The following is a 144,179-nucleotide window of genomic DNA, read 5'->3' on the forward strand; positions in this document are numbered from 1 at the left end:
CAAACATCTGAATACACAGCAAATAATACAACAATTTAAAAGTGGACAAAGCGAGCTAAAGGAAACAAATTCACAACATAAAGCACTTACTAAAGTAAGGGGAAATAAACCATTAAACAATGCCAGAAAAAATCAAAAACGCAAACAAAGTGCGTAATCACAAAAGCACAAGACTCTGGTGTTGCTCTGACTCATGCTGCTGTTGCACAAAGTGTTTTGGTGGTGCTAAGTGCACAACCACAGGAACACAGTACACCAAAACAGCATCAAACAGCATCATAGGGAAAAACTTAACAACACAACAACACTACTAACCACCACCCCAACACCACGAATCAACACAACATTATCACTCAGCAACAACACATTAACACAATGCACCAACACAACAACACTCAGCACATTAACATTGTCACACAGCAACACTACAACATCGCTCAGCAACACCAGAACAACACCCAATAACACCACAACATCACTCTCAAGGACCATATCATCACTCGCAAACACCACATTAACACTACACAGCACCACACCAACACTCCAAAATACGACAGTACTCAGCACCATCACAACACCACTCTGCATCACCACATGGACAAAACAACAACACCACAATGATACTATTGTTTAATAATTAATGCGGCTGTGTTGGTAAGTGTTGCTAGGCTGCTGGAAAGTGATGCTGCATGTGTTGTTAGCTATCGCCCTCAATATACCTATCTAACTATCTATATAGATCACAAATTAACAACAACATCTATACAATAGAGATTTTGTTCCCATATTCATGTATTGAGTATTAAAAAATAAACTTACCTGTCAAACGACGCGGCAACAAGACAAGGAGAACAACGCCCCTTGCCCACGCAGCTGTTCACAAACATCTAGGGAAGTACAGAAAATACAAAAACATCCAAAGACGTCTCCCCTTATGCCCATAAATTGGAAGCAACACCCTTATTCTCACTGTTGCATACATCAAAGATAGTTCACATACACATTCTGATCTAACACATAGAAAGCTAAAAATCACAAAACACTTTGGGAAAGAAAATAGACTGCATACACTACTACAAAGTCACACATACTGTGGCAAACTCCAAAACGCTTGCATGCACTCACACTCACACCGTCAAAGTCCAGCCTCCAACTACACCCTATAACTACAATACCACTCTACAACTCTACCCTCCAAATACAACTCCAGCCTCCAACTGTACACATAAATAGCGTTAAGCAACTATTTGATATATACGTAAAACGCGAATTACACACTTGCAGCTATTCCTAAATGCAAACTTAAAGCAACGCAAGGAGAGTGCAGCTATTAATACACAAATATGCAAACAGGGATTGGAAAATAAAACATTTCTTTCACAAAACGCATAAAATACACACATTACATCACTGTGCATCCTCTTAATACATTGATAGGGAAAATAAATTCTGCAAATACAAAAAGTTTCCTTTAATACATCGATTAGCTCAATGACATATAATCTGTCTACTTCAGCATCACAGGAAAAAAACAATGCAAACACAACATACATAAATATAATAGAAACTAAATAGCACTTCAAGGTTCAAACAACAGCTCTTGTACGTCAAATAACAAACACCAGCTAAAAATACATTACATTACAGTTTTCGAAAACATATCCATTACATATCGACGATTAAAAACAAGACTTTAATTTACATTACATAATAAGCATTTACAAATATTACGAACGAAAACAAACAATGTCAACAGTTATAAAAATACACTCCTATTCATTTGTTAAGTTAAACATACTATAGATACTACATTACATTACATAAAAAAACACTTTGGAATAATTCTTACCTGTCAAACGACGCGGCAACAGCACAGGAACAAGAACACGCCTTCCACGCACCAACATTCTCGATCTTCTGGGGAATTCCACCGTTGACGTAAGCAAATCGGAACGCAACGTCAAAAACGTCGTGCTCCGATTGGCTACAAATAAACGTCAAGGAAACGTAAACACTCACAAGACAAAAAAAAACTAGAACGCTAACGTAGGGAACGTCAAGGTGACGCATTGCGTCGGCCATTTTAAAATTAATACAATTAATACGGGACTCCACAGACACCAAAAACACACATAACACCACACATTAATTAAAACACACACACAGTTAAATTACATAAAAAAAATACACATAAGGCAGGACAATTACAAAGGGAAGCTCTATCACGTTTTTTTTACACAACACATATAAAAAAAAAATTTAAAAAAATATTATTAACATACACACACTCATAACATCACCCTCACACCCCAAAACTCTCACACACCTTCAAACACCCTCAATCACCCTCACACAACATCACCCTCACACACCATCACAAACCTTCAGCCTCACACCCACTCACTCACCCTCACCCTCACACACACTCACACCCCCTCACACTCACACACACTCACACACCCTCACTCCCCTCAAAAACTCACACCCCTCACAACAATCTCACACTCACTACACCGGACAGCGTCACCCTCACACACTCACCCCCCTCACCCCCCTCACACTCTATCACCATCAACACCCCTCAGCCTCACACACCCTTACCCTCATCCCCTCACCCTCACACACCCTCAATCACCCTCACACCATCACCCTCACACACCCTAACTCTCACCCTCAACCACTCACACACACTCACACTCCCTCGCTCACCCTCACACACACTCACACCCCCTCACCCTCACACCCCATCACACTCACACACCCTCACTCCCCTCACAACCTCACACCCCTCACAACACTCTCACAATCACTACACCTCACACACTCACCCTCAAACACCCTCACACACACTCACCCACCCTCAGCCTTGCAAAATCTCAACATCAACACCCCTCACCCTCACACACCCTTACCCACATCCCCTCAAACACATTCACCCTCAGTCACCCTAACTCTCAAACTCACCCACTCACACACCCTCACACTCCGTAACTCACCCTCGCACACCCTCACCCTCACACCATCACACACCCACACACTCACACTCAATCATTCGCCATCAAACACACACACTCACCCTCACACACCGTCACACAACCTCATCCTCACACCACCTCACTCACACTCACCCACACTCACACCCCCTCACCCTCACACCCCCTCACACACCCTCGCTACACTCACAACCTCACACCCCTCACAACACTCTCACACTCACTACACCGCACACCCTCACCCTCACAGACTCACCCCACTCACCCTCTCTCAACATCAACCCCCTCAGATTCACACACCCTTACACTCATTCTGTCACCCTCACACACCCTCAGTCACCCTCACACCCTCACCCTCACACACCCTCACTCCCACCCTCACCCACTCACACAACCTCACACTCCCTCACTCACCCTCAGACACACTCACACTCACACAACGTCACACAACCACACCCTCTCACCCCCTCACTCACTCACACTCACTCACACTCACTCACAATGACTCACACTCACCCTCACACACCCTCACCCTCACACACCGTCACACACCCTCTGCCTAACAACACCTCTCTCACCCTCACTCACCCTCAAACACACTCACACTCACACACCGTCACACACCCGAAGCCTCACACCCCCTCACTCACCCTCACACTCACACACACACACCCTCACCCTCAAACACCTTACACTCACACACCCACGCTCCCCTCACACCCATCACAACACTCTCACACTCACTACACCTCACACACTCTCAGCCACAAACAACCTCATTCACCCTCACCCTCACACACACTCACACCCCCTCACCCTCACACGCCTCACAACACTCTCACACTCAATACACCTCACACCCTCACCATCAAACACCCTCCCACACACTCACCCACCCTCAGCCTTGCAACTTGTCACAATCAACACGCCTCACCCTCACACACCCTTACCATCATCCCCTCACCCTCATTCACCCTCAATCAACATCACAACACCTAACTCTCAGACTCACCCACTCACACACAATCACACTCCCTAACTCACCCTCACACACCCTCACCCTCACACCGTCACACACCCACACACTCACACTCCCTCAATCAACATCAAACACCATCACTCACCCTCACACACCCTCACCAACACACACCGTCACACACACTCAGCCTCACAAACACTCACTCAACTTCACCATCACACACACTCACACCCCCTCACACTCACACTCCCTCACACTCACAAGCCTCACGCTCACACCCCTCACCCTCACATCCCTCACTCTCACACCCCTCACCCTCACACCACTCAAGCCACATATAGGTGTGCAATGGGAGGACGCTCAGCTTGCAGGGCTGTGCTTCTATCCCCTGCTGCACTCTCCTGCTCTCTAGAAATGCGGCATAACAACAAAAGCTGCCATCAAAGTCACGTCAATACAAATCAGGTGGCATTCCAAATGCTATAGGTGTCACATTCACAAAAATTAAAACTATTGGCATTGTAAATGACAAATCTATCAATGTCGCTATTTGGATAAACTACACACAAAAAAAAATCATTTACAAGACCAATAGCTCCTACTTTTCTAATGCGAGACCTATTGCATTTGCAATGCTTGTTTAAGTTTGTTGCTCAAACTGTTCAAAAGTTATTAAAACGCAGCAAAACGTATTGTTGTGCAGTGGAAGACCCTTTCTAAATGTTGACTGGTCACCTTTCTGTTGCTTATTGCTACATTTGGGTGTTAAACCATGTTCTAATGAGGTGCAACCAATACCCAGACAGTGCTAACAAGTGTAAAAATTACAAAATGATGAAGTAATACTACTACAAAATGTGCTGCGTTATGCCACATAATTCTAGTGGCCCTGCGCATACTTCAGGCATCAGAAGAACGACAGGAGTAAGGACATCCACTGGACTTTTTGCACTGGTGGGGACGTGATGGGAAGTTCACATGACCCCTCCCTGGTGTAGCGGCACGTGGTACAAGTTGCGCTTCATTAATTCACTGGGGCAATGCTGGGGTAAGGTGTCCAGGCCTCACTCGTACATCAAAGTCCATTGAAGAAAAAGGTCCCTCAGAGATAGAGGGATGCAGGCACAGCTGAGTATATGTATTGAGAATTTGAAGAAGTTCCAGAGATCCTAAATCTGGATGAGATCGCCTTTATTGGTTGTTGATTTGTGTAAAAGGAGCTTTGCTTGAGGCACTGGACCTTTCCGACTTCATAACCGTAACTTTACAGTGGAAATTTGAGTGTATGCTCCTCTTTAAATGGTTGCCAATATCCAAAAGAGGTATCTTAATATGTCTGTTATTATTTAGTGGGAAGCCAGTGCTTTACGATAGCAAGCCACACGACTTTGCTGACCTGACGGATTGATCCGGAGATTATAATACTGCTAAAAATCTGCATGTATGAAACTTTGTTATGAAGATTCTCGTTCTACATTATATGAGAATTGCTCTCTGAATCTTATTATTGTTATTTAGCCTTGAGAAAGCCCTTGTCCTATTGACTGATTAGGGCGAAACATGTGTCAGCTGTTTTACCTCCTATACACAAACATCGTATATCGAAAAACAAAGATGTAACTATTAAAGTTTTGAAGACATCATAAAGCACGGGCTTCCTACTAAATAATAGCAGACATATTAAGATACCTCTTTTGGATATTGGCAACCATTTAAAGAAGAACATACGCCCAACTCCTACTGTACAGACGAGTATATGTAGCTCCTACATCAGCCTTCAATAAAATTAAACAAATAAATAAATAGCCTGCTATTTCATGTAAGTAATTACGGCTTAAAATAGCCACTATGAAAACCTCATAGGTTTTTAAAGTATGAATAGCTTAAAGCACTATTTTTTTCTATTGGTTCCACCTATGCAAATTCTTCCCAGATTCTGTGACTTTGTGTGAAAAGGTAAAATTTGAAATTCTGGATCTTACGTGATTTTCAAAAGCCATCAGCAGGTCATCTGGGTGGCAAGGACCTGAATTAGAAATGTTTTCTGAGTGATGATACTACAAAATGACAACCTGTTTAAGGTTAAGCCATATAAAATGTGGAGTTCTGCGAAAATTACACATGGTACGCCTGGGTCCATCGGCCCAACTGTGCTCTGAAGCAGCCTGCTTGCAGCTTTAAAGTTATACCGAAATCACATATATATTGAATCACATCTTGCAAATGGCTCACTTTTTTGCATGAGTCTGAGATCATATGTAGAGTCCAGCCTCAGCCAATCTCTAAAACAGCAAAGTGTTGTAAATTCTCAGAAGGAAAACATTATTTTATCAGGAGTTACTTTGTGATTCTTGGCTGGCTTGGGCTGTGGGAAGATGTGCTTATGAGGGGAAAGGGTCGCAACAACTCTCCCTTAGATACGAGCAGATGGTCCGCGGAGCGCTAGATTAGGACGTGCCTTCTCGAGTACAACACAATATTAATTGATTAAATAGGGGTTGGGCGGTGAAGAGAGGTTTAGACGCTCCTCCCCTGGGGAGCTTTGCCCTCTGGGTCCTGCATTGAATAGAAATCATTTCCATGCGCGCTCCTTCGGACATGGTTTTGAGGGACTGACTATTCATGTGCCGGGGTTCTTCAACAAGACTATTCCGGACTTGTTGCAAGAGACCTTGGAAGGAGGCATCTGTCCCGTCTCCGCCCGCAGGGGTCGTTCACATGACCCTGAGGTGCAGAGCACTGAAGGAATTTTAACCTTTGAACCCACTCTTGTCAGTGCGCGAGCCTGTCAAGCACAGGGCCCCAGTCGGCCAATCACCTCCCGCTCCGTGAATCAGCCATTCCAAGACAATGACTGGAGTCTGACACACCCAGGATTCCAGAGGTCAGGATAAATGCAAGCCCTGCAAACAAGAACACAGACTAAAGCGCGCGCATAAAAGTACCTGGCACCACCCAAAGTAAGGAAGGCGCTAACCCTGCACTCACAGAGGAAGATGCCGAACCATGCACCTATGTTGACAAACAGCACACAGGGGGTGATAGAAACAGAGAAATATGCACACTTAAAGATAGACACCAAATACTGAAACAAGAAAACTGAACAAACATTGCACTAGGGAGACAAACACCAACACATCACCCAAGAAAACCTTCACTTGCGGTGACAGACACAAGACTATGCAGTGCGGGCAGTAAGGTAGACCCTGAAACCTGCACGCAATAAGGAAAACTCTTTATGTATGCTAAAATAGATGAACCCTACCTTCAAGAAGGTAGACTGCAAACCCTTTACAATGCAGACAGACACCAAACTGTGCACAGAAGTTGGAAGACAACAACCCATGCATAAACGAAGAAATATAAATCTATGTACAAAAGAAGAAAGCGACCAAACCATGCACAAATCAAGGAAACCCCCAAACCACGTGTGTAAGAAGAGAGCTGAAAAGGATGCACAAAAGAAGAAAGACACCAAACCACTTAACTAAGAAGGGAGATGCAAACCATGTACAAATGAGAACAGGTACTAAAACATGCACACATGAGGAAAGACGCACAATCAGGTGCACAAGGAGGAAGGCACCATACCATGTGCAAATCAAGATAGGAACCAATTTATTCACATAAAAAGACACCAAGCTATGCACACATGAAGAAAAACGCCAAATCTGAAGTACAACGAAAAAGAGAACAAACAGTACATAAATTAAAAACATCATGAACAACAGGCAATAAGACAAACAGCAAGTATGCACACCTGAATAGAGGTGCCAAAATCTAGCATTAGAACACAGGCACCAAAACTCCAAACAAGGAGACAGACACCAAACCCAGTACACAAGTCAAATACGAAAGCCTGCACTTAGACAGACTCCAAGACAAGACAGACTCCAAGCTATGTATTGCAGACAATAAAGAAGATATTTACTCATGCAAGCATGAACGAAGGAGCCAAACCCTACATGAATGAAGTAAGAAGTAAACCCTACAAACAAATGGAGGGAGTGAGAACGCTATACAATGAAGACAGACACCAAATCCTGCATGCACATGAACAAATACACCAAATCATGCATGCAAGAATAAAGGTACCAAACTATGAGAAAGGCACCAACCCTGCATGTACAACAGGAGACTCCAGCGCATGCAGAAATTAAGCCAGGCACCAAATCATGCACACTTGATGGAAGACACCCAACCATGCACACATGAAAAAAGACACCAAACCATGTTTGTAGGAACTAAGACATTAAATTGCACACAAATGAAGACAGCCACCTAACCACGTGTGCAAGAAGGGATACACTAGACTATATAAATAATAAAGACCAAACAAAACAGGGGGAACAGCAAATGGCTATTTTTATTCCCAAAAAGGAATATCCACTCATAATAAAATACTTATGCAAAGATTTTCACGCAAAAAATCTACTCCCAGAAAGCGGGGAGGTGTTTCAATGCGGGAATTACCAGAACGTTTGGGCACACTCTCAAACATATAGAGTGTGGGTTTTGCATACTTTCACCCAGGGCTTTAACTGGGCCGGGTCTCAAGGGGTCTGAGCACCGGCAGTTTTTTAAAGGGGGGCCTCGAAACGGGTCTCTATCGGACTCTGTTTTGAGCCCTGGCACAGGCAGTCCGTTTTTTTACCGGACTGCAGTGACAGCAGTTTGCTGTCACTGCAGTCCCGAAAAAAGTGCCAGGGTGCAAAATAGCCCGATAGAGACCCGTTTCGAGACAGCAAGCACATCGATGTGCGCTGCTCACACTGCTCATTTCTCACTAGTGGAGAAGTTACGGCATGACGTCATGCCAGGAGAGCGTTTTAGGGGGAAGGAAAATCCTTTAAAGAGTCATTTTCTTTCTGGATTTCCCTTCTCTTTCTGAAACGCAATAGCAGCAAAATTGTGGTAGGGTCACCAAGGCTTTAATTGGAAGCTTTTTCAATATTATATGTAACAAGCCATAGTTGCAGCTTATTTATCTTATGCAACTAATAATCGTTGACAAAGCCAATAGTCCTTCCTTGTTGTAGGTATGATGTTACTTGTTGGATACAATGACAGAAACAGCAAAATACAAGTCGGGCGGCACACTGTGCTGAACACAGATTTTTAGCATAAGTGTTATAAAGCCACGCCCATAAATACACTCCCACGCCCCTTTGAGAGACCCCCAGTTTTTTCATCCCACTTAAAGCCATGCTTTCACCCCACTGCATCTATTCCCAACCTGGAACCAATCGGAAATGTTCTTCTTTCTGTCAGGGGCAGAATTCAATTCACTTCAATAAGAGAATCGGGTGGCAACACGTCCAAAATTTGCTGGGTGTAGAAGAAGGGATTCACCACAGGGAAAATACGTTTCTGTGGAAGGAAAAGGGAATGAAAAAAAGAGCAATTTGAAACAATATGAAGGCTTTGTCTTTTTTTTTCTTTTTTTTCTTCAATCCTTAGCATATAACAAACCATAGTCAGTTACATAGATAGATGCTTGCGCAGCAATAACAAAAAAGAAAAAAAATTAAATTAGGGGATAGAGGTAACACTGCACATAAACACGATGACAAAAAATATACACAAAGAAGATTTAACAAAATGATACAGTTAGTTCATATATTCTATCATTGGGCCCCATATCTAAATATCCAGTTTTTTTCTGTTTCGTTGATTTAAGGCAATAGAAACTATATTCTAAATAAAAAATATTTTTAAAAATTGGCCCTCCACATCTCGAACGAAGGGGCATCCTGCTGCGGCCAGGCTGAAGGCTTTTTCAGATGTGGAATTTTACACTTTGTTCATTTGTGCATGCAGAGAGTTCTTCACATGCGCACAAGTAGGAATTCACAAACGTTTCACAAGAGAACCTGTGACAAGTTTACAAGAGTAAGCTGAGAAACCATGGAGAGTTCCTAAAATGACGACATGTGCACACATGCGAGATAGTGAACCTCTTGGTTCAGATGTTCACTTTTTGGGGGAATCAGTCTTTTAAGCACACAACCAGCCTATGGTATTTCACCGGCCACGGTTTCAAGGAGGTTTGCACAGTGTTACAATGCTGCTTTGCACCACTATGAACGCAACAAACAAAATAGCCAGACAGATTTATTATTTGTATTTTTGATCCCACCCAGCCAATTAGTTCTGGAGGGTCATCTATTTTATTGTAGTGTTTTTGTATTTTTAGAAAACCATTTAGACATTAAATTTAAATATGTCATTGATGACATATTTAAATTTAATGTCTAATTTTTTTTCTAAAAATACAAAAACACTAAAATAAAATAGATGACCCTCCAGAACTAATTGGCTGGGTGGGATCAAAAATACAAATAATAAATCTGTCTGGCTATTTTGTTTGTTGGGTATATTTGAGTGGTCCAAGCCAGTTCAGAGATAGGACCCAAACCTTTCTCCTCGCCTTGCACCACTATGAGGCAGGAAGGGAACCACGTCCCAATATGTTGGTCTCTCCAAGCATTGCCAGGTGGCTTGTTATCATGACTAGGACCCACCAAAGGGAAGGCCCATTTTCCTCTTGTTTACCAGTTAATTCCAAGTCCTCTGCAACACTATGTTCCAAGTGTAGCATTTCATGTTATGTTATGTTATGTTAGGGATTTGTAGAGCGCATGGCTGTCCAAGAGCTTCCCAACGCTAGAGAGTACTGTTTACAAGCTCTATCCATAAGGTGTCTACAAGGGGAACAGCAAAGTTTTGAGATGTTTCCTGAAAACAGTTTCGTTGGGTAGAATTCTTATTTTATATGGGAGGGCATTCCACATTTTTGGTACCAGGTGGACAAATGACTTGCCCCCCACCTGGCTCTTTTGGCTCTCGTTGTCCTGAGAAGCTGTTGCTGAGCTGATCTTAGATGCCTGGTCGGGATATACCTGGACATCATTTGTCTCCGTTTTATTGGGCCTTTTTTTGTTAACAGCTCTATATGCCAGGCATAGGGCTTAAACGTTATTCTTGTTTCAATAGGGAGCCAGTGTAGCTGTTTTAGTGCGTCTTTAGTCGAATTGCGTTTGGGTATTTTTAGAAGGAGTCTTGCTGCTGCATTTTGTACTACCTGTAGTCTCTTCAGGTAACAACTATTGCATTCTAAGAATGGTGGCCCATGCTCACCTCGGTTACAACACCTAGGCTTACACTAGGGCCTGATTCACAGAACTAACTTAAGACAAAATCCTAAACTTACTACTTTTGGTATTCACAGAAGTTAGGATTTTGTCTTAAGTTTGTCTTAAAACAGACTTAAGACAGACTTAAGTTAGGATTTTGTCGTAAATCTGTCTTAAGTCTGTCTTAAGACAAACTTAAGACAAAATTCTAACTTCTGTGAATACCAAAAGTAGTAAGTTTAGGTTTCGTCTTAAATTAGTTCTGTGAATCGGCCCCTAGATGAGGAAGACCTACAGAATTACAGAAAAAATTAAAATAATATTTAAACGTGCCTCCATTTCACCCTATACCTTCTTTCCTTCAACGACTCTCTCCAATCTAGACCAATCGAGGGGAATGCGCTGTTTGTTGCATGAAAGCCCGGTTCTGCGCCTCGGCGCCCCAGCTGTCGCCTGGAAACAATACTTGTAAAACACTAATCTTCGACGCAGACAGTCCCGGCATCTGCATCTTGTGTCTGCTTCTTGGGGACGGGAATCCTTCACAGAGTCGGCTAAGGCTTTCGCCTGCACCTGCCGCTAACACTCTGCACCAACCCCCCTGCAAAAATACAATGGGAGAAAACAAATGAATGCCTGGTCAGAAAGGTTGGATCCGCGAACAAGAGGGCGCAGGCTGCTCTGTTTACTGACGTAGGCCTGCCATTGTCAGCCTGCCACCGAGAGGGGGCGGTCGTAGCGAGAGGGGGGCCTGGAGACAAAGGGGGGCGCAGCCTCCGAAGTGTTCCCACAGGCAAGAGCAGCGCAGCTCCCCATGCCTGTCACACCCCATCTGTGCGCCTCGCGCGAGATCTGCGACCCTTAACCTCCCTGCACGAGGCTAAACACCCGCTACAGACAAGAAAGAACACTTCTTGCAGGCCAGCACCAGGTAAACAGGTGAACGCCACTTCTTCAGGTAGCGCAGCTCCCCAGAGACAAGCACTGACTGTCACCTGCAGAAGGACACCTTATGAGATCGCCACCTTCATGATTTAATCCTGGCATCCAGTCCTGCAATCCACTCGAGCGCCGCTCCGTGCAAGAACTGATTAGTACGCATCATATGCGTTAAAAACAAAAAGAAATATAGAAAGAGGAAATACTTTCAAACTAGAACAGAATTATTTAACTTTCAAAAACACTTCCAAACAAAAAAAACACAAATATGAATTGGAAGTTCGGAACAAACGGGGAAACAATAAGTGGGAAACGTTTAGTGAAAATGTCATGATTTACATTTTTAATGCTAAGCAAAAAAAATTATTGAGAATTGTTCTTCGTATTAAAATATTCTTAACATTCTTCTTCCATTGCTACATAACTCCTATCGTCTAATTCTTACTGTGACTACAATGTTTCCCCATAACTCCTCAAAGTACTTTGTATCCTGAGACCCTACTGCTAAACCTATTATCAAATATGGGGAATTAACTTTACTTTACTCTTAACCCCACATTATGTACTTTCCTTTACTGTATCACAACCTTGAGCTCTGTCCCTATCCCCTAATGACTAACCTTACTTTCACCCCAACTTTAGGCCTAACCCACACTCTAACCGTTACTTTAGCCTACTGTTTGCTGCCAAATCCTAATCTTAATCGTAGCCAACGACTATCCCTTAACATAAATTTAAGAAAGTTCCCTTTAACTTTCAATCAACCATACTTGCTAGGTCTGCAGAAGGGGCGTAACTAGATGCGAACTTCGGGGAGGTTGGGCTAACAGTCCCAGCCAGGGCTCGCCCTATCACTGGTCACACACGGTGCTACATTCTTTTTTGGCGCCCCTCCCCCACTTCCTCGTTCTAGCGCTACTCATAGTTTACTCACACTCTGTGTTCTGCACACACTGTGATCTGCATCATACACGTTCTTTGTTGCAGGCGCATTAACCCTCTGCGCTGTGTGGGTGGCAAGAGTGCCCGTGTGAGTGCACGGTGATCAATGCGATAGTGTGACAGTAGGGTAAAAGGAGTGACTGTAGGGTGACTGAGGTGACCATACGAATTTGGGTTTAGCTGTAAGTGCAGAGTGGGACGAATTAATGCATGTAAGTGATGGCCTTGTTTAAGTGAGCTACAGATTGAGCAGTGGGGGGCACAGGTGAGCAGCCGCGGTCGGTAGGGGATTATCTGCCGGAGCGGTGACGTGTGGAGGGGGAGGGGCAGGGTGGGGTTAGTAATGTATGGATAATGGAGGTTTGCAGGTAAGTAAACATTTAAATAAATCAAACGAATTTCGTTGCGTACACTGCATTGCATTTGACGATGCAGTGCACGCAACGAAATTCGTTTGATATATTTATATGTTTACTTACCTGCAAACCTCCATTATCCATACATTACTAACCCCTACCCTGCCCCTCCCCCTCCCCATGTCACCGCCCCGGCAGGTACTCCCCTACCGACCGCGGCTGCAGGTGAGTGAAGTATCATATGAGTGTAGGGTGAGTAGTGGGCTTGTGTGACTGCAGGGTGAGGTACAGGGTGAACAGTGCAAGTGCCTTGTGGGTGCAGAGTGATCACTGTGAGTGCAGGGTGAGCGGGTGAATGGTGTGACTGCATGGTGATCAGTGTGAGTGCATTGTGGTAGCTGTGAGTGCAGGGTGAGTGTAAAAGGGAAGGGTGAGAATGAGGAGTGAGTTGTCTGAATGCAGGGTGCATTCCCAGACACTTGAAGTAACTCAGCTTGTTATTGATGGTGGCGTAGGCTTTCAGATGTGAGTTAAACTATTGCTATTATGGCATTAATCAGGGATCAAGGGTGGAGGAAATAAATAATGTGCTGATCCTGCAACAAACTTCCAGACTTATGATTAGGGTTGCCAGCTCATTATTTTAATGTCCCAGACGGTACAAAAACAAGCAGTCACCTAAAACCATATTTTCAGCACTTATCTGTGCATACTTCGAACAGCACTTTTAAATGTGTTGTAGGGGTACCTGAATGATCCATGACTGATAATTAAAGGGAACAAAGACAGAAGAGTCACATTACAAATGGCTACATACTTTTTTATTTATAACCCTATTTAGTGTCACAACAAGGTGTTTGCAGGCTCTTTAAAAAACACAGCTGGCATTTTTCTTTTCGAAACCTACTTTAGATTACTTTTCATGAAATGCATTCTCACACTACAGTAGTAAATGTAAAATACGAATGTAAGGAATAAGCAGAGTGGGGTCCAGGGGGTACTGGAACCAGAAACAAAACGATGCCCCGATAAATAGTTTACAAAGGTATGTAAATATGCAAATGGCCTTTAAAGTCCTGTGAAAAACTCGGGCGTGCCGTAGATTAGACTCCAGACACTGTCCAGCCAAGCCCACAGCAGCTCGAGCTGCAGTTGCCGGGGCTGTGACACACAACGGGGAGGGGGGCTTAAGCCCTTTTAGCCCTATGGGCATTGCATGCTTAGTGTGCAGGCTCTGTTGGTGTGCTGGACCTGTTGATCCAGTAGACTAATGCACCCCCTTCAGGAATTTGTGTTTGACCTCATGGTTACAGCTGTGTCGGACTGGGGCAGAAAATAGGCCTGCCACCGAGATATAAGTGGCCCCCATTAGCAAATCAGAGAGCTAAAAAGTAGCAGACCTTTGGAAACCCAGGACGTTTTGAAGTTGTAAAGGCATCGTATAGCTGTTTTGCAAGGTATAGTATACTGCATACATTTGAGCTAGCTTCAAGTAATGTTTGTAGTAATATCAAGGAAATCAAGACCACCAAACCCAAAAAAAACATAAAAACCCCCTCACCCACACACTGGTCGGCTAGACCAGCCCTATTGGACAATCTGATCCTGGCATGCAGGTTCTAATTCTGCCACAGGCACTTAGCCTTTGTAGTCTTTCACAGCTGATAAAATGATTATTGAGCTGAGGAATAATGTTGTCTCCCTTTTTTCTTTCCTCACTCTTTGAGTTTCTAATTTTTTGTTGACTTTTCTAATTTTTTAATTCTCTTTTTGCATAAACTGAAAAGCAACATTTTTATGCATCAAAAAACCAAAATACTTACTTGTGGAGAATGGAAAAGCTACTACATGTTAACACTTTGGACGAACTAGGCCCACTGCCAAAAATATCAAATAAAGTATCACATTTGGGTATTGCCTTTAACTTTCACTCTCAATGAATGCCCAGGCGAACAACCTAATCAAGTCAGTTTTCCACACTCTGAAGGTACGCGGCAGACCCGAGAGCAGAGGACGGCCCGGGACCAGGGTTCGATTCCCGGCGCGGCAGGTTTCTGGACTAGGGTCAGCGGACTCAATAATTCTCTTGCCTCGGTGCCCACTCTGATCAGCGATCACACTCGGCAACTCTGGGCATTAGCTTGCCTCATCCTCACTAACGGCCCCACCAGACCGCCGGGGATGCCTGGTCTCACCCTGGAGATACCCATTAAGGGACCATCTCTCAGGGAAGCCAGGAAGGGTTTCGCAGCGGTCGAAGCGCCTTGGGACCCTCCGGGTAAGTAGTGCGCTATATAAATGCCTATACATTTACATACATTTATACATATTTAATTTCCACAAAAGATTAAAGCAACAACATCGCTCATCCCCTCAAAAATTGATTATGCAAATGGACGGTATCACAGGATTTCAATTTCAACCACAAGACAAGTCTATCAACTTCAGAACGCTGCTGTAAGAATATATTTACTTCTAAAGATATACACATACACCTGCTATAGTCTGAAAATCTCAATTTGTTACCAGTTGTCAAAAGATTTTCACTTAAACTATTATGTATCACTCACAAGGTAATAAATGTAAAGCTTCCACATTTCTCAAGATGAAAATCCCCATATACTCCCAACCTATACATTTACATTCAAGACTAGCTTTTGACTAATCAGTCCACCTTAAAAAAAATCATCTGGAATTCAGAACAATCACGAAGAACAAGCTATTTGGGACCCGAACATTATGGAAACCCTTTTGGTCTATCTTCTAAAAGATAGAGAAGACAACAAGAATAGCATCTGTTGGGTGCGTGGCTTGACACCAACGGAGAATGGCGGCAGCTCCGCGAGGCTCTCGCGGGTGACGCGGACGGACCAGGCCTCTGACAATTTGCCGGTGCATGGTGAGGAGTTTCAGAGGGGGGAGGATGCGCTGACTCCCTGGGCTCATTTTTGGAGCTCTGTGGGGAAATCATGAGGCATCTTCTTGAAGAGCTGAGCTGACCGCGCCCGCCATTTTGGATGCGCCTCCTCCGTTTCAGTTGCCCGCCTGGTGAGAGGTGTTTGCTGCTCAACGGGCTCTCTCAGTTTGATTTACTTATACAACTGCTGTTTATCCTAACTGGAGAAACTTTCTTTGACTGAAAAGGTTAATTAACTGTGCAGTTTTGTAGCAAAGCTTTGCCAGCCATTTCGTCCTCATGTTTTTCTCTTTACTGCATTTATGTGTATACTGCCCCTTCATGACTTCTTTTTACTTTCTTCTACTGAGTCAACTGACAGAATCCTCCCCACAATAATTCTCTGGGAGCAGCCTAGCGTCTTTTCCTTTTTTTTTAAGGGCAGTTATAACTTTCCTGACATAATGCTGGTAGTGTTTTCAGTTTAACGTGGCACTTAAGAACGAGCCAGTTTGTTCTCTATTATATTTGAGACGTATTGCTACACTATTGTGAACCTCATATCGGACGATTGAAAAAGCTGGTTCCTCCTGCGTCATGCTCTTCACAGTCCTTTATTAAAAATTAAAAATTATTAACTGAGCTCTCAAAAATGGAAGACTCATTGGTCTCTATTGCTAAGACCTAGTCTTCTCCAGGCACTAGTGCTCCTACAGCAGGGCAAAATGCCACCAAACGTCTGAAGAAGGACTCACCCTCTTATTAAAGCCTTCTTCTCCTGTTTCTCTTGACATGTTATTGGAAGAGATACGTGCTCTCCGTCCCTTCATGGAGGAAACTACCACCAAACTGCAATTTCTAACAGAGAACTGGAAGAAATAATCTTCAAATATATCGTCTGCCAGAGGGCTCAGAGGGCTCAGACCCTCTCTCTTTCTTTAAGTCCTTCCTTCCTAAACTGCTTCATTTACCAGAAGGAGCATCTCTTAACATTCAACGTGCCCATAGACTTGGTCACCAAAGCATAGGGACAACCAATTCCCTGAGAACAAGTGGTGCCATCATGTACTTTCTTGAATACACTGACCTACTCAAAGTTCTTTCAGCAGTCAAATCAATTCAACATTTTTTATGCTCAGTTTCCACTTTATTCTTTGCTCAAGATTACACAAAAGCCACTGCAAATAGACGCACAGAATTTCTTAATATGAGACCTGACTTATGTTCCATGGGTACTCGCTACAGACTTTTCCATCCGTGCCTCTTCAAGGTTACATATAAGAATAAAACTACGACTTATGAAGATTCTATCATATTGCAGTGCTTCATCAACTCCTGTAGATCAGAGTCCATGGATTTTTCTGGGGCTTCATCATCTAGTAATATGTGACGCTGTCTTCATCATAAGTAGCATTTTTTTCTTCTTGTTTACAATGTTTTAGGTTTCAACGTACAGTGAAAAGTTATATGAGGTTTACTATTTGATCATTTCATCTTTTCTCAAATTATTATGTAATGTCTTTATTTATTAATTTTTAATCCATCTCTTATGATGATTGTTCTCTTTTTCTTGTCTCCTTCTCCCAGGTTTGTTTATCTTTTATCCATACAATACTCCCATACCCTTTTATGAAGTGATGTGGTCCTTCCGCTTTCTACGTCCCGTCGAGTCTGGGCGTGCCATTGACTCAATGTGTTTTTTTCAAACAACAAGGGGACCCAATGGGTAAACTAGGACCATGGGTGAACACATACTTTAAGAAACAAGGGTCCTAGAGTAGTGAGGAATGCAGTATGAGATAAATTCAAGGACTAGAATCAGTGCGTTGAATCAAGTCTGTCTACCCAGCCGGGTGACAGATTTTTATTTTGCAAGATAACAAAATGTGAGGTATACTATTCAGGAAAAAGACAGGTGATGGGGCACAGTCCTGTACCTCTCATCAGGTTAGAAAGAAGGGGCAGGAAAAAAATAGTAGGAGGGGAAATTACAGGCAAAAAGAGTGGAGCCAACTTTGCGACTTGTAACTGAGTGGAAAATACACAAGCTCACAATTACAGTGCCTACACACAATATACTCATGGGTGAATTATGTAGGACTGTAGCATGTGTCGACGTTTCGATCCCCTAGCTCCTAATGAACCGGGATCATCCTCAGGACTATCTACAGTAAAATTGCCTGGTTTAGAGCGACCACAGTGTCTCAAGGCTGAATCAGGTTTTCAGTTCGAAAACCGGGGTCATGCACCGGTAATTTGCATGAGGAGTAAGGCGTGTCCACCTAATTGGTGGCGGGAGCGTCCGCCAAGGGTAGAAGACCGAGTTGGTCTCTTAGCAGCTTCTGCTGTTCACGGACAAGGTTCCGTAATCAAGGACCTGGCATCTAGAGTAGTGCAGCCTAGGTCTGTATCCCGCGGTGGGGTACTCAGCATCTACAAGACGAACAATAGCGGCGTGATACTGACGCGGTGGCCAGTTCAGGAAAAGGGCGGCGTCCGAATGAGACGTCCCTCCGGTAGCGCTACCGGAGGGACCTTGATGCCAGGTCCTTGATTACGGAACCTTGTCCGTGAACAGCAAAAAGCAAAAAGAGTGGCAATTTTACTGTAGATAGTCCTGATGATGATCCCGGTTCATTAGGAGCCAGGGGATCGAAACGTCGACACATGCTACAGTCCTACATAATTCACCCATGAGTATATTGTGTGTAGGCACTGTAATTGTGAGCTTGTGTATTTTCCATTCAGTTACAAGTCGCAAAGTTGGCTCCACTCTTTTTGCCTGTAATTTCCCCTCCTACTATATTTTCCTGCCCCTTCTTTCTAACCTGATGAGAGGTACAGGACTGTGTCCCATCACCTGTCTTTTTCCTGAATAGTATACCTCACATTTTGTTATCTTGCAAAATAAAAATCTGTCACCCGGCTGGGTAGACAGACTTGATTCAACGCACTGATTCTAGTCCTTGAATTTATCTCATACTGCATTCCTCACTACTCTAGGACCCTTGTTTCTTAAAGTATTGACTCAATGTGGTCTCAGCCTCCCACCTTGTTTGGATGTCCTTAGGTTTAGGTATGTTGTATCATTTTTGTTGTTGTTTCCTCTTTTCCCTTTTTCTTCTTATATCTATGTTTTACTCCACCTTCTGTTCCATGTCTATACTTTTAGTTTCTCTTTGTCCCATGCTCTTATCTTCATTTCTCTTAAATATTCTAGACTGTCTTTATTCATGCTCACATGGTTGGTTTGTTATATTTGTTATATTTTTTATCCTCTGTTCTTCGTCGGTCTGTTTAGATCTTTATCTTCTAGTTATTCCCCTGTTGTCTTTATGACTTTGAAGATTATATCATGGAATGTCAGAGGTCTGAATTCTCCCATCAAACGTCAATGTGTTTTATCACATTTATCTAATTTGGGGGCTGATATTGTTCTTTAACAAAAATCCCATTTATCTGTAAATGAATCTTTAAAAATGAGAAGAGGTTGGGAGGGAGAGGTCTTTTTCTCACCCGGTAATGATAAACGCAATGTTTTAATAACTCTTTGTCATAAATCGATTTATACTAAGTTGCTTTCTGATGGGAGGGGGTAGATGGTTATATACTAAATTACAAATTGGTAGTGCTCTGATCTCTTTATTTAATATTTACGCTTCCACGAATGGCGATTTCACATTTTGGACTGATCTAGCCCAACAACGCTCATCGTGTATTGATGATAATTTTATCCTTGCGGTTGATTGTAACCAAATATTTGACCCCTTTATAGATCGTTACTCGTCGTTTTTTTTAAACCGCATAAAGCACATACATTTTTTAATGCAGACCGTTCAGCAATATAAACTTATAGATGCCTGGAGAATTTGCAACCCTACTACAAGAGAATATACATTTTATTATTCGGCTCATCAAACTCAATCACAAATTGATTTTTTTTAATCTCACATAACATCTCCCAATCATTAAGAAGTGCTATTATTGGATCTATTCTAATATTTGATCACGCTCCCATCTTCATTCAATTGGACATAGCTCCAAAATCCAATATACCTAGGAGATGGCATTTTAATAACTCATTCCTTCTATACCCTAATTTTAATTCCTCTGTTGATTCTTTCTTTAATGATTATTTCTCCCTTAAACAAACTGATAACTTATCCTTCTCAGTAATTTGAGATGCATTCAAAGCACCCGCCAGAGATTTTATTATTGGCTATGTTTCTAGAAAATGAAAAAACGCACGCAAAGTTACTAAAGATCTTTTGACTGAAATAGATTGGAGCACTCTTATTATTCTTCAAAGTCCAAAGATTGTCTATCTCAACTTGTTAAAGTAAAATTTCAATTTAATAAGGAATATAGTGATAATGCCTCACTTTTGTTGTTAAAATCTAGTGCAAAGTTTTATGGTGGTCAGAATAAAGCCGGTAAACTTGGCAAACTACTTAAAAATTAAACATAATAAGTTTGACATTGAGTCTATCATGGATGAGCAAAACACACTACGGTTCGAAGATTCTGAGATACTGAATGAATTTCTTTTGTTCTACAAACTATTATATACACCTAAAATTGTACCATCGGAACAAAATATCTCACAATTTCGTTCAGGTTTTCATAAATCCACTATTACTCAACCAGATTTCATTTCTTTAGAATCTGATATCTCACAACAAGAACTTTTCATCGCATTACAATCTCTCAAGAAAGATAAAGCTCCAGGGCCGGATGGCTTCACAGTGGAACTTTTTACACACTTCGCTCCACTTCTTCTTCCCAAATTAATCACTCTCCTAAACTTTTTTTTACAATTGGGTGAATCTACTGGGTCCTTTTTGGAAACTTTAGTCTGTTTAATTCCTTAGGATGGGTAAGATCTAAAATACTGTAAGAATTACAGACCTATTTCACTTTTCAACACTGATTACACATTTTTTTGCAAGGCATTGGCCTTTCGTCTAGAAACTTTTCTCCCTCGTTTTGTTAAAGGCTGCCTTATTTCAGACAATACTCATTTATTCTTTAATATCTTAATAAAATCTCATCATTTATCCCATTCATTAGCTGCTGTGGCTTTAGACGCTGAGAAAGCGTTTCATCTCATTAATTGGACTTACCTCTTTCAAACACTCAAATGGTTTGCTTTTGGTCAAAAGATCATCTCCCTAATTTCGATTCTTTACTCTAATCCGCGACCAGCTGTGTTTGTTAATGGTAACTCATCCTCCTATTTTAACGTGAGAAGAGGTGTTCGCCAGTGTTGCACTTTATCTCCGTTCCTTTTCAATCTAGCTTTGGAACCATTTTCGTCCAGAATTCATCAAAATGGAGATATACAGGAGTTTCAAACCAATGGCAAACAAATCAAGTTGGCGGCATATGCCGATGATGTATTGTTATTTATTTCTAACCCGCAATCCTCTGTCCCTGCCTTTCTTCAAGAAGTCGAGCTTTTTGCCTCAGTGAATACAGACAAGTGTGAGATTTTGTCTTTAACCAAGCATACTTTTAAAGAGAATTTTAGTTCCTCAGGTTTTACCTGGAATTCTCATCACATTAAATATTTAGGGCTTTATTTCACCCCTTTAATACAATACTTTCTTTATGTTTGGAGAAATGCATACAAAAAATTCCACACTAACAACTAAATGGCACCCCTTATATCTGTCATGGTGGGGGAGTCTAGACACCATCAAAATGATGCTCACTCCAATAATGTTATATACGCTCTCCAACATTCCTACTCCTCCTCCCTCAAAACTAAAAAGAAAATAATTTTTAAGGAACAATAAAAAACCCTGCACATCATTAATGAGATTAACAAGGCCAAAAGCAGAGGGTGGAGTTCATTTTCCAGATTTCACTACATACCAAAAATCCTTCCTACTTCGTCAAGCTTCGAGATGGCTCTCTGAATCTCTATGGGAGTGTCCTTTGTGGGTGGATCTTGAACGTGCATATCTCTCTCCCTTTTCTTTCAAAGAGTTTCTCTCTTTCACCTGCAGAACACATTCAATTTTTACCCTATTCTTAGATACACCTGTAAGCTTTGTGACTATACTCCAATTACTCTCCCTAATGATCTAAACTCCTTTCTTAATTCCTCACTTTGGCATCATAACTTCTTATTAATATATGACAAACCTTTTTTATTGGAAATCTTGGAGACGCAAGGGCTTCATCTGGACGCACTAACTTTTTTCTCAAAATGAGATAATATATCTTTTGGAAGCTAGTCACATACAAATACTTGGGCAACCAATCAATAAACCATATAGCCACTGATATAGCTACTAATCAACACATGCAGCATGTTACACAACAACAGACATAATGATGCACACATACAGACAGTTTAGTCACTAACCCATGCATTCAGTAAGACACATTTAATTACTCACTCATACAGTCAGTCACGCACCAACTAAATCCTTCATCCAGACACTTATACACCCACTCATTCTTGAATATGTAAAACATATTTAAACTTTACAGTAACACACAAATGATGTATAGAACTTTACAGAAACACACAGACACTGGATGATGTCATCAGTGATGTCACTGACCATGTCATGAATGATGTAATATGTGACATCATCAGCAGTGGATTGCGGGCGCGCGAGTTATAGTGAGTCCAACTAACTATAACGTGGAAATTTCAATGGTTTTGTATGAGTAAAATGTTCAGATAACTATAACTGGTGTGAAACCTATGGTTTTTTCATTGAATTTCAAAGGTTTTTTAAATGCTAATTCCTAACTATAACAAATGTGAAACCTATGGTTTTTTCAGTGAATTTCAAAGGTTTTTTAAATGCTAATTCCTAACTATAACGATTGTGAAACCTATGTTTTTTTCAGTGAATTTCAAAGGTTTTTTAAAAGCTAATTCTTTTGTATCTCGAGTTTGTAACCTACGATTTTTAAATTGAATATTTTTTTTATTAGCTGCTTTTTTTAACTATTTCTCAAAAATAATTTTTTTAATGTATTTTTCATGTAGGTTTTTTTTCATCATTTTGTCTTGGAGCGCACCGGTAAGCTCACCCGAGAGCGCAGCGAGAGCGCTATTTCCGCGTGCGGAAAAAAAGTATGTATTTATACTAAATAATAATGCAAGATATTCAGTGGCATACTTATAAAATTAGTATTTTTGATTTTAAATAACCGTATTTTAACATTAAATTTATTTCCGAAAAGCTAGCAAAACGTCATTCAGGCGCGCCGCGTAAGCGCCCCCGGAAGCGCCTACGTTCGCGCAGCGTGAGCGCGTCAAGTCATGTGACCTTAAAATAACTCTTTTCATTGGTTGTTAACAGTTTTTTTTACAACTAATGAAAGCCCCACCCATTTCCTTCACTTCTTCTTTCACTTTGGAGACAGCAAGACCTGTTCCTTTCTGTTCTTCTATTTAGTGAAAAGAATGGCTGCCAGACCACCCAGCAGCAGTGAGGACTCAGATGACTTCATTGAGGAGGAGCCTCCTCAGCCCAAGGTGAAGGAGCACTTTATATGGAAATTTTTTACCATACCACCAGGTGAAAAAAAGGTTAATGCTCCAAAGTTGGAGCGTAAAATTTGCCAAACAGTTCTTTCACGGGGTGACCCTAGAAGAAAGTACAGTTTTGGCAACACCACAATGATTCAGCATGTCCAGCGGAGGCACCCCCAGAACTATGCCCGGGAGAGTGTCAGGGACCTGGCACGTAATCCCCCAAGAGATGGCGCCTCAACATCCACTGGAGGAGCAACAACATCATCCGTGAGAGGAAGACCTGAGCAGCTGATCCCCAATATTCAGCCTGTTTTCAATGATATCACTATCAAGTGTAAGCAGTGTGATGAACTGCTTTGCTACGGAGAACAGAGTATAATGAACATTGTACACACAAGGGAAAACCACCGCTGCCGTCCCCAGCCCTAATTTTTCCCCTTTTTTTGCTCCTGTTGAATTTACTTATTCACAATTAAAAAATCTATTCACTGGATCTTTCTAGGCATGGAATCAATTTTCTTACATATTTTAGATGCATGTGTAAATCTTCTTCCACATTCAGACCACTTGTCTATTTAGAATCTAGTTCTATAATATAGCGAGATTCTAATCTCCTTTGCATTTTCTCCCTTTTGCCACCTCTAATATTGGATACCACAGCATCAATAACATAGTATGTTAATCCCCCAGCATCTTTATTGTGAAACCTTTCAAAGTGGCGTGCGACAGGATAAGTCCAATCACAATTTTTTATGACCCTCAGATGCTGTAGGACCATTTTTAGAACTTCCAAGATTGTGTTCCCACATACCGCAAGGCACATGGGCCTTTAATGTTCTTTATATCCATTTGTCAGGCTTGGTTTATATTGTTCCATGTTTACATCATAGGTACAAGCTTTACACTTCACACAGTTTGTAAAGCCCTGTGGTTTACTCAACCAAGTGGTTTTTGGCTTCAGTTTTCTCAAGCTATTCCTAACCAATGCCTGCTTGAAGGACCTATCCCTGCAAAATGTAATCTGTGGTCTACGGCGAACAGCTATACCTAGGAGTGGGTCATTCTTAATGATGTGCCAGTGCCTTTTCAAGATGCTTTTTAATTTGTCCTGCTGTTTACTAAAGGTTGTAATGAACCTACACTGATATTTGTTCTTTGTTATTTTCTTGCCTTCTTCAAATAGTATTTCTTCTCTCTTTCTTTTTGATGCCCTGTTCATAGCAGTATCAATCCATTCCTCTGGGTAACCCCTGGTTTTAAATCTTCTCTTTAGGAGACTAAGCTCTTTGTTAGTTTTGATCTCTTCACTGCAATTTTGTTTAGTACGAAGACATTCTCCGTAGGGAATACTTTGCTTCAAATTGCTCGGATGAAAACTCTTTGCGTGCAACAATGTATTCCCTGATGTTGGCTTTCTGTAGAGTTTTGTTTCCACCTTATCTCTGCTTATATATATACAGTGAGGTCAAGAAAATGTACACTGGTTTTACTAATTTCACCAGTGAAACTCAGATTAAGATCATTTTTCTGTATTTTATTGATGAAGATCTTTATCTCTTCTTTCGTGCCTTTCCACACTAGAATTAAATCATCAATAAAACGATTCCAGTGCATAATGTGGCCCTCCCATTCTTTTTGGTACTGCATTCGGAACACCTGCTCCTCCCACCAGCCCATATGCAAATCAGCATAGCTGGGAGCAAAGCAGGTGCCAATTGCAGTGCCACATACCTGGTGGAATAGTTCGCCATTAAACAAGAAAAAATTGCATGTTAAGCATTTCTCAATCATTCTAACAATAATTTCTGTGAGTGCCCACAATCTTATTGGTCTTGCCCCCAAAAAGAGTCTGGCAGCTCTGAAGCCATCACTATGCCTAATGCGGGTATAAAGTGTTGATACATCGATTGTGACCAATAGATAATCTTCCTTCCAAGGAAGATCATAGATCCTCCTGAGGATGTCCCCCATATCTTGAATATAAGAGGGCAAGGCTTTAACCAGAGGACTTAAAAATGAATCCACATACTTAGATGTGTGTTCTAAGGCACTCCCTATTGCTGACATTTTGGGGTGCCCTGGCGGATTCACCACATCATTGTGAATCTTCGGGATCAAGTAAAACACTGGTGTAACTTGCTGTTAAATTTTCATCAACATAAACTCATCCTGGCTTAAAAGGCATTGATCGTACCATTGTTTAAGTTCAATATTAAAGTTTTCATAACTTGAAACCATTAAACTTTCATTGATTTTTACATAACAATTTTTGTTGTTCAATTGCTTATATGCCTCAAAAAAATATTTCTGTTGTACCCAAAGGACAATATTGACTACCTTATCGGCATTTAGCACAATACAGTTGTCATTGTCTGACAGTTTCTTAATTAAAGCCTGGTAAGCTCTTTGTTGTGCAATGCTTGATTTATTTTTGTTCGTTTTACTCTTACTCATCTGGGTACCTAGATTATTCAATTCATTAATAACCAAATCATTGAAAACATCTGTCACATCCCTTGTTGTCATAGGGATAAAACAAGTTAAGAGTTAAGTCTAAAATTCGTAGGTGCATCTTCAAAGATATTTATGCCTTCCTCCCGAGGCCGTGTTTCAGCATCATTCACGATTCTTTCTGTCGAACTTTCTGCATCCATTACTCTCAGTTCCAACATTAAATACATATCATTAAATGCCAGTCCAACCTCCTGAACTACGGTTGTACTCAATCCTTCCAATGATCTTGGCATTAGATTTGCAAGGAAATGTTTTTACAATTTCAGCATCCTGATAAATTTTTAAAAATCTATTCTCGTTTGGACATAGTCCCTGCAAAGGCATCTTGAAATACAGCGAGTCCCCAGAGGGCTCTGAATAATGGTAGCACCGAGCTACAAGGAGCCAAACCCTGACATGTTACGAGAGTGGGCAATGAAATATAATGATGCCTCACGCAGAATGTTAGCCACACTCATAAAGTACTCAGATATTGACAGGCAGAAAATCCTGGCAGAAATAGAGGCACTCTCTGAAATATTGAGCAAGGAAGCGGAACAAGATGTAATTATACAATTTAAAAATAAAATGAAAGAGAGACTAAGGAAATTGGAAGTCTCGACAAAGGAGAGGAAAGCCCAGAAGAGATAAACTAGATTATGATAGGGGCCAGATCTATACATTTGCCAAGAAATTCGAAACAACAACAAAAAGGCAAAAAATGACAAAAGCCAGTAGACCTCAACAAGAAATTCACTCTGAACAAAGTAGCATTCAGAGTTCAGAGGTTGACATGGATCTGGATGGAGATCAGAATGTTCAAAGGCAAGTACCAACTGTCATTCAAGAATTCAATTTTTATGCAAAGAATGGAGGTTCACTTTGAGACCAATTCCACAGACACAGATCCAAAAACCAGAAAGAGGAAGAGGCAGAGGGCAAAGAGGGGAAAGGGGGCAGCCTGCCGAAGGCATACCGGAGAAGAAGAAGGGAAACAAGTAGAGGCTGGCGATGAAGCATCTAAAATAAATTTAATGAATGTTACCCTTACATATCATGAAAAAGAAACCTTGCAGCTGGGACTACCATTTTGCCAGGAATTTGATTTGGACTATGTCCAAACGAGAATAGATTTTTAAAAATTTATCAGGATGCTGATATTGAAAAAACATTTCCTTGCAAATCCAATGCTAGGATCATTAGAAGTATTGAGTATGCCCATAGTCCAGGAGGTTGGACTGGCAGTTAATGATATGAATTTAATGTTGGAACTAAGAGAAATGAATGCAGAAAATTCCACAGAAAGAATCGGGAATGATGCTGAAACAGTGGCTCGGGAGGAAGGCGTAAATATCTTTGAAGATGCACCTACGAATTTTAGACCTAACTCTTGTTTTATCCCTATGAAAACAAGGGATGTGACTGATGTTTTCAACGATTTGCTTACTAAGGAATTGAAAAATATAGGTACCCAGATTAGTAGGGGTAAAATGAACAGAAATAAATCAAGCAATGTAAAACAAAGAGCTTACCAGGCTTTAATTAAGAAACTGTCAGACAATGACAACTGTATTGAGCGAAATGCAATGATGAGTTTATGTCAAGCTGGAGTCAAGCTATCCTGGCTGAAGACGGCTGATAGCCAGAAACCGGTCCTAGGATGCTTGATTCCGGTCCAGGAAAGACATGGCTTGGCAGTTCGGGCTTGACTGTTCCCATGAGGCACAGGGTCAAGGCTGATTTGCATATGGGCATGTCTGAACTGGGGTGGTGTGGAGTGCAAAAATCGATGGATTTAGGCCCAGATCTCTGTACTGGGGTGAATGTATGACATTGTTCTGCATTCTGTCCATCAACTGATATTTTTGCATTTGTCACCCCGAGTGGGATGGGTATACTCAGACGTGAGTCCCATGCTCTCCACACCACTAGAGTCAAGCTATCCTGGCTGAAGACGGCTGATAGCCAGAAACCTGTCCTAGGTTGCTTGATTCCGGTCCAGGAAAGACATGGCTTGGCAGTTCGGGCTTGGCTGTTCCCATGAGGCACAGGGTCAAGGCTGATTTGCATATGGCCATGTCTGAACTGGGGTGGTGGTGTGGAGTGCAGAAAAACGATGGATTTAGGCCCAGATCTCTGTACTGGGGAGAATGTATGACATTGTTCTGCATTCTGTCCATCAACTGTTATTTTTGCATCTGGCCCATGATACTGACACCCTCTGGTGACCAGGCACCGCCAACGCTGAAGCGGTGATTGGTTTGAATTTCCACTCAATGCTGCTTGTCATTATAGACCTGCTAACTTTTTTTTCTCCTTAGAGACAATAACCGATTGATTATGAACATTTGGTTCTGCTTTATGGCCCTGGTGATATGTATTTACAAACAGTGACTCTCTTCCGGACATTGTGCCTAAGCTTTGTTGCTTTCCACCATGATGAATTATGGGAACAGTAGTGCCGTTTGTAACATAGGCATGCACATGGTGGTTGAAATTCATGTCTTAAAAATCACTTATTATTTTATTTAGGTTCCGGGGTGCAAGTGCGACCATTTTGACCTCGGTGAACCCTGGTGCAATCTTTCATCGACAGCAAGCTGGCACAAACGGACAAATATTAGATGAGGGTAAAAGGCGTTTTTACCAAAAGGCACACTACGAGTGCGGCAGCCTATTTGGATGATACATTTTTCCATGTCGAGAAATGTTTTATGCAGCAGTTGTTTGTTTTTACTTCAGTTTTGTACATATTATGTGTCGGATTCATAGGGGATATATACGAGTGAGGGGCACCACATGTTATAAGTACAAAATGTCCCACCTAGGTTTCAACGAAAGTTAGGTTTAACTGTTAAAGGCACTTTTTATCACCCATGCTTTTAAAAATGTAAGGTAAAACATTGGACTACATATAAGCATTAAGCAATGTTTATAAATGTAATAGGCTTTACCAGCTACAACATTTGAGCATACTGCATAGGTTACTTATGGATATAATGTGCTTGTAAGTATTTCTTCTATGTTCTTCTTAACCTAAGTGTGACGGACGGACTATATAAATCCATTCTGTAATGGCGCCTTTCAGATTGACAAAGACTCCTGCGGAGTCGAAACTCGTTTTTTGTTAGTCTGGGTTGAAGGTGACCTGAATCATTAAAAAGAAGCCTTAATACTACACTCGTGAGTCCGTGCCTTCTTCGTTGGATGTTTATTTGAGGAAGCTGGAGTGTTGTGTTCATATATATATATATATTTTTTTTTTTCATGGGCAAACTACATATACCAGCATGCCTTACTCCAATCCACCAGGGGGCAACAACTTTAAAAATTAGCAAGTGGGATAGTTTGCCTTTCAGCCCCCAGATGCTTTGTGGCTTCCATCGAAAAAAGTCATAGTATTGACCGAAAGGCTTCAGGAACAAACATGCCAGCGCGAGTGCTCCGAAATGAAATAAATGGTTTCATCTCACTTAAATGCGTGTGGCTCACCTTCTTCTCTACGAGAAGCCTGTTGTCATATTTTCGGCGTGGTCCAGCCGAGAGCAACGCACCGCCATCACAAAGAGCGCAACCAAACTGCCCGCAACCGGACCCCATCTGATGTTCTGCGCAAGCAATCAGGGCAGTGGCAGCCGCCAGGGACCGGACCTTGGTAATGGCCCCCAGCAAACTTTAAAGACAGTCTGCGTGTGGAATAAGTGACAGCACTAATGAGCAGAAATTAGAAAGCATCACCCACCAAAGGAAAAGACTTGTTGGGTTCACGGGCAAACTACATATACCAGCATGCCTTACTCCAATCCACCGGAATACGGAGCTGACATATATATATATATATGTGTGTATATATATATGTGTGTATATATATATATATTTTCACGGGCAAACTACATATACCAGCATGCCTTACTCCAATCCACCGGAATACGGAGCTGACATATATATATATGTGTGTATATATATATGTGTATATATATATATATATATATTTTCACGGGCAAACTACATATACCAGCATGCCTTACTCCAATCCACCGAGGCGCCCACCAGGGGGCAACAAGTTTAAAAACCAGCAAGTGGGATAGTTTGCCTTTCAGCCCCCAGATGCTTTGTGGCTTCCTTTGAAAAAGGTCATAGAATTGACCGAAATGCATCAGGAACAAACATGTTAACGCGAGTGCTCCGAAAGGAAATAAATGGTATCATCTCACTTAAATGCGTGCGGCTCACGTTCTTCTCTACGAGAAGCCTGTTGTCATATATACATATATATATATATATATATGTATATATATATATATATATATATATATATACATATATATATATATATAAAATATGTTTGTTATTTTTTATTAGTGTGAAATGTCCTTCAGCCTCAACTATGTTTGCTAACTTTCATGGCTCTATAGGTCCAGATTTAGATTTGTATACTTGCACATTTTCTGTATTGCAAACTAGAAACAAGATTTTAAGAGATTATTGAACTCTGTATTAAATGAATGAATTATATCTTCTCCTCAGGGACGTCTCACACTCCCTCCAAGAGAAGATCATGCCACCTGCTCATTAGATACGTTTTTGCTGAAAGTAACAAGTTTCCGTTACATGATTTGATTGAGAGAAACACATATGAACTGATCTAAATTTCAAATTTCATATATTTTATCTTCGGGCTCCAAAAATTAACCTTTGCTAGTGAGAGTACTGCTCTATTGAAATTACAATTGTCTAATGATTATTTGCTGTGCTGGTTGCTTATTTGAAGTAAACGTGTTAGACTAGAAGGATTCCTGATGTGTTCTATTTAATTTTAACATACTACCAAAGACAGACAGGCAACCACTTGACCAGTACTCCAGCGGCTTGCCCACTGCGTAATGTGGAATCCTGAAAGCTGTGGACAGGCTTTCTGCTGTCATTGTTCAGGGCTGCACGGTAACAGCACAGAATGGGCTTAATCTAGCAAAGCCCATACAACAGGCAGGCCCATCAGAGGCGATAAGAAGCCAGACTCTGCCAGGTCCCTTTGCTTATATTTTTTCTTAGAACTATGTGGGTTTTAAATTGTTGTTTTTTTCTCATATACTTGTTTTTTACTCTTTGTATTGTCTAGTGTGGGGTAAGGAATGCTGTATAGTAATGTGAAACATTAGAAGTAGATAACATGGTAATGGATAATTATTTTATGGAAGCAAAGAATGTACAATAATATACTGACGTAACAAAACTTGAGGGCCCCCCCCTGCAAAGCAGGTGGAGGGGCCACCTCCGGATTCAATTAGGAGCTCTCCGGCCAGAGTATTGTGCTGAGGAAGAGCCCTGGAGCTTGGGCCCCCCGCACTGTGGTGGCTGCGGGGGCTTGTGTTACGCCACTGCAATAATATTGGTGTAGGTTAAAAGGTAAGGCGACAGTTGCACTGCCAAGCCAGACCTAAACCTACCTGTAGTTTAATGACTGCCTTTCTCCCATCTGTGCTACTGCCTAAGAAAAACATCATAAATTATTGATTTATCTGAGATGCTTTAATAGCAGTACAATGTAATGTGCAGGTCCCTGAAAGTTCAAGCGCAGGCACACACCAGGTTAAGTAAACTAAATGATCACAGCTGGGTGGGGGCAAAATCTTTTATGTGGAGGCACACACCTTCTGCTCAGTCAAAACATGTACACCTGGCTCCCAACATTTGGACAGAGCCCAAACCCCTCTCCTGGTGACTGTCACATAATTGTCTGGTGAAAACGGCACTGTCAAGCCTGACCATGCAAATGAGCACATTGGCCCTCCACTCCGAATGTATCCAGGGATGAAAAATATATATTACTGGTCACATTCTCTGTTGGGCATGCCACAAGCACTCTGCAGCAGGTCCCTTGATCTCCAACCCATGCATCATTTCAATTGAAGTTCTTTCTAATTTAATAATTGATTACCAATTACCCAGTACTTCTGCTAAGCCTCACTTGAAACTGCAGGAGGCGTAAATAGTAAAGAGGCTCAAGGGGTGTTACTGAAGCTAATCTAGCTGGGAGGTGTAGTACCAGAATGCAATAGAAAAAAATAGTGTGCTGCAAAAATACTGTAGCAAAAAATGGCAAGTACCAAAACATTCTTAAGGTAACACATATGTAACTTGACAATATATTTACAATGAAGGTATGCTGAATTGGAGGTATACGATTAACAAAATGTTACACAATAAAAAATTTCAGAGGAGCTGGTGTTAACAATAATACACATAAAATTTCGTTTGATCAACCTCGGTTGAAAGGCTTATTTAGAGAGTAAAGAATAATATTGAACAGTACTAAAATCTGTGCAACATGACAAAACTACAGATTACGTATGGCATTCTTATTCCAGTTTTCGGAATTTCAGATGTAGTTGGGCATAGCAGGTTTGTTCTGGGTTTGCTGCCACCACGCTTTGCAGGATCTGGTGGCTATGTTCAACCACCCAAAGAATAAAACCAGGATGGCTCCTCAGGAGTGAAGGCAGCTCTTAGGGTCCTATTACGAGTCAGGAAGAACAAAATTACATTTGCTTTTATGTATTACATTTTTTTCTGCCAGATTTTTCTTTGTTAGGTATTTTCACACAGGGTTTTTCTGGGCGTGCAAGAACCGGATTAGATTTTTAGGCAGATTAAACCAGCTACAAAAATTGCATGAGATTTTGGCAGCAGTGTTCAAAAATGTTTTCTCTTCCCCCCTTACACTCCTGATAACCCGCCCCAATACCCCCCACACATAAAGCCCGCAGCATACATTTACCACCTTCTCAGAGCAGGTGGTAAGTTTACACAATAATTCCCCTTTTATGGGGTCTAACTTGTAATTGTGCGGTACTGTGCAGATTCACAGACTTCAGCGACCTCCGGAACTACCGCCCCATCTTGCTGCTCCCATTTCCCGACAAAGTCCTGGAGAAGGCCATCAACCTCCAACTCACCAAACACCTGGAGATAAAAAAAAACTGCTAGACCCCTCCAATCAGGAATTGGTGTCAACCACAGCACCAAGATGGCCCTGATCACCATGACAAAAGACATCTGCACCATACTTGACAGAGGTGAATCAGCGGCCCTGATCATTCTCAGATTCTACGCAGCCTTCGACACCATCTCCCACCACACTCTCATCAACTGATTGCACTTGATCGGAATCAAAGATGACACTCTTAGATGAATGACATCTTTCCTTACGGGACACACCCGGAGAATCTGTGTCCCACCCCTCACCTCACAGCCCAGAAGCACCATCTGCGGCATCCGGCAAGGTTCATCCCTCAGTCCTACCCTCTTAAACATCTACATGACGCCGCTAGCAGAGATAGTCAGAACCCACAACATCAACATGATTTCCTACAACACCCAGTTCATCCTCTCACTCTCAGCGGATCCTACCACAATGAAAACCAACTTCCACAACTGCATAAAGAACCCCAGCCTGGATGAAAGACAACTCCCTGAAGCTCAACACGAACAAGACCGGATTGCTGATTTTCTGCAGCGTCACCGCCATCTGGAATGACTCCTGGTGGCCAGCGGAACTTGGACCTACTCCCACTCCTAAAGACCATGCAAGTAACTTCTGCAACATCCTGGGCAGTGAACTCCCAATGGAATTACAGATCAACGCCATCTCCTCAGCTTGCTTCCACACTCTCCGCATGCTGTACAGAATCTTCAAATGGCTTCCCATCACCACCAGGAAAACAGTGACTCAGGCCCTCATAACCAGCTATCTGGACTATGATAAGGCACTCTATGCAGGCACCAACAACGAATTCTTGAGAAGACTCAAGACAATCTCGAATGCAGCAGCCAGACTGGTCCTCAACCTGCCCAAAAGGGCCCACATCACCCAGCACCTGAGAGACCTTCACTGTCTCCTCATCCAGAAAAGATGCCAATTCAAGCTTCTGACCCACGCCTACAAAGCCATACACATCCAAATACCGGCATACATGAACCACCGCCTGAACTTCCACCAACGATTCAGAACCTTCTGCTACGCTCACCTCACCCTCGCAAAGACACACCAGATCCGCTGCTGCTGCATCGAAGGATGATCCTTCTCTCACCTTGTCGACAAATCTTGGAACGCATTCCCCTCCACCTTCGAACATCACCCTCATTGACAAACTTCAGGAAGGGACTCAAGTAATGGTTCTTTGATTGAGACCTGCAGCCCAGCACCTGGATACCCTCACAGGTGATAAGCTGCACTATACAAGTAGTGAATGATTGATTGATTCACGGCACAGTACCTGGAAATTGGCATACAAATTTACCATGCTATAAATCCACCTGAGTGCTGTGCCACTCGTAATTTTGGACTTACAGAAGAAAGGCCAGCTCCTATCCTCTAATTCACATTTAGCTTTCATACAAAAAAAGATGTTCATAGGCAGCTATGGGCTTCTCTAGCAAAACACTCCGCTTCCAGACACAGAATTGTTATCCATTCAGAATACCATTTTAAGCATTGATAAAATATTTCAGACTGCTAAAATGGTATTAGTATATAGGAGAAAGCACGTTAAATGTTGCAAATGCTGATTTTGGAGCATTTGTGACCATTAAAATGCTCAGTACATCTGGCCTTGTATTCTCTAATTACACTATTGCCAACCAATAACAGAGTATGCTAAAACAAACAATAGAATAATATACATTATATACAACATGCCCTCTGTTCCTTTTAACCATATGGACACAATTAGAATTAATAAGCAATACATAACAAAAACATCTGCAACAAAAATTACAATGAAGAACTATCTTTCTACTAGACTACAAACCGCATGCAACTAGATGGTATAACAACTCCCAAGGTTGCATAAAATACAACAGCTACAGCCACAAACTAGCTTTGAACTCCACAGAGTATAATGCTACTCATCCACAACGAGTTTCAATACCTTGACGTGGGTAGTAAGTGCTATATAAAACAACAATACAATAAGTTTGCTCCACTAGCAAATCAGCAACAATTCATGGAAGTTTTGTCAACCTGGCTTCTGCAGTACCTGAGCTCCCATTTCTTCCTTCTATGGAAGCACAACTCATAATTACATACTTTCCTATCAGGAAGGCCATGTGTCAGGTTTACAAGCTTTAGATTTAAATGTATCTTATTATCCTTAATAATGCTATGCAGATTGGATGTATTAAATGTACCGATGCAGAGCTATTTAGCTCTTTGAACATGAGATGTTCAAGCATGCATTGTTCCCACCCAGTGACAACAGATGTGTTTAAATGTTTTGGATACGTTGCAAAATATGATAGACACATTGTGGACTCAAATACAAGTCCATGCACCATTTTGGACATTTACCAGATGATGCATACTGAGAATTGCAAAGTACTGTCTTCTCATGCATGCTTTTGTTCTTCAACACAGGTTTATTGTCAATGCAATGCTTTTTCACCAGCTTCATTGAGCTTATTAGAGCAAAATGGTCATGATGCAATGTATTTAAGTATTCATTAGGTTTTGCCTGGGGCACGGAGCTTTAGCTCCGCCCCCAGGAGAAATCTTTAGTTTTCAGTATGGGGGACTTGAATCCGCCCTCTATTCCATTGGCTAGCTCCATAAATGGAGGCTAGCCATTGGAACAGAGATCTGTCCGTCAAGGCCGGACCAGATTCGGGGGCGTTCCTGTGATTTTCTCCCTCTCCGCCCCTCTGTGCGCGTCATCTCGGCGGTGGGCGTGTTGTTGTTTTTTTTTCTGTCAGGGCGTGTTTTCTCATTCCGCCGAAGATGGCGCCGGGGCACGTCGGCCACTGTTTCCCCTGCTCAGTGCTCAGATAAGCAGCATGTTTTTATCCCGTTCTCCCCTCCCGCTCTCTGTGTGCCCGTTCCCGCCCCTGCCCCCCTCCCGCTCTCCGTGTGCCCGTTCCCGTCCCTGCCCCCCCTCCCACTCTCCGTGTGTCCGTTCCCGCCACCGCACCCCCCCCGCTCTCCGTGTGTCCGTTCCCTCCGCAGTGACTTCCTACACACCTCTGCCAAGAATCCTTTCTTGTAAACAAGCAGCCACCTGGACAGCTAGTCCCAGCTCTTTGTGACACCCATCAGTGTCCAGCGTGCCTGACCTCACCTGTCCTAACACAGCGTCTGTACCCCTACAGATGGACAAAGGCAGGGGCCGTGGGCACTTGGGAGGGACGGTCGTTGTGGGGTAGGGGGAGGGGAGGGAGAGGGAGTTTTGGCCCACGACCCCAACCAAGCATCCGCGAACCTCCCCTGAGCCCCCCCCCCATCACCAAATAACCAACCGACCCTTCCGACACCCCTCCCTGTGCATAAGTCCTCCCAGCCGAATGCTACACAGTGACAGACCATTTGCTCGTCCTGCTAACATGATGCTACAAGTGGCCGAATACCATATACCAACTGAGAATGTGTGGCGTGTTAGTGCAAATTAACTAATACAGTAATTTCACCGGGACAGCGCGTCTGGCCTTAACGGCGCTGTACCCTCTATCATAGCTCCATTACAGCCCTTCGGAGCCGCCTCGCGCGGCACTTACGATGCCCATCACCCCTACGGTAGTCCAGGCATTTGGGAGCAAGTCCTGCACCTGACTCTAAGCTACGCAGCGGGCTTTTAATGATTTACGTGCAATGTAAACCGGGCGAGAGCTTTACACCTGCCCTATTGTACTCGTGAAAGGCCTGCCGGACAAGCACAACCCCAGTCTGGCCCATACAAGTCTGCAGGTGCGGCCGCAGGGCACCCCATGGGCTCCGACCCAGTCCATCCGGCACCTTTTACCAAGGCCTCCATCCCCGCTTTATGTGTCCCCTGCTGCCTGCCCCGTGTACACAGGTCCTTTCATGCCACGTGTCCCCCCCACCATGCACGAAGTTCGCACCCATTGCAGCGCATGGAAGCCACACCCCCGCATACACAAGCACCTTCTTGTACAATTTGTAATGCGGAGTTTGCACTTTCTTCCCCAGGCGCCCCCGCCCTCTCTGCAGCTGCGGCCAAACAGGCTCCGCACCGGCGTTCCTCTGCTTGGCACTGCCCAGGCGACGGCGTCCCTTTGAGTGTGTCGTCTGCCCTCCTGCGCTTGTGGCAAATGCCCCTCCTTTTCCTTCTGCTGAGTCCTTGCCCCCCCAGCCTTCTCCCCTCTGCCCACATGCCATACATCCACTATTCCATGGCATTAATTCCTCAATCCAGTCAACCCCCCTCCTTGTGCCCGTTCCGAACTCCTAGGCCCAGCAAATCCCCGCCCCAGCCCCGGATCACCTCCCCCCAGGCCCAAGGACACCCCCAAGCCCAACCCACGCCCCCGCAAGTCCCCCCACCACCGGAGAGCCCCTCGGCCCGGACCATGCCCCCCCCAGCGCGTCCCGGCAGTCCAAATGCCCAGCAACATCCCAATACCCGTGCACGGCACCCCCCCCCCGGAACCCGCACACGCCACTTCCGCCTTGTAACATAGTGTTTGCTACCTCACACATTTTGTTTGTTTTAAATACTTGCACTGGTGCCTCCATTGCCTACGTAACGTCTGTTCTTGTGATGGAGTGTCTGCCTTTTATTGCAGTATTGCACGTCTATGCGTATTTAGTACATTTTTGTAACCTTCACCCCTTTCACTTTTTTTTTTTAATGCACCGATTGCTACCTCCTGTATTTTTGTTGCTCACTAGTGTCACTTTTGATCCATGCAACTTATTGTTTGCCTCCGTTTTACGCTCCTGTATATCAATATTGGTCCCCCCGCGAAGCGCCCCGACACCCCCGGGCAAAGCCCGCGCCACACAAGACCGCACAAACAAACAAATAAATAAATAGCTCACTCACGTTAATCCTTTGCCCCGCCCCCATGCCTGCTGCCGCCGGGTCCTTCAGGTGGACCGAGCGCCACCCATCCGCCCGTGGAAGACCCCCCCTTTCCCGGCCCAGCCAAGCCCCCACCCTTTGCTGCCGGCCCCCTCCCACTGAAACCTGCCCCCTAGACCGGCCCCATCCAACCTCCAAACCTTCCGCTGTGCCCCCAACGATCTGTAGCCAGCCCCCTACCCACGGCCACCGGCTCTCCTTGTCATCGCGTATGCAACCTTTATTACCCTTCATTGTGCGTCTGCCCCCCTCATGCCTCCAGTCCAGGCAAAGACGGGAGCATAGCTGAGTACTCCAAGCCCACATTACCAAAACCTAAGATGCTTTCCAGGGAAGTCACTGACACAATATTTGCGTTACTTGTTTACAATACACACTATTTATTCAGGGCCGCGTTAAAACCCACCACCGCAGTTATTCTTTGTGAATCATAGTGAAGTGCCGTGCCTATCTTCCTTTGGAAGAAAGTAGAAACGACTAACTAAACAAATTATTTTGATAATAGGTCTGAAAAACAGAGTAGTAACATGTCACTGATAGAGTGCCTGCTCAGAATTTTGTCATACAATCTGAATAGACTTTAACATGTTATGCTCTATTTACCAAGAAGGACGACTGTGGGAAACAGGTAAGTGGGAAATTGTTGAAGGATGGATGCCTGACAGTGACAGTCGTGCTCGTCCTCCCTACCGCCCCCTTCTCCATGCTTGATCCTCCCTTCGCCCGCATGCCCCGCGCCCCCCCCACCCCTACCAACCCAATTAGCCATCCCATACCATCGACTGCCCATGCCGGCCTCCTCCACAAATTCCTTTCCTCTGATGGCCCCCTTTTTCTCGTCCCTAGCCCCCTTCGCTCTCTTCCTTGGCAGCATGCGGTGCCCCCCCCCCACTCTATTTGGCGCCCTTCCTTCTCCCCCCCCCCCTTGCATGCTTTCTTCCTTTCCCCCCCCCCCCCCCCCCCCCAGCTTCTCCTGGACAATTTCCCCCCGGCCCGGTCCTTCCCTCCTTAACTCCCAATCTGACCCACCGACCAGTATATTTGAAAATTGTTCAATCGTCTCTACTGTTGTGCGTGTGCAACATACGGTCTAATGTGTTCTGTATTTTTTTCTGTATTTCTTTCAATGCATACCAAGTTTGTGTCACAATTATCTCAAGGCAGACGCTGTACTTCTTGATAACCGTAAATTGCCAAAAACTCCTGTGCAGAGTTCACTAGCGGCTGGTAACATTAGCATAAAAGGTCCAAAGTACCAGGGAACAGCAGAACAATTTAATTATTTACACGAGGGCGCTAAGGGCGTAGTAGCGACAAATTATTTAACCCGTATATTCGTTCTTTATGAATGCCACCTCCATCCCTGCGATGGGACAAGGGCTGCAAACTGCATGATGTCGCGCTTCACGTGGCCACAATGTAGCGCTCTTTATAGCAGATTTCTAGGCGCTGTAGGCTAAAGCTAATATATGTACTGCGACTTAGTCTGTCAGTGAGTTACTTTTTGCGCTGTACGTTTGTGACTTAAAACTTAAAATTATTTTGTATTTATGTTAAAACAAAACATAAATAAAAATAATGTCAAGATTAATGCCAATATCTCTAACTTTAACAAAGGCAAAACCATTGCATTGTAAATGCTTGTTTATTTAACTGTGAGAGGCATGATGGGCCCAATTCACAGAACTACCAACTTACAGGGATTGCTGGTTTACCCAATGCATTCAAAAATAGATCACATGTTATGTAACATTCAAAAAAGGAGTAGAAAAGTTAGGACTCCTAACTTTAGGACTCCTACATGTCTTCTGTGAATACCTAAAGACTTAAAATTTGGATTTTTCTCAGTTTAGTAGTAGTAAAGTTAGGACTCCTAACTTTAGAACTCCTAAATGCCTTCTGTGAATACCGAAAGGCTTAAAATTAGGATTTTTCTCAATTTAGTAGTAGTAAAGTTAAGACTCCTAACTTTAGGACTCCTAAATGCCTTCTGTGAATACCGAAAGTCTTAGAATTAGGATTTTTCTCTGTTTAGTTGTAGTAAAGTTAGGACTCCTAACTTTAGGACTCCTAAATGCCTTCTGTGAATACCGAAAGTCTTAAAATTAGGATTTTTCTCAATTTAGTAGTAGTAAAGTTAGGACTCCTAACTTTAGGACTCCTAAACTGAGAAAATGCATCAGATGTTATGGGTAGTTATGATATGAGTAGAGATTTGAAAAAAATGTTACACAAACATGGTTCTATGAAGGCTTAGTTGTTGTCTGTGATCTCCCAGGAACATAAAGTAATAAATAGCATGTCACAAATCGTCTTTTAGTGAATTATAGGGCAAAGGATGCACTGTACCTTGGCAACGCAGCTTTGATGTTGCTATAAAAAGGATGGAAATTGCAGAAACCTGTAGCAGTGCTTATCATTTCCTCATGAAGCAGAACAAGTATTTAAAGTTGCAGACGGGCCCTTTTGTTTATCCATGCTAAAGAGGTATTTATGGCGACTACCTAAGCATAAAGAATGTGTTATTGCCCTATTAGAGACTTGTTTACTTTGTTACACATTGCACTATGTTGTCCCATGTTTATTGCTAAATGATTTCAATAATAGGATCAATATTCAAGATATTTATTTATTTAGAATGTTTTATATAGCGCGAACATGACCCTTGCAGGTATCAGAGCACTTTACAGGTCAACAGAGAGCAGAGACGAAGTAAAATACATATTGGGACCAGATATAAATGCATTTAAAAGTACTTGCACAAGATATATGCAAAACTGCACAGATAAGGAGAATTTTTGATTGTCAGGAGCGGCGGATGTACATATTTAAACAATGGATCTTATGCCAGTAGATTTTTATTTAAATATAGTTAATACTGCGCAGTTCTTAAGAAATGGATTATCAAATATGATAGTATAACATCTCTAATCTATATGATAGAACAACTATAGGAGAATTATTTCTGGTCCACTATGCATTTAACTCACTAACCTTTTTGAAAATCCCATTTATAAGCTAATCCACCAGAACTCAAAGGTATTACTCTTCAACAAAATGCTTATCCATACGCCTTACACTGAGGTGTAAGCATCCAAAAAGCTTTATGAGAGAGGAATACATTTGAGGATAGAAATAACTATATTAACAACAATGACTGCTAATTATTATTGACAACATTTTTAGCTTGTCTGCACCTCTGCACACAAGAGTCAACCATATGCAAAGAAGATGTTTACTCCTCTCTAAATATTTACAAAATACACAGTTCAGTTACACTTCTTGAAAGGGCAACATAAAGTGCCAGACACATACTTCTTATTTGACCTCATTGGTGATGTAGACTTAGGGCCCTTATAGCACAGTGAACTCAGGATCCATATCTGGGCATGCCTGTTAACCAATATGATGGACGGATGGGAGTGTGTCTCATGCATGGTAAATGGGCATGTACCTCTGTCCTGAGTGGCACGACTACATATAAATCTGGTATTCAGACTTTTCGTTGGCCCAGCTAACACACTAATCTACTGTGTGCATCGAGGCCTGTGTTTGTCCATGGTAAACCTAGGGTCTAGCAGAGGGGTCTCCAACAAGTTGCTCGGGAGCTACTAATATCTCACCAGCAGCCTAAAAGTAGCTTTTCGAGTTGAAGCCAAAGGATCTGCCACCTCCAGAAAAATGTATATTGAGCCAGTGGGCAAGTCTAGGTTGGAGCTGGGGGCAGTAATAGCTGACTTAGCTTCACCAACCAGATCAATCCTGTGAAGAAGGTGGAGAGACTAAGGATTCCCTCCCAGGTCCATCCGATATGTGTGTAGCATCTCTTATCAACTCACACACATATGAGTGAGACAGCCTGGAAGTGAGCATAGGATCATCTCATGCTGAAGTTTGCCAGTGCCCAGAAGAAATCTATTTTTTTTTAAACGGTCTCTAGGCGTGGGCATTCATTATTGACTTATCCGTCGTAAGCATCCTTTCATGACATATATCCACATCAACATGAGAGCCAAGAGGATCAATGCGTTTTAAAGAAAGTAGCACTGCTCATCTCAAGGTCCTTAGACTGGCAGCCAAACAAGCCATGACAAGGCCTTATGATAACACTCAACCATGCACTGTGTTGGCCGATGGGGTTTGCCATAGGACCATCTGTCGATACTTTCAAAACTAGCTAAGTCACAAGGAGATTGGCCATGTTATAGGCCCTGCTCTTCAATCACTCCAAGAGAGTGAACTATGGGCCAGGAAAGAAGAGTGCCAGCAGTAGCCTGTATATAAACTAGTACCTACCTTTCAAAGTGAGGTACTGCAGGAGCCAGAGAAAAAATGTATTACCCAAGAGCTGAGGAGAGCAGGGTATGGATCCAGAGTTGAGATAATTGAGAGACTCATGTGCATGTGTGTGTGTGTATGCATGTGTGCGACATTGTGTCACAAACTGATATGCTGATGAACACAACAGGTTGCAGTAACCAAACATGTTTCAAATTGACAGTGGAATGATCATTCAAGCTGAGCTACTGAGACATATTTCTATAGTAATGTCCTTTGTGCCAGAGGCTTGGCTGTTCTTTCACATGTTGAGTGGATGGATTTAATAATATTTATAAACTTTATACTGCCATTTCTTCTGGTAACCTCACCAGACATGTTTGGGTCATCACCACTGTTAATCCTGCTTAAGGTAGTCATAGTGTAGTGTGAACATATGTAGTTACTAATTTACAGTGACAAAATCTGCTAGTAGGTTGAGAGGGCTTTCTTTTAGCAGAAGTATCTCTTTCCGCAGAAATCTAGAGACTATGCAGCAGATGTGTCAAATCCATATTTATGGCGGAAAGGAAAATACTGCTATCCAAAATGTAATAGTTCCAGTGACCCTGCCTATAGTCACTTTAAGATGTAACAGGATAGTCTAGCTTTAATGTCATGGTATCACATATCCTTTGAGACCTATCAAACGTTTTTGGCCATCCAGATTAACGTCTGCTTCATCACCCCTATTTTTTTGCCTTTCGCTGGACTGTCTAGAACTCTGTGCATTTTACCCCTGATAAGCAGGAGTAAGTTGCCTGTGTGTCACCTTAAAACATGGTTGAATTGGCATACTCCTAATTGCCAGCGATAAATACCTTGCCTATAGGTCCCTAGTATATGGTACAAAGTGTACCCAGGCCCTGCAATTTAAATGCCACTTGTGGACTTTAGCACCTATTGTGCCATCCACTACAGTGACAGTGACATGGCGTTAGTCCTACCATTGTAGCCTGAAAGCAGCAGTTCAAAAACAGTGATTAGACTTGTTAAAATAAAAGCTTTTCACGGGCCAAAACCTTCCTTTTAAATATTAATAAGTCAACTCCATATAGACAATGTAGACCCCCAAGGCAGGGTGCATGGTATTTAAAAGTAGTACTTGTAGAACTATAATGTTTACATGTCCTTACAGATCACTCAAAGCTATTTTCACCGTAGTAGGTCTAGCTTTCCTATGTAGAAAACGAGTGTGCAGATTAAAATACTAATACTACATCTCAGGAATGGGTCCAACTAAAAAACTAATTAAACAACTTTTGTATTAGCTATTAAAAATCCAATCCCCTGGTGAAGTCAGATTTTTTTAAAAACATTAAGGAAAAGCAACTTTTAAAAAGTTACCTTTTCCGTGCATGAAGTTCCTGGAGGGTAATTTGCATTGGTTCTCCAGCTTCTCCCTAGCCCTGAATATATGTGAGTAGGCATGAAATGCATCCCAGGAGAAAACAGTAATCTGGCCTAAAATAGCACAGATAATTCCGAGCTCTGGAGAATATGCTGGGTGGGGGCTGTACAAAAGGGGTAGGTGATGGACGGAGCATCTGTACCAATCAAACACTCACACCCAGTCAACAGATCTGTGTTTAATCCATCACTGTTATTCAGCCCACTCTGCCACCCCAGTTCAGACTTGGCCATATGCAAATCGGTCTGACCCTGTGCCTCATGGGAACAGTCCAGCCTGAACTGCCAAGTCATGCCTTCCCTGGACCGGAATCAAGCTTCCTAGGACCGGTTTCTGGCATTCCAACCGTCTTCAGCCTAGGATAGCTTGATTCCAGTGGTGTGGAGAGCACGGGACTCACGTCTGAGCATACCCGTCCCACTCGGGGTGACAAATGCAAAATCAACAGTTGATGGACAGAATGCAGAACAATGTCATACATTCACCCCAGTACAGAGATCTGGGCCTAAATCCATCGTTTTTTTGCACTCCACACCACCCCAGTTCAGACATGGCCATATGCAAATCAGCCTTGACCCTGTGCCTCATGGGTACAGTCCAGCCCGAACTGCCATGGACAGAATGCAGAACAATGTCATACATTCACCCCAGTACAGAGATGGAGTGCAAAAAACAATGGATTTAGGCCCAGATCTCTGTACTGGGGTGGATGTATGACATTGTTCTGCATTCTGTCCATCAATTGTTGTTTTTGCATTTGTCACCCCGAGTGGGATGGGTATGCTCAGACGTGAGTCCAATGCTCTCCACACCACTGGAGTCAAGCTATCCTGGCTGAAGACAGCTGATAGCCAGAAAACGGTCCTAGGATGCTTGATTCCGGTCCGAGGAAGACATGGCTTGGCAGTTCGGGCTGGACTGTTCCCATGAGGCACAGGGTCAAGGCTGAATTGCATATGGCCATGTCTGAACTGGGGTGGTGTGGAGTGCAAAAAAACTATGGATTTAGGCCCAGATCTCTGTACTGGGGTGAATGTATGACATTGTTCTGCATTCTGTCAATCAACTGTTGTTTTTGCATCTGTCACCCCGAGTGGGACGGGTATGCTCAGACGTGAGTCCCGTGCTCTCCACACCACTGGAGTCAAGCTATCCTGGCTAAAGACGGCTGATAGCCAGAAACCGGTCCTAGGATGCTTGATTCCGGTCGAGGGAAGACATGGCTTGGCCGTTCGGGCTGGACTGTTCCCATGATGCACAGGGTCAAGGCTGATTTTCATATGGCCATGTCTGAACTGGGGTGGTGTGGAGTGCAAAAAAACTATGGATTTATGCCCAGATCTCTGTACTGGGGTGAATGTATGACATTGTTCTGCATTCTGTCCACCAACTGTTGTTTTTGCATTTGTCACCCCGAGTGGGACAGGTATGCTCAGACGTGAGTCCCGTGCTATCCACACCACTGGAGTCAAGCCATCCAGGCTGAAGACGGCTGATAGCCAGCAACCGGTCCTAGGATGCTTGATTCCGGTCCAGGGAAGACATGGCTTGGCAGTTCGGGCTGGACTATTCCCATGAGGCACAGGGTCAAGGCTGATTTGCATATGGCCATGTCTGAACTGGGGTGGTGTGGATTGCAAAAAAACAATGGATTTAGGCCCAGATCTCTGTACTGGGGTGCATGTATGACATTGTTCTGCATTCTGTCCATCAACTGTTGTTTTTGCATCTGTCACCCCGAGTGGGACGGGTATGCTCAGACGTGAGTCCCGTGCTCTCCACACCACTGGAGTCAAGCTATTCTGGCTAAAGACGGCTGATAGCCAGAAACCGGTCCTAGGATGCTTGTTTCCGGTCGAGGGAAGACATGGCTTGGCAGTTCGGGCTGGACTGTTCCCATGAGGCACAGTGTCAAGGCTGATTTTCATATGGCCATGTCTGAACTGGGGTGGTGTGGAGTGCTAATAAACTATGGATTTATGCCCAGATCTCTGTACTGGGGTGAATGTATGACATTGTTCTGCATTCTGTCCATCAACTGTTGTTTTTGCATTTGTCACCCCGAGTGGGACAGGTATGCTCAGACGTGAGTCCCGTGCTCTCCACACCACTGGAATCAAGCTATCCTAGGCTGAAGACGGTTGGAATGCCAGAAACCGGTCCTAGGAAGCTTGATTCCGGTCCAGGGAAGGCATGACTTGGCAGTTCAGGCCACTTCAATCCGACCAATGCCACTCCACGTCACTCTACTCCACTTAACTCCATGTCATAACACTCCACTTAAGGCCACTTCAATCCGACCAATGCAACTCCACTCCACTCAATGCCACTCCACTCTATGTGATTCCACTCTATGCCAGTCCACCCCGTCACTCTATTCCACTCCACTCCATGTCACTCTACTCTACTTTACTTATGTCATAACACTCCACTTAATGTCACTTCAATCCACCCAATGCAACTCCACTCCACTCAATGCCACTCAACTCAATGCCACTCCACTCTATGTGATTCCACTCAATGCCAGTCCACTCCGTCACTCTATTCCACTCCACTCCATGTCCCTCTACTCTACTTAACTTGTGTCATAACACTCCACTTAATGTCACTTCAATCCACCCAATGCAACTCCACTCCACTCAATGCCACTCAACTCAATGCCACTCCACTCTATGTGATTCCACTCAATGCCAGTCCACCCTGTCACTCTATTCCACTCCACTCCATGTCACTCTACTCTAACTCCATGTCATAACACTCCACTTAATGTCACTTCAATCCACCCAATGCAACTCCACTCCACTCAATGCCACTCAACTCAATGCCACTCCACTCTATGTGATTCCACTCAATGCCAGTCCACCCTGTCACTCTATTCCACTCCACTCCATGTCACTCTACTCTAACTCCATGTCATAACACTCCACTTAATGTCACTTCAATCCACCCAATGCAACTCCACTCCACTCAATGCCACTCAACTCTATGTGATTCAACTCAATGCCAGTCCACTCTGTCATTCCACTCAATGCCACTCCACGTCACTCTATTCCACTCCACTCCATGTCACTCTACTCTAACTCCATGTCATAACACTCCACTTAATGCCACTTCAATCCACTAAATGCAACTCCACTCCACTCTATGTCACTCCACCCAATGCCACTCCACTCCATGTCACTCTACACCATGTCACTCTACTCTACTCTAACTCCATGTCATAACACTCCACTTAATGCCACTCCAATCCACCTAATGCCACTCCACTACACCCGATGCCACTCCACTCCACTTCATTTTACTAGACGTCACTCCACTTCACCCAATGCCACTCCATTCAATGACTCTCTGCTCCCTAGTCACTCCACTCTAGGAAACTTCACTCAATGCCATTCCACTGCACTCCAACCTGCTCTACTCAATAACATTCCACTCCACTCATTGATGCCACTCCACTCCACACCATGGCACTCTGCTCAGTGCCACTCAACTCCACTTCATTTTACACGACGTAACTCCACTCCACCCAATACCATTCCACTCCAGTCAATGCCACTCCCCTTCACCCCAATCTACTCCCAAGCCACTCCACTCCATTCCATTTCACTTCACTCGGTGCCACTCCACTCCATACCACACCGCTCCAGTGCACTCCAACCTGCTCCACTCATAACATTCCACTCCACTCATCGTCTTGCTACTCCACTCCACTCAATGCCACTCAACTCTATGTGATTCAACTCAATGCCAGTCCACTCTGTCATTCCACTCAATGCCACTCCACTCCATGTCACTCTATTCCACTCCACTCCATGTCACTCTACTCTAACTCCATGTCATAACACTCCACTTAATGCCACTTCAATCCACTAAATGCAACTCCACTCCACTCTATGTCACTCCACCCAATGCCACTCCACTCCATGTCACTCTACACCATGTCACTCTACTCTACTCTAACTCCATGTCATGACACTCCACTTAATGCCACTCCAATCCACCTAATGCCACTCCACTACACCCGATTCCACTCCACTCCACTTCATTTTACTAGACGTCACTCCATTTCACCCAATGCCACTCCATTCAATGACTCTCTGCTCCCTAGTCACTCCACTCTAGGAAACTTCACTCAATGCCATTCCACTGCACTCCAACCTGCTCTACTCAATAACATTCCACTCCACTCATTGATGCCACTCCACTCCACACCATGGCACTCTGCTCAGTGCCACTCAACTCCACTTCATTTTACACGACGTCACTCCACTCCACCCAATACCATTCCACTCCAGTCAATGCCACTCCCCTTCACCGCAATCCACTCCCAAGTCACTCCACTCAATGCCATTTCACTTCACTCGGTCCCACTCCTCTCCATACCACACCGCTCCTGTGCACTCCAACCTGCTCCACTCATAGCATTCCACTCCACTCATCGTCTTGCTACTCCACTCCACACCATGGCACTCTACTCAGTGCCACTCCACACCATACCATGTCTCTCCACGCCACTCCACTCCCAACAAAGCCAATAGACATCACATAGGTGAAACGTATTGGCTTTGCCAATGCTTGTTGTGGATGCTTCCAACTTTGGCAGGTAAAGGAATCAATGCGCAGACAGATAAGGTGACTTATGCAGGATCGAAGAATTATGGACAAGTGCGGGCGCTTTGCTTTGAACTTTGGAAGTTGGCACCACAACCTGAAATGCAGCCACTATTCCACCACAGTTTCTCTCTGTACCCTCGTTTCCCCTCACCTCCTCTTCTCTTCTTTTCTGCTACTCTCCCTTTCCTGCTGCTACTACCACGCTACTTCTTCCTCACCTCCTCTCTACTAGCTGTAATTGGTTTTATATAGCGCTTACTAACCCTGACGAGACGTCGGAGCGCCCTTCGTATCTCTGTCTCTCCTGCTTCACCACTGCATTTGTTTACCCTTCTCCTCTTCTCCCCCTTCCCTCCTGCCCTCCTCCAAGGCGTGCTTTGTTGCTGGTGCAGATGGCTTTCCCCCTTCCCCTCCTTATTCACGACTCAGTCAAGGCAGCTGGGGCATGAGGAGCCAATCAGAGGGCGCGCTGTGCGGTCACGTGGCCCCCGGCTGCCAGTTTAGAGCAGGTGCGGGCGCGAGACCAGCTCAGACCGAGGCGAGTGACCACAGGGAGCGGAGCGGGAAGCCGGGGGCGCCGGGGGCAGGGAGCCGGGCTGTGTGGAGCAGGAAAAGACGCGGCTGAGGCGCTCAGGGGACAGATTCACCCAAAGGAGAGGGGGGAGTCCACGTGGAGCTCATAGAGACTCACGGGATAGAAGAAAGGACACTCCGCGGACAGTGGAACAAACAAGGAGAGTGTGGCTTCAGCGGGAGGAGCGGCCAGAGCAGGTGAGAAGGCATCAGTACTGAGTGCAGCAGGTGCAGTGGCACCGGGGCGAGGGGTGTGAGGGGCTCATGGCACAGCAGCTACGGATATGTATGTGTTCTACTAAGCACCCGGAGGCAGGGGCAAGTCCCCGTTCTTGCATTAGGGCCCCTACTACCTTTGCACGCTCCGCTTCCCCAAAACTGTGTGTGCGCAGTCCCTCAAAATCACAGCTTCTCACAAGTGAACATTGCCCAAACACCTTGAAACACACACTGCGATGTAGGAACTGCCCTTCAAACAATACAGGGGCCATTCACACAGGACTCATTGTCTTTACTATATAGACCCCGAACAAGACGAACCCTTCAACACAACATCCCTCGCAGCACACAACCAGCCAATCCTCAACAGCAACGCAACGTCCCTCTAAGCACCTAGCAATAAAGAGCCCCTCTGTTGTGCACCTCTAAACAGAGAGACTCGGTCTACCTTTCCCCTCCAACAGTTGAAACAGCCCTCCTTCTACCTCACCCATATAAACACAGCCACGCCACCCCCTCTGCACCTTCACAACCCAAGAGCCGCCTATACTTTGCAGGAAGAGGCGCACCCCATCTCCAGAAGCGGGCTGCATCTGCCCTGGACCACAGACCGAGGGCACCAATAAAAAAACTCCCTCCCACCCTCTCAGTCAGTCCCTGTGGCTGGCGGCGGGGGGCACAGTCGAGCATGGGGCGAAGCGCGCCTGCCCACTCCCTCATTCTACTCATAGGCGCTACAGTGCCCAAGTTATCTTCTACTAAGCTACCTGTGTATCTGGGCGCTGCGGTTCATGAGGTGCGCGGGGCAGCGTGGGACGCTCTGGTTTCCAAGTGAAAAGCTGTAAGTAGGACGCGTATCCTCAGACAGGGGTTCACAGCTCACTGGGCCTGTCCGTTTGCTGCGCTGGCGCCCAGTTTCTAGGCGACATTCCGTAAGTGTGACCGACATGCTCAGACATGGGTGCCATACCTCACTGTGCCCAGGACTGAACATGTACGGTTGAAACCAGCCTGTGATTGCTTGCATTTCCCTTTTTGAAGACAGGGCCTGGAAGTTTGGACCGGATGGTTCCTACTGGAGGCTCATTTGCATAGGGCTCCTCTGTTGTGGCAGTGAAAAAAATGATTTACTAGCTTGTGCCTCCAAGTAACTTCCATTGGCTGAGATGCGTTCAAGCCCTCACTTTTTTTGCTTTTCTTAGTTCTTCGTCCTAGTTCCAGCAGCACCTTGTCTTGTATGATGATATGCAGATTTGTAGAGCGCTCCTTCACCCGGGGGCTATCAAGGCGCTGGTTCAAACACGATGTGCCCTGCTGAGATGACTGCTTCAGAGCTGCAGTGACCAGAGCAATGCAAGCTGCATATAATAACCATGATAAAAGCAGGGACGCAAGGTTTTTCTTAGGAGCCCACCGCCGGCACTGCACAATGCCTGCACTGCCGAGTACCGAGTCTTGGTTCCACCTCACTCCTTTTTCATTCACGCCTTATGCTTCTTGTATTTTTTTTGTTTTTTTGCTGTGTTTTCCCATCTTTCTCTTCCTTTCCCTTCTCTGTCTTTCTCTTGCTCTGTGTCGAACTGTGAGGATGAAAAGTAAATCCTGGGCCCCCACAATTAGTGCTGCAAACATCTTCACAGATTAAGCATATGCTTGTTGGGTAGTGTGTCCTGCCTACGAGGAGAATCCTGATATTCACTTTATCGAGATTTCACAAAGTTTGGGTGTCCTCCAGGCAGCGTGATTAAACGAAGAACTGTCTAAAAACGTGTGCATGTGTGCGCGTGGTTTGTCCCGTGAAGGAAGAAGAGTGCAAGGGGTTTGTGTGCGGCCGTGAAAGCATATGACATTATGGAGCATCAGGACACCAGAAAACATGTCTGTACACAACTCGTGTGAATGGTCTAATGCTGTTAACCATCTGCAGAGCTTTGGCAGCACTGTAAGCGCCACTGTGTGTCATTGCTACAAAGTCTAAAACTCAATAGACAGGTGTTTATGGAGCATTAGGACACCAATAGCAAAGGTCACGGAGCTGTTGAGGCAGAAGTGGGGGCCTGTATTTGTTTACTTGTGGACCTTTGGCATGTGAACATCAGGACCAAGTATGACGATGTTTAATGGCCAGGGATCTCGGGGACCATTTTGTTGAGGTCATTGAAGGGTCATCTTTGCTACTTGATGTGGTTTCTGTGCCTCAAATCCACTGGACTTGAGATCGGTGGATGCCCTGCTCTTCGCATGTGGTATAAGGCAGGAGCCCGCGCTAGCATCAGAAGTTGTTCTTCAAGGCGCTGTGGCACAGACGTGGCTCATTGACCGCCCACAGGATGCTACATGAGGCTTGTCTTCAACCCGGGGGTTCCCTGCATCCATGGTACCTTCCGGGGAGACTCGCTCCACCAGGTGCTACCTGTCGTGTCGGTCACAGGGGCCAGGGATGGTTCCTGCAAGCCTCTCAGATGGTTGGGTTGGCTGTGCCTGGTCTGTGACCTAGATGTAACCTTGGTGTCCAGGCCTCTGTGTTTTCTGACATATTCAGCTTTTGTGGTTGTGGTGGAGGGGGAGGCTTGTATTTTGTCACCTTGTGGAACAATTTGGGTCTGCGATCACAAAATAGTGAACAGAGCACAGCTGGGTTTGTTTCACTTTGTCACTGAGTTGCCTTCAGAAACACCAAAGAAAGTGTCTCCCAGTTGTGACTCCCTCTCCCCACCCCGCGCACCCACAACTGCCCTTTAATGTAATAGGCCGGCCCCCTGTCCTCTTCCTAACGTCCTGGCATACATTACAGACACCCCTCCTGTGGCCCAGCGACCGCCTGCCCCCCCCCCCCCCCCCTGCAAGGACAACCCCTCACTACCGAAGGGAGGGGATGGGGGCACTCAGATGCCACCTCCTCCGGTAACCGCACTGGACTCACGCCCTCACCCAAAGGAAGGTTTATTGCATGTTATGGAACACATTATAGTCCACTGTACCTCGATGCCCCCACCCCCCTCTCGGCAGCTGCTGCCTCTTCGTTCTTTACCCAGCAGGTTGCGGACTCGGTACATCTCTCAGAGAACTATATGCAGCCATCACCCCGGCATGTCCTAATCAGTGCTTAATTTGAGCCGGTGGGGGACACGGACGCTCATTTTTGGAGGCAGACCCTTATTTTTCCTCTTCGAACATCTCCCTGAGGGCAAGAGAGAGAAACACACACACAGCAGAAGGAAGGAGAAAGAGAAAGACGGAAAACACGTCGCAAAGGGAGAAAGCAGGAGCCTGCAAGCTGAGATACGGGGCAGGGAGTGCCTGGTAGTGGATTAAAGAGCCGTGTGATGGATTCGAGGCTGCGCAGCCTTGGTATTCTCTGCGCTGAAATTCAATCACCGACCGCGGACCTCTGAGCAGCGTTTTGGGGACCGGCGCATTCTTTCACAAATAAAGCGCTGCTAAGCTCCCTTCCCCCTTATGTTGCGGGGACTGAAGTGTAGCGATGCTTTTAACATTTCTTCCATGGTGATGTTTTGGTATCTAGTCTGGGCCTGCCAGAGAATGTTAGTAACTCCTGGCACCGTAGCGCCTAGACTTCTGAAGTGCTGCACTCTTTCAAGGCACTAGTGTTCACAACATGTGCCTTTTGGTAGTATATGGGTAGCCTTCAGCTTGACTTCCTCAGAGATGGTATCCCAGAGGCTACAAGTGAACTTTCCGTCTGCAGCCTTCCATCGAGGGCACTGGGCTGTCCTTGCCTTGGAAGGGTCTTGCTTACCCTCTGGCCATCACTGCCCGGTGCCAGGCAGGAATCGACACTGCACCCAACCTCCCTGTGCAGGCTGAGAGAGACCATAGTCACTGGGATCAGACCCCAGGGCGGCTCGCGGAGTGACCCCTGTGCCCTCCGGGCGGGGGAGGCAGATGGGGATGTGTGTGAAAGAATGTTCATCTGATGGGGGAGGGGCGGGCACACTCCCCGACAGCTGCCCTGCATGCATCGCGCATTCTTTGTGTAAGCAATGAGCTGCATGGCACGTGAGGGGCTCACTTTGCATAAAGGGTCGTGCAGGCTTTTCGATTGTGTCATGGTACAGCGCGTGATTATCAGCGTCACCCATAGCAGCTGGCTTCACAAAACTGCAGACATTATAGCAAGACGGCTCAAAAATTTCACACGTTCTCGTGTTGATTAATAGCGCTGCAAATGTTGTCTTCGGGGTGTTTTCAGTGCTGAGGGTGTCGCGTGGGCGGCCCCCTAACCCGCCTTCCCCATCCGCCGCAACTACGTACAGATGCACGAGCTCCTCTCTATACTGTCGTGTCTTCAAGCGCTTTGAAGCTTCGCTCAACCACACGGAGCGCTATACCACAATTTGAACTAAGAAACACAATACACGTTTGTGGATTTCGGGTGTTCTGGTGCCCGTGGCCCCTTTCACTCCTCCAGTGAGTTAATTATCACGGGTACCACCGACCCGTCACAGAATCTACACACCTGTATTGGGGATGAAAACACCGTTCGCTTACAAATGTTTCACACTATGATGGCTATAAAGCGGGGAGCCTGATTGTTTGTCCTAAATGTACATTTAATTTTAGAAACAAAAATTCCACTCTTACCACCCATCCCGAGCAACCTCGAATGTATCTTATTTCACGCCCTGCAATTAAATATGTACGGATTCAAATCTCTATACACTAGGATGGATGTGTATTAGTTCACGTTGTTTTTTTGCAGACACTTGCAACCAGAAGGGGGAGAAGCGCTTCTTGTGCTCGAATAGCCCAGGTCTGTTTTGCACCACAGGTTGAAAGGATGAGTCGGTCTTACCGCGTGGCCTGTTGGTTACGCACAGGTGATGCGCAGTCTCTTCAAGAGTTTTTCTTTTAGAATCTTTGCATAAATTTGGGTTCCGGAGTAGCATAATGCTCGCCGAAAACCGCTTTGAAGCATCGTCAGGGGTAGGAAGCGCTATATAAATACGATGCTGAAATGTGGGGCAGTGCCCGTCCCGGTTTCGTTCATCTTCTCAACTTTAGGGAAATTGTCTCGTGAGGTAAATCCTGCGCGCAGCTTCCGAGGTAAACCTCCGAGTTTAATTACTGGAACTCGAAGCAACCCATGTGCCCTGCTATTGTTGTAAAGCGCTCAGAGCCTCTGATATCTTTGGCTCATGTTCGCGCTACATAAAATTTAACATAAATGGAAAATAAATCTGTGTTTTGTAGCCCCATGGTGTTTGCACATCGGATAAGGAAGCTTTAGAACTGTACAGCGGAAACCATAGTGTTCCTGGGTCAAGGTATCTTTTAGGGCTTTGGTGGAATGTGTTCTCTGGCCTGATTCATGCAGGGGAAAAAGCAGGGTAGATATGTTCTTTCACACCATGGACAGTCTATTGCCTTGTAAGGTTGGAGCCCCGAAAACTAGCTCCGAGGCGCCGCGGGGTCTGAAGCTGCAATGACATGCTGCCTTAAAGACACCTCTCATTCAGTTCTCTAAACACGCCCGGGGCACCCCCCTCCACCCTCGCAATCTGTGCGGGGGAGGGGCCGGGGGAGCCTGTCGTGTGGCTGTACAGAGAGTTAACGCCACTTGTCAGTGTCCTCTGGGGCAGAATAGGCGCTTTGTCTGCGCCCTGGCAGAGGGCTCGTCGTCTGGCGCGCGGCCCCGCCACCCCCAGAGACCCCTGATTGGCATGCTAATGCAGGCCTGCTGCTGGCAGATGTCCCGGGCCGCCTATTCACTGGGAGCCGAGCCCGAAGACAAGGGGTTCGGGGAACAAAGACCCTCAGAAAGGATCCGCGGTGCGTGCCCTCTCCCTTTGCCCTGTCCTAAACCTGGCAAACCCCTTTCCCCAAATACAACACAGGCACTCCTGTACATGATTGTGCTTTATTTGTGTTCCGTACAGGGGCGTAGCCTTCCATTGGTGCAGCAGGTGCAGTGACACCAGGAACCACTGAACACTTAATATTGCTGTTTTTCCCAGTTCAAACAGCAGCCAAGAGACCCATTTCCTTCCTTGCACTAGGGCCCATGACACACTAGCAACGCTACAAGTTCTGGACGTCGCATATGTAATCTGCTTTAAACGCACCAACCCACTGCTTGCTGGATTGGATTTCCACGAAAGAAGCACTTTTACGCCGAATATTCGCGCAAGTTGCACTTCCGCTGTTTGCCCGGTCCATGCTCGAATAACTCAACATATTTCGTTTTTTTTGTTTTTCCTGAGCTTGTGATTTTGATTTTATAATAGGATTTTACTTCGCCATAATAGCTCCTCGTCCCACTCCTAATGTTTGGAGCTTTGCTCTCCTCCTCAGTGCCGCTCACCTACAGTAAACCACGGAGTAGTCCTTCTTTACTTTCTACATCTGCTCTTAAGGGCCATCTCTGTCCCCAGGCACCTGCTATTACTGACCCCGGCCCGTATGTGGAAGGTTTTTGCTTACTCTTCAACCATGGCCTTTTCAGTCGCCATCTTTGTCACTGGCAGAGTGGCGGTCTTTACGTGACATTGCAAGGAGATTGAAGGGCAGCCCTCCAGGACTCGGGGTGTTCAGAGGAGGCAGCCTTTGATACCCAGGCCTGTAGGACATCTACAACTCTCCTTTATGCAAAGGTACTGGAGACATTTCCAATATTGGTGCCAAAGGAAGGTGGTCGATTATAAGGTTTTGTGACTAATTCCATATTTGAGATTCTTTGAGGGATGGTTTTGTGTTAAGTCTACCTCCTTCGATGCGGTTCCTTCAGTGGGAAGAGATTAGAGGGTTTGAAAGAGCCATCTGCAAATATTTCTAAGATTCTTCTTTTAGTTTTCAAACTTCTGAGGACTTTTATTTTAAAAAGAACAGTGGCCCATTCTCTTAGGGCTACGTGGGATTTGATTTATCTGAATGTCTTAAGGGTTTGATCAGAAAAATGTTTGAACCATTGGAGTCTATGGATGGGTCTCGCCGAAGGTGACTTTTTTATTATCAATAACATCAGGTAATAGGTTTGGGTGCTATGTGCAATTCCAGATTGGGACTGTGTGGAGGCCCGATCCAACGTTCGACCTAATACCCAGAAGCCGTTTCACTGGTCGGATGAGGTTATACTGCCAGTTATGGACAATAGAGCAAAATCAGGGGGGGCTCCTGAGTCATTGGACATGGATAGCGTTACTAATTGATTTGTCCAAAATACACTTCTTGATCACTTTATTTGTAGTTCATGGGGCGGCAGATAAATGAAAAGAAAGTTGCAGTTAGGAAGTGGGTAAAACTAACTCAGGCCTGTGTTTCAGCTGGGTGTGTCTCCAAAGGCTTGCAAGGACGCCCTCCCAAGGCAGTTTCTACATCCTGAGCAGAGTCAGCTGCTGTGTCTCTACAGGCTATACACAACAATTGGTTCTGTTGAGTGGACAACAATTTCTTCGTAACAAAGAAATTGTTGTCCACCCAACAGAACCAATTTTTGTTTATAGCTTGTATGCCCAGGTTCTGATGGATACTGAGTTACCCCATTACTTTGCACAGTGTCTTTACACAGTGTCTCTACAGGCGACATGTACAGCAGCCACTTGGTTCATTCCAAACACTTTTGTGGCACATTATAGATTGGAAGATGATACAGTTGATCCCTTGAATTTCTAGAGGGACATTGAAAGCTGCAATGAAGTATTTGTGGAGAATTTCTGTGGTTTGTTGGACTGGGTATATTTTTTGGCGGACAAAGTCTTGTGTGAAGGTCCTCGGTGCGAGACAGGCTTGTTTATAGCCTCAAACATTAGTACTAGGATGAGAAGCGACGATAAGGAGGTAATGAACCTATTAGTAATTAGGGCCATCTTCCTTATTCTGAATCAGACAGGAAGATGGCCTTAAGAGTAGGTATAGAAAAAAAGAAGGACTATATTACAGGATTCTCGATGTGTGAGGGTGTTGATGGAAAGAACAGAGCCTCAAACATTAGGGCTAGGACAAAGAGCTTCCGGTTTGCACTAATGAAGATTACGGGTAAGTAAGAGGTTCAATACTACTGCAAATCCCAGAATGCAAAGCAAACACTCGGATTGCATGATCTACTCGCGCATGGATCTGCGAATCTCGCAAGTGCGGAAAGCTGTTTTTATTGGACGCTTTGGGACAGAGTTGACCATTTACCCTGAAAATTATCAGGTGTCCGAAATGGCATTTCTTTCCTGTTTGTGTTTTAATAATCTTTCTTCTGCTTTTGTTTGGGGTATTTTCTGTTCATATACTGAGCAGTTGTCAATAGTGCTGAGCAGGTCCGAGGTTGAAGAGATCTGTTTTTAAGCAGGTCAGTAACTTAGCACCTAAGAAAAACACATTTTATTTGTAGCACTGGGAAGCCATTGGGCGCTGGGTATACATCTTGAGACTGAGTGTGGGTAACAGTACAATACAATACAAGATCCATATGTGCTTGCTCCTTCCCTAATCGATTGTATCACCTGCCACCTTTGGTAGCTCTGACCTTTCAAGTTCTCTCCCCCAAGAGTTGTCCCAGTTGAGGTATATTGGCAAGAACTCCAGCCTCTAATAAGTGTTCAGAGCCCAGAGGGATCTCTGCCTTTGTAGCATGAGGGCCGATAGAGTGATGCAGATATGTACAGGCTATCAGTCTCTACCCCTACCTTATTCCTCTCCTGCACCGCTGCTCTTGAGGTTGGGTGTATACCTCTGGACTATGCAGGTGCCTAGATTGAGTACAGAACGATGGTTTTTACCACCCCTCCTTCCCAACCTGTACCCCTGCTCTTGAGAGAGGATGTCAACCTTTGAACAAGGAGGCGGATAGGGGTTTATAGAACCTGTGTGTTTCTTACCACCCTCCTTTCCACCCTCTGGCACTTTTCTTGAGGATGGGTGTCTGTCTTCGTAGTATGGAAGCAAATAGCTGTGATCCGCACATCCAAGAAGTTATGTTTGGGAAGTAACACCAGTCATGATGGGAGATGATATTGTGGCGTTTTATTTGAAGATCTAAGAAACCTCAGTAGAAGAAACAGATGACCTTATATTTGGGAAATCTGGGTATTTCAGGGAAGGTGGTCTGTAGAGGAAAACAAAGACTGAGAAGGAAGAAGCCAAAATGTATCATAGGAAGGAGATGGAATACGTTTTTTTTATTGGTGTACTAGGGACAGTGAGAAGGAAAGGGCTTTTGGCACCGACCCAAACGCTGTCGGAATCAATCAACGCATGACTGGGGACAAAAGGTTTGGGAGTTTGGAGAGATGCACAATGGAAGAAGAAAGTGCTTCTTTGGAATAAGAAGAGTCTCAAATCAGTAGGTACTTGTGTCAGTGTAACTTCTGTCTAACTCAGTAAGGAACTTCACAGTGGTGACTGCACCCAAGAGGAGAAGGTTTGAAGAAGGGTATGACAGATGGTGTATCAGTCATCAATCTCGGGAGCAAGGACAAGGCTGAAGGGGGACTGAAATGTTTGCAAAACCTTTTTGGAGATATTATGCAAGAGCCTGACAATTGAGTTTCAGAATCGCTTCCATATTGGACCACTTGGTAATCCATACCAGAAACCTCAGATTTGATTAGGAGGTCTAGAGACAGCTTTAGCAATAATAATAATTATAATGAATATATATATATATATATATATATATATATATATATATATATTGATATATGATACATATATTTATACGTATATTTATATATAGATATAGATAGATCGATATATTGATTCACTGAAAAAAACAAAGTTTAAAGGGATGTCATAGTTAGGTGAAAATACTAGTTAAAACAAACCGTTTAATACATACAAAACTACTGAAATTCACCAGATATAGTTATCGCGAGTAACTGTAACTTATTCCCCACCATGCTTTTATGTATGTATTTACAAACCTATACATTACAAATACTAACACATGCATGACATTTTTTAGACGGCATCATTATTACTTTTTATTACTTTTACACCTTTAATCCATTGTACTTATCTTTACCAAAAGTAATTAAACAATATTAAATGCTTGCTAATCCAAGCATATTGGTTTTGTCAGGGGTTGCTTTTTATTTCTATTGTGATGTGCACTTTGAGAAGGAAAAGCATACATAGGTGAATCATGTTGGATATGCAATAAGAGACACCCCTGTTGTTAAGCAGATGGAAATAGAGGTGAAATGGGGAGGCTGGCACGTTGCTGTCATAGTGGACACCAAGAGTGCAGTCGGAGGGGCGGGGGTGGCGTCAGTAAGAGAATGAAGGTGGAAACTCGGTGATGTGGCAGGTGTAGAGTTGGTTTGGTTTTAGCTGCGCTTACCTTCAGGTAACACATTTATATCAGTGATATTTGAGTGAGTTCAGAGCTGGTTCTTGGATTCCTGCAGTATTGGGTTTAAAGGGTGGGAAGATGGACAGTATATGTGTATTGTCAAAGAAGAGATGGTATGAAAACCCAAAACAGATCATGTTCTCAAAGGAGGTGGCAGAGAAGGAGAATAAGGGAGGAGGCTAAATACCAAGCCCTTAGATGCCCATAGTGGTAGATGAGGGTCGCAAGTAGATTGAACGCGAGCTGATCACCTCTAACAACTGTTATCTAAAAAAGAGAACGCACAGAAGATTCTGCTGCTTGATATCCCCAGGATGGACCTTGGCCTGCGAGCGATGCTCCTGCCAAGGCATTGGGGTGATGGGCCTAGGTGATAAAGGTAGATGCAAGTGAGGGCAGTGTCTGGAGTGAAGCTTTGGGAGTCCCTGGTTGCCACATAAAAGACCCATTGCAGTGAAGGGTACAGGTGACAAAGTGTCTCAGACTGAGGACACATTATGGTGATGGGTACAGGTAATAAAGTTAGACATATGGATATGGGGTGCACACATGAATGTGTGGACTCTGTGTGCTGCATTGTCTGAGAGGTTTCTCTGCTTCACTAAGTGTTGCTGCAGTGTCTGGGCGGTTCTAGCCTTAACTGGGCGCAGCAGTGTCTGGGGGTTATTCAGCCTTAACGGTGTGCTGCAGTGTAGAGGAGACTTCAACCCCTCACAGTGTGCTGCAGTGTCTGGGAGACTGCAGTGTCTGTGCCCTCTGCTAGTGTATACTTCATTCTGCAATATCTTGGAGGTTGCAGCTTCACTGCATGCTGCAATGCTTGGGAGGCTTCTAACCTTAAGTGTGTGCAGCAGTGTCTGGGGATCCTAGCCTTAACTGTCCTGCAGTGTTGTGGAGGCAGAAATCCCTCACAGTGTGCTGCAATGTCTGGGAGGCAGCAGCTTCCCTGTGTGCTGCAATGCCTGGGGGTTTTAGCCTTCACTGTGTGCTGCAATACCTGGGGGGGGGGGTGTAGCCTTCACTGTGTGCTGCAATGGCTGGGGGGTTGTAGCCTTCCCTGTGTGCTGCAATGCCTGGGGGTTTTAGCCTTCACTGTGTGCTGCAATGCCGGGGGGTTCTAGCCTTCACTGTGTGCTGCAATGCCGGGGGGTTCTAGCCTTCCCTGTGTGCTGCAATGCCTGGGGGTTGTAGCCTTCACTGTGTGCTGCAATACCTGGGGGGTTTATCCTTCACTGTGTGCTGCAATGCCTGGGGGGTTGTAGCCTTCACTGTGTGCTGCAATGCCTGGGAGTTTTAGCCTTCACTGTGTGCTGCAATGCCGGGGGGTTCTAGCCTTCACTGTGTGCTGCAATGCCGGGGGGGTTCTAGCCTTCCCTGTGTGCTGCAATGCCTGGGGGTTTTAGCCTTCACTGTGTGCTGCAATGCCTGGGAGTTTTAGCCTTCACTGTGTGCTGCAATGCCTGGGGGGTTCTATCCTTCACTGTGTGCTGCAATGCCTGGGGGGTTCTAGCCTTCACTGTGTGCTACACTGCCGGGGTGTTCAATCCTTCACTGTGTGCTGCAATGCCGGGGGGTTCTAGCCTTCACTGTGTGCTGCAATGCCTGGGTGTTCTAGCCTTCACTGTGTGCTGCAAAGCCAGGGGTTTCTAACCTTCACTGTGTGCTGCAATGCCTGAGGGTTTTAGCCTTCACTGTGTGCTGCAATGCCTGGGGGGGGGGGGGGGGTTAGCCTTCACTGTGTGCTGCAATGCCTGGGAGTTTTAGCCTTCACTGTGTGCTGCAATGCCTGGGGGGTTGTAGCATTCACTGTGTGCTGCAATGCCTGGGCGTTTTAGCCTTCACTGTGTGCTGCAATGCCTGGGGGGTTCTAGCCTTCACTGTGTGCTGCAATGACTGGGGGGTTCTAGCCTTCACTGTGTGCTGCAATGACTGGGTGTTCTAGCCTTCACTGTGTGCTGCAATGCCTGGGAGTTTTAGCCTTCACTGTGTGCTGCAATGCCTGGGGGGTTGTAGCATTCACTGTGTGCTGCAATGCCTGGGAGTTTTAGCCTTCACTGTGTGCTGCAATGCCTGGGGGTTATAGCCTTCACTGTGTGCTACAATGCCTGGGTGTTCTAGCCTTCACTGTGTGCTGCAATGCCTGGGAGTTTTAGCCTTCACTGTGTGCTGCAATGCCTGGGGGGGTTGTAGCATTCACTGTGTGCTGCAATGCCTGGGAGTTTTAGCCTTCATTGTGTGCTGCAATGCCTGGGGGTTGTAGCATTCACTGTGTGCTGCAATGCCTGGGAGTTTTAGCCTTCACTGTGTGCTGCAATGCCTGGGAGTTTTAGCCTTCACTGTGTGCTGCAATGCCTGGGAGTTTTAGCCTTCACTGTGTGCTGCAATGCCTGGGGGTTGTAGCATTCACTGTGTGCTGCAATGCCTGGGAGTTTTAGCCTTCACTGTGTGCTGCAATGCCTGGGGGTTTTACCCTTCACTGTGTGCTGCAATACCCGAGGGGGTTTATCCTTCACTGTGTGCTGCAATGCTTGGGGGGTTCTAGCCTTCACTGTGTGCTGCAATGCCTGGGAGCTTTAGCCTTCACTGTGTGCTGCAATGCCTGGGGGGTTTAGCCTTTAATGTGTGCTGCAATGCCTGGGGCGTTCTAGCCTTCACTGTGTGCTGCAATGCCAGGGGGTTTTACCCTTCATTGTGTGCTGCAATGCCTGGGGGGTTCTAGCCTTCACTGTGTGCTACAATGCCCGGGAGGTTCTAGCCTTCTGTTCATGTTACATTGTCTAAGAGTCTGCCAACTTCCACCGTGTGCTACAGTGTCTATAGAGGCTTCTAGTGGTTAGTGTGCTGCAATGTATGGAAGCTGCTAAGTCTCACAGGGTGCTGCAATGTCTGAGTCTGCTGCTACCTCTCGTAGTGTGCAACAATACCTGGGAGTCTGCTGCTACATCTCACAGTCTGCTACAGTGGATGTAGAGGCTTTTAGTACTTTTTGTGTGTTTCAGTATCTTTAGAGGCTTCTAGTGGTTAGTGTGCTGCAATGTATGGAAGCTGCTATGTCTCGCAGTGTCTGTGAGTCTGCTTATACCTCTCACAGTGTGCTGCAATGTCTGGGAGTCATCTTCTACCTCTCACGGTGTGCTGCAACGTCTGGGAGTCTGCTGCTATCTCTCACAATGTGCTGCAATGTCTGGGAGTCTGCTGCTACCTCCCATAGTGTGCTGCAATGTCTGGGAGTCTGCTGCTACCTCTCACACTGTGCTGCAATGTCTGGGAGTCTGCTGCTACCTCTCACAGTGTGCTGCAATGTCTGGGAGTCTGCTGCTAACTCTCACAAAGTGCCTCAAAGGCTGAAAGTCTGCTGCTACCTCTCACGGTGTGCTGCAATGTCTGGACGTCTGCTGATTCCTCTCACAGTTTGCTACAATGTCTGGACGTCTGCTGATTCCTCTCACAGTGTGCTGCAATGTCTTGGAGTCTGCTGCTACCTCTCACAGTGTGCTGCAATGTCTCAAAGTCTGCTGCTATCTCTTACAGTGTGCTGCAATATCTGGGAGTCTGCTGCTAACTCTCACAGAGCGCTGCAATGTCTGGAAGTCTGCTGATTCCTCTCACGGTGTGCTGCAATGTCTGGAAGTCTCCTGCTACCTCTCTGTGTGTGCTGAAATGTCTGGGAGTCTGCTGCTACCTCTCACGTTGTGCTGCAATCTCTGGGAGTCTGCAACTACCTCTCATTGTGTGCTGCAATGTCTGGGAGTCTGCTGCTACCTCTCAAGTTGTGCTGCAATCTCTGGGAGTCTGCAACTACCTCTCATTGTGTGCTGCAATCTCTGGGAGTCTGCAACTACCTCTCATTGTGTGCTGCAATGTCTGAGAGTCTGCTGCTAATTTTCACAGTGTGCTTCAATGTCTGAGAGTCTGCTGCTACTTTTCACAGTGTGCTGCAATGTCCGGGAGTCTGCTGCTAACTCTCACAAAGTGCCTCAATGTCTGAAAGTCTGCTACTACCTCTCAAGGTGTGCTGCAATGTCTGGGAGTCTGCTGCTACCCCTCACAGTGCGCTGCAATGTCTGGGAGTCTGCTGCTACCTCGCACAGTGTGGTACAATGTCTGGAAGTTTTCTGCTACCTCTCACACTGTGCTACAATTTCTGGGATTCTGCTGCTATCTCTCACAGTGTGTCTCAATGTCTGGGAGTCTGCTGCTACCTCTCACGATGTGCTGCAATGTCTGGGAGTCTGCTCCTATCTCTTTCAGTGTGCTACAATATCTAGGAGTCTGTTGTTATCTCTCAAAGAGTGCTGCAATGTCTGGGAGACCACTGCTATCTGTCACAGTGTGCTACAAAGTCTGGAAGTCTGCTGCTACCTCTCACAGTGTGCTGCAATGTCTGGGAGTCTGCTGCTACCTCTCACAGTGTGCTACAATGTCTGGGAGTCTGCTGCTACCTCTCACAGTGTGCTGCAATGTCTGGGAGTCTGCTGCTACCTCTCACAGTGTGCTACAATGTCTGGACGTCTGCTGATTCCTCTGACAGTGTGCTGCAATGTCTGGGAGTCTGCTGCTACCTCTCACAGTGTGCTACAATGTCTGGGAGCCTGCTGCTACCTCTCACAGTGTGCTGCAATGTCTGGGAGTCTGCTGCTACATCTCGCAGTATGCTACAATGTCTGGACATCTGCTGATTCCTCTCACAGTTTACTACAATGTCTGGACATCTGCTGATTCCTCTCACAGTTTACTACAATGTCTGGACGTCTGCTGATTCCTCTCACAGTGTGCTGCAATGTCTTGGAGTCTGCTGCTACCTCTCACGGTGTGCTGCAATGTCTGGACGTCTGCTGATTCCTCTCACAGTTTGCTACAATGTCTGGACGTCTGCTGATTCCTCTCACAGTGTGCTGCAATGTCTTGGAGTCTGCTGCTACCTCTCACAGTGTGCTGCAATGTCTCAAAGTCTGCTGCTATCTCTTACAGTGTGCTGCAATATCTGGGAGTCTGCTGCTAACTCTCACAGAGCGCCCCAATGTATGGAAGTCTGCTGATTCCTCTCACGGTGTGCTGCAATGTCTGGAAGTCTGCTGCTACCTCTCTGTGTGTGCTGAAATGTCTGGGAGTCTGCTGCTACCTCTCACGTTGTGCTGCAATCTCTGGGAGTCTGCAACTACCTCTCATTGTGTGCTGCAATGTCTGGGAGTCTGCTGCTACCTCTCACGCTGTGCTGCAATCTCTGGGAGTCTGCAACTACCTCTCATTGTGTGCTGCAATCTCTGGGAGTCTGCTGCTACTTTTCACAGTGTGCTGCAATGTCCGGGAGTCTGCTGCTAACTCTCACAAAGTGCCTGAATGTCTGAAAGTCTGCTGATTCCTCTCACGTTGTGCTGCAATCTCTAGGGGTCTGCTGCTACCTCTCACAGTGTGCTACAATGTCTGGAAATTTGCTGTTACCTCTCACAGTGTGCTGCAACGTCTGGGAGTCTGCTGCTACCTCTCACAGTGTGCTGCAATGTCTGGGAGTCTGCTCCTATCTCTTGACATTGTGCTACAATATCTGGGAGTCTGTTGCTATCTCTCAAAGGGTGCTGAAATGTCTGAGAGACTAGTGCTATCGCTCACAGTGTGCTGCAATATCCGGAAGTCTGCTGATTCCTCTCAAGTGTGCTGCAATGTCTGGAAGTCTGCCGCTACCTCCCACGGTGTGCCTCAATGACTTGGCGTCTGCTGCTACCTCTCACAGTGTGCTGCAGTGTTTGGGAGTCTGCTGGTACCTCTCACAGTGTGCTACAGTGTCTTGGAGTCTGCTGCTACCTCTCACAGTGTGCTGCAATGTCTGAGAGTCTGCTGCTACCTCTCAGAGTGTGCTGCAATGTATGGGAGTCTGCTGCTACCTCTCAGAGTGTGCTGCAATGTCTGGGAGTCTGCTGCTACCTCTCACAGTGTGCCACAATGACTGGAAGTCTACTGCTACCTCTCACAGTGTGCTGCAATGTCTGGGAGTCTGCTGCTACCTCTCACAGTGTGCTGCAATGTCTGGGAGTCTGCTGCTACCTCTCACGGTGTGCTGCAATGTCTGGGAGTCTACTGCTACCTCTCACAGTGTGCTGCAATGTCTGGGATTCTGCTGCTAACTCTCACAAAGTGCCTCAATGTCTGAAAGTCTGCTGCTACCTCTCACGTTGTGCTGCAATGTCTGAAAGTCTGCTGCTACCTCTCACAGTGTGCTGCAATGTCTGGGAGTCTGCTGCTACCTCTCACAGTGTGTTGCAATGCCTGTGAGGATACTGGTCCCCCCGTGATTGCTGCAAAGGGCGGCAGAGTTAAGAGCCCCCTTTAGATGACGTCTGAGAGGCTGAGGGTGTGCCGCAAGGACCGGGCGGATGTTGTTGGTGCAAGTGGCCGGAGTTGATGCTTTGGTGCCCGGGCGTGAAGTCAGCGTGGTGGCTGCTAGTGTGTGCTGAATGAGGCAGAACATGTCTTTATTTTTCGTGCCTCAAGGACACTTAAAGTTCCTGCATGCAGTGTCCCCTCTGTCTTCCGGCAAGGCGAGGCAAACGCAAAGACCCTCACTTTCCACTTACTTAAGGGGCAGTGGAAAGAAAGGGGAGGTCGAAGTGATAGGGGCCTGGGGCACTTAGTACAATATTATTCAAACTAATCATCATTTTAAGGCCTTAAAAACAAAAAAAATGTAACTATCCCAGGTGAAATTCGACAGACCTTTCACCATCCAGGACTGCACCCACTAATATCCAACTATTCACTACACTACAGAATAGTTTTTTAGGGTGGCGTAACAAACACCCCCCCCCCCCCCCTGTCACCCCCCCCCCCCCCCCTGTAGTATACCCGGTGTTCATGTAAAGCGCTCCAGTAGCTTCGTGTCGAGTTGGCGCTAAATAAAAATGCAACAAAAAAAATACTTCGTGTGATAAAAAAAAGTACTTTGAGAGGTGAACTGTTGGTACGTTGCCCGGGGGGGTGGGGGTTGGAGGAATACTTCGCAGAATACAGAGATGTTCGCCGCAGAATAATCCCACCAAAAATAAAAGCTTGAAGTCTATTATTCAGTTTTATTGTAAAATGATCAAGGAGCATTAGTCGCTTCAAACAGGCCTCATGATTATAAGTCAGGTTCCTCCGAACAGTGGCAAGGTGGCGTGATTAAAAAAACATCATAACGACAAAAATGCGTTTTGTGAAAATGATGTTTCATTAAATAGGCGTCCACTTCTGTGAAAAAAAGACAAAGTATGAGTGTAAGTGCCCAGAGAGGGCTCTCATTGGAAACAGTCCTGAAGACGACGAGCGCCTCATGAAAATGCTGGCGCTGTGCTCGCCAGAGATCCGAAGTTGTCGTTAGTTTCTACTTCAGACTAATTAAAAGAAGGAACAGATGGAGGAAATGGAGAAGAGTTTGTCTTTTTAGCTTCGTTGCTAAATGCTGGCAGTGCTTCTAAAAGGGCAATATCTGTGTCTGCCTGACGCCGCCGACTGCACTTTATTCTTTCCTTTCCTACAACATTAACTCCAGAGCTACTGCCTAAGTAAACTATAGAAAGCAATCACTACAGACGCTGACAAACACATAGACACACACACACACCAAACATACTCATACACAACACACATAGACATATAAAAACAAACGCATGTGCTCACTCAGACACATGCACTTAGGTAAAGACACACATACACTCACACGCTCAATACACACATACAACACATACAGACACACATATAACACACCCACACATGCGCACACCCCCCGCCGGGGCCGCAGACCCCCACACACACATAGGCACAGACACACACACAATATACAAAGGCACACACATTCTCTCACACACATACACCCACACACTATTTCTCACATATACATGCTCTCGCTTACACACACTCTAACACACCCACACATGCGCAGACACACCACACGGAGTCACACACTCACATACACCCAATACACATAGTCACACACGTACACACAAAAAACACACACACTTTTTACATGACCAGGCACAGATCTAATCCAAATCTGCCTAAAGCTTTGAAGCAAGTTTGGGTCTGGATTAGTCCTGGACAACACACATCTTTTACCCCATCAGTGACGTCACAACGTTGACCCCTTGACTCATCTTTAGCCCTGCGACATATTTGTGTTTGCTTGTAAAGAATTGAAGTAGGAGTAACGTAAATAAACATCTCTCTTGTTTTCTCTTGCTTACATGACCTCTGAGCCAGGAGTAGGCAGCCTGGGGCACCAAAGAGCAGGCAGGGTTAGTTCACACTGGCACCCAGTCCCAATTTACAGAAAAAAAACACGCATCATCCCAACTGCACCAGCAGCAAAGAGGCACATGTGCCCAAACTAGTACCAGAAGTGGTCCCTGTGCCATAGGAGCTGGCAGTATGTCAGGTGGGTTCACCTAAGGTGCCCGAAGACCTTGCCCCGACCCTTGATTTAGGATGCAGGAAGAAATGTGACAAAAAGAACCTCTAAATTATGGGGCAGTGTGTGGGATTTCAGGAAGTCACGCACAGGCCACGAAAGCACCCTTCTGAAGAGGGTTGTTTTATTTTCGTCTTCCCTGGGAACAGAATGTGTGAAGAGCCCCTTTGAAATCAGGAGCTGAAGCCCTTCCGCCTTCGTCATCCACTTCCTGCCGAGTAACAATTGTCAGCATCGGGCCAGGAAATGTTTTTATCACAAAGTGCTTGAAGTTAATGGGACACAAAGGCCTGCTTTCTGAGTGTCCCACCGCAGGCACCGCTGAATACTGCCTGAGAGATGTTTACCTTCCTAAGGAAAGCACCATTGTTGTGAAGATCAAATTCCCTGATTGCTGGAGGTGCTTCTCTCGTAGGCAGTATTGTTTTAAAGTGTTTCGGTGCTCTGGAAGGGGTCCTTTTTGCACCCATATACCCGCACCCCTGGTCAAGGTCTACATCTGTGAAGCCCCCAGGATAGGGCTTAATACGTGAATCTGCAGGTTGTGCGGAGAAGGAAACTAGGGTCGACAGGCTTCCACAGCTGCAGAACCGCCCTGCCGCCCTGGTTCCCGGAGGTTATTTGCTGCTACCCTACCAGGGCGTCTATGACAGACATATAGTTACCAGTTTATATGCTGCTACCCTCCCTGGAAGTCGTCATACGTCACGAGTAGAGTTTATCTGCTGCTACCCTACCAGGGCATCTATGTCGGACATGTCATTCCCACAGTTTATCTGCTGCTGCCCCACCAGAGGGCAATGTCAGACACTTGGTCCCTAGTTTATCTGCTGCTGCCCCACTTGAGGGCAATGTCAGACACTTGGTCCCTAGTTTATCTGCTGCTGCCCCACCAGAGGGCAATGTCAGTCACTTAGTCCCTAGTTTATCTGCTGCTGCCCCACCAGAGGGCAATGTCAGTCACGTGGTCCCTAGTTTATCTGCTGCTTCCCCACTTGAGGGCAATGTCAGACACTTGGTCTCTACTGTATCTGCTGCTGCCCTACCAGAGGGCAATGTCAGACACTTGGTCCCTAGTTTATCTGCTGCTGCCCCACCAGAGGGCAATGTCAGTCACGTGGTCCCTAGTTTATCTGCTGCTTCCCCACTTGAGGGCAATGTCAGACACTTGGTCCCTAGTGTATCTGCTGCTGCCCTACCAGAGGGCAATGTCAGTCACGTGGTTCCTAGTTTATCTGCTGCTTCCCCACTTGAGGGCAATGTCAGACACTTGGTCCCTAGTGTATCTGCTGCTGCCCTACCAGAGGGCAATGTCAGACACTTGGTCCCTAGTTTATCTGCTGCTGCCCCACTTGAGGGCAATGTCAGACACTTGGTTCCTAGTTTATCTGCTGCTGCCCCACTTGAGGGCAATGTCAGACACTTGGTCCCTAGTTTATCTGCTGCTGCCCCACCAGAGGGCAATGTCAGTCACTTAGTCCCTAGTTTATCTGCTGCTGCCCCACCAGAGGGCAATGTCAGTCACGTGGTCCCTAGTTTATCTGCTGCTTCCCCACTTGAGGGCAATGTCAGACACTTGGTCCCTACTGTATCTGCTGCTGCCCTACCAGAGGGCAATGTCAGACACTTGGTCCCTAGTTTATCTGCTGCTGCCCCACCAGAGGGCAATGTCAGTCACGTGGTCCCTAGTTTATCTGCTGCTTCCCCACTTGAGGGCAATGTCAGACACTTGGTCCCTAGTGTATCTGCTGCTGCCCTACCAGAGGGCAATGTCAGTCACGTGGTTCCTAGTTTATCTGCTGCTTCCCCACTTGAGGGCAATGTCAGACACTTGGTCCCTAGTGTATCTGCTGCTGCCCTACCAGAGGGCAATGTCAGACACTTGGTCCCTAGTTTATCTGCTGCTGCCCCACCAGAGGGCAATGTCAGACACTTGGTCCCTAGTTTATCTGCTGCTGCCCCACCAGAGGGCAATGTCAGACACTTGGTCCCTAGTTTATCTGCTGCTGCCCCACCAGAGGGCAATGTCAGTCACGTGGTTCCTAGTTTATCTGCTGCTTCCCCACTTGAGGGCAATGTCAGACACTTGGTCCCTAGTGTATCTGCTGCTGCCCTACCAGAGGGCAATGTCAGACACTTGGTCCCTAGTTTATCTGCTGCTGCCCCACTTGAGGGCAATGTCAGACACTTGGTCCCTAGTTTATCTGCTGCTGCCCCACCAGAGGGCAATGTCAGTCACGTGGTCCCTAGTTTATCTGCTGCTTCCCCACTTGAGGGCAATGTCAGACACTTGGTCCCTAGTGTATCTGCTGCTGCCCTACCAGATGGCAATGTCAGACACTTGGTCCCTAGTTTATCTGCTGCTGCCCCACCAGAGGGCAATGTCAGTCACGTGGTCCCTAGTTTATCTGCTGCTTCCCCACTTGAGGGCAATGTCAGACACTTGGTCCCTAGTGTATCTGCTGCTGCCCCACCAGAGGGCAATGTCAGTCACGTGGTCCCTAGTTTATCTGCTGCTTCCCCACTTGAGGGCAATGTCAGACACTTGGTCCCTAGTGTATCTGCTGCTGCCCTACCAGAGGGCAATGTCAGTCACGTGGTCCCTAGTTTATCTTCTACCCTACCTGAGGGCACCTAAGCACTATATGGCTTCAAACGCATGCCACTAAACAGATGAGGTCTCTACATAGAAGGGAGACCTCCTACGGCCTTTACAAGGACTGGTGTTGACGTTAAGAGACCTCTGAATAGAGTTAACTGAGGCCTCCGCTCAGCATTAGCAGAGAACTACTGCAAAGTCTTAGCAGAGGCATCTCTTTAAATTTACCAGAGATCTCTCTGTGTACTAAGGGGAGACTGCTGCATAATCCTCCCAGCAGACCCGGCAGCAGGAAAGCCTCATGGTTTACCAACGACCTCAAAAACTCCAAGAAAACCTGCCGCACCCTTGAGAAAGCCTGGCGCCACGACCAGACAGCAGAACACATGACAGCCCTCAAGAGTGCCACCCGCAAACACCACCAGCTGATCCGCACCACCAAAAGGACAACATTCAAAGAACGACTGGACAACAGCACCCACAACAGCAAGGAACTCTTCAGCATTGTTAAAGAGCTCTCCAACCACAGCGCCTACAACAACGACATCACACCCTCGCAAGACCTCTGTGACTCCCTCGGCTCGTTCTTTCACCGCAAGATCGCCGACATACACAACAGCTTCGGCGCGTTGTCCACGCACCCACCCACCGAACCAGCGCCCCCCACCACCACCCTCTGCACCTGGACCCCTGTCAGCACCGAAGACACCACCCGCCCGATGAACACCATCCACTACGGCTCCCCTACCGACCCCTACCAACACCACATCTTCAACAAAGCCTACTCCATCATCGCACCCCAACTCCGGAACATCATCAACAGCTCCTTCGCATCTGCCACCTTCCCGGAGAGCTGGAAACATGCCGAGCTAAGCGCCCTCCTGAAGAAACCCACTGCGGACCCCACGGACATCAAGAACTTCCGCCCCATCTCGATCCTCCCATTTCCAGCCAAAGTCATCGAGAATACCATCAACAGACAACTCTCCGCCTTCCTCGAGACCAACGGATCCCTCGACCCCTCACAGTCCGGCTTCCGAGCAAACCACAGCACCAAGACCGCCCTCATTGCAGCCACAGACGACATCAGGTCCCTGCTCGACAACGGGGAAACTGCTGCCCTCATCCTCCTGGACCTCTCGGCAGCCTTCGACACCATATGCCACCGCACCCTGATACAGCACCTCAGCAACACCGGAATCCAAGGAGCGGCACTGGAGTGGATCATCTCGTTCCTCGCCAGTAGAACCCAGAGAGTCCGCCTTCCCCCGTTCCGATCCGCGGCCACCGAAGTCATCTGCGGCGTTCCGCAAGGATCCTCACTCAGCCCCACCCTCTTCAAAGTCTACATGAGCCCTCTCCCAGCCATCGCTCGCCAACACAACTCAACATCATCTCCTACGCCAACGACACCCAGCTGATCCTCTCCATCACCAACGACACCACCACCGCCAAAGCCAACCTCCAGGAAGGAATGAAAGCCTTCGCAGAATGGATGAAGATCAGCCGTCTGAAACTGAACGCAGACAAGACGGAAGTCCTCATCCTCTGACCATCTCCTTCTGCCTGGGACGACTCCTGGTGGCCCCCTGCCCTGGGCACCGCACCCAAGCCAATGGACCACGCACGCAACCTGGGCTTCATCCTGGACTCCTCCCTCATGATGACCAAGCAAGTCAACGCCGTCTCGTCATCCTGCTTCAACACCCTGTGCATGCTCCAAAAGATCTTCCGATGGATCCCCACCTAAACCAGGAAGACGGTCACCCGGGCCCTCGTCACCAGCCGTCTGGACTACGGGAACGCCCTCTACGGTGGAACCACAGCCAAACTCCAGAAAAGACTCCAGCGCATTCAGAACGCCTCAGCTCGACTCATCCTGGACGTCCCTCGCCACAACCACATCTCTGCCCACCTGAAAGACCTGCACTGGCTCCCCGTCAGCAAGAGGTTCATGTTCAGACTCCTCACCCATGCACACAAGGCTCTCCACGACACGGGCCCGAAGTACCTCAACAGCCGCCTCACATTCTACACACCCTCCCGCCAGCTCCGATCCTCCAGCCTCGCCTTCGCCTCCGTCCCACGAATTTGCAAATCCACCGTCGGAGGAAGATCCTTCTCCTACCTGGCAGCCAAGACATGGAACACCCTCCCCACTCACCTACGGCTGACCCTGGACCATCTCTCCTTCAGGAAACAACTCAAGACCTGGCTGTTCGAGCAGTAGCGACCCCCCCCACCTCAGCACCTTGAGACCCTTTGGGTGAGTAGCGCGCTCTACAAATTTTGCTGATTGATTGATTGATTTATAATTTCCAGAGACCTCTGTATATCCTCAACTTAGACTGCTGCACATCCTTATCAGAGACATCTCTTTAAATGTACCGGAGACCTATGTTTATCCTCAACTGAGAATGCTGCACAGCCTTACCAGAGACATCTCCTTACATTTACCAGAGACCTCTCTGTGTCCTAAACAGAGACTGCTCAATAGTCTTAACAGAGTCATCTCTTTAAACTTACCAGAGACCTCTATATATCCTCAACTGAGACTGCTGCATAGTCTTAACAGAGACATCGATTTACACTTAACAGATGCCATTAAATTGACTCACCAAAATGTTTAACAGAGACCGCTGCAGTGTAATCAGAGACTCTTCCATAGCCTTAGAAGTGACATCTTCATAAACTTGGAAAACCCCTAGTAGATATACTAGAGACCCTACCCATAGCCTTAGAAGTGATCTCTCCATAACCTTGGAAGACCCCTAGTAGATATACTTGCGACCCTACCCATAGCCATAGAAGTGATCTCTACATAACCTTGGGAGACCCCTAGTAGATATACTAGAGTCCCTACCCATAGCCTTAGAAGTGACCTCTCTATAACTTTGGAAGGCTGCTAGTAGATTTACTAGATACCCTACCCATAGCCTTAGAAGTGACCTCTCCATAACCTTGGAAGGCCACTAGTAGATTTACTAGAGACCCTACCCATAGCCTTATAAGTGACCTTTCCATAACCTTCGAAGACCGCTAGTAGATTTACTAGAGAATCTACCCATAGCCTTAGAAGTGACCTCTCCATAACTTTGGAAGGCCGCTAGTAGATTTACTAGAGACCCTACTCATAGCCTTAGAACTGACCTTTCCATAACCTTCAAAGACCGCTAGTAGATTTACTAGAGACCCTACCCATAGCCTTAGAAGTGACCTCTCCATAACCTTGGAAGACCACGAGTAGATTTACTAAAGACCCTACCCATAGCCTTAGAAGTGACCTCCCCATAACCTTGGAAGACCGCAAGTAGATATACTAGAGACCCTACCCATAGCCTTAGAAGTGACCTCTCCATACCCTTGGGAGACCCCTAGTAGATATACTAGATTCCCTACCCATAGTCTTAGAAGTGACCTCTCCATAACCTTGAAAGACCAAGAGTAGATTTACTAAAGACCCTACCCATAGCCTTAGAAGTGACCTCTCCATAACCTTGGAAGACCGCTAGTAGATTTACTAGAGACCCTATCCATAGCCTTAGAAGTGACCTCCCCATAACCTTGGAAGACCACAAGTAGATATACTAGAGACCCTACCCATAGCCTTAGAAGTGACCTCTCCATAACCTTGTAAGACCGCTAGTAGATTTACTAGAGACCCTATCCATAGCCTTAGAAGTGACCTCTCCATAACCTTGGAAGACCACGAGTAGATTTACTAAAGACCCTACCCATAGCCTTAGAAGTGACCTCCCCATAACCTTGGAAGACCGCAAGTAGATATACTAGAGACCCTACCCATAGCCTTAGAAGTGACCTCTCCATACCCTTGGGAGACCCCTAGTAGATATACTAGATTCCCTACCCATAGTCTTAGAAGTGACCTCTCCATAACCTTGGAAGACCAAGAGTAGATTTACTAAAGACCCTACCCATAGCCTTAGAAGTGACCTCTCCATAACCTTGGAAGACCGCTAGTAGATTTACTAGAGACCCTATCCATAGCCTTAGAAGTGACCTCTCCATAACCTTGGAAGACCGCTAGTAGATTTACCAGAGACCCTACCCATAGCCTTAGAAGTGACCTCTCCATATCCGTGGAAGACGGCTAGTGGATTTACTAGTGTCCCTATCTATAGCCTTAGAAGTGACCTCTCCATAACTTGGAAGACCGCTAATAGATTTACTAGAGACCCTACCCATAGCCTTAGAAGTGACCTCCCCATAACCTTGGAAGACTGCGAGTAGATATACTAGAGACATTACCCATAGCCTTAGAAGTGACCTCCCCATAACCTTGGAAGACTGCGAGTAGATATACTAGAGACCCTACCCATAGCCTTAGAAGTGACCTCCCCATAACCTTGGAATACTGCGAGTAGATATACTAGAGACCCTACCCATAGCCTTCGAAGTGACCTCTCCATATCCGTGGAAGACGGCTAGTAGATTTACTAGTGTCCCTACCTATAGCCTTAGAAGTGACCACTCCATAATCTTGGGAGACTGCGGGTAGATATACTTTAGATCCTATCCATAGCATTAGAAGCGGCCTCTCCATTACCTTGGAAGACTGCGAGTAGATATACTAGAGACCCTCCCCATAGCCTTAGAAGTGGCCTCTCCATAACCTTGGAAGACCGCGAGTAGATTTACTAGAGACCCTACCCATAGCCTTAGAAGTGACCTCTCCATAACTTGGAAGACCGCTAATAGATTTACTAGAGACCCTACCCATAGCCTTAGAAGTGACCTCCCCATAACCTTGGAAGACTGTGAGTAGATTTACTAGAGACCCTACCCATAGCCTTAGAAGTGACCTCTCCATAACTTGGAAGACCGCTAGTAGATTTACTAGAGACCCTACCCATAGCCTTAGAAGTGACCTCTCCATAACCTTGGAAGACCCCCTAGTAGATATACTAGAGGCCCTACCCATAGCCTTAGAAGTGACCTCTCCAAAACCTTGGAAGACAGCTGGTAGATTTACTACAGACCCTACCCATAGCCTTAGAAGTGACCTCTCATACCCTTGGAAGACTGCAAGTAGATATAATAGAGACCCTACCCATAGCCTTAGAAGTGACCTCTCCAAAACCTTGGAAGACCGCTAGTAGATTTACTAGAGACCCTACCCATAGCCTTAGAAGTGACCTCTCCATAACCTTGGAAGACCGCGAATAGTTATATTAGAGACCCTACCCATAGCCTTAGAAGTGACCTCTCCAAAACCTTGGAAGACCGCTAGTAGATTTACTAGAGACCCTACCAATAGCCTTAGAAGTGACCTCTCCATAACTTGGAACACCGCTAGTAGATTTACTAGAGACCCTACCCATAGCCTTAGAAGTGACCTCCCCATAACCTCGGAAGACTGCCAGTAGATATACTAGAGACCCTACCCATAGCCTTAGAAGTGACCTCTCCATAACTTGGAAGACCGCTAGTAGATTTACTAGAGACCCTACCCATAGCGTTAGTAGTGACTTCTCCATAACCTTGGAAGACCGCTAGTAGATTTACTAGAGACCCTATCCATAGCCTTAGAAGTGACCTCTCCATAACTTGGAAGACCGCTAGTAGATTTACTAGAGACCCTACCCATAGCGTTAAAAGTGACTTCTCCATAACCTTGGAAGACCGCTAGTATATTTACTAGAGACCCTATCCATAGCTTTAGAAGTGACCTCTCCATAACCGTAGAAGACCGCTAGTAGGTTTACTGGCGACCCTACCCATAGCCTTAGAAGTGACCTCTCCTTAACTTGGAAGACCGCTAGTAGATTTACTAGAGACCCTATCCATAGCATTAGAAGCGACCTCTCCAAAACCTTGGAAGACCATGAGTAGATTTACTAGCAACCCTACCCATAGCCTTAGAAGTGACCTCTCCATAACCTTGGAAGACCGTGAGTAGATATACTAGAGACCCTCCCCATAGCCTTAGAAGTGACCTCTCCATAACTTGGAAGACCGCTAGTAGATTTACTAGAGACCCTACCCATAGCCTTAGAAGTGACCTCTCCATAACCTTGGAAGACCTCCAGTAGATATACTCGAGGCCCTACCCATAGTCTTAGAAGTGACCTCTCCAAAACCTTGGAAGACAGCTGGTAGATTTACTACAGACCCTACCCATAGCCTTAGAAGTGACCTCTCATACCCTTGGAAGACTGCAAGTAGATATACTAGAGACCCTATCCATAGCATTAGAAGTGACCTCTCCATAACCTTGGAAGACCGCGAGTAGTTATATTAGAGACCCTACCCATAGCCTTAGAAGTGACCTCTCCAAAACCTTGGAAGACCACGAGTAGATTTACTAGAGACCCTACCAATAGCCTTAGAAGTGACCTCTCCATAACCTTGGAAGACCGCGAGTAGTTATATTAGAGACCCTACCCATAGCCTTAGAAGTGACCTCTCCAAAACCTTGGAAGACCACGAGTAGATTTACTAGAGACCCTACCAATAGCCTTAGAAGTGACCTCTCCATAACCTTGGAAGACTGTGAGTAGATTTACTAGAGACCCTCCCCATAGCCTTAGAAGTGACCTCTCCATAACCCTGGAAGACTGTGAGTAGATTTACTAGAGACCCTACCCATAGCCTTAGAAGTGACCTCTCCATAACCTTGGAAGACTACGAGTAGATATACTAGAGACCCTCCCCATAGCCTTAGAAGTGACCTCTCCATAACCTTGGAAGACCGCGAGTAGATTTACTAGAGACCCTACCCATAGCCTTAGAAGTGACCTCTCCATAACCTTGGAAGACTGTGAGTAGATTTACTAGAGACCCTACCCATAGCCTTAGAAGTGACCTCTCCATAACCTTGGAAGACTGTGAGTAGATTTACTAGAGACCCTACCCATAGCCTTAGAAGTGACCTCTCCATAACTTGGAAGACCGCTAGTAGATTTACTAGAGACCCTACCCATAGCCTAAGAAGTGACTTTTCCATAACCTTGGAAGACCGCTGGTAGATTTACTAGAAACCTTATCCATAGCCTTAGAAGTGACCTCTCCTTAACTTGGAAGACCACTAGTAGATTTACCAGAGACCCTATCCATAGCTTTAGAAGTGACCTCTCCATAACCGTGGAAGACCGCTAGTAGATTTACTAGCGACCCTACCCATAGCCTTAGAAGTGACCTCTCCATAACTTGGAAGACCACTAGTAGATTTACTAGAGACCCAACCCATAGCCTTAGAAGTGACCTCCCCATAACCTTGGAAGACTGCGAGTAGATATACTAGAGACCCTACCAATAGCCTTAGAAGTGACCTCTCCATAACCTTGGAAGACCACGAGTAGATTTACTAGAGACCCTACCAATAGCCTTAGAAGTGACCTCTACATAACTTGGAAGACCGCTAATAGATTTAATAGAGACCCTACCAATAGCCTTAGAAGTAACCTCTCCATAACTTGGAAGACGGCTAGTAGATTTACTAGAGACCCTACCCATAGCCTTAGAAGTGACCTCCCCATAACCTTGGAAGACTGCGAGTAGATATACTAGAGACCCTACCCATAGCCTTAGAAGTGACCTCTCCATAACCTTGGAAGACCGCTAGTAGATTTACTAGAGACGCTATCCATAGCCTTGGAAGTGACCTCTCTTTAACTTGGAAGACCGCTAGTAGATTTATTAGAGACCCTACCCATAGCCTTAGAAGTGACCTCTCCATAACCTTGGAAGACTACGAGTAGATATACTAGAGACCCTATACTTAGCATTAGAAGCGACCTCTCCATAACCTTGGAAGACCGCGAGTAGATATACTAGAGACCCTCCCCATAGCCTTAGAAGTGACCTCTCCATAACCTTGGAAGACTGTGAGTAGATTTACTAGAGACCCTACCCATAGCCTTAGAAGTGACCTCTCCATAACTTGGAAGACCGCTAGTAGATTTACTAGAGACCCTACCCATAGCCTTAGAAGTGACCTCTCCATAACTTGGAAGACCACTAGTGGATTTACCAGAGACCCTATCCATAGCTTTAGTAGTGACCTCTCCATAACCGTGGAAGACCGCTAGTAGATTTACTAGCGACCCTACCCATAGCCTTAGAAGTGACCTCTCCTTAACTTGGAAGACCGCTAGTAGATTTACTAGAGACCCTACCCATAGCCTAAGAAGTGACTTCTCCATAACCTTGGAAGACCGCTAGTAGATTTACTAGAGACCTTATCCATAGCCTTAGAAGTGACCTCTCCTTAACTTGGAAGACCACTAGTAGATTTACCAGAGACCCTACCCATAGCCTAAGAAGTGACTTCTCCATAACCTTGGAAGACCGCTAGTAGATTTACTAGAGACCCTACCCATAGCCTTAGAAGTGACCTCTCCATAACCTTGGAAGACCGTGAGTAGATATACTAGAGACCCTCCCCATAGCCTTAGAAGTGACCTCTCCATAACCTTGGAAGACCGTGAGTAGATTTACTAGAGACCCTACCCATAGCCTTAGAAGTGACCTCTCCATAACTTGGAAGACCGCTAGTAGATTTACTAGAGACCCTACCCATAGCCTTAGAAGTGACCTCTCCATAACCTTGGAAGACCCCCTAGTAGATATACTAGAGGCCCTACCCATAGCCTTAGAAGTGACCTCTCCAAAACCTTGGAAGACAGCTGGTAGATTTACTACAGACCCTACCCATAGCCTTAGAAGTGACCTCTCATACCCTTGGAAGACTGCAAGTAGATATACTAGAGACCCTATCCATAGCATTAGAAGTGACCTCTCCATAACCTTGGAAGACCGCGAGTAGTTATATTAGAGACCCTACCCATAGCCTTAGAAGTGACCTCTCATACCCTTGGAAGACTGCAAGTAGATATACTAGAGACCCTACCCATAGCCTTAGAAGTGGCCTCTCCAAATCCTCGGAAGACCGCTAGTACATTTACTAGAGACCCTACCCATAGCCTTAGAAGTGACCTCTCCATAACTTGGAAGACCGCTAGTAGATTTACTATAGACCCTACCCATAGCCTTAGAAGTGACCTCCCCATAACCTTGGAAGACTGCGAGTAGATATACTAGAGACCCTACCCATAGCCTTAGAAGTGACCTCTCCATAATCTTGGAAGACCCCCTCGTAGATACACTAGGGACCCTACCCATAGCCTTAGAAGTGACCTCTCCATAACCTTGGAAGACCGCTAGTAGATTTACTAGAGACGCTATCCATAGCCTTGGAAGTGACCTCTCTTTAACTTGGAAGACCGCTAGTAGATTTATTAGAGACCCTACCCATAGCCTTAGAAGTGACCTCTCCATAACCTTGGAAGACTACGAGTAGATATACTAGAGACCCTATACATAGCATTAGAAGCGACCTCTCCATAACCTTGGAAGACCGCGAGTAGATATACTAGAGACCCTCCCCATAGCCTTAGAAGTGACCTCTCCATAACCTTGGAAGACTGTGAGTAGATTTACTAGAGACCCTACCCATAGCCTTAGAAGTGACCTCTCCATAACTTGGAAGACCGCTAGTAGGTTTACTAGAGACCCTACCCATAGCCTAAGAAGTGACTTCTCCATAACCTTGGAAGACCGCTAGTAGATTTACTAGAGACCTTATCCATAGCCTTAGAAGTGACCTCTCCTTAACTTGGAAGACCACTAGTAGATTTACCAGAGACCCTATCCATAGCTTTAGTAGTGACCTCTCCATAACCGTGGAAGACCGCTAGTAGATTTACTAGCGACCCTACCCATAGCCTTAGAAGTGGCCTCTCCTTAACTTGGAAGACCGCTAGTAGATTTCTAGAGACCCTACCCATAGCCTAAGAAGTGACTTCTCCATAACCTTGGAAGACCGCTAGTAGATTTACTAGAGACCTTATCCATAGCCTTAGAAGTGACCTCTCCTTAACTTGGAAGACCACTAGTAGATTTACCAGAGACCCTACCCATAGCCTAAGAAGTGACTTCTCCATAACCTTGGAAGACCGCTAGTAGATTTACTAGAGACCCTACCCATAGCCTTAGAAGTAACCTCTCCATAACCTTGGAAGACCGTGAGTAGATATACTAGAGACCCTACCCATAGCCTTAGAAGTGACCTCTCCATAACCTTGGAAGACCGTGAGTAGATATACTAGAGACCCTACCCATAGCCTTAGAAGTAACCTCTCCATAACCTTGGAAGACCGTGAGTAGATATACTAGAGACCCTACCCATAGCCTTAGAAGTGACCTCTCCATAACCTTGGAAGACCGTGAGTAGATATACTAGAGACCCTACCCATAGCCTTAGAAGTGACCTCTCCATAACTTGGAAGACCGCTAGTAGATTTACTAGAGACCCTACCCATAGCCTTAGAAGTGACCTCTCCATAACCTTGGAAGACCCCCTAGTAGATATACTAGAGGCCCTACCCATAGCCTTAGAAGTGACCTCTCCAAAACCTTGGAAGACAGCTGGTAGATTTACTACAGACCCTACCCATAGCCTTAGAAGTGACCTCTCATACCCTTGGAAGACTGCAAGTAGATATACTAGAGACCCTATCCATAGCATTAGAAGTGACCTCTCCATAACCTTGGAAGACTGCAAGTAGATATACTAGAGACCCTACCCATAGCCTTAGAAGTGACCTCTCCAAATCCTTGGAAGACCGCTAGTAGATTTACTAGAGACCCTACCCATAGCCTTAGAAGTGACCTCTCCATAACTTGGAAGACCGCTAGTAGATTTACTATAGACCCTACCCATAGCCTTAGAAGTGACCTCCCCATAACCTTGGAAGACTGCGAGTAGATATACTAGAGACCCTACCCATAGCCTTAGAAGTGACCTCTCCGTAATCTTGGAAGACCCCCTCGTAGATACACTAGGGACCCTACCCATAGCCTTAGAAGTGACCTCTCCATAACCTTGGAAGACCGCTAGTAGATTTACTAGAGACCCTACCCATAGCCTTAGAAGTGACCTCTCCATAACCTTGGAAGACCGCGAGTAGTTATATTAGAGACTCTACCCATAGCCTTAGAAGTGACCTCTCCAAAACCTTGGAAGACCGCGAGTAGATTTACTAGAGACGCTACCCATAGCCTTAGAAGTGACCTCTCCATAACTTTGGAAGACCGCTAGTAGATTTACTAGAGACGCTACCCATAGCCTTTGAAGTGACCTCTCCATAACCTTGGAAGACCGCGAGTAAATATACTAGAGACCCTACCCAAAGCCTTAGAAGTGGCCGCTCCATAACCATGGAAGACAGCTGGTAGATTTGCTATAGACCCTACCCATACCCTTTGAAGTGACTGCTCCATCACCTTGGAAGACCGGGAATAGAAATACTGGAGACCACATCCATAGCGTTAGAAGTGACCACTCCATAACTTTGGAAGACCCCTAGTAGATATACTAGAGACTCTACCCATAGCCTAAACAGAGACTGCTCTAAATTTACCAGAGGCCCATCTTTAGACCCAAGAGGGACGGCCCCATAGCCTTAGCTGAGACCTGCACAGTGATTTACCAGAGACCTCTCCGTAGCCTTGAGGGAGACTTTTGCAAACGCCTTAACAGCGACCCTCATCAATTTACCAGATATTTCCCTGTAGCCTTCACTGTGATCTTTAAACGGAGTTACCGAAGACCTCTCCATAATTTTAAAAGAGATACCTTAACAGAGGAAATAATGTACTGCTGGATGACTATTCGCGTGTGTATTACCGCCATAATTGACTGTATTGTTTCTGAAAATAAAACGAATAAAATTGTGTTAAAAAAAAAGAGATCCCTTAACAGAGACCTGTATGTATCTTTACCAGAGACATCACAGTAGCGTGTGTCGCAGTTTCTAATGAACTACAAAGCATAACCTGCTTTATAGTTCATTAGAAACCGCAACACACATTTAGCAGGTACCCCTCAGTACCCTCAAAAGGCGCGGATGCATCGCCCTCACAGTGAGTTATATGTAGCTTTGCCAGAGTCTACATATAACCTGAACAGACACTGCCACATAGATTTAGCAGAGACCACTGTAGCCTCAAAAAAGACACCAAATAGACTTATTGGAGACCCCAGCATTGATCTACCACAGACCTCTCACTAGCCCTAACAGGGATCCCTTAGCAGAGACCTCGTCTTGATCACTTTGTTTATTTCTTTTAGGTAAGCAGTCAGGGCACATTTTGACATACACACAAAAATACTGGAACATAAGGTGCATGTTTTAAGAAAGGAATGGATGCAAAATGACTCTCGTCAGGGCAATAAACCATTTTCATATATTTCATATTGAAGCATTTATTGCTTTTTTGTTTTTTATCTCTTTTTTTGTGCTTTTTATCAGCTTTGTTGATAAAAGATTGGGTTTTGTTACTCAAAATGAAATAATAAGGATACCTCAGCACCCTGACATTGTCACGCAGCTCTTCCCTTTCAGCTGTGTGATCTGCTGATGTCCGCATACCACTCATCATTGTTTCGGCACCCCTGGTCTCTGTTTAGCTGCAATTATACGTGTTAGTGCTGTTTTTATCATTTATACCGATTCTGTTCAGGCTCTTTCACTGCCTGGGGTAGTTGGAATAAATGGGGTGGCTCTAAGTGTGCAATTACCCAGCTTTATATCTTTATATTCTGAATATAATGGGGCAAATCAAGCGTCTCCTGCAAATCACCTCTTGCTTCTGATTGTGTTTTGTGCTGTTCAATTGTGTGGAGCTTGTGTAAGGGCAAACGCTTCCCTAAGGGAAGAAGTTAATTCTCAATGTGAACTTTCTTGGCCTGATTGGTTTCCTAGGCGCCATGCCTAGTGAAACTCCTGTTTTACGTTGTGTAATCAGTCCACTAGGGTGCCCTAGGCTTGACTCTGTTTTCTTCTTTCTAGTTTCACTTCATTTTTGAGTGCTGTTCTGCCTCCCAGCTTGACACTGTTCTTTTTAGTTCTGGTGCCAGGACCCTTCTGGGTGGCAGCTGCACTCTATAAATATTAATAACACAACATAACATGATAACCATTTCTTGTGTGCTGAGAACACCATGGACTTTGTTCCGCTTTATTTATTGGGTAGTTCTTACCAACACTTTGGATGGAGAAGTTGTCAGCGTGTGGTGTTAGTATTTAATAAGTGTTCTGGAAGATACTATCTCCGGGTGGACTTCCTGGTTTCTTTCATTACATGTGGTCTTCTCTCGGTCCCTGCACATCTTCAGGAAGGGTCAGAAGTTATTCTCTCCACCCTGCCTGTGGTTCACTCCCATCTCCTACCTGGATCTGAATGGCTCTGAATGCTGGCCTAAGAGACTGCTGCCCCAAGGCACACTCTTACACCAGAAGGGTGGGAGGAATAGGGCTGCTGATGGGGTGAGAGAGGGGAACCAACATGCGGGCCACCCTTTGTGAACATTAAGAAAGGAGATTTTAGATTTTAGACCAACTAAATGGCAGACTTTTGCATGCTCATTGACTGTGGAGAGTGGAGTTAGGGGTTAGGAAGAGGCAGGGACTGGTCAGGACATGGCGATAAAGAGATAGGAGGGCAGATGGACTAGGGATGCAAGCAAACACTGGGAAGCAAAGGGAAATGGAACCGCAACCCAGACACAAGGAGACATGGATCAGGGAAACTAAAGGGCATGTACACACTGCTTCAGAGAAACATGGAGTAAGAGAGTCATGAGGACCAGGAAACCCTGAGACAGGAGTGATGCCAACAGAGACTCACACAGAAGGGGGAGACAATCCTGCACATCGAAGTCTCTAATGTCCACTGACACCGTTTGGAGAAAGTGGAAGTTAATTGCAACCAAAAGTTCAGAAATCCAAATGTATCCCCCCCTACAGAACCCTCATCATAGGAACACCCACAACTGGAGACAACCCACCACACTCAGGCAGGTGGATCGAAGACTGAAAACTTTAACCTCCCTAGGGAACAACTCTACATAGGAACCACAAAAACAGTGATACTTACACGCAAGACCCCTTGCCGAGACAAGTCCTTCGGGAAAACCTAGAACCCTCTGAATATTCTGTATTCCGAGACTCCGAACAATTCGTAGAGGCCAAGGAATGTTTTGAGTGGTCTCTCTCCCTTCCATGAGATTAGTTTTGGGACAGGTTGAATTTCAGGATTTCAGGTTAAGGCGGCTTACTCCTTAAGGCACGATCTATACATTGGTGTTTGTTAATGTTAAGTTTCTCAACACGGTTTCAGAAGTCTGTGACAAAAGTGGTCCATCGTGGCACGGCCGGTACAGAACACTCCATCTCGAATACAGTGGTGTCAGCTGTGTCAAGAGGAAGGGATATCCCCCAGTGGACCACCCCAGCTCCTTCTGAAGAGGTTACTACATTGGTGGGGATGACTTCCTCATTGTAACAATCAAGCCAGGACCTCCAAGTCGCTGATGGGGGGTCTTGAGTGGGGAATTTAAAAGACAGTGCACAAGGAGGAAGGATTCGTACAATATGCTAAATAGCTCATTGGGTGGGTCAAAGGTAAGGTGCATTTGTGCAACCTGCAGCTGACCTACATCGTGTTAAAAGTCTTTGAGTGATGACCGAGCTCCCTCCAAGTGGTAATTGGATCAGATCTTCCGCCAGTGCCTCAACTGGTTGGGTTATACACCCTAGCTAAGGCTAGGTGCTTGATTCAGTTAGGACTCACGCATACACTCGCGAGTGGAGGCTTCTGGGAAACAGGCAGCTGCCTGTCGGTCCACGCCGAAAAGAGTTGCTTTATCTGCAGCACAAACATGCACAGAAATGGCCCTGCACCCTTCAAATGTTTAACACAATGCTTGATAAATTTTATAACATTATTCCTATCTTTAACAGTTCTAATCGTTTTCCCATAACCAGGTGACCACATGCAGGACGGGACGCTGATATTTGCGTATTTATCCCTCTCTTTGTGAAATCACTTCAGAATTTAAAACGCCACTGGAGCACGCAGACCATTTTTCTTTGAAATTGATTGCCCTTTACCAATATGTAAGGATTTTGAAATGTGAATACTATAAGGAAGTCAAAAAGCCCTGAAGAAGTCCGGTAACGGACGAAACGTGCTGGCTATCCGTTAGCACAAACATGCACAGAAATGGCCCTGCACCCTTCAAATGTTTAACACAATGCTTGATAAAGTTTATAACATTATTCCTATCTTTAACAGTTCCAATCGTTTTCCCATAACCAGGTGACCACATGCAGGACGGGACGCTGATATTTGCGGATTTATCCCTCTCTTTGTGAAATCACTTTAGAATTTAAAACGCCACTGGAGCACGCAGACCATTTTTCGTTGAAATTGATTGCCCTTTACCAATATGGAAATATTTTGAAATTTGAATACTATAAGGAAGTCAAAAAGCCCTAAAGAAGTCCGGTAACGGACGAAACGCGCTGGCTATCCGTTTTATAAAGAAATTTTAATAAATAATCCATTTTAAACTTAAGAGTCTTCACTTGAACTTCTTGGGAAAACGATTGGAACTGTTAAAGATATGAATAATGTTCTAAACTTTATCAAGCATTGTGTTAACCGCATCGCTGCTGCAGTGATTTTTGCGCTCAGCTCGTCATCCGCACACGTCACCCGTGGCTGATGACGAGCTGAGCTCGTTATCAGCATCGAAGGGGTTAAACATTTGATGGGTGCAGGGCCATTTCTGTGCATGTTTTTGTTGAGGAAGTAGGGGTTCTGTACCACTTCTCTCAATCAATGGGACATAGGGAATTGCGTTCCAGGCCATCTGCACCTTCACCACGGTTGTTTTTTTCAGTGGGGACTTTAGTACCAGTGCAGGCATCTTAGCCTTCATCCCTAATTGTTGTTGTTATCTGCAGCACAGCCGGAGTCCATATATTGCGGATCCTATTTAATATTTTGTAATGGAAGTACTTGTTTAGATTTAATGTTCTTTTTTTCTTACTGAATCTCAACATTAGCTCAGTGCATTTGCTATAATACATGTTTTCTTTACTGCTTGTAATGAGCAAACTGCAGGGCTTTGAAAGCGGCTGCATTCCGCAAAACCGAAAATCTCCACTGCAGTATTTTGTTTCTTCTAAGACGATAAGAGGCAGCAGCCCGCAGGATGTTATCTTCAGAGTCACATTCTGTCTGTGTGCGCTCTGATGGGGGCTTTCAGACTCCCGGAGCGGCTGCCTTTAAACACAACTGTGCATCCTGGTGCTGTCACAAATGTGCAAGGCGCTTGCTCTTCAATGTGTGCATTCTTCTAGTTGTGTGCCGAGGCGGCTGCATGCTCTCAAATGTGTGCATGCTTCTAGTTGTGTGCCGGCTACATGCTCTCAAATGTGTGCATGCTTCTATTACTGTGCCGGCTGCATGCTCTCAAATGTGTGCATGCTTCTAGTTGTGTGCCGGCTGCTTCCTCTCAAATGTGTGCATGCTTCTAGTTGTGTGCCGGGGCGGCTGCATGCTCTCAAATGTGTGCATGCTTCTAGTTGTGTGCCGGCTACATGCTCTCAAATGTGTGCATGCTTCTATTACTGTGCCGGCTGCATGCTCTCAAATGTGTGCATGCTTCTAGTTGTGTGCCGGCTGCATGCTCTCAAATGTGTGCATGCTTCTAGTTGTGTGTCGGCTGCATGCTCTCAAATGTGTGCATGCTTCTAGTTGTGTGCCGGCTGCATGCTCTCAAATGTGTGCATGCTTCTAGTTGTGTGCCGGCTGCATGCTCTCAAATGTGTGCATGCTTCTAGTTGTGTGCCGGCTGCATGCTCTCAAATGTGTGCATGCTTCTAGTTGTGTGCCGGCTGCATGCTCTCAAATGTGTGCATGCTTCTAGTAGTGTGCTGGCTGCATGCTCTCAAATGTGTGCATGCTTCTAGTTGTGTGCCGGCTGCATGCTCTCAAATGTGTGCATGCTTCTAGTTGTATGCCGGCTGCATGTTCTCAAATGTGTGCATGCTTCTAGTTGCGTGCCGGCTGCATGCTGCCCGGTCGGCGCAGTTTGCACGCTCTTAGATCTGAACAGGATGAACACACCTGTAAAGGTTAGGGTGCAGGTGTTCAGATCTTTGTGGGCTTAATGCTCTCAGATTTCTCCGTGCTCTCTGGTTTGTGCAGAGTGCATGCCTTCAGATCCATGAGCTTTGCATGCTATCTGGCCTATGCTAGCTTTATGCAGTCCGATTCATGCATTCTCTCGGCACTAGTTAGGGTGGATGCTGTCAGATGCGTGCAAGGTACATGCTGCTTGGTCTGTGCAGCATGCCCTATGTCAAATCCCTGCTTTCGTGGTGCTCTCAAATGAGTGAAAGCTACCTGCTCTCAGATCTCTTCCCCCACTCGGTTTTACAGATGGTTAGTGGAATGTTGCTGTGTGCATTCCCCAGACTAATCCCGGACATGTAATGTGCTGGGCCGGTTTACATCAGTACACGTGTGTGAGAGGGATTAAGGTTAGCACAGCAAGACCTTTTCTTTGGACCAGGAATGAGAGTATCAGCAATGGTATACTGGCCTATGAAATAATAGCGACGGCCTTCTGGCATTCATAAAATAACTCTGTGTACCGCGTTTGCGGACTCCCCTGTTTCTCCAGGTTCGCGGCATCTTCCCTTTTCTGTGGTGAAAGCGAGAGTATGTATGGAAACGAGAGGCAAAATGGCCGCCACTGCGTCAGCGTGACTAAAACACGGCTCATCACCCTAGGCACGCGACTGTGAGATGTCACATGCAGTACAAGGACAAAACTGGATGTGTACAGAGGCCGACAGGCAGAGGAGCTGTAATCTGGCAGGACGGAATCCATCACACAGAGTCTGGGCAGTGTCTCGGGAATATGGCCGCTCTCCGCCCGTCACAACAGGGACCTGATTCCTGGAGAAGGGCGAGTTAGAGCACAGATGCTTCATGTGTAGTTCTGGCAATGATGCCCTCCATGGAGCTCAGCTCAGGCTTCGACCTTGGAAGATACCAGGCCAACCATGCCGCCTGAACTATGACCTATGAGTGCAGAGCCCAAGTTCTAACTATGGCCATACAGCCGCAACACTAACATAACTCGGTGGCCTGATAATACAGGCTTCTTCATGGAAGGGTGAAAATCATCACATCCTGGGTTCAGGGAGTATACGGGGTCTGAGAGATGGCCTGCCATTCAGGATTCTCCAAATTCGGTCCTGGAAGGCCGGATCCATCATCCATGCCAGACTTTTAGCATATCCACATTTAGATGAATGTAGTTATCTCAAAAATCCGGCATGGACCCGTCCCTCCAGGACCGACTTTGAAGAACCCTGTGCTATAGTGAAGCAATCCAACGAAGCCTAGATAGATAAAGGCACATTTTTATTTTTCTTAAATTCATTAAAGACTTTTATAAAATACCAGCATCTATTTTGATTTTTATCCCTTGATTTTGACAGCACAGCTGTCTAATAGACCTATTGCTAACAATATACATAAAATGGGATTTTGTCCCGTCTCCTTCAATCATTAGCTTCTTCCATCAGCCTCCTTCATGCATTGACTTGGGACTTCGTTAATCAAGGCTAGGCTCAGCTGAATAAAGTATACGTCTCTCACCGAATGTTATTGGCTAATTGGGTGTATTCCTCCACCTACTCTCTCCTGCTTGCATTAAACTTTGTAGTTGCCGGCATAACTCGCGGGTTGGGTGGTGCAGTGGGTTCACGCAGGGAGGGGGTCACATGGGGAGGGGATCACGTGGGGAGGGGGGGGTTAGTTAAATAATAATTTAAAAAATCTAAATTTACCTACCTGCCAGCCGGGTCCAGCATCCCCTCTGCTCCTCACCTGCTCTCCTGCCTCTGGCAGGAACAGGGAGCAAGTAGCCTGGCTCTCACTCCTAAGCCAACAACAACACTGCCAGCAGCGTTGTGATTGGTCAGTATGCCACATAGCCAGGGGCTAATGGCCCGGCCATGTTCTCCATGTCCTACATGGAGAAAGGCAGATGGTGCAAGACTGGTATGGTCGGCCCCAGAGGGCCGACCAAACCAGTCATACGCACTCAGGAGTGGGCAAACCACTCCCCTCTGCCCTGCTCGCTGAGCAGCCCCGCCCACCCACCCGAACGCAACCTAACCCTTCTGCCTTCTCGCAGTGTGAGAAGCAGAAACATGAAATGGTACATGAAATGGTAGTTATTACCATTTTATGTTTCTGCTTCTTGCGCTGCGAGAAAGTAGTAGGGTGACGCTCCTCCGCCCTAGTGGAGCAGCCGCCCCTTATTAAACTATGTGAAGAACAAAGTTACAGCTATAGCCCCCTCTGTCTACTCCTGCTGGGGCCCTCCAATGTGTGTCACTCTAATATGTTCATGCTGCATGTCTTACCTCATTAAGCACAGACCTATTGACTTTGCTAATGATTATTTATACACAGATGGGTACATTTTGCATTGATTAGGTGAATTGTCTATGGAGTTGTTTTTCCTATCTGCAGGCCAATTTCTAACATATAATGGGTCTGATTTAAGGTTTGATCAATAGTGTACTCTGTCCTTTTGGGTGGTGGAGCACATTAACTCCACTTCCCGAAAGGACTACTGTCTGCCAAATGTAGAGATGGCCATTGGCAGCTGCTCTTGCCGCACATTGGAAGGAACCACCGCCACAGCAGTTCCTTTCAGAGTTCAAAAAGTGGCCTCTTTTGGTTTTGATGGTCTTTAACAAAAGTTTTCCAAAATGTTTGTTTTTCATAAACAAACTCCCAAAAATAGGAGTTTATTTCTGAAAAACAAAAAACTAATCGCCCCTCACACTTTACAAGTTTTCTCCCAGGATGTGAAGGTCATTATTGTATTTTTTTTGTCCCTCGACAGGGTATTCCTGTTGGTGACTGACTGAACAAGATGACATCACACTATCCACCGAAAGAGGGCGGGCAGTGTAATGTCATTCCTCCGATAGCCTGTACTCCATTGGGCATCGGAGGATTCTTTCCAACGGGGGCTCCATCAGCGAAAAGCGTAAGGTCCGCTCCTCTTCAAGTGAGGTTGGCAGACCGATGGTTTAGCAAACAGTATATAGTTTGGGACGGAGTACACCGTCCTGCAAACTTGAAATCATGGCCCTAAATGTATGTTTTTTTTTTGCTATTTTGATCATTTGTATGGGCCTGTAGGCTTTTCTTTGTCTGAGCAGACTCTGTAACTCTCTTCCACAAAACCTGAGGCCTATCCCAGAGCTGTTGCCTTTCAGAAAAGTACTCAAAAACCTTCCTCTATCCTCTGTAGGCAGTGTTTTCTTTCTTTGGTGGGTTTACAGATAAGGGCTAGCTCTTGTTGCCCTCGGGTAACTGCTGCGCTCTATAAAAAAAAATCGACTCAAATCCTAATTCCAAAGAGCGGGAGTTAAAATTGTGTCTGCAAAAAGGAATCCTCTGCTATGTAGCCTGCTGTACGGAGGTGGTGTATGCACTGCACAGGGCGCCCATTACATGGTATTTGAAGGCAGAGGCAGCATGACAGGTTTGCAGGCTGTATCTGTAGACTGAGAGGGATGCACTTCCAGAAGTGCTTTGCCTTGTCTCCAGCAGCAAGAAGTGCTGTATCCAAGTGATGCTTCGAGGTCTGCGCTGCGGAGCTGTCAGGAGGCTCTTTCACAGCCGGCGAGTAAGACGGATTCATTTACCTTGCAGCCTTTGCTGAGTATATTCTATTCTACTAGAAGAGACGTGACATTGTATTTTGTCAAGGGTTTGTGTCAAATGATCGATGCTTTGGGGGACATTTGGGTTCAGCTGCGGGACTGCTTAGTGTCTTTGAGTGTGATTGGTTTTTAGAGGGACCTTGAGTTCAGAACGTGAGCTTTCTATTCAAGCTTCAGGTAGCGCTTGAAAGAGACCCACAGAGGCAGGAACTCGCTGTCCCAGAGCAGCTGTTTGCTCTTGAGAGATGCCGGTTCTCTCCCTTTAAAAGTATTGCACTCCGGGTGAGAAGTGCTGGTACTTACACATTTAAAGTATTGTCCTCCTGATGAGAAGTGCTGGTACTTACACATTTAAAGTATTGCCCTCCGGGTGAGAAGTGCTGGTACTCCCTCATTAAAAGTATGGCACTCCGGGTGAGAAGTGCTGGTACTCCCTCATTAAAAGTATGGCACTCCGGGTGAGAAGTGCTGGTACTTACACATTTAAAGTATTGTCCTCCTGATGAGAAGTGCTGGTACTTACACATTTAAAGTATTGCACTCCGGGTTAGAAGTGCTAGTACTCCCTCATTTAAAAGTATGGCACTCCGGGTGAGAACTGCTGGTACTCCCTCATTAAAAGTATGGCACTCCGGGTGAGAAGTGCTGGTACTCCCTCATTAAAAGTATGGCGCTCCGGGTGAGAAGTGCTGGTACTTACACATTTAAAGTATTGTCCTCCTGATGAGAAGTGCTGGCACTTACACATTTAAAGTATTGCACTCCGGGTTAGAAGTGCTGGTACTCCCTCATTAAAAGTATGGCACTCCGGGTGAGAAGTGCTGGTACTCCCTCATTAAAAGTATGGCACTCCGGGTGAGAAGTGCTGGTACTCCCTCATTAAAAGTATGGCACTCTGGGTGAGAAGTGCTGGTACTCCCTCATTAAAAGTATGGCACTCCGGGTGAGAAGTGCTGGTACTTACACATTTAAAGTATGGCACTCTGGGTGAGAAGTGCTGGTACTCCCTCATTAAAAGTATTGCACTCCGGGTGAGAAGTGCTGGTACTTACACATTTAAAGTATTGTCCTCCTGATGAGAAGTGCTGGTACTTACACATTTAAAGTATTGCCCTCCGGGTGAGAAGTGCTGGTACTCCCTCATTAAAAGTATGGCACTCCGGGTGAGAAGTGCTGGTACTCCCTCATTAAAAGTATGGCACTCCGGGTGAGAAGTGCTGGTACTTACACATTTAAAGTATTGTCCTCCTGATGAGAAGTGCTGGTACTTACACATTTAAAGTATTGCACTCCGGGTTAGAAGTGCTAGTACTCCCTCATTTAAAAGTATGGCACTCCGGGTGAGAACTGCTGGTACTCCCTCATTAAAAGTATGGCACTCCGGGTGAGAAGTGCTGGTACTCCCTCATTAAAAGTATGGCGCTCCGGGTGAGAAGTGCTGGTACTTACACATTTAAAGTATTGTCCTCCTGATGAGAAGTGCTGGCACTTACACATTTAAAGGGGCAAGTCTGAAGCAACCAGACCCGAAGTGCTGGTACTCCCTCATTAAAAGTATGGCACTCCGGGTGAGAAGTGCTGGTACTCCCTCATTAAAAGTATGGCACTCCGGGTGAGAAGTGCTGATACTCCCTCATTAAAAGTATTGCACTCCGGGTTAGAAGTGCTGGTACTCCCTCATTAAAAGTATTGCACTCCGGGTGAGAAGTGCTGGTACTCCCTCATTAAAAGTATTGCACTCCGGGTGAGAAGTGCTGGTGCTCCCTCATTAAAAGTATTGCACTCCTGATGAGATGTGTCTTTATTTACCTATTCATAGCATTGCTCCCCCTGCTGAGAAGTGCTGGGACTCTCCCTTCCAGATGAACTCCGTACCTAAGAGCACCTGCCCATTTTAAGCACTGGTTTCAGGGGATGAAACATATGGGCACGGTTTAAGGTTTTCAGACAGGCTTACGCAGTAATTTGAACATGTAGTTTGTTGGTGGCTCTGCGTTCTTATGTCGGCGTGATGTCACTCCACATGCCTGTGAGTGCAGCTGAGTCCAGTTGAAATGTTAGCCAGTTGTAAAGACTCAAGGCCTCCACTTCCCATGTGTCCTTGGATTGTCTGAACCAGTCTCCCCGAAGGTAAGGGCGATCCTCTCACTTGTTGCTGAGCTTCTCTTTGAGAAATTAGTAATACCAACTTGTCTGAGAAACCTGTGGGGAGACACATATGGTGCATTCTTAATAGGAGCCTCTTGGAGAACAACTGTCTGGAAGATGGAGTGAGGACATGGCTCCTCGAGTGGTCCTGTCATGAGACATTGGCATTGTGGGGACCTCTTAGGACCTTTCCAAGGGCTACTTCTCATGCATCAAAGAAAGGGCTTCAAGACATGAGGTATGCCGAGAGTTCCACATCTTGTGTTTGCTGGATCAGTATCTGTGTTATGAGTTGGAAATGCTTACCCTTCCACACTACTCCATACCACAGCATCAAGTGAGTGACACAAGAAAATGCGCAAGGCTGCTTCCGTGCATTCGAACCACAGAGAGGGTTCTGAGCACCGTCCGGACGCAGGTAACAGCTGAAGTTGCTGAAGTAGGGTTTGTACAAAATTATGACTGCATCTAATACAAATATCCTTGCAGCTGCTATATAAAACAAGCTATTATTAAAATAAACCTTTCACCCTGGAACCATCCAGCCATGCTGGCTGGTGGCCTTTATGCACTGTGACCTTCCACCCATCCTCAGTGAAGGCCTGCATACACTGAGCCCACCTAGTGACGTTCAGTGGTGGCTTTTGTGTAGTGAGATCATCCTGAGATGCTCAGTGGATGCTTTCTTACTTTGGGACCATCCAGTCATGCTCAGTGGACGCCTGTATGCACTGTGACCTTCCAGCCATGCACAGTGGACGCCTGTATGCACTGTGACCTTCCAGTCATGCTCAGTGGTTGCCTTTATACACTGTGACCTTCCATCCATGCTCAGTGGATGCCTGTATACGCTGGGACCTTCCAGTCATGCTCAGTGGACGCCTGTATACGCTGTGACCTTCCAGTCATGCTCAGTGGTTGCCTTTATACACTGTGACCTTCCAGTCATGCTCAGTGGTTGCCTGTGTACGCTGTGACCTTCCAGTCATGCTCAGTGGTTGCCTTTATACACTGTGACCTTCCATCCATGCTCAGTGGATGCCTGTATACGCTTTAACCTTCGTGGATGCCTGTATACGCTTTAACCTTCCAGCCATGCTCAGTGGACGCCTGTATACGCTGTGACCTTCCAGTCATGCTCAGTGGACGCCTGTATACGCTGTGACCTTCCAGTCATGCTCAGTGGACGCCTGTATACGCTGTGACCTTCCAGTCATGCTCAGTGGTTGCCTGTGTACGCTGTGACCTTCCAGTCATGCTCAGTGGTTGCTTTTATACACTGTGACCTTCCAGTCATGCTCAGTGGTTGCCTGTGTACGCTGTGACCTTCCAGTCATGCTCAGTGGTTGCCTGTATACGCTTTGACCTTCCAGTCATGCTCAGTGGTTGCCTGTATACGCTTTGACCTTCCAGTCATGCTCAGTGGTTGCCTGTATACGCTTTGACCTTCCAGTCATGCTCAGTGGTTGCCTGTATACACTGTGACCTTCCAGTCATGCTCAGTGGTTGCCTGTATACGCTTTGACCTTCCAGTCATGCTCAGTGGACGCCTGTATACGCTTTGACCTTCCAGTCATGCTCAGTGGATGCCTGTATACGCTTTGACCTTCCAGTCATGCTCAGTGGACGCCTGTATACGCTTTGACCTTCCAGTCATGCTCAGTGGTTGCCTGTATACACTGTGACCTTCCAGTCATGCTCAGTGGTTGCCTGTATACGCTTTGACCTTCCAGTCATGCTCAGTGGACGCCTGTATACGCTTTGACCTTCCAGTCATGCTCAGTGGTTGCCTGTATACGCTTTGACCTTCCAGTCATGCACAGTGGTTGCCTGTATACACTGTGACCTTCCAGTCATGCTCAGTGGTTGCCTGTATACGCTGTGACCTTCCAGTCATGCTCAGTGGACGCCTGTATACGCTTTGACCTTCCAGTCATGCTCAGTGGTTGCCTGTATACGCTTTGACCTTCCAGTCATGCTCAGTGGTTGCCTGTATACACTGTGAGCTTCCATCCATGCTTTGTGGACGCCTGTATGCACTGTGACGTTCCATCCATGCTCAGTGGATGCCTGTATACGCTTTAACCTTCCAGCCATGCTCAGTGGACGCCTGTATACGCTGTGACCTTCCAGCCATGCTCTGTGGACGCCTGTATACGCAGTGACCTTTCATCTATGCTCCGTGGATGCCTGTATACACTGTGACCTTCCAGCCATGCTCTGTGGACGCCTGTATACGCTTTGACCTTCCAGCCATGCTCCTTGGACGCCTGTATACACTGTGACCTTCACCTTCCAGCCATGCTCTGTGGACGCCTGTGTATACACTGTGACCTTCCAGCTATGCTCTGTGGACGCCTGTATACGCTGTGACCTTCCAGCCATGCCCAGTGGACGCCTGTATACATTGTGACCTTCCAGCCATGCTCTGTGGACGCCTGTATGCACTGTGACCTTCCAGCCATGCTCTGTGGACGCCTGTATGCACTGTGACCTTCCAGCCATGCTCAGTGGATGCCTGTATACGGTGTGACCTTCCAGCCATGCTCCGTGGACGCCTGTATGCACTGTGACCTTCCAGCCATGCTCAGTGGATGCCTGTATACGCTGTGACCTTCCAGCCATGCACAGTGGACGCCTGTATACGCTGTGACCTTCCAGCCATGCTCTGTGGACCCCTGTATACGGTGTGACCTTCCAGCCATGCTCCGTGGACGCCTGTATACACTGTGACCTTACAGCCATGCACAGTGGACGCCTGTATACGCTGTGACCTTCCAGCCATGCTCTGTGGACCCCTGTATACGGTGTGACCTTCCAGCCATGCTCAGTGGACGCCTGTATATACTGTGACCTTCCAGCCATGCTGAGTTGATACCTTTATACACTGGGCCCATCCTGCCCTGCTCAGGCCTCTAGACACCTGGAACATCCAGTCATGCTCAGCGATGCCCAGTCAAGCTCATCACGACCTGTACTTCAGAGGTTACTTCATTTTGTGAGTAGAAGTGGTGGGGCAGGTACCAATACTTGAACGGCCTTTTTAAAACTGTTCCTTACAGTGAATCAGTAGCTGCTAAGAGAACATCTTGAACCTACAAATGTAACTATCCTAAATGACTTTTCTGCAATACTTTGTGACGTGTAGAAGGTACATACTGGCTGGGATCATTATGGCATGTGTGTATGGCTCCCATTTGTAGCTGAAACTCCTGTCTGATGAAATGGATGAGGTGACACTAATTGGTGTAGCGTAGTTCTCCGCATCCCCTGTCCTGCAGGGTGACCCACACACCCCTGGACACCCTGCTGACATTAATTCTTATACTTCTGGATACCAGTGACACAACCAATGATGTTAAATTTGAAATTTTAGAGCCCCCTCGCCGGACTTTACAAAGGGTGAGCGCATCATGTTATATTCGGCCTCTGGGTGATACATAAATATTACACCCTGATGCCTGTGCAAGGATAAGAGAGAACTTCATGCTACAGGGACAAGATGATGGCTACATGGTTGGAGCGGCTGCGCTGTTGCACTTCGCAATGTGCAGGCCCAGGCCTGCAAGTAGAAGCACCATCTAAGGCCACGGAAAAGAAATACCAATGGATTCGGATAGATAAAGAGCTTTCTATTAGGAAGCAAGAATAAGAACCTGTGGCAAATCAACAACATTAGCTATGCAACTTACAGGCTTGCATGCATTCAAAGAAGAAGCAAGGATAGAGATATGAACGCTGGTACAAGCATGTCCATTTTATGGTATTGGCCTTTGGGCATAGAAGTGCGGGTGGATGGCCTTGCTTTATTCTGCATAAGATACCTCTTATTTGAGATGGTTGATTGGTCTGGTAGCTAGACCAGCTAACCCTCCCTATCCTCCGCACTCCCGGGTATGCAGGTGGTGCACGCTGGTGATGCTTTTGGGACCTATGGAATTAGTGGAGATCAGGTAGACAGTAATACTCAAAGTATGGCCCGGAGGCCGCATGAGGTCCCACTGACCTTTAATTGTGCCCCCTGGTCAACAGTAGCACTGGGCTGCTGTTCAATCGACTCAGCATTAACATTAAAAATGTTATGCAAATGTGCAAGAGATTATTTAAAGAAAAGGAAGGCACTAGGGAGTCCCGCACAGCTTAACTTTAGGAACACCTTCATTTATAAAGACATCTTGCAGCCAACATGTTAGTATATGATACAGTCTCTTCAAAATTCAAAAAGTGTATTTTATTAACACGTAGACCAGTTTCCCGTTAATAAAATAGTCAATGAGATTATATCAGTTCATTGAGAAGTATTACTTTAAAAGTGATACTTTTCAAACATGAATTTCGAAAAATGTATGCTCCCCTCTCACCCTGACAACAATGGCAGTAGTGAACTAAGAGGCAAGTCAGTAGTTATGTGCACCCTTTAAGTGGCCTGGGTTGCTATTATACATGAACAACATTATAGTTTATTAAATCAAACATAGACTAAGATTTTCTACAATGCACATCCTGAAGTCATGTATTTCGAGGTCCTGTTATATGTGATAATGAAGAGAAGCGTTTGCAATACAAGCGGTCTCGCCTTTGGGACTGTAAATGTATTTAGCATTGCAGCACATCAGCATGGGTGCTGAAACATGTTTAACATGGAGGGAAAGTAAGCACCAAACTGCGTGACACACCAGGTAAGAGAACACATGGAGAGAAATATTGCCTTTCTGCGGGAAATGGTATAGTCCAAAGCCCTGTTGTTAATATAAAATCAGGGCCTTCAGTAGTCATATTCCTGAAAATACAAGATTAAAAAAAAAATTATGTCTACGGGTGCTCGTGGAAGACAGTTACTATGGACTGGAATCTAGACAATGCTAAAGTGATTCTGGTGTTTTACTGACCTCTGCTGGTAGTTTTCTATCAATAAAGTTAAATCGAGGCAGTTGCCAGAAGAATAAAAAAGAGAAAGTCCTTCAGCAAAAAGCAACTCTGGTATTTTACTGACCTCTACTGATCGTTTTCTATCAAAACAGGTAAATAGAGGCAGTTGAACCAGCCGAAAGCAATTCTGGTATTTTACTGACCTCTACTGGTCGTTTTCTAACAAGACAGTTAAACAGAACAGAAAAAAAGTCCCTTAGCGGAAGCAGACAATTCCTAAGGCTGATCTCCAGAGCCCCCAAAGTACCCATACTCATATAAGTATACACTAAAGTATATACAAGAGGTCGCAAATGCTCGACCTAAAAAAGAAGGGAAAATGGAATAAAACAGTTGCCCAGGGTGACACAATTTGGTCAAGTAGAGAAGCCAAAATTGATCCCAAGTTTTGTGGTTCAATTCATCCACTAGATGTATATGCTCTGCTTCACTTACACCCACCTTAACTCCACTACACCTAAACCCCGAGCACCAATCTGCAACATCACTGTGGCTCCTGGTCACACCACCATCCAAACATTTTGGCCCCTGGGCTTGTTTGCGAGTACCCATGAGCTGGAAGATTGACTCATTACCAGAAACTGATAAAAAACAATTCTAAAGAATCCTGCGTAAGAGCTAGTAAGTATCACTTACATAATGTCTGCATGTGTAGGCTGTGTGCTTTGAAGCAGCCCCTGGAACCCATAAAGAGCCGTTCTATAAAAAGTCTATTTAATTGAGAATATTAGGTAAAGATGAGTTTTATAGTTGGGACAACTTCTGACAAAATGCTTTGTTTAATGATATATTAAAATAATAAAAACGTATATTTATGTTGTAGATGATGTCTTTAGACACTGAGGCTGTTCATGTTGATAGTGTGTGTTATCTGTGTTCTTGAGCTTCTCAGCTGCTGTGTGGGCGCCGCCACTGCTTTCTCCCGTCTTGTCCAGTTTGCATTTTGCTGTTTGAGAGATGCTGCAGATATGGAAATGATGCATAGTTAAGTTCACTCCAGGACAGCAGCATTTCCAGGCGCACAGCTTGTGACTGGCAGCGATGAAGGCTGACAGATGAATTAATTCTCACTGTCGCCCTCCCTTCCCTGTATACACACAATGATCATTTCAACCCTCTTCGGCTTTTCTTTTCCATCGTTATTACTTTTTTTTATCACTAAAGCTCTAAATCACTTGAGAATCAATGCCAGGTGCAGATGAAAGGTCAGGCCTCTTCTTCCACACCGTTGTTCCATTGCAAAAGGATGCTGACCTTTAGCACTGCGGGTATGTCATTCTTTTACCTACATCGAGAGGTGAAGCTACTTCGATATTTGTGAACTCAGAAGTTCCCTCATCCATTCTTGCATGTTTAAAAGACACTCCCATTCTGGTGGGCGTCACGTGCACAGCATGCTTGCAAGCCTATGGCAACTAGTCATCACTTAAGTTCCAGTGACACAACAGGGCTTGTGGGCCTAACAGGCCCCATCTGGGTACAAAGACCTATATGCTCGCTAGACCATTTTGGTATATCCAACAGGTTCACCTACTGCCGTAAGCATGTTCCTCACTGCCTAAAAAGCAAGGTCATTAAGGCATCCCTATACTTGTAGACACAAAAAGCATGACTTTAGTTGTAAGCACAAAAAGCAGAGCCATGCATGTAGACCAAAAATGTATCCTAATAACCATTGACCCAAAAGCGTACACATACTGTTGGCCCCAAAAAGCACAACCATGCTTGTGGGTATAAATTGGACAGCCATACCTATAGGCATGAATGCCACATCCATACGTGTAGGCCCAAATGGCATGGCCAGATTGAAGATTCAAAATGTCTAGTGGTACCCTCAAAAGGCAATGTCATCCACATGTATTCAGAAGGCACACCCACACCTGTGCACCCAAAGGGCATGCACATATATATTTAAAAGCATGCCATCGTCTTGGTCCCAATATAAATGGTTATTCTAGAACCCCACAAGGCATAACAATACATTTGGGGCCATTTGCGCAAAACCTTTTTTGAATTTGCAATCGGCCTGATTCGCCGCAAAGGTTTTTAAATGTACAAAAGCCAGATTGCGATTCAGTAACCTGTTACCAAATCGTAATTTGGGTTTACAAATCGGTATTTGAAAGGGCTGTGGGGTGTCACTTCCTAATACCGATGTGCAGTGGTATGTTTGAATGATTTGAGACCAAATTACGGTCGCAAAACACAAATTTTTTACTGACACCTCAAGGGTGGTGGTAACCGTTCGCAAATGGAAAGGTGTCCCCAAGGGACCCTTTCCCCTTTGTGAATGTTGATACAAATATTTTTTTAAGAAAAACAGGCAGCATTAAAACAAAGATTGCTTTATTTAATGGCAAATCATAGACATGGTGGTCTGCTGACCCCAGCAGGCCACCACCCCTGTGATAGCTGCAACTCCTAATGAGTCGCAATCTGCGACCTACCTAATTAACATTCATGAGGTACGTCTGTTGTGACCCTTTTAAAAAACGCTACTGCTAAGTTGTACATTTTTGTACCTTATCAATTACGATTTCTTATATTGCAATTGGCAAAGAATCGCAATTAGGAATTTGCAATCCCTAAATTCTGTACATATGGCTCTCGGTCAATTGAAGAGGCACAGTCATGCTTGAAGACCCAATAGACAGTTCTCCATTGTTGCAGACCCTAAGTCACATCCTCCCGTCTGAGCCAGAAGGTATTCCCATGCGTGCCCATACTCATGGGGACACAATTCAAGTCCAGTAATTGAGAGCCTAACATGGCAATACTTGTGGAAACGAAAAGTGATACCTCTAAAGCACAAAAGACCCAGTCATCATCACTGGTCCAAAAGACAGGGCCATATTCGGATATCTAAAAAGCATGAGTATGTCTACGGGCCCAAACGGCATGCACTTACTGGCGGCTGAAAAGCCACATCCATTCTTGCAGGCATGAAAGACTTTCTTGAAGGTTCAGGAGGCAAAAATATAAAGGCAGACCACAAAGAATACGCACCTTCAAGACCCAAAAGGCACAACCGTACTCCTCACCAAAAGACAGGTCCATATATGAGATCCAAAGGGCACTGCCAACAGCCACAGCCACACTGGTGGTCTAATAGGCAGAACCTCTTGGTAGTATATTCAAAAGGCGCCACCATACATGTGATTGCAGAAGGGACCAGCAATGCTCGCACCCCGAGATGGAATGGGGAACTCTTGGAACCATAAAGCATTCCCAAATCTGAGTTCATACTCAATAACAAAGGCACAACCACATGCGTAAGCTTTAGAGGCATCCCAGAACGGTTGGCATTACTCAGGAGTGGGAGCACTTACCTCTTCCAGTGGCCCCAAAAGGCACATCCAAAACTACGGTCCCAAAGGTTACACTGTACACTAGGAACCAAAATGTGCGGCCACTCCTGTGCCCACTAGCACATTCACATGTGGGCTTTTCTGGGAGTGTTAGTTTAGGCATTCTGATTTTAAATCACGATTTTCTTTTTTGTATTAGCGAAGACATTTTGGGTTTTAAAATCACGATTTTCTTTTTTGTATTAGCGTAGACATTTTGGGTTTTAAAATCACGATTTTCTTTTTTGCATCGAGCCACAAAATGCTCCCAAAGCCTTTGCAAGCATCCTGATGGGCTTTTGTGCCTAATGTGTTTTTTTTGTTCCATCGGCTGAGGCTGGCTTCACCTTTCGGCATCTCTGCTGGAGAATCGGCAGTTTTCCTTTATTTTCTCCGCAGTCGCCTGCTGCATAATTAGATTCTAACCTCCAGTCCTTGATTGTCCCGATGGGGTGCAGTCTGTTTCTGATGCTTAATGACTGGGTTAAAACGTCTCTAAAATGCTTTTCCATCTCGTGTGAGAAAAAAAGTTTGGTCTTCAATTAACTTGTGCTGCGCCAAGCTGGTGCTGCCTGGCACTCCGTGCCCCTGAGGACCGCGGAGGCATTTGTCGTGTTTTCTGAGTTTTGTGCAGACCTGCAGGTGGCTGGATGTGTATGAAAGGTGTGTTATTAACACGGGGTCGCATGGAGGGGTGACCTTCACCGTCAAACGGGTGCATCACGATGCTGGCACAGAGACTGCAAGGACCTCGACTGTCAGGGAGAGGGGGGGCTGTTGAGACATAAAACTGCCCAAGGCAAAAATAACATTTCGACCTTAGAACTGGATGCCTGATTGAACTGGCACAGGGGTAGAGGGGTGAATGAATGTAACGGAGCAGGCAGGACAGGAATGCATAGGCACATGTCTCCTGGGTTGGATCAGCGTAGTGGACTGGCATCGGATGCCCCGCCTTAAGCATTCGGTGTCTCGGTGAACTGGCACAGGGGCACAGAGCCTGTGACCTTAACGACTGAATGGGCCAGCTAGTCTTGGAAGCGGAGGATCACAAAGTTACATATCTGATAGACTTGGTCAGCGTTGTCTACTGGTATAGGGATTGAGAGCTCGCCTGACCCCCCACAATAAGCATTGGGTGTCTCGGTAAATTTGACCGGAGTATAGTCTATCCCTCCAATGACTGAAACCGCGTGCCACCCAGGCTATTAAGCGCATACAGAGATACCTACCACAAGGGCTGAATGAGCGTAGTGGACTGGCACATCACTGCATGTTAATTTTAAACATGGGATGATTCAGTAGGATGGTACAAGGATACACCGCCTCTCACAGACCAGCCAGCAGGATGTCACCATATGAAATTGCTTATCTTAAGGACTGGGTAGGCTCAGGGCGCTGACAGAGTTGCAACCCTTCTGATGGGTTTTGACAGCATTCATCACTTTGAGAACTCTTCACACCTCATAACCTCTCCCAAATTAGAAAGAGGCTCTTGTCAGACCTTCTCTCTTCGTGATGCCGGTGGTGTGTCCTAGTTTGACGGGGTGACATACTTAAAAAAATATGCCGTGGCTGATAGTGGAACTTGTTGATGTTTCGGTCTCTTAGGTAATGAATAAACAAGACCATCATCAGGACGCTGTTTTCTAAGCTATTGCGCCGACTGCATTCAGCCATTGCAATGATCAGTTTAATACTGCTTTCTAGTCAGCATTGATTGATGACTTTAGGTAACTAGAGTCTTGGTCGGATTCCTGTAAATTTTCTCATGGAGCTTTGTATGGACAGCACTTTACTGCGTATTTTATATATTACCTTAGCTTAGTCTTCCTTATTCATTAACTAAGAGACTGAAACGTTGATGTGTTTCGACTATCGGCCACCAAAAAACACTTCAGTCGGACTTATTTAAACTTAATGTTCATTAGCAAAGTATTTTGGTTTGGCGGAGTGGATCAGCATTCACCTGGCTTTTGTAGAATTGCCTCTCACAGAACTCTCTCCAGTTCATCTGAATGCTGTGTGCTAGAACACATGCTCCCCCATCATCTGTAGAAATAGGTCGTGTAACTTCAGATGTGTATGTTCATTGTTCTTTACGTTCAAAGTCATTAAAATTAGTAAAACTACTCTTTTCAGATGTGCGGCTCTGATAGACTTTTCTTTTCCTTTTTTCTATCACCCGCACACATATTTTCAATAAAAAATTGAATGAGTGATCTGTGCCTAACTGTGTTGTTTGTATATATTTTTTTGAATGATCCCCTCGTTTGCTCTTTGTGTCTGTGCTGTAGATATAGACCCAAGCTCACAAGGGGTTCTTAGGCTGCCGTTTGTCTCTTTATCTTGTTTAACACTTCAAATGTGAGCACTAGGCATTCTTTATTCAGTGGTCTGCCAGGCAGTCTGTCTGGGCTTGTCAGTCAAGGTTCTAACTCTTCACCCAAGTCACACTCTAATTCCAAAAATGTTATACTGCCCTATACCCACATTTTTATATTGTCATTTTCCTTACTATTTATGGTCCCGCCTGGCCAGTATCCCTCAAAAAAGCAATGAGAGAAGTCACTTACCCGTAAAAACCTGTCTGTGACCTGTAATGTTGTAGATTCACATGCTTTGCACTCTCCTGCCTTCCAGTGTTAGACTCAGAATATTGCAATTTCATTTTCTTCGAAGAAGGGGTTTTGATTTCATGATGACTTGTGGCATTTCCCATGAAATCCACTGTGGACCAGGACCTATAATCAGGGCCACCGAGTGAACAGGAATGGTGTGTGAAGCTCACTTTCTTTCCAATGCTTATGAGTTGAAATCTTTCCAGCATCAAGGTGGTAGTCGGGTACAGGCACCACTTGTAAATTATTGTAAATACATTGTATAGTTGCAGTCTGGCAGACCATCATTTGTATTGTCCAAATGTGATTCTTGGCTTTAAAAGCAATTCCTCTTTTTATCGGCTCTTTGTTGTTTTATGGATGTAGTTGTGTTTTGCAGTTCATTAGCTACATCACAATTGCTTCTATTCCTTGGGTTAACTGCCATGTTGTCTGCCCATGCTGAAGGTCATTGTAGTTATTCGTGTGCTTCAGTGCATCTTTTAATACATGTGTGTGTAACTCATCAAAGGAGCTGAACCGAGCGGTCCCATTTTGAAAGCAATTACATTGTTCAGGCTTTGTATTCCCAAATGAGATCCTGGATGCTACGGTGGCTGGCTGTTTGCGAGCAGTCACCCCGCATGGTACCCTCCGCCCTTGTTGAACGACCGCCACTCCATCCTCGATTTCCAATTCAATTTATAGGTGCATTTATTCTTAACGCTCACTCAGAAACCGAAGTCTTCCGATGTTTGCAAAGGGTATGGTTGCAAAGACCCTCCTTCCCAGATCTGAGCCCATTAAAAATAGACAGGAAAAGGTACAAAAATGTAATGAACACAAAACTGTCTTCTTTTAAATAGAACACGTCAAAGAATACAGCAAAAATGTCGTAGTTGCTAGTGTCAGACCCCTCCCAATCTGCTATAACATACCTCTCAGAAAAGAAATGAAAAGTGTTGCTAATTTTTTTAATCTTTTTTGTGAAACAAAACCCAAACAATGAGAAGAAGCAAAACCAACGGGCCAGGCCTTGGCAAGCGTGCAATGGCTATATTTTATTTTTATTTTTGCAAACATATGAAAAAAATGGAAAACATTAAAAATATTAAAATAAAATACTGGCCCAGCAGGCCATGCACACCAGCCCTGGTATTGAAAGGCATACATTGTCAGGCAGCTGTGTACATTCTGTGAAGCAAAATGCTATTACACACAGTGTAATGCAGGCAGTGGATGAAAAGAGCTAAAGCCTAGCCCCTTAACATATGTTAAGATATGTTAACTGTAGTTTATGGCACTATTGCACTTTATTTCGTATATTCTGTATATGGACTTTACTTGCATCTCTTATTCTAATTCTGTCAATGCATTCCCTTTTTTTAATGATATATTTGTGTTGTATGTAATCTAAGATTGACTTTGTGAGTATTGTGATGTTTTTATTATGAATTGTCTAATTGTGTGTACTTTTATGGATTGCAATATATCCGAAATAAAGTGAATTTGAATTTGTTAACATATGACCAATGAATGCAAAAGGGTGAGTGAAAGGTCAAGTATGTATGTATATTTATATGATTTATTTGGAAGCAGACTGGCAATACATCTCATGCTGTCTCTAGGCCCGACCTGGTAAGGAATAAATAAACATTACATAAAAAAACTCTTGTGCCTTCCACTTAGGTTCCAAAAGCTACCGCTGTACATGTTTGTGAGATAACATATTCACAAGCACAGTCTCAAATTCACAAATCTTTATGCAGGAAATAGCCTGCATGGCAAGCTGTGGAAAAGCTATAACTTTTCCTGGCAACTGAAAAATACAGCACAGCAAATATTTGTGTTGATGCCTTTCAGACCCCGTTCATGGAGCCGCTGGACAAGCAGAGGCTACAGGGTGTCAAGAGTTGAAGTTGAGATACTTTGCCTCTGATGCCCCGGGGTCTGTCCAACTATTGCTCTCAAAACTGGACCAAAGACAACCCCTTCAGTTCTAGACTCCCAGGGGTTGTGATGGTGAGTAGTAGCAGGATTCTTAGGAAGATATTGTGGGGCTGCACGAGCTAAGTATGCTCACTCTCCCTTTTACTGTGCACTTGCTCAGGTCTTTCTTAGTTCAGTTACCCATCATCAAAATCTTTATTATCGATCACTTGGATCTTATCAAGTGCATCTCACATTTAGATCATCGCACAATTAGATCTTTTTATGCAATATTAACCAAAGGGAAGGTGGACGATTTGGAGAAAGTTAGCATTAAGTGGGTTGGAAAATTGGGAGTGGACCCAGGAAGTTTGCAAGAGTCTTTGAATTTGGGATGTAATATTTTGTGCTCTGGACCCCTGCAATCACAACACTACAAGACGTTATTTTCATTGTATTATACCCCAGCTAGAATAGCCAAGTGGGGAGGGACCACTGGTATTACTTGTCCACGGTGTAATGCAGTAGCTGCAGATATTATTCATATGTTTGCCACTTGCCCCCAGCTATACACCTTGATTAGAAGTATAGAAGATTTTATTAATAATACTCTTGATATAAGAATTAAACTAACATCTAGGATGATATTGTTTGGAATAGATAATCAAGATGGATTGGACCACAAAGAATTTATGTTTATAGCAACTGCAGTATTGAGATTATCAATTGCAAGAGTATGGCTGGATAAGGTACCCCCTGATTTACAAGTTTGGCTGTCAAATTTGTTAGCTAGCTATAACCTTGAGAGAGCTATATATGCACGGAAGGGGAAAAGGGGAAGGAGACTTGGGTTGAAAATTTGGGAACCAATAATTAAATGGAAGGAGAGGATGGCAGCGTAAGATACCGTAATGTAATGAATAGCAAAGGTTAGAATTTTGATTTATGATATGGTGGTATAATTATACTGTTTATATTGTTTATATTGTTTTGGGAAACTTCAAACCAGCGATATATATTGGATGTAATCTGTAAAATGTATAAAAGTATGATTTGTAATTCAATGTGCAAGTGAACAAGAAAAAGGGAAAAATTAAAAATTAAAATAAAAATATTAAAAAAAAAAAAGTGCATCTCACAGGATTATTACAAACATAGCAATCATAATTTAAAAAGGTTAAAATAAGACAAAAGTACAGTAAAACACAACAGTGCTTCGTATGTAGACTTGTATGAGGACAGTGGTACCTAGAGCAGCACACATACCATTCATTTTTTAATTATAAAATTATAAAACAAAGTTGGCGACCAAGCCCGTACATAAATATTGAAACAAAGGGCCTACCCCCTAAGAACATACATCTCAAAGAACAAAATAATACAAAAACCATCATACAGTTAAATAAAATAAAAAAGTCACACAATACACTTCTAGGGCCCAATTCACAGAACTAACCTAAGACAAAATCCTAAACTTACTACTTTTGGTATTCACAGAAGGCATTTAGTAGTAGTAAAGTTAGGATTTTGTTTTAAGTCTGTCTTAAGTCAAATTTAAGACAAAATCCTAACTTTACTACTACTAAATGCCTTCTGTGACTACCAAAAGTAGTAGGACAGACTTAAGACAGACTTAAGACAGACTTAAGACAGACTTAAGACAGACTTAAGGCAGACTTAAGGCAGACTTAAGGCAGACTTAAGGCAGACTTAAGACAGACTTAAGACAGGCTTAAGACAGGCTTAGGACAGGCTTAGGACAGGCTTAGGACAGACTTAGGACAGACTTAGGACAGACTTAGGACAGACTTAGGACAGACTTAGGACAGACTTAGGACAGCTTAAGACAAAATCCTAACTTTGCTACTACTAAAGGCCTTCTGTGAATACCTAAAGTAGTAAGTTTAGGATTTTGTGTCAAGTTAGTTCTGTGAATCAGGCCCCTAGCGTCTAATCCATAGGGCCATCAGAAATTCTGCTAAGCTTAATGTTACAACTCTCCTAGTGCCAGTACTTAGAATTCGGAGCACCTCTAGGTGGTGTCTGGAACCAATACACCTGCATAGGGGGGATAATCCACTTAGATCTCAAATGTTTGTAGTAAGGGTAAAAGAATAATAAATGAACCAGCAATTCAGGACCTCGTTTGCATGTTGGGCACTGATCATCAAGTGGTTCTTGGGATCACCATGTACCGCAGAACACCTTTGTAAGGAATGTCTTCTATCTAAATTGGAGGAACAATTTCCTCGCATAGCTTGGAGAATTTCCTCAATAGTGTGTTAGTATTGGGAAAGGGTTTAAAAGTTAGTTCAGGAACACTTCTGATGGGCATAATGGCTTAGCACAGGCCATGTTTCCTCTGGGCACTACAGCATTGTACAAGCTGTGCTTGACTCTTATCACAGCCCGACTGGAATTCAACGATCTTCAGGTCAAGTCACCACAGCTGCCACCAGGAACCACTGTTGGAGTGACTGTAACTCATTGACACTGAGCTACATAACTTGCTCGCTGCAGTCCTCCTCGTCTGGAAGTCCCACCAGCTCCAGGATCACTCTGCACCTCGTTCCTCTTGGACAGTTATCAGGGCCGGACTGGCCCTAACAGGCATCAGGCGTTTCCACGGGAGAGTGGGGGCTGGTTTTGCAGCATTGAGGGGCTGGTTTTGTAACTGAGGGACTTTTTTTTTGCCGTGCAGCAATATCGGCCTCGAGTAACAAAAGCAGCATTGCTTCACACTTGCACCCACCCTCCCATGGGAGGCTGGTCTGACTAAATTCCCAGGGCTGCTTTGGGTTCCCCGTCTGGCCCTGACAGTGCCTCGTCCTGCATGATTAGCATGCTCCTTTCCTCACTCTGCTGGCAAGTTGCATTCTAGGCACTTTGGGTCATGTATATAGCTCTTCCAGCAAGGGATAGCCTCGAGTGATGCTCCCCCACCCCTGGGAAGCTGGCTGTCAGGTGGATACTACTTCAGTTAGCACAGCAGTGCTCTGATTACTTTGCAGAGCACTCACTTCTTTGGTCATTGAGAAGATGGAACTGGAACCAAATGTGAGGTAGTGTAGTGGGTCCCCACTTTTATACTGTAACAGCAGAACGGAGAAGTGTATTCATTGACTTAACTTTTACAACCAGCTTGATTATCTGAAGGGTCCCAAAGATGTTGAGCCAAATGAAACTGCGATCAGGGAAAAACAAAAGGCCGGGCCTCACCTAAGGGGTCCCCTGCACTTTGCATAGAATAGTTTCCACCGTTATCCTACTTTCCACCAAATGGCAATACTTCTGGAAGACTAATCATCGGCCCCAGGCTCTGCAAAGGGCCTAATTGAATTTCTAAAGCTGTCTTGTCTCCTCTCCCCCCACCTAAGTGTCTAGGTCTCCTCCCTTCAGCTTCAGAAATGTCAGCAATAGATTTCCATTGATTGGGAAAACAATCTCACCTCCATCTTTCGTAAAAGGTCAGGCTGTGGGTGTCCGAAGTGGATTCCATAGACCTGCATTACTTTTATTAATTTACAGACACCATGCATGTAGTACACAAGCTACACACAAAAAAATGCACAACATACACTTAGAATGTTGGCATTAGGAGTCGTGTAGGTAGAGGTGGCGGAGCTGCTGAAAGCTTGAGCCAGGCGTGACCCCGAAGCCTGGGTTTGGCTCAGCATGAGGTTCGATTGGAACCTCGAACCCATAACGAGCCGAGCTTTTATATGGTTTCTATCTGCCACCCTTGCAGGATCCTTATGTGTAAAGAGGTAAAAAAAAAAACAGTAACATTTGAGCTAAAATCAGAGACAAATAGATTCAAATTTATTGTCTCTGATTTTAGCTCAAATGTTACTGTTTGTACAATGTGAGACCAGAAAGCCTGGATTAAGTGTGGCTTCTCCGCTTTATCAAATTGTGTGATCTTAGGCAAATATTTTATTTTACTAATCCCCCTTTTTCACTAGAACATAAAAACACCTTCAAAAGCATGAATTCATAATAATAGCTGTGCACAGACCTACTGGGTTTGATTTAATTGCCTGTAATGTTGTTTTATCTACAAGAATCTGGGCCACATACAGGGTTCACATGACAACTGTCTTGTCACTTAGTTTTCTAATAGCACTGTCGCCAAGGCGGGGGCAGGGATGGTTCTAAGATCATGTTTTACACCTCACTTCTAATAAGTAGTTCTCAGTGCAGTGCTATAATGTAAAACTTTACATGTTAAAGGAATACTCTTTTATGAATTTCAAAGTGGCATTATTATATTTACCTGATGATTTACATGGCAAACATGTTCATGGCTTGGGTTGTGCACGGGCTCTCTGAGCCAAGCTAGACCCTTGGCTCGGCTCTGGCTCAGCTCGTCCTGTTATTATTGACTCTCTTACCTCTAAGAGTAAGTGCATAGAAGAGGACCTTTACATGGGAAACAGCCTTTACAATGCGGGCAGAGCACCGCGTGCCGTTTCCCCGCAAGCTCTACCATGCTTTCTTAACCATGCATATGCCTTAAGTACGCATATGCTTTGTTAAGGCATATGCGCGGTCTGAATGCTGGAATAGGCAGGCCTAGGAACAGGAAGTATCGAGAGAGGACACAGTGAGGTATGTGGGGATGGGTTTTAGGGTTGTGGGGGTAGTTTTAAAGGGTTGGGGTCGTTTTTAGGGCTGGGGTTGGGGTTGTTTTTAGGGCTCGGGGGGTCAGGGAAGTTCTTAGGGCTCAGGGGGGTCAAGGTTGTTTTTAGGTCTCAGGGATAGTCCAGTTAGTTTTTAGGTCTCGTGGGCAGGGTAGTGTTTAGGGCTGGAGGTTTGGGGTATATTTCATGGCTTGGGTGGGGTTCAGGGTAGTTTTTAGGATTCGAGGGGGCAAGGTAGTTTTTAGGTCTCGCCTGTCGATGCGCATGCGCATCGAGCAAGCGAGACTATAGGGGCTCATCAACTCTTTATCTAACTGCAAGGAATCGTGGCGATTCCTTGCAGTGCCCGTGACTTTTAAGGTCAATGCGCATGCGCATTAAGCTTATGCGCATGCGCATTGACCTTAAAAGTCACGGGCGCGTGCACGTCCGTGTTTGTTTACCCGCTCCGCCCCCTCCCGCCGTGTCGCCTTGCCTACTCTCTCTCTCCCCTCTCCGCCCCCGTTCCGCCCCCTCCCCTTCGTGTCGCATTTCTCCTCCCCCCTCCCCTCTCTTCCCTCCGGCTTCTTTTTTTTTGTTTATTTTACTCTCCCCTCTCCGCCCCCTCCCCCGTTCCGCCCCCTCCCGCCGTGTCGCCTTGCCTACTCTCTCTCCCCTCTCCGCCCCCGTTCCGCCCCCTCCCGCCGTGTCGCATTTCTCTTTCTCCTCCCCCTCCCCTCTCGTCTAACGCCGTGTCGCACCTCTCCCCGCTCCGCCCCCTCCCCGCTCCGCCCCCTCCCCTCCGTGTCGCATTTCTCCTCTCCCCTCTCCGCCCCCTCCCCTGCCCGCCGTGTTATTTGTTTATTCCACCAAGCTCCATACTGCAGCAATCAGCTTTTCCATAAATCCCAAACTGAATTATACGGGTGCCCAGTTCTAAGGCCTTTCCATACATCCTTCTTTCAAATGCCAGCTGGTGCAAAATATGACCGGGCGATTCTATGCTGGCCTGCAGGCATCTGAAGTGCACACAGGCCCCAAAGGAGAGGAAAATAAACGCTGAGATTATCCCCAGAGCATTCAGATTCCTCATTGAAATTGCGGACCCAAACCAATGCAAAACCTCGACAGTTAAACATCCGACAGAGTCTCCTCCTCACCAGGGGTCTCCTCGCTCACTACCCAGGTCTATAATCTGCAGACTCCATTGTGCCGACACAACATGATGGTCTACCCTGGATTCGTTCAGCGAGCCATAAAAGCACACTTGGTTCTTTCTCCTAAATTCACCCCACACTCTCGCTATAACCTGCAGGGTGTGATGCACACTGATGTCGCACCTCTCCCCTCTCCGCCCCCTCCCCGCTCCGCCCCCTCCCCTTCCCTCCGTGTCGCATTTCTCCTCTCCGCCCCCTCCCCTGCCCGCCGTGTTATTTGTTTATTTTACCCGCCGTGTCTCTGCTGCTTCCCCCTGTCCTGTCTCTCCTCCTCTCTCTCTCTCTATACCCTCCCCCTCCTCCCCACCACTCCCATCAAGTCCCTCTGGCCCTTCCCTCCTCCCCGGACCCCTCCTCCCCTGCCCCCTCCACCCTTTCTTGTTCGGATTTGAGGTTGAACTGCGTTTGCTCACGCATTTTTTGCTGTTTGCTTTTTGCTTTACTATGAGGTAAAGCACAGGGCTGAGTTGGTTTCTAAAGTCTCCTGCCACATTGCCGCCTCCTCCCCTCCCTGCAAGTGCATTTGTCGTGTTGTCGATTGTCGTGGTACACACTCACACGAGGTCAAGTTCTGATAATTTTAACGTTGTAATTTGCACATCTCCGCCTAAAGCGCCTTTTACTATTTCCACAGTAATTTCTTTATGTTCCATCAGTTCTGCTTTGTCCAGCTCTTTTGAAGAGGTCAGGTGTTTCTCTTCTTTCTTGATCTGCCTCCTTGTTTGTAAATATCTCTTCACGCATGTAAGCTCGGGTGAAATGCTGTTACCGGCTGTTGTGCAAGTTAGTCTGCTCTTTTAATTTGTGTGGCTTTTGAAGTCTACCCACATAATACAAAGTTACATTTTGCTGTAATCAGGAGGTTCTCTGGGAAATGTTGGCATTTGGCAGTTTTATTTATCCTGGTATTTGCTACAGAATCGCGAAATTCCAGGAATATTTGAATACTGCTTCTTTCGGGTGTGTTTTTGTGTAGCCAAGCAGCTGTTCATCACCCCACCCAGAGGAGACTTCGAACAGATCTTCTGCCCCAAAGTAAAGTGTTGATTGTCAGGGCAGGACTGGGGAACCAAAACCTCACTCACCCTCAACCCCTCACTCACCCTCAACCCCTCACTCACCCTCAACCCCTCACTCACCCTCAACCCCTCACCCTCACTCACCCTCACCCTCACCCTCACCCTCACCTTCACCCTCAACCCCTCACCCTCAACCCCTCACCCTCACCCTCACTCCCTCACCCTCAACCCCTCACCCTCAACCCCTCACCCTCAACCCCTCACCCTCAAACCCTCACCCTCAAACCCTCACCCTCACTCACCCTCAACCCCTCACTCTCACTCACTCACCCTCACTCACCCTCAACCCCTCCCCCTCGACCCCTCCCCCTCAACCCCTCACTCACCCTCAACCCCTCACTCACCCTCACTCACCCTCAACCCCTCACTCACCCTCAACCCCTCACTCACCCTCAACCCCTCACCCTCAACCCCTCACTCACCCTCACTCTCACTCATCCTCACTCACCCTCAACCCCTCACCCACCCTCACTCACCCTCACTCACCCTCACTCACCCTCACTCACCCTCAACCCCTCAGCCTCACCCTCACTCACCCTCACTCACCCTCACTCACCCTCACTCACCCTCACTCACCCTCACTCACCCTCAACCCCTCAGCCTCACCCTCACTCACCCTCACTCACCCTCACTCACCCTCAACCCCTCAGCCTCACCCTCACTCACCCTCACTCACCCTCACTCACCCTCACCCTCACTCACCCTCAACCCCTCACTCACCCTCACTCACCCTCAACCCCTCACTCACCCTCACTCACCCTCACTCACCCTCACTCACCCTCACTCACCCTCACTCACCCTCAACCCCTCAGCCTCACCCTCACTCACCCTCAACCCCTCAGCCTCACCCTCACTCACCCTCAACCCCTCAGCCTCACCCTCACTCACCCTCAACCCCTCAGCCTCACCCTCACTCACCCTCAACCCCTCAGCCTCACCCTCACTCACCCTCAACCCCTCAGCCTCACTCACCCTCACTCACCCTCAACCTCATGCTAAAGATTTACAAAAAAACCCATAAACAATTCTAAAAGCACTAACTCTAATGCTGCGAGACCTATTGCATTTCTAATGCTTGTTTGGGCTTGGGGCGGTTGGTGTAGTTTTTAGGGCTCTGGGGTGTCGGGGTAGTTTTTAGGGCTCAGGAGGTCGGATTCGTTTTTTGGTCTGAGGTGGGGTAGTTTTTAAGGTTCGCTGGATGGGGGGTTGGTTCGGTTTTTGGGCTCAGGGAGGAGGGCTCAGTGTGAACTTTACCACAAATATCCCTTTACCAGTCAAGCCTTTACCACAAAATTGCATGGTAAAGGCATCTGTGGTAAAGCAGTGCATTGTTCAGGCTTGCGTTAGGGCTGCCTTGTAGAGTTACGCGTGGTCTAGCCTAGCGTGCCTCTATCATACTACCCCTTTGCATGAGTGGGCCAGTAGGCCTCCACTCCCATCATACAGATGAAAAGGTCTGACCACAACTAGGGATTAACTAAATCCAGAATACTGTCACTACTGCTCCATTTGCGAAATTTACGACAGTGACAATTGCCCACTGTTTATATAGTGCTTACTACGCTGACGAGACGTTGAAGCACTTAACGTGGGCAGCAGGCTGCTCTGGCAACCCAAGGATACATGCAGTAGACGCCATGCTGTCCCAACAATGGAACATGATCTATCTATGTAACTAATGCTTTAGTTGTCAATAGTTTCTAATTGTAAAACTTTCTGCCATCAAAGAAGACATGGTTTGTACTACAGAAAAACCGCAACGTTATAAGAGGTGAATAATCACATTCCATACCCCAATGAGTAGAGAGGGAGAGAGCTGTGTGCGCGCATGCGTGCGTGTGATCACAGTAAGGCCGCCCTTCCACAGCAATGTTTGCACGTTCAGTGATTGAGAAACAAGACAAACCCCTGGGGGGATGTCGTGGGCCCACTTTAGTCTTAAAAGCTCAATATCCGAAAAGACTGCTGTAAACGCATCTCCTCGGCTCCTTGCAGAACAAATGCAGCGCAAATTATATCTGTTTTCTGCGCCTTCCGAAGCAATTTTCATGCAGTAAATTCAGAGCTGGGGTAATTAAGATGGGAGGGAGCTGGAAACTCAGAGTGGCGCATTGTAGATTCTTTTCAAAAGGAGCGCAGCGTTCCTCGTTGGTGAATGTGCGGCTATTATTTCTTTTTAGAAGGGGGACAAAGGGGAAATGGAAGTAGGACTACTGTTTCCAGCACAGTGCACTGATTGATTCTAACAGCTGCTCTACTTTGCTTTTCAGACACGTCTGCAGACATTGATGTGAGCGATCCAGGCCCAGCAGAGAGGCTTTGTGCGAGAACCTGGAACCGACCTGGGATCAGTGGGCACCCATTGGAAGCCGTCAGCTGCGCCCCACACCGCCAAAGCGTTGCATTAATATTTGCATTTGACATTCTCCGCCTCATAACTTGGATCCAGTTGGCTGATAACTTCCAGGGTTGTCTGGGACTTGCCTGCCAAGCTCAGCATGGCTCGAATTAATGCCTTTGTACTGGCAGCATGCCAGCTGCTGCTCGGATTGTTAACACATTCGCTTACGGAGTCCTCTGCCCCGAATGAGTGTCCACAGCTTTGTGTTTGCGAAATACGACCGTGGTTCACTCCGCAGTCCACCTACCGAGAAGCCACAACGGTGGACTGTAACGACCTGCGACTCACAAGGATTCCCACCAACCTCTCCCTGGATACACAGGTCCTGCTCCTTCAAAGCAACAACATCGGTCGGACTGCAGACGAGCTCCAGCGTCTCTTCAATCTGACCGAGCTGGACTTCTCTCAGAACAACTTCAGCACCATCAAGGACACCGGCTTATCCAACCTCACACAACTCACGACTCTGCATCTGGAGGAAAACCAGATCTCAGAAATGACAGACTACTGTCTGCAAGACCTCAGCAACCTGCAGGAGCTGTACATCAATCATAACCAGATCAGCACCATCTCACCCAAAGCCTTCTACGGGCTGAAGAACCTTCTGCGGCTGCACCTCAACTCCAACAAACTTAAACTTCTTGACAGCCGCTGGTTTGATTCCACTCCCAACCTGGAAATTCTGATGATCGGGGAGAACCCTGTGGTTGGAATCCTGGACATGAATTTCCAGCCATTGGCCAATTTGAGAAGCTTGGTTTTGGCAGGGATGTACCTTACCGACATCCCCGGGAATGCTCTGGTTGGACTGGATAACCTGGAGAGCCTCTCCTTCTACGATAATAAACTGACCACGGTGCCTCAGCTGGCACTTCAGAAAGTTCCAAACTTGAAATTCCTCGATCTGAACAAAAATCCTATCCACAAAATCCAAGAAGGTGACTTCAAAAATATGCTGAGGTTGAAAGAACTTGGTATCAACAATATGGCAGAACTAGTCTGCATTGACAAGTATGCTCTTGATAACCTTCCTGAACTTACGAAGCTGGAAGCTACTAATAATCCTAAATTGTCATACATCCACCGTTTAGCATTCCGTAACATCCCTACTCTGGAGAGTCTGATGTTAAACAACAATGCTTTGAATGCCATGTACCAGAATACTGTGGACTCCCTTCCCAACCTGCGCGAAATCAGCCTGCACAGCAATCCACTCCGGTGTGACTGTGTCATCCACTGGATGAACCCCAACAAGACCAGCATCCGCTTCATGGAGCCACTGTCAATGTTCTGTGCCATGCCGCCAGAGTACAGAGGGCAGCAGGTGAAGGAGGTGCTCCTGCAGGACTCCAGTGAACAGTGCCTGCCAATGATCTCTCATGAAGCATTCCCCAATCACTTGAACCTAGACATAGGAATGACCGTCTTCCTGGACTGCCGGGCCATGGCTGAGCCAGACCCAGAGATTTATTGGGTCACTCCAATGGGAAACAAAATCACTGTGGAAACTTTCTCTGAGAAATATAGGTTAAGTGGAGAAGGCACCCTGGCAATCTCCAACATTCAAGTGGAAGATTCTGGCAGATATACATGTGTCGCCCAAAACACAGAGGGTGCGGATACCAGAGTGGCCACTTTACGAGTGAATGGAACTCTTCTGGATGGCACACAGTTACTGACAATCTATGTCAAGCAAGCAGAAGCCCACTCCATTCTAGTGTCTTGGAAAGTGAACTCCAATGTGATGGCCTCCAACCTGAAATGGTCCTCTGCAACCATGAAGATCGATAACCCGCATATCACGTACACGGCCCGCGTTCCTGTGGATGTGCATGAGTACAACCTCACACACCTTCAGCCTGCCACAGAGTATGAAGTTTGCCTCACGGTGTCCAACATTCATCAGCAGATGCGCAAGTCTTGTGTGAATGTCACCACCAGTGGTGCTGCCTTTTCACTCGACATCTCAGACCAGGAAACAAGCGCAGCCCTTGCAGCCGTCATGGGTTCCATGTTTGCCGTCATCAGCTTCGCTTCTGTTGCCGTCTACCTTGCCAAGAGGTTCAAGAGGAAGAATTACCACCACTCCCTGAAAAAGTACATGCAGAAAACCTCTTCCATCCCCCTAAATGAACTGTACCCTCCCTTGATCAACCTCTGGGAAGCAGACAGCGAGAAGGACAAAGAGGCTGCCGCCGAGGGGAAGCACAGCCAGGTGGACACCACCAGGAGCTATTACATGTGTTAACTTTGGGACATTTAGTGCTCCCTCCTTGCCGGGGGACACTTCCAAGAGCTCAAGTGCTCATTTCTGGGAGTGCAGTTTTTGCTTCTGGTAATAAGAAGCTCTAAGACCTTTTTTTGCTTTATTCTGCAAAAGTAATGAGTTTGGAGATGGTGTTTTTTTTAATTTTTTCTTTCTTTTTCTGCCGTGCTGGACTGTGGCAGATTCACGGGTGGACAGTTTAAATATGTTTTTTTCTTTGTTTTAGTATAGCGTATCGCAACACTTTTTGACACGCATTGCAGAGGCCCCACCTGGCTTTTCCCTTTTTTGGTAATTTGCATCTGTGCTCATAGACAAAAAACTCTTGTGTTCTCATGGTAGTGCTCAAAACATATTTAGTGCAACCCCCCTACGCCCTTCCACGTTTTCTATGAAAGACTGCAGGCGGAGGTTGGAGGTTGGGGGGATGGTGTTATTCTTTCCACGCCATACCCTACCGTATGCAGCACAAGGCCCTGTGAGAATTGACCGGAAGCACATGCACTCGTGGTGTCTTGAAAGAGGCTGCCCAACCTTTCTGTGTGGTTGTATCAACTGATGCAGAACATTCTATTTTAAACTGACGAGTTGTTTCTTTTGTATTGACGTAGATTAGGAGGCTTAACTAGGAGCGAACAGAGAATAAATAGAACAATGTATAGCCAAGTTTTTTTTATAAAATTAAAAAATAAATTAAACATGCATTTGTTTCTTCTACTTAGTATATGCATTACGTTTTTAGCTGTGCTTAAATCACCAGTGCCTGGTGAAGGACGATAGCAGAACTTTAATAAAGTATTTGTTTTGATTTTTAAATACGAAATTTACAGCATTCTTCCCAATTTTTGCATTTTTTTCAAAATAAATGTATGTCTATATTCTTGTATTACCGGTTATCACGAATTAATATGCCTATCACCCTTCCACGTGCAAAAACCCTTTTCAAATCTGTGCAATTTTTTATTAGGAATTCACGTTCTTAGAGAATCTGCAGGTAATGTCAGCTAGTGCATCACTAAAAGACGTAATTAGTGTCTTGAATTATATTTAGTGTACAACGTTTTTTGCATAGAAGTTTTTTTTTAAAAAAAAGTAATAAAACTTGCTTATTTATTGTAAAACTCTGTGTTTTTATTACACTGGTATTTACTGGGATGACAAAATATTGGAAGGCTGTTAAGTTCTTGCTTCTCAAGAGATGTTACAATATTTCGCTAGCAAATGATGATCAATTGCTAGACCACAAAAGAAATCCACTTTGAAATGCATACTGTATGACCTCGAGGAAAAAGTGGCATTTTGGATAGTTCAAAACAGCAATCATTTGTGACATTAGGTTAGATGTTGCAACAGATACTTTAAAAAACAAACAAGAAGAACCTTGAAAGACAATACAGTAGACTATATAAAAAATCCCTGAAAAGCAATTTCATATGTGATTATATAAATGTCCGATACTAGAGTGAGGGAACCTATGTAGGAGTTCTGGGCACCACAGACGAGGATGAAGGCCTGTTCTTGTCTGATGTCACAGGCCTCCATAGCTATGGATACAATATCATATGGCACAATCACAAGATGGTTCTCTTGTGTCAGACCTGTACAAGCACACACAATGCTGTTTCTTCTGTTTTTCACATGCTGGTATATGTGATTTCAAAGCTACTAAGGCACTCAATAAGAAGAACCGTGGTGATGTACACTACTTGGCAGGAAATTCCTTGGACAGAAATTATAATCAAACAAAATTGTGTTTCCACTGTTATTCGGTGGGTTATACATTACTACCCTTTTCTAAATCTGACCCTCATCATGTGGCCAGTTTGTAGAGAACTCCCCAATTCTTCGCCGCCCTGCATCTCCACACTCACACCTCCACAACCCTAGGACCCCTTCCATTCCAGTGTACAGCTTTCACACTGTGCCAGTACCTCCTTTCATGTTTTAATCTATGCCTGTCACCGGGTGTCCATTGGTTATCCCGGTCCTCTTTTATTAATCAGTGGATACATCCAGCCATTGTTGTGGTGTTTACCCTAAGACGACAAATCACCTCTACATATCTACACGATAGAATGAAGACTCTGACCAAAATTAACCCCTTCCATGCTGATGACGGCCCCCAGCCGTCATGCACTACGGTGCTCGTGTGCTGATGATGGCTGGGGGCCGTCATGAACCCGCCCACTCGCGATTCTGCCGCACAGGCGCAGAATCGCGGCCGCATGGAAGGGGTTAAATGATCTCTGAATCCTTTCTTGGGGTCATGCCCATATTCAGCCCTTTGTTTTGACCGGATGGGTCCCTCTCTTTGAGTAGTGATGCAAGCGCGCGTGTTGGATGATGATACCCAGGTCCTTCTCCGGCTGGAGATGTTTGAAAACGTGGAGACTCTTCCGCTTCAATACTTCCCGGAGCAAGGAATCTTCTGAGTGATCCTCAGTTTTCAAAAGATAAATAAGAGAAAGACTTTAGGTATTGACCTTGAATGCCCAATCCGATGTGTGCTGCGACCTTCTTTGGCTTCCCCGTCTAGGGCTGCGCGAGTTCTCATTCGTAAAATGTGGGCTCCTCTTCTGATTGGGTGTTATCTCTGTACCAACCGCTCAGAGCTAAGCTCAAGTGGTGACTTTCAATTGAAAATAGTCAAGATGTTACCTGATCCTTCACATACTCCCATAAGTCAGCTATGACGGCTATTGGATTGTTACGGTCGGAAAACAATACCACTTGTATTTTAGCACCCTTGCTTGTCTACTTCTTAGACTCCAGAAAGTGCACACTGGGGCAGCACACTTTCTACTATTACTTACCAAATGTGATCACATTGATCTTGCCCTGCAATGGACCCAATGAGCTTAAAGTTTAAAGCTCTATACATTGTGCTTTAGCTAATGTTTAGCAAGGATTTGTCATTAATTGTTCACATATGATGATTACACATAGGTTGTGACTCTTCACTAAGCTGAGTAACATCTGCTAAGAGTACTCAAACTTTCAAAGGCATGGTAAGGGAGCCGTGCCTTCACACCCCTCCCAATCATGTAACTGTACATCCTTCTAAGCTACTTTTGGGGGACTGACGACCTACTTACTTGCTAATGGCTGCAATCAGTAATCTACATCTAATTTCTGATGTGTTTTAAAAGCCAAGGGAGCCATATCGTGGCATAGCAGCACTCTACAAGCATGAGCCGGACAGTATGTAGAAAGAAACATGATGGTAAGTTCCTCCAAAGGAGCTTGTGTAGAATACTCTATCCTGGACGTTTGATTAAATCCACCTAGGGTGAGTGTGCTCATCCACACTGGTCTTAAAGGGGCCATCCAGTGATCAATGTCAGAACAGACCTCAAAAGCCAAGCTGACATCATCAAACAAACAAATATACTAGAGCACATAATGTTGGTGAGTGTTTGAGATTCTATTCTGGGCAAAGAGAACTGTTGTTGTCTTTACATTGGATGATCCCTTGAGAACGTCTGTCGGTAGCCAAGATGGAATTCGAACTGTAGTTGGCATTTGCGGGAAGACCTACATACAGCACCATAATCACAGCGATTGCACTCCACAGCTAGTAATGTGGAAGCCCTGTGTGGACGCCATGATGTAGCAGAATGGGTTGGCAAATTCTGTGACCTAAACAAACACAGTTTGTGTTCTACTAAAGCAAACTTGAAATATGTGTGTAACTTTACTTTGGGGTTTCAAAGCAGCTGTCAGAGTGAAAGCAATTTTCTGCTACCTCCTGGCTTCCTAACCAGTGCCTGATGTGGATGCCAGAGCCACACGATACAGAAGAGGCCACCGTAGGCTGGATGAAATGAGGGGTGGGGAGGGCTAGACACAGGAAGCTCAGCACCATTAGAGAGCGTCGAAAAAAATAGGTGACACAGGGAAATGGGACACAGGATGCTGCGCACCCCTGGTGAGGGTGGTACAGGATGAGAAGGGATGCTGGTAGGAACAACAGGATGAAGCAGCAAGTCACAGGTAAAATAGGAGGCTAGAGAAGGACTCATATCTGCGGCTTCCGGGTCTCTACTGCATCAGTGTGTCTTTTCTCCTGGCTGTGCAGCGTCTGAAGCGAGCCTCAGGCCATCACTTCTGCGAAGAGGGCTGCAGCCTGGTCCCACCGGGAGATTCCTGGAGGAGTCACTGAACATGCAGGAGATGTTGGAAGTGAAAACCTCCCTTCTGCATTTTCTCCTTTTATTCACCTAGCCGCAGTGCAGGGGCACTGAAAGATTGCTCATAGGTTATTTCTTAAACGTTGTGTTGGGGGGGGGTCGCTTTTCCCCTCAGTTGCAAAATAGGGCGTTTCAAGTGTGTATATGGCAAAGGGTAGGGATTTATGAAGAAAACAATTACTATGGAATTACAAGGATGAATCAGGTTAAAAGCTGACAATGTGGCATGCAGGCTGTTTTTATATTTGAGATGTGACTTATAATATGTCAATGGCCACATTGAGTTGACTCTCAAAGGTGGAAATAATGAAGACTGGTTTGTAATGGCTGCTAAGGCTGTGATTGTTAGTGGTATGGTGAGTATTAGCATTGGGAGACCTCTTCTTGCTAATCAATGCTGCAACGAGGTAATTAGAAAGTGAAATATATTGTGTTAAATGTACCTGTGCTACCTCCTCTTGATGTGCACAAACTTGCAGATCTTTTTCCAGCACCCCATCTAATGTACAGCGCTCCATTGCTGCCTAACTGGGTTTGCGCTATCAATATACCAATGCATACATACATACAATGCAACCATCTAAGTCTCCTTTTTCTCTCCAGAGGTTTCATTGGTGAAGCCAACCCTTGGTTGGTCATTTTTCCAGACCAGAGCTTCAGATTGTTGTCCTATCTGCCAAGACAGCTATACGGGTTCTGGCCCCATCCACCAGGGACAATGATAAGCTGCACCGGAGAACAGGCCTTCTATGTATGGAATACGTTTGGCCTTTCCTGCATGCTGCTGAACATTAGCCTTGTGCCCTCCTAAACTGCTCATGGCTAGGAGGAACGCTAGATGGTGAATACGGGTGTGGTTGAATCCAGGTTGGAACAATTAAAGTTGTTGAGAGATCCAGGTAGATGGATCTGAATATGGAGTTAGACCTCCCACACTGAAAGATAGGTACTCCCTTGAAACACCAAGCAGGCACAACCTTAAATTAACATTGGCAAACAGGCTCCAAATTCAAGTTAAACAAATTAACCAAACCTCACAGCCTTGGCTCTTGCAAAACCCCTCATGAGAAGGCAGAGTTGTTTCCCTTAGTCAATCTATTTTTCTGTGGAAGTAGAGATCAGAAATGATTATTCTGAAACATTGGTGTGTCCCAATGTGCTTTTAGGTCTCACCTTACAGACAGATACAAGTGCCTGTTGTCAAAGATTTGTTGTCTACAATAGAATATATGCAGAGTGGGCTTTGGGCCAGCCCCTTGCTCGTGGTTGGAAGGCTTTATTGTCTGTCTCTGATCTATATTTGGTGGTTTTCCTCCTGATTCTTGTGCTTGTGAGATCCCAGTAGTATTTCAAGTTTGCCATGTTCCTGAGTGGTTGGCTTGTATCCTTCCGCTGCTGACGTGAAGGGACAATTTCTTATTTTTGATTCAGTACTCCATGGGGTTGCATCATTTTCCTCAGTCTCTCCAGTCCACTCAATATCACTTCCCCCCTCAACTCCTGCACCTCCCTTGATCGCTTGCCACTCCCTAAAGGGCCCAACAGCTGCACACTGCTGCGGGGATGGTGTTTGTGTGTGTGTATATATGTATATACTACCTACTGGTGGTTGCTTGAGGAAGTTAGTTACAACCCTAGTGTCCATAGGAAGAGCATATTTTGTTTTCCCAATAACTTTTGCGCCACTCGATTAATCTTGACGAAATTTGCAAAACGTGTACCTTAGTCGGTTCAGCTGCTGTGTTGAAAGTTTTTTTTTTTAAACCTTTATTGTACAGTTCAATAAAATTACAATCGCGGGCCAACAACCGCAGGGGCCGGCCGCAACACAAGAATAAGATCCAATGTATTATCTAACGACACAGCTCTTCAGCCGACAACCCTGAGGTCTGGCAGCAAATCAGGATAAACATTGTATTGAACTTAGAACACGTTGCAGGAAAAGACAAAGGTTTCATTTTATGTTTAACCCCCTCCCCAACCAAAAAAGCAAGGAAAAAGAAGCAGATATATCTGGTGCCATACCTTCAAACACTATGATAAAGTGAGCGGGTGAAAATAGAATAGTCACAGATCAATTTAAAGGGAACGACCGAGACGCCTGCGCTAGCAAACACAAGACAGGTTATACAGCTAAGCAATCTATAACCCAACGCAGCCGCCCGCACACAGACCCCGCCCACCCATTGACATCAGGATAGAAAAGGAAGCATGGTTACCAGATACTGGCATAAATACGTTCAGGATAATTCGCCTACGTTATGCATATAGAAGAGACCAAAAGAAAATAAAAGGAGAAAGAAATCGTAAAAGAGGAACACGGACAAAATAATAAACCCATCCCCCCACCCTGCACCCCTGCATATGGCTTTCGCCTAACCCCAACTAGCAGTGTGCCTGTCGCCCCAGCTAACTAAGTTCTAAAAGAAGAAAAGAGAAAGAGTGGAGGAGGATAGTTCCAAACAGGCTCCCGGTCCTCTTCCCCCCCGCCAGAAACAGTAACCCCTGGGCTAAAGCAACAGTCTAACCAATAATAAAAAGAAAACAGATCAGGGGAGCACTTAAAAATACCGCCCGGCCTCCCGTGTGCCCAACAGTATAAATCCCACTTCCAGGAGGACCCTAATACTAACCCTGGGCCATATGTCTCAGCCCTGACCCTTCCGCACCTTCATAGGAACCCCTCCTGGTAGAACCACTGAGTCGACACATGCAGCGCATGCCAAGAAAGTTCAAAAAGTGTGTGACCGAGACAAATCCAAAACCTAGGATCCTGAACAACCCCATCAGCAGCGAAACTCTCCCTCAACGACAGGCAGTCTCGATGTTGCTTCCTCCACAGCCACACCGCAGCCATGGGGGAACAGGATGAAGAGAAGGCACCAATACAGTCAGCGACAGGAAACTCAAGGAAAAGAACGTCAGTCAAGTCTCGAACCCGCAATAGAGACGATGCACACTGCAGACCGTTCCAAGCATTAGGGTCACAATCTTCCGATGTACTGACCAAGGGCTCCAAACACTCTTGTCGCACAGGGTCCTCATTGGGAAACAACATGGCGGTCTCGGGTGTCGTAGCCGGGCGCAGGTCATGTAGCGAAGCAGGGTCCGGTCCTGCAAATCCTTTGTCCATTAAGCCCGCAATCATTCCGCACATCAGGGCGTCCATACGAGCGTGAAACGCCCGATGGCTGCCATTACTGTTGCAAGCGACAGCTCACGCTCCGTCCGATTCATCACTCCACTCACAGAAACGGACATTTACGTACCCTCCAGAGACCCCGGGCTCTCCGGGGGGAGCGGATAATGGCAGTGCGGACGGCTTTAGAGGGTGGCCGCACACTTCCTGCGGCTGCAAACAGTACCCCGCTACCGCAGGCGGAGACCCCGACAACCGAGACCCGGCGGGGGCCAAACCGGGTCCACGGGACGAGGACCTCCGCCCACAGCCTCAGTATTGCCGCTGCACTCCTCTCACCAAAGTTGAACACTCCAAAGTGATTGCCGTCGAAATTGGGCTTACAATACTTCCACCGCTGTAGACCAGACCCTGGTCGCGGCTGGCAGCCGATGTTGTTCAACTGCAGCCCAGCCAGACCAAAACTCGAGACCCCGGCTTTCCAGCTGAACTAGGCCTCAAACTTCAACTCAACATAACTATGTCAAATCAGCGAATTAAGTTTCCGGGATAGCACCATCGGAGCATACATAGATTCATACACCTTGAGGTCGGGCGCAAAATCAGGATTTTCATCAGGATCATCTGGCGGAGGACGTAGGTCAATGGAGCCGGGAGCCTAAGCAGCCATCTTGTTCTGTGTTGAAAGTTTTGAGGTGATCCATCAAGTGGAGGCCGAGTTGAAGGGGTGTCTCAAAACCCTTTTTTCCCATGCATTTTCTCATAGGTAATTTGAACACAACTACAGCCCGAACCACTGAACGGAATTATGCCAAATTTGCCTGAAAGCTAGATATTGGTCCAGAAAGCAGGCTTTTTGTGATTTGGTGTAAATTCATTCAGAAGTTTTCAAGATTTTAGAGGGCAAAAAATATAGATATGAGGGCACACCGATCCATTTAATTGGACTTGTTGATACACAGTCCCCGTGCTGACATCTGATTGGCTGCAAACACTTTTATTTATTTATTTATTTAATTAATGCGATTTTCTATAGCGCAAACATTACCCGAAGGTGTCAGAGCACTACAAAAGAACCAGTTGCGATACATAAGGATTTAGGATTACATAAGTTACATAAAAGATACAAACAGGAAAAAAATTGCAAATGTACCAATTGTAAAGTCACACAGGGAAGAGATGCAAATAGAAAAAAATGTAAATGTACAAGTTGTAAAGTCACTCAAGGAAGAGATACAAATGGATAAACTCTAAGAATCACATAGGAATGGTAGTTAGTACAAAGGACTACATATACTAGTGGTTAGAGTTATCTCTATATACATATGTATACAAATAGTAGATTTTCTGAGGATTCCATTTTACCAGCGATTCGGCTTGGACAAGTATATATCACATATTTACAGAGTGAAAAGAGAAATAAAAAAAATAAAAAATTTAAATAAAAAGGAGTAGAGAGCAATATGTGGGGGAGAAGAGTTGGAGGCTGAGATTGGTGAGAGGAGAGAAGGGGCCCTGAGGGGGAGAAAGAGATAAGGCAGTCCAGCGTAAGAGAAATGTCTGAAGGTCAGCAGGATGGAATCCAAGGGACCAAAGGAAAGGACAAGAATCAACAAAATGGCGGACCCGGGTCCTGGGCATTGATGGAAACCATCTCAACATGGCAAGATGCACCCAGGACAAGAGAGGGTCCCAAAATGGCGGGGCGCAAACAAGTTCCAGTCCAAAAGTTACGAGGGCCAAGTCCAAAGAAAACCAGGGAGCCGACCCAATGGAGGAAGAACGAGAGGGGAAAAGGAGTCAGACACTCAAAAGAAGGAGCATCTTCAGTATTTGCACATCCTTTCACCACTGCTGCACACACATGATCCCTGGTCTAAATGCTCCCATGCTCCTGTACTGGGCACCACAGTCCACCCGTGCCATTAGCTGGAGGGGTGTTAAAAGAAGTCCCCAGGTCTCCCCCCCCCCCCCACCGCTTTCATGCTTGACAAAAAGCTGATGTCTATCTTGGCTCTCCCAGGGGGGCGTTAGCGGCTTCGTCATATGTAGGGGGTGAGCGCTATAATTAAGATCCTCTCCCGGTCGGGTAACCTGTCCCACTCGTTCGCTGTGGCCATGGGCCCCCATCCACACACTGCAGTCGAGCCACACAGGCGGCTGGAGGCTGCAGATCCGGCGATCACGGGCTGCACCAGCTGCGGGCTCCCGGGGAAGATGAAAGGGCAGCAGGCCGAGCCGCCTTGGTTTACCAGCCTGCAGCCCTGTGGCTGCTACACATAGTGTCTCCTCGAAGCCTCCTCCTGACAGGGGGGCAGTGGTGGGGGTCCCATTAATGTCCACAGGCTCCTCCGACCGGGGTGGGGGGCACTACCTCCTACTGCCACCACTACCCGCAACACTTCTACCAGGAAACTTTGGCAGCCGTCTTGGGACTCGGTTTGAAGCCGAGTTCAAATAAGAACATACAAAATGAGGAAAAGCGGACAACATAGGAATACCCTCGCCCTCCAGGATTGATGGCGGGTTCCACAGTGACCCTGCCCGGCATTAAAAAGAGATTTTGTTTTTCAATGTTGCTGTAAATTCGTGGGTGGATCTGTGGCAAAATTGGAAGAAGAAAATGTGCGGGATCCTTCGATTGCTTTAAAGGAAGCCCTTGTGTTGGACAAATAAAAATAAAGGAGGGGGTGCATGGAGCCCCCTCCTAGGTTAACATAACCACCACTATTTTCCTGGGTTATGTGTTGTACATTGTGCTGGGTTGCCCGCACAGGACCCTCGGTAACCCGGAAACACCACCTCCCCAGGGCTTTGCCAAATCTGAATTAGGGGCCTTGCAAACCCCGAGCACTGGGGACCACCACCTCTCCGGCGCTCACTTATAAATGGAGCGGGGTGCAGCACTTACCCCCCCACACCTGGGGTACCACCACCTCACAGGGGCAAGATTTTTAATTAAAGGCAGAGGAGGGCAGCAATGCCGCCCTCCCTGGCCGTTTTCGGCTCCGGGGACCACCACTTCCCTGAGGTGGCCCTTTAAAGTGGAAGGAGGGGAGCTCCAACAATGGCTCTGGTGATTTCCACCCCCAGGTTTGCTCCTGCTATGTCCCGGAGGGCCCACCTCCGCGTCATAGCAGCTATCTCTGACTTGGCGGAAGCTCTGACAGCTCCCACCAAGTCAGAGCAAACACTCTGCTGTTCCCGCTTGCTGGGAGCTTAGGGGTCCTCTGTTTTCCTGCCCGCACAGATGGCGGCAGAGAAACAGAGGAACATGCTCTTTGACACACAGGGAGCTGCATATTTAGCAGCTCCTTGTGTGTCAAAGCAATGACGGCTCCCAAAGGAGGTGAGCACCCGGCAGGGACCACTGGGGCATTCAGGCTCCCATTGTGGTCCCCACCGTAGATTCCGGGCCCCGGGGAATGGAGTCCCTAGGGGCCGAAATCGACCTGGGCAGGGGTGGCACGTGTTCCCAACTCTCCTTTCACAATTATTGGGAAAAAAAGACCCGGAGCACCGGGGGATAGAATTTGAAAAACCTTAGACATTCACTTAAGAAACCAAAGGTACAGGGACATTATAGTTAGGAAATAGAATTTTTAAAAAAACCTGAGAAATTCACTGAAAAAGCAAAGGTTACAGGGAGATTATAATTAGGCTCAGATTTCACTCGTACAAAACCAGCCAAATTCAGCAGTTATAGTTTCATGAGCTAACTATACCTTACCCCCCGCAATCCACTGCTTTAATCAAATCACTCAAATCATTTAAATAATGACACCATTAAACAATAAAATTAAAACTATGAACACATAGTTAACAATGTTAACACACATTAAATGATTATTAAATAAAATTATATAAAAAATATTATTAACCAATTTAAAAACATGAAATAATATTTTTTTTAATGTACTTCTTTATTAGCAGGTCCAAGAAAAAATCAATACTGAAACAAACTGGGCAGCAGTTATCACTGTCCCTACACATATTAAAATAAAGACATATATACCACACTGCATCCTATATTAGGAACCCCTCAGACAACCAGTCATGGGGTCACCCCCCATACCCACCCTCCCCCCACCCAACAACATATCTCCACAGAAACAACACAATAGGAGCCTGTAATAGTTCTACACAGTCTACCAAGTCCACATCTTATGCAGGCACATTTCTAGTTCAACCAATTGGGAACACTTTATTACGCTTTTATTCAGGGGATCAGCCTGGGAGTTGGAGTCGGGGGCCTGTGTCATAGACACGAACCTTGCATTCCAAGCCAACAAGACCGCCTCAACCATCTCATCCCGTCTAGGGCTCCAAAAGTGTGCCTCCTCCACTCCCACCCACTCCACCACATCTGCCACCCATGCCCCTTGGAAGGGGGGGGGGCGCACTCCCATCCAATGATTGGCTGTACGTCTCTTTGTTACTACTAGTCCAAGCACCGCAAAGTGTCTACAGATCTTAATTTTCAGATTTTTCGGTAGAAGTCCCAAAATATATTGCTCAGCTGTACAGGGAATTTCCCATACCGTCAACCTCTGTAGGTGTCTATAGATGAGCTAGGGCCTCAACCCAAAACACAATTAATGTATGGCAGTACCATAAATAAAAGTTATGAATAAAAGAAATGAAAAAGTAACAATTAAATATGATACATAATTACTAAATGGATTAGCCAATGTATTTTTATTGTAAAAAAATTAAATGGATACATTTCTTCCCACCCTACTCCTCTACAAACCTACCAGCATGCCAATAATGTAAAAAAACAACTGAAATCAACACTTTAAAATATTATAGAAACAATAAAGCAACTACTAAAATAATACAAACAAATAAAGTTAACATATTAATAACCTAAAACACACAAAATCATAAAATTTTACATAAGTGATATTGCATAAAACTATATTAAAAAAGAAAACAATAATATTCTTACCTCTTACATGTCATATCCTCTATTTTTGATGATATGTGAGTCTCACAATATTCACTTAATGCACCAGTAATTCACAGCCAAAACAACTGCTCTTTGTGCCAGAAAGAATCATTTTTCCAGTTATACGCATTAAAACTGAAAATCGTTTCTATGCCTGATATAGGGAAGAGCCATACTGTTCTACTAAAATGATATGCAATTGTAAATTTTTTAAATATATATTTATTTTATTGCGAACATTTGGCTGCTCTGTGTATTTGGTAACACATCTTTTGTATTATTATTATGGCAAATGCTTGCAACAAAAAAAGATGCAAAACTTTAACTATTGCACCAGCCCACTGGGGCCATACGGTTAGCTTTGCCAATGCTTGTATTCTCTTGCAGTGAAATCTATCCATAGTTTAGGAATATAAGAAAAATATAAGAGAAGAACATGGTTATCTTTAGGGTTGACGCACATTCTCCTTACGCTTAGGATAATTCCAACACACTCTGATCTACTTCCCTTGCCTACAGCCACTATATCACACCAATAGACACCGTTTTACATAGAGAGCTGGCAAGGAAGTATACCCCAACAAAAAAGTGGTCATGTCATTGTATACACACGTATGCATTTCTGCTCCCACCTGCATAAAGCTCTGTATGAACAGCTTTGAGGAAACGCTTGCTGGTTCTACCACTAGGTAGCAGACTAGCCACAGATTAGGAACTGGAGAGTGGGGCCTAAAGACAGTTGGGGTCATTTGGCGTTTGGTGGGGTGATGCCCCACCATAAATCCGCGAGGCTCTCACTTGGCCATGACTACAGTTCCACCCTCTTCAGGCGGGGGAACTTCCTGGTTCCGGATGACAGAGACACTCACCTTGCTCTGTGATAGGAAACCTTTGACTACTGCTGCGGATTCTTTCGGAAGCATAAGAGATGCTGATAGTTTTAAAGTTTAGAGTAAAGTTGAGAACTGATTACTATCCTGGAAGTGCACAACACTGAAGTTGCTGATAACATAAATCCATTGTCTTCTCATAGTCATCAACCATCGGTGGTTCTAATCACAGAATGTATTTTTACTGTGTTATTGCTTTCTAGCCTTCTCTGTGTTCTTTGGGGTCCTTTTTAGGTCAAGCCTGGGCAGCGCATGTGCTGCTCTGCGAGTATCTAGGTAGGGACTTGACACTCCACCCATATTTTTCATTGGCTTGTGTCACTGTCCACTGTAAACGGTAGCTGTTCATTGATCAATTGGGTTAGTAATCCCTCCTTAGTATCACCTTGTCTCATTTTGTAACATCTCATGGTGACACCCCCTGTTACGTGCGTTGTTACTCCGTAGGCTTTAGCCCCTTTGACGCTCATGACGAGCTCAGCTCGTCATGAGTTACGGCTCTCGTACGCTCAGGGTAAAAAGTCAGCGCACAGCGGGAAAAACCGCCGCGCGCATGGAGTTAATTACGGCCTCTGAGCACTATTTTCTCAAATAGCAGCAGGCAGGACACGCTCTCTCCTAATGCTTTAAAAAAATATTTATAGTACAAGCGCCAAACACATTTGCAATGACACGTTCTCTCCTAACACTTTAAAAAAAAATCTTCATAGCACGGGCGCCAAACGCATTTGCAAAGCAATAGGTTTCACATTTACTAGAGTTTAAGCTATTGGCATTGTAAATGACATTGACTTTTATTTACCTGTTTTAAAAACAGCACATAAATAAAACGCATAGTCATTTACAATGCCAATAGCTCAAGCTCTTGTAAATGCGAGACCAATTGCACTGCAAAGGCTTGTTTTAAGGGTTTCAGTGACAACACCACTGAGGTTTTGGCAAAACTGCTTTTGCAAATTTGCAGTGCCTAACATACACAGGTAACATAATGCATGTTTTCCTGGTGGACATAAATTGAGAAGCGTCTGGGCGACCCTCAAAACTGAAAACGAAAAAATAGTAAAATTAATTGAAACAATAGGGTACTCGCCAAGCCTTGGGTCAAATATTGGGGTTAAAGATGGAGACATCCAGGTGGGATATTGGTCTTCAGTAGGAAGCCGGGAAGTTCAGATGAATGCGAAGGGGGCAGGAAAAGTAGAGGAGGAACAATTTGCGGACTCAAACAGGGATTTTCTTGAATATAGAAACTTCACAGTCGGTTCCTAACAGCATATTGTCGACCCTGAAATGTTCAGAGCCAAGAGCACCTCTGTCTGATTTACACTCAGACCGGTAATGATCATACTCAAAAGATGAAACACCATCCCAGAAACACAAAAAGATGATTAAGCAGGTAAAGACATTAAGGAAACATTGACACCGACAGCCAAAATGCAGTAATCATATGTTGATGTTGAAACAGATAAAAAAAACTCTGGGTAAAAACTGTTGCAATACTCGAAAAGAAAAAAATCTTTTGAAAAAGCCATGCAGTCAATTTGAATTCCAACAAAGACAGAACAAGAAAAACAGAGAAAGGATCTAGAAAGTGAGCTGATCAGACCAACTCCAGCATCACCAAATGTGCATTGTACAGATGAAAAATATGATGAGTCACCAGAATTAGAACCTGCCTTCGCCACCTGACAACATGCTGCTGTATCAACCTGTCATTAAGAGTGAATCACATTCATGTGCTGTTCATCTAGACGGTGAGCAAGAAGGGTCATGTTTCCTTCTGTAAACAGTGCAGCTCATACAAATTATGATTATGAGTTGCACAGGCCTGGCAAATGTTCAAACTCAGAGCGCGACATTACATTTACTATGTAGTAAAACCTCACCAGTATCATGCAATTATGGGACAATTCCATGGAATCAGGGATAACTCTGCTGACCTTGTTCTACCGGGCAAACATCTGCAAAGTTTCCCTGTTATAGGAAAATATGCTTACGTTTACTAGCTGTTCTTAGAAGCTCTAAGAACGAGTGGGGGCTGGGGTGGAGGTGGAGGTGAGAAGGAGGTAGGGGGTTTGGAGGGTAAGGGTGAGAAGGAGAAAATATGCCTTAAAGGAGAGAACATTACATACTCCCCCTTGCTAAAAAAATGCTTGTCAGGGACAAGGGCTTAGTTGCTTTTGCAGGTCCAGTGTTCCCGCACCCTGGTATTTGTGGTCGGCCTGACTCGTAATCAAGGTAAGTCGGTGTTTAAAACTCTATCAAGTCAGAAGGAAATCCCTGGAGTGCGCTAATAGACTTCACATACCATTGTCATTACAGTTACACTTATACATTTAAATAGCAGACACCTATAGTTTGCTGTGCTATAGGGGAAACTTAATAATAATTTCCACAGAGAAATAAAGTCGTTCACAATCTATTTTTAATAAAAACCATACATCTGAACAATAAAAATGCAAGACAATTACAATTTCAAAAAAATATTCTTTGAAAAGTAAAAATACATAAAATCAATATCTCATATGCACAATTAGACAATACAGCAATTAAAATTACAGGGCAAAGAAATACATATATGACATATCTGCAATTCATAAACAATTAATAATGAAAAACACACTACAAAGTAACTAACCCCCTAATGTGACTGTGGCTCCTAGATGTTGTTGCCACTATTGATCTATAGATCCAAAGGCCTATGATTACATTGACTTTCGTAGACAACTGTGACAATCATACGTGTACATCCAGTGTGTACTCGGCCCTAATTGGATTCTTTATCTAGGAAATGCGTTGACACGTTTCGGTGCAGTACATTTGATTCTGTGGCACCTTCTTCAGGACTTCTTGGTAGGGGTTTCTTGTGTCAAGAGAATTTCGGATTTTACTTTCTCACCACTGAATATGGTAAGGATTCCGGCCAGGGCCTGTGTAGCGTATCATTCGATTTCTGCAGTCTCTTGCTACTCTGCCCTTCCTCTTTTTGACAAAACTCCTCATATTGGGGTATCCTTTTCCGTTTATTCGGTCTTTTTTTTGCTGTATAGGTTCGTGTATCTTAAAATGTTATAAAACCTTCTTCGAACGGGCATAGGATATCAGGGATCCTCCCGGGAACTGGATATGTTCTCGGATTTTTTGGCGCCGCGTCTCTGCCTCGTTCGATTCACTCTCAAACGAGGCAGAGACGCGGCGCCAAATCAGAAAAAATCCGATTCGGACCTTGTACCGAATCGGTAGTGACACCGAATCGGAAAAAATCCGATTCGCTCCATGTATCGATTCGGTAGAGACAGCGAATCGGAAAAAAGCCGAATCGGATAACCTACCGAATCGGTAGAATCACCGAATCGGAAAATCCCCGATTCGGACAGATAGGGAGATGTAGGGAAGCACAGAAATACCGATTTTGGCTCTAAATCGGTATTTCTCACTCGGTATTTACCATGGATTACAATCAGGTGGTAACCAACTCCAACCCATAAAAATCGACCCAAAATGCATTGCAACTTGCAGGATGGCAGCTTTTTATGTCATTGCAAGGCGGCTACGGCTACAGCAGGAAGGACAGAGGGAATGGCAGAGAGAGGAACAGGTCTACAGACAGAGGATCACCCTGTTCATGCTCACAGAGGCAGAGATCCTACAGAGGTACAGGCTGGACTCAGACACCATTCTGGAGCTCATCAGGGACCTCAAACCACTGTTGGACCACCCCACCCCAAGGGCACACGCCATCCCAGCGCACGTCCAGGTGCTATGCAGCTTACACCTGCTAGCGTCTGGCAGCTATCAAAGTGGAGTTGCAGTGGTAGGAGGGGTGACCCAGAGCAGCCTGTCAAGGTTCTTCCACACATTCCTTGACGCCATGATACACAGGATGGACCAATACATCTCTTTCCCTGCAACCCACGCAGAACTGGTACAAACTAAAGCTGACTTCTACCAGATGGCACAATTTCCCCAAATCATTGGCTGCATAGATGGCACACACATTCCGATTTGCCCCCCAGCTGACACAGAATACATATACCGCAATCGGAAGTCTACGCACACCATCAACGTTCAGGTGATCTGCAATGCAAAGTGCACCATCACAGACCTGGTAGCAAAATTCCCAGGGAGTACCCACGACTCCTACATTTTTCAACAGAGCGGCATCTATGCACAGCTGATGGCTGGCGAATTTGGTGAAGGATACCTCCTAGGTGAGACACATCATCAGACCCCCATAACACAAAGTAGCTAAGTGTAATACATGTATGCATGTGAGTAATGTTACCCCTTTTCCTTCTAGGCAACAGTGCATATGCCCTCCGCTCATTCATACTCACCCCCTACCTCAACCCCTCCACACCCAGCCAAAGGAGGTATAACCGGGCCCACAAAAGCACAAGGAATGTAGTTGAACGGACCTTTGGCATCTGGAAAAGTAGATTCAGATGCCTGCACAAGAGTGGAGGTGCAAGGCAGTATACCCCCATCACCTGCTGCAAGATCATAGCTGTCAGTGCAATGTTGCACAACCTTGCGGTGAAGAAGGGCACTGAGGTGGAGTTGTCTGACTACGAGGACCATGACGACGACGTTGCTGTGCCACAAACACAACCTGCTGGGGTGTCTACGCCAAGTGATGGCAGATACAGACGTGAGGAGATTACAGAAAACTATTTCTGAGTGAGTACAGATGCACAGACAGGTAAATGGTTGTGAGGAAAAGAAAATTTTAATAATGTTGCAACACCGTTACTGCACTGATGTGCAACAAAAGAAAATGTCAATGTCAAGAAAATAAATGTCAAAGGTCCGGGTTGCCTCACCCACCCTGGCAAGCCTACTTTTTGCTGCGCTTAGCAGCCCCACTGGGGTGTGCCTCTCCCCCTTCCGCATGTCCAGCGGCTTCTGCAGAGCGCCTGGTGCTCCGGCGCCGCTCCGACACAGCGCTGGCCGGGCTGCTACGGCTGCTGCTGTCCCCAGCCTCCCCCAGGTCCAGGGCTGGATTGGCCGCAGTGTTGGAAATTATCATTGCCTCCATGGCTGTTGTTAAGCGGGCCATGCCCCTGGTGACCTCAGCGGTGTTCTGTGTCAAGCTTGCCTCCTTATTAGCCCCACGTTGGCACAGTTGCGCGGTAGCAGCAGCAAGGCGGCTAATAGATCTGTTGTGCATGCGGGCATCCCGCCGGCGCGAGTGCTCGTGCTCGTCGAGTCTGCTGCATAGCTGTGTGATGGCTGTGGTCAGACGGCCAAGACCTGCAGCAACTTCCTTATTTGTGTCGACAAAAGCCTTAAACCCTTGCACCATCTCGCCCATCTGCAGGTTGTGCTGGCGAAGCTGGCACTGGCAGGCCATGATGGACTTTGCCTGCATGCGCTGTATCTTGACCATGCTGCCCTCCAGCCCCTGGAAGACGCTGCCCTACCGTGCCGGAAGTGCAGTGCTGGAAATGGCACGCCTCCGGGAACTGCTGCTGCCCTGCTGTGTGGGCTGGGGTGCCACTGGTGTTGTTTTGAAGGTGGCTGGGGCCTGACCCGCTGCTCCCTGGATAGGCTTGAGTGGAGCCACAACCATACTCCTGGCAGGAGATGTGGTAGGTGCAGGGTGGGCCGTTGTTGGAGAGTTCTCAGGGGAGAACAGCAATGGGGGTGTGCCAGACATTTGTGGGGAGTTAAGAAATGTGAAGTCAAGTCCTAGGTCCCCCTCATTTCCCTGGCCAATGGTGTTGTCCTCCTCCTCCTCCTCCTCCTCCTCCAGGGCAGCCTGACTTGTGCTTGGCCCTGCCACCGCACTGGAAGTTGTTGCTGGTGCTGGTGCCTCAGTTGCTTGTGCTCCTCCGCCTGATGGTGCCCCTAGGTATAAAGAAGCATTTGTGAATTGAGTGGCGATGTATTACAGTCACTACAATTAAAGCATTGCACATGTCCTTGCATATACTTTGAAAGTGTTCCACTGTTTTCTATATTGTGGTTCTGCACTGCCATATTTTGCCTACTTCTGCTGACTACATTTACCATGATGCTTTTCTCTTGTATGTTGGTTACAGTACTGGGCTGGGGTTTGGCTGTGCATTGTGTCTAAAGGGGAGGTGTCTGGTAGGGTGTGTCATGATGCGCATGCTTCTTACCTGTAGCTGTAGCTCTGGCTCAGCTATCCAGGGTCCCGATTCCAGTCACACTCTCCCTCTCGATGGTGCTGGACACCAGTTCCTCCAGCTCAGTGAGGGGTGGCGCCGGGTTCCTGCCTCCACCAGTCAGTCCAGCTTGCCTCTGCAGCTCTGCCATTTTGCGTTTAGTCAGGCTGCGGATGTCATAAAATCTTTTTTTTAGGTCATCAAGGGTCCTGGGGGTGACACCAACTGAGTTGACCTTCTCAGCAATCTCGCTCCAGAGCCTCCTCTTCGTGCTGTCCGGTACAGTGAGGGACAGCCTCCCAAAGAGCTGCCTGTGCACCCTCACCACCTCCTCCACCAACACCTTCAGCTCCATGGTACTAAATTTGGGTTTTCTCTTGTGGCCAGCCTTCTGGCTCTCACTGCTGCTAGCCATTTTTCTCTCACAGTGCTCTGGCTCCTGCTTCCACTGCTGCTCACTGTGAATGTTCAGCTCAGGCTGCCTCTCCAGAAAGTTCTTAATGAGCTGCACCTGCCTGGGTAGCCACTCCCTGCTTGGGTGGGGGAGGGTGGATCCACCTCATTGGCTGTTTTGGATTTTACCGAATCGGATTTTACCGAATCGGATTCTACCGATTCGGATTTTGTCGATTCGGATTGTTCAATGCATTCCTATGGGCATTTTGGCCATGGGGGTGTATTTCGATCTCCGAATCGGTAATTGCCGATTCGGTATTTGCCGATTCGGCAATTTCCGATTCGGTGGTAGCCGATTCGGTACATTCCGAATCGGTCCATGCCGATTCGGTACGTATCGAATCACAATACCGATGACGAACGAATCGGTATTTTTTCGTTTTTTTTCCCTACATCTCGTTTTCCGATTTCAGAATACCGATTCGGTGCGCCTCGGTATTTTGAAATCGGAAAAAGCGATTTACCTACATCGGGCCCTCAATGTGTTCCTATATCTCCCAGAATAAAAGGGTAAACCCTATTGTTAACAAAGTGAAATCCATATATGACATCTGCTTAAAATCGTCACTTAAGATTGCTGACACTGCAAGTAGACAGCGTATTAGGGGCACTCATTTAGAAACATGCGTGTCTCAATATACGGCATTTAATCTGGAAGCCAACACAGTTGATACTCCATTGAATGGGGGATACATGTTCGGTAAACCAGTGAAAGTATTTACTGTAATAACTAAAAAAGGATTAGGTGGCATGGGCCATGGGAGCACCACAAAGTAGCGAGTCAACCCCGTCCATCAATAAATAAATCAGGACTGAAATGTCTAATGAGATTTATGGTAATGAATATATTAAAAAAAATACTCAATATTGGCCACCTGAATCGATGGCGTACCCTTATGTTTGTTCGGTAGTGATAAATAAGTAGTTGAGGAGTGTGTGACTGCTGAAGAGCCTGAAGATTTAAAGATTATCGGGGTGGTCGTTGTTGAGGATAGGATGGAACCAATAGGGATATGTGGAGGAATCCATAGCTGCCCTCGTGAAAGTGGAGCAAGATATGCTTACAGCTTAAGTTGATGCAAAACCGTACAGACACAAACCAAGCAAAGGAGGAGTTTCACTCTCCAGCAACTTCAGGGAGGTGACTTAGTGCGATATCTTAACCTACCACTTTTATCAGCTTCCTCAAGAGAAACATGACACATTTCAAGTTATCCTTCTGTTTCACTGAAGAATGACAGCCAGTTTGTAGTGGTTGATTTGAATTGAATTGTGGCTTAGTCGCATGGGTGGCCGCTCGTTTAGTGTAAAGGCCGCGTCAGCATGGAACTCCCTTCCTGTTGAAATTCGTCTGATGGAGGACCTCTTGACTTTCCGGAGGGCTTTAAAAACTTTCCTGTTTTAGCTGCTTTCATGTTTTTAGTTTCCTGTTGTGTTATGTTCTACCTTGTCTCTGCGCCGGGACGCCCCTTGGCTGGGGTATCTGTGCGCATAATGAATCCATATAACATAACATAACATAACATAACAATCAAAGTGTGCTGGGGAGAAAAGATTTCTGTAGTTTTTCAATATATTTGGGAAGTCGCAAATCCATCCCATGGCTACTAGAGATTTTGAATTCAATCAATCAATCAGCATTTGTATTGTGCAGCACTGTCCCCCCTAGGGCTGACTGGGCGCTGAAGGAACCATGTCTCTGTTGAAAAGTCAGGTCTTGAGTTTCTACCTGAAGTCCGTCAGGGAGGGTGCTGTTCGGAGGTGGAGGCGCAAGTCATTCCAGGTCTTCGCAGCGATGTAGGAGAATAAACAACCCACGCTGGGGCTATGATGGATGCTGGGGTGTGTGCGAGGGAGACAGAGGAGGAGCATGGGAGTGTTGCGGGCATATGGAAGTTCAGTCATTGGTTGATGTAAGACAGTCCTTTTTTTATATTTCTTTTTATTAAAACAAGGCATCAATAAATACATAGGTGCTTAGTACAGAAGAGGATCGCTCACAAATTCAAAATGTGATACAATAAATATTGGCGAGAGGGGGGGGAGGGAGCACAGATATAAAACATAATACCATGTAGGGGTCATGGGGAAAGCGGGGCATCAAAGACAACAGTTGCAGGTGGTACACAAATATTTCCTCTGTACTGATTCCATGGACCCCAGACATTATTCCACTTCCGAGGGCGACCTCTTGCCGGATAAACAGTTTTTTCACGGAACATACACCAATCCATACTTTCCTTCCACCCCTCTATCGTAGGCGGCCTTTCAGATCCCCAATGCTGTGCTATATTTCGCTTAGCTATCATGGCCCCTAGAGTAACCCACTGAGTTTGTACAGTGTTCAGGTCCGTCGGTTCCCAAATATTCAATAGACATCTCCTTGCTTCCGGCAAGAGAGCCACACCCGTTACTTCCTGCATAACATCATGGACAGTACCCCAGTAGTCTACCATATATCGACATTCCCACAGGATATGAAGAAACGTCCCCAATTGATCACATCCACGCTTACACAGACCTTCCTCCGTTAAACCCATTCTAATCAGACGTGGACCAGTGACATAAACCTTGTGTATTATTTTCAACTGGACGAGCCTCAGTCTCGCCGGAATCGCAACTTCTATAGGGGAAGAAACTGCAGATTGCCAATCTTCATCATCAATTTTAATACCATCTCACGTCCACTTGACCCTCAAATCTACTAAAAGATCCGCTCTGTGATTTATCCGTTTTTTATAGATGGGAGAAATGGTGCTATCAGGCAGATGCTCATCTAGTATTCTATCTTCCAATGGGGATGCCTCTGGTATCTCTTCCCCTTCAGGGAATACCAACATCAATGCACGTCTCACTTGCACATAACGAAAATACTCAGTTCCACTTAGTTCGTATTCAGTTTGTAATTCAGCAAATGACTTATCCCTCCCCTTTGCCCAAATATCGCCCACAGTAGTAATCCCTATCAAGTCCCATTTGTCAAAACCTTTCTTGTTCCATAGCCTGCCCAACCTATCAGATCCAAATAACGGAGTCCCAGTGAGCTAGTAACATCATGCCATATACGTACCGCCACTCTGGTAGGTCCCATCAGACTTTTCTCTATGGACCTGCTATACAACGCTCTATTATAATTATCACCAGGGAGCAGCCATTTATCCATTGCATATCCCGGGTCTGTATTGGACCCGTCGGTACCATGATTTATAGTGTTAGACAGTCCTTGATAGTGTAGCACTTTGTACGCTTACATGAGGACCTTGAATTGGCATTTCTTCTGGATAGGGAGCCAGTGGAGGTTTCTGAGGTGAGGGGTGATGTGGGTGCATTTGGGGAGGTCCAGGATGAGACTGGCTGCCATGTTCTGTATGGTCCGGAGTCTTCTGAGGAGCTGGGTGGAAATTCCGGCATAGGGAGCGTTGGTGTTCATTGGGATCCATCTGAAGATTATGTGGAGCATGCGAAGGGTATGGAAACAGGATAAGGCAACTGCGTTGCCTTGTTGTTTCATGCACAGTTGGCTGTCGAGGATGATGCCAAGGTTGCATGTGTGGTCTGTTCAAGATTGGCTTTTTTTATAGAGTGTCAATGTCATGTTTGAGTGGCGGCTCCTACTTTGGATGATGTATTGGGCGTATGTAGTAATTGTGTTTGTAACCTTTTCCAAGGTTGATGGGGAGGATGCTGCAGGTAATGTGCAGTCACAACATCTATTGTGAAGTGCTTGGGTGGTGAATTGGAGGAGATTGGTGGAAACAGAATCTTGGGATCAGTGGACGGTCACTCACCGTTGCTGGTAGCTCTGAAGTTCTGTTGTCAGTAGCTTTGAGGTTCTATTGGACATTGTCATAAGTAATGATTTTACCTATAAATGGGTGTGAAAGGGCTTAATACCCACCCCGTCACGTACCGTGGACTGAGTGTTTGACAGCCAGTAACTCAAGGTATTTCAATGGCAATCCTAAAGCCCTGGATTCACAGCGCAGAAGACAAGCCTCTGCATTTATGTTTTGTTCTTCCTTTTAGCAGCTTCCCTGTTGAGCCCTTTCATGGCTTATTCGCAGCATCTCTGCATGACAATGGCGAGTAGACGGGCTCAAAGATAGGCAGTGGGTGTGAGTTAAGGCAGACCTCACCGACCAGGAAAGAACAATAGATTATCCTGCAAAATGCACAAAAAACATAAAGGGAATAAGCTCCACCCACAACGGGCATTGCTTCCTCTGCCCAGACTGAAGGGTGGGGGGCAAGTGAATTGTAAGTGGAGAGATGATGGATTTATACAGAGTTACCACCTATTTCACATGTGTTATTTATAGGCACAGAGAGATTTAGAGCCTGATTACATTTTTGGCGGTGTGGGGTGGTGTGCCATTGCTCCGCTACAGCACCGCCTAGGTCGACAGCCGGCCGCCTACCGGATTACAAGTTGTAATCTGGGTGAGCAGTCCTGCACTGCCGTTTCAAAGGCTCAGAGGAGAGTCTTAGAAAGGCAGCCCGTGGGTCAGCCACAGAGTGTACCAGCATGGCATGGACTGGGCAGGGGGTTCTTGCAGACAGGGGGCATACCATGTTTTCCCCGCATGCATCCAAATGCCCTGAAGCAACAGGGGGCCCTGTAGTGCCCCCTTTGTTGACTCTCTGCCATCATTTTCATGGCGGTCTCACGGCCATGAAAAGGGTGGCTGACAGCCAACTTGTAATATGCTTGGCAGTGCCGCAGAGGCATCCCCAAGCATATTGCCACCTCAGACTGCTACACCAGTGCCTGCGATCTCTGACCCATGGCATTTGTGGCGGTCCTAATGTCGTCCAACCGCCGTAATTGTAATGCAGTGGTCAGACCAATGGTGTGGTGGTTCCCTACCACCACCGCACCCCCACCGTGACTTTGGAGGTCCTTTGGACTGCCAAACTTGTAATTAGGCCTTTAGTGCTTTACCCAGAATCAAAGGATGTTGAACCAATGCTGAGACTACTGTAACACCACATCTTCAGTAGAGGTAGACAGGCAGAAGCCACATTAAAGCTTGGCTCGGTATGGTGTTGAGGTACCAACAGGACCTCAACATGAGCCAGAGCCAGGCTTCATGCTCGAGTCTGGCTGAAGCTTTCCGTGGCTCGCCCACCTCCAGTGTATGAATGGCAGAAGCAGCGACAGAGGATGAGAGGTTCGGGAGTAGTGACAGTTAAAGAGAAGGGCATTGAATTGAGAGGTGGATATAGGAGAGTTTATTACAAGCAAGAAAAGATAAAAGGAGAGGGAAGAGAGCAGTAGATGTAAGTGTGGCAGACCCAGCAAGAGAAGAGAAGCTGATTTGAGGAGAGAGGTAGATGGAGAAGAGGGAAGACGAGAGGAAAATTTTCAAACAAAGTATTAAATAAAAAACACAGCTGTATTTGACAACCCCCATCAGGATACATTCAAACTCCACATCCATAATAACTCATACCCAACATCACTCAAACCATACACATACTACTATCATCTATCACACCATATAAAGTAGATCTTCGTTCGAATCCACCTTGCACATATGGAAGGTTACACACATAGGAAAAAAAGGCAAGAAACAACAAACTGAGATTCCGAATACAACAGTACAAGTTCACAATGCATATATTATACAATATAGATTGGACATAACTTCTTTTAAATATGAAGCGATAAAGAACCAATTAATAATATATTCATCAATTGCAACAAATGTTGTATGCATTCAAAGAATTCTCTCCATCTAGGCATAATGTCCTGATGTAACCAGCACCAACGCGTATTTTGGTGACCACCCAACTATGGGTTACACCGTCTTCAGGGTGCTAAGGCAAGATGTTCCTAGATTCAAAGTGGCGTGGAGTACAGGGGACAAAACCAGCAAAGGTAGTAATCGTGTCTATCTATCTAAAGAAGAGATCATACACCGGCGGTAAGATGGATGGGTAATCCCATGGGCACCAATTGTACGAAGATACCTCAACTCTCCGAACAGAATCATCTGTCTCTGGGCTGGTATTAAATATATATATATATATATATATATATATATATATATATATATATTCACTGAAAAAAACATAGGTTTCAGGGACGTTATAGTTAGAAATTACCATTTAAAAATCCTTAGAAATTTACTGAAAAAACCATAGGTTTCAGGGACGTTATAGTTAGTTGGAGATTTCACTCGTACAAAACCATAGAAATTCGGCCGTTATAGTTACTAGGCCTAACCATAACTCGCACCCCCGCAATGCACTTCTGATGACATCACATATTACATCACTCATGATACTCAGTAACGCCCCTTTTTACACCTCTGGAGGTACCTGGTGGGCTAGTTGGACCCAAGGGACCCTCAGGATTGAAGGGGACTTAATCCCCCAACTTACAACGTGCCAGAGGACCCGTTTGCACAGTGGTGAATTTGAGGGGGTGGGGCCTGATGTGACAAGTGTGCAAACGTGCCCCGTGGCGTGTTTTAAGTTGGGGGATTAAGTCCCCTTGAACCTTGAGGGTCCCTGGGGCCCAACTAGCCCACCAGGTACCTACGATAAGCACCACAGAGCTGTGTTGCAGAGAGGTTGTCCGAGGCCACGCCCCTTTTTTCACCTCATGTGTGAGCAGTGCACGCCTAGGCCTTACGTCAACACCAAAGGTTCT

At 45.7% G+C, this 144,179-nt stretch overlaps 1 protein-coding gene across 1 annotated transcript; it reads left to right on the forward strand.

The window, feature by feature from the left end:
• The first annotated feature begins 49,001 nt into the window (after positions 1-49,001).
• On the forward strand, positions 49,002-118,879 carry LRRN1 (leucine rich repeat neuronal 1). The gene is made up of 2 exons (XM_086939206.1): positions 49,002-49,224; positions 115,368-118,879. Exon 2 carries the CDS (start codon positions 115,596-115,598, stop codon positions 117,744-117,746), a length of 2,151 nt encoding a protein of 716 aa, XP_086795332.1. The 5' UTR covers positions 49,002-49,224; positions 115,368-115,595; the 3' UTR covers positions 117,747-118,879.
• Positions 118,880-144,179: the final 25,300 nt, after the last annotated feature.

Source organism: Lissotriton vulgaris, chromosome 9, assembly GCF_964263255.1.
Source record: "Lissotriton vulgaris chromosome 9, aLisVul1.2, whole genome shotgun sequence".
NCBI classification, from domain to species: domain Eukaryota; kingdom Metazoa; phylum Chordata; class Amphibia; order Caudata; family Salamandridae; genus Lissotriton; species Lissotriton vulgaris.

Excerpts from the sequence above, each read along its gene's own strand:
- LRRN1 (XM_086939206.1), top strand. The coding sequence starts at position 115,596 with ATGGCTCGAATTAATGCCTTTGTACTGGCAGCATGCCAGCTGCTGCTC.